General features: G+C 40.6%; 5 protein-coding genes across 13 annotated transcripts; 2 read left to right on the forward strand and 3 right to left on the reverse strand.

Moving 5' to 3' along the window:
• The first annotated feature begins 239 nt into the window (after window positions 1–239).
• On the forward strand, window positions 240–38,491 carry rpgrip1 (RPGR interacting protein 1). 3 transcript variants are annotated; one of them, XM_042070493.1, is made up of 26 exons: window positions 240–311; window positions 11,175–11,378; window positions 11,634–11,687; window positions 14,215–14,338; window positions 14,535–14,740; window positions 14,953–15,052; window positions 15,536–15,658; window positions 15,759–15,864; window positions 16,583–16,606; window positions 17,402–17,548; window positions 17,699–17,772; window positions 20,772–20,980; window positions 21,538–21,644; window positions 22,681–22,731; window positions 25,749–25,928; window positions 26,052–26,169; window positions 26,303–26,815; window positions 27,479–27,645; window positions 29,989–30,343; window positions 32,876–33,087; window positions 35,698–35,752; window positions 36,056–36,150; window positions 36,337–36,526; window positions 36,636–36,720; window positions 37,307–37,434; window positions 37,862–38,491. In XM_042070493.1, the coding sequence occupies exons 2-26, from the start codon at window positions 11,294–11,296 to the stop codon at window positions 37,987–37,989; spliced, it is 3,636 nt and encodes a 1,211-aa protein (XP_041926427.1). In that variant the 5' UTR covers window positions 240–311; window positions 11,175–11,293; the 3' UTR covers window positions 37,990–38,491. The 3 variants fall into 3 exon arrangements, with proteins under 3 accessions (XP_041926427.1, XP_041926429.1, XP_041926428.1); XM_042070495.1 differs by having other exon boundaries at window positions 26,360–26,815; XM_042070494.1 differs by having other exon boundaries at window positions 247–311; window positions 11,175–11,321.
• Window positions 38,492–39,964: 1,473 nt separating this feature from the next.
• Window positions 39,965–48,113, reverse strand: zgc:101858 (uncharacterized protein LOC449555 homolog). The gene is made up of 8 exons (XM_042070581.1): window positions 47,959–48,113; window positions 45,889–46,059; window positions 43,197–43,375; window positions 42,963–43,056; window positions 42,674–42,743; window positions 42,524–42,560; window positions 42,342–42,405; window positions 39,965–40,220 (listed from the first exon to the last, which is right to left on the reverse strand). Exons 1-8 carry the CDS (start codon window positions 47,980–47,982, stop codon window positions 40,062–40,064), a joined length of 798 nt encoding a protein of 265 aa, XP_041926515.1. The 5' UTR covers window positions 47,983–48,113; the 3' UTR covers window positions 39,965–40,061.
• Window positions 48,114–59,787: 11,674 nt separating this feature from the next.
• On the forward strand, window positions 59,788–85,249 carry ptgs1 (prostaglandin-endoperoxide synthase 1). Of its 3 annotated transcripts, none has more exons than XM_042070534.1 (12): window positions 59,788–60,092; window positions 60,208–60,300; window positions 62,862–62,978; window positions 67,233–67,373; window positions 68,492–68,635; window positions 70,740–70,921; window positions 71,594–71,677; window positions 74,385–74,631; window positions 76,460–76,746; window positions 83,332–83,479; window positions 83,633–83,734; window positions 84,429–84,552. In XM_042070534.1, the coding sequence occupies exons 1-11, from the start codon at window positions 60,086–60,088 to the stop codon at window positions 83,695–83,697; spliced, it is 1,515 nt and encodes a 504-aa protein (XP_041926468.1). In that variant the 5' UTR covers window positions 59,788–60,085; the 3' UTR covers window positions 83,698–83,734; window positions 84,429–84,552. The 3 variants fall into 3 exon arrangements, with proteins under 3 accessions (XP_041926468.1, XP_041926469.1, XP_041926466.1); XM_042070535.1 differs by having other exon boundaries at window positions 83,633–83,702; window positions 84,429–84,445; XM_042070532.1 differs by lacking the exon at window positions 83,633–83,734 and having other exon boundaries at window positions 59,789–60,092; window positions 84,429–85,249.
• Window positions 85,250–86,943: 1,694 nt separating this feature from the next.
• Window positions 86,944–110,589, reverse strand: LOC121690131 (broad substrate specificity ATP-binding cassette transporter ABCG2-like). Of its 2 annotated transcripts, XM_042070529.1 has the most exons (18): window positions 110,536–110,589; window positions 103,752–103,826; window positions 102,634–102,708; window positions 100,989–101,171; window positions 94,958–95,017; window positions 94,524–94,638; window positions 93,593–93,745; window positions 93,001–93,158; window positions 92,440–92,591; window positions 91,948–92,040; window positions 90,941–91,188; window positions 90,666–90,748; window positions 90,476–90,565; window positions 90,259–90,383; window positions 89,924–90,078; window positions 88,576–88,665; window positions 88,296–88,372; window positions 86,944–87,202 (listed from the first exon to the last, which is right to left on the reverse strand). In XM_042070529.1, exons 4-18 carry the CDS (start codon window positions 101,168–101,170, stop codon window positions 87,055–87,057), a joined length of 1,929 nt encoding a protein of 642 aa, XP_041926463.1. In that variant the 5' UTR covers window position 101,171; window positions 102,634–102,708; window positions 103,752–103,826; window positions 110,536–110,589; the 3' UTR covers window positions 86,944–87,054. The 2 variants fall into 2 exon arrangements, with proteins under 2 accessions (XP_041926463.1, XP_041926462.1); XM_042070528.1 differs by lacking the exons at window positions 102,634–102,708; window positions 110,536–110,589 and having other exon boundaries at window positions 103,752–104,003.
• On the reverse strand, window positions 106,815–110,652 carry zbtb26 (zinc finger and BTB domain containing 26). Of its 4 annotated transcripts, none has more exons than XM_042070556.1 (3): window positions 110,536–110,652; window positions 108,786–108,910; window positions 106,815–108,586 (listed from the first exon to the last, which is right to left on the reverse strand). In XM_042070556.1, the coding sequence occupies exon 3, from the start codon at window positions 108,576–108,578 to the stop codon at window positions 107,250–107,252; it is 1,329 nt and encodes a 442-aa protein (XP_041926490.1). In that variant the 5' UTR covers window positions 108,579–108,586; window positions 108,786–108,910; window positions 110,536–110,652; the 3' UTR covers window positions 106,815–107,249. The 4 variants fall into 4 exon arrangements, with proteins under 4 accessions (XP_041926490.1, XP_041926488.1, XP_041926487.1 ...); XM_042070554.1 differs by having other exon boundaries at window positions 110,400–110,652; XM_042070553.1 differs by lacking the exon at window positions 108,786–108,910.
• Window positions 110,653–117,289: the final 6,637 nt, after the last annotated feature.

The raw sequence follows: 117,289 nt of genomic DNA on the forward strand, positions 1-117,289 counted from the left end.
GTGCGTACTGGAAACCTGCTACCATGTCAAAAAACATGATTATAAATATAGATTGTTTTCTGTAGTTTGCTTCTGAGGCAGAGACACACACATCTGAGGGAGGGAGATCGCTAAGGATTGGGGGGAGGGAGATAGCTAAGGATTAACCTACTAGTGATTAGACTCATCAGTTAAGCAGTGGACACACTGTCTGCTCCGAGAAAGCCGTCTCATGGAAGCCATCAGCTATCAGATTTTATGACCTGTTCAATGTAAGAAGAAGAAAAGAGAAGAGAAAACGTTTCCTCTGAAGACTCAGTCAGATTCAAAAGGTAAAATGTTTCCTTTTGTGTTTTCTCACAATTATTTTTTATTCAGGTTATTCATTTTCAGGTTATTAACACTGGGAGCACAATATGTAGCCTACCTTAAAGATGGTGTTCAGATTTCAAGGTGTAAAAGAAATAAATAAACAAATAAAAGTCTTTAAAGCAGCACTAGGTTGCATATTTCCATGGGCGTAATTTATGGTAGGGACGGTAGGGACATGTCCCCACCACTTTTTTGATATTAATTGCATGCGTTTTAAATTGTGTACCATGGTATACATTTTGGTTCCAAATCCACTCCCATTCTTCTCAATTGAATTTCTCATATAGTTCTCATCATACAGATATGACACGCATATGTGAAATTGCATGACACTCACTATCCAATGGTGCTAGTTGCTGTGATAAACGGTTTGCAAGACAAATAACATTGAATTTACATCAAACTTATATATTTACACTCTCCTCCTGTCCTCTTTGCCTTGGTGTGTGTGAGGTGTAGACCACTGAAGTAAAAGCTCTGAGTCAGTCTCTTACTTGCATACTTTATATTGCCTTGTTTTGTTGTTAATGTTATGACCAGCCCTTGCTTACCAAACTTGTGGGAAAATTACAATATTTGTGTCTCCATTCCAGAAAGCTTCCACTGTAACCAGCAACATTAAGAGCTTGGTCCTCCAGAGAGAGTAGATATTGTAGCTTCAGATTCCACAATAGTCAGGGGTGTAGTAGTAAAATAAGAGGTGGGTAAACTATGAATTCTGTGATCACGGTAAGGTGGACTGTACCATGTGGTATCTGATTTTTTAAAAAGGCATTCAGAGCACGTTTGATAATGGTGGAGGTTATTAAATGGCGTTTACAAACAGAAGTTCGGGAGGAGCATGACGGAGTTTGCCACGCCTCCTTCAATCAGACAGGTTATTATGACCGCCGCGCAGCGAAGCCCCCGCTGGACTGGACCCCCCAAAAGGAGAGTAGGGCAGACACAGTTTTCTGTGAATATCTCGAAAACCGTGGGGTTTAGGAGGACCATTTTTTTTTGTATGTTGATCTCAAGGGGCCATGTCAACCCATTCCATAACCACTCATTTCATGTATAGCGCCACCTAGTTAAACACAAAAAAGTAAAAATGAGGTGTTGTAATTGAAGGTATCTGTGACCTAACATAGTCAAAACTGCACGAAATTGAAAGTGTAGGATCATTATGACACCCTCTGTATGCACGCCAAGTTTTGTGGAATTCCGTTCATGGGGGGCCACACAATAAATTAATTTATGTTACTATACACCAACTGGCCTGTAGGTGGCCGGAGACAGTTTTCTGTGAATATCTCGAGAACCGTAGGGCCTAGGAGGTCCACCTTTTTTATGTATGTTGGTCTAAAGGGGGCATGTCAACCCATCCCATTACCACTTATTTCATGTATAGCGCCACCTAGTTAAAAATTAAAAAGCAAAAAATTAGGTGTTTTCATCACAATATCTCTGGCTGACAAGGTCAAAACTGCACGAAATTAAAAGTGTAGGATCATTATGACACCCTCCGAATGCATGCCAAGTTTTGTGTACTTTCGTTCATGGGGGGCCTTACAATAAAATAATTTATGTGTACATTTAGTGACGTACACCAACAAGGATTCCCGGGACACTGAAAGACCAGGGTACATGAAACTTGGTGGGCGTGTACCCCCACATGGATAGCATGGAACCGTCATTTTTCGTTTTGATCTGTAGCCCCCCCCACTGGACTGGACCCCCCGAAAGGAGGGTAGGGCAGACACAGTTCTCTGTGAATATCTTGAGAACTGTAGGGCCTAGGATGACCATTTTTTTCCGTATGTTTGCCTCCAGGGGTCATGTTAACCCATTTCATGTGCACACATGTGCACAAACAGATACACGCACACACACACACATATTCACAGTAATCATACGTATGACACATACTCACACAGTAGACATATGTACGCTTGCATGCACAGGCACATACGCAGGCACACACACAAGTTCTTTTTGTGGAAAAAATGTGCTGGACTGGGCGGCGGTCATATTTTGTACCGCTCTGCGGTACATCTAGTTTATTTGCAGTCTGCCTCTATCTGCCGAAGTTGCAGCATCGGCATCACTCCGCGTGCAACCCACCACCTCCCCTTACGCCTCCCCCATAGTTCAAGGATAAGGGGTGTATTGCGGAATCCTGCACGACTCCCTGCGCAGTTGACTCCTGCACGATCCCGCAAATCACTTCAGGACCCTGGCCAGAGACTTCGCCAAACATGCTTTTCTATTATGCTATTATATCTGTTTGCAAATTACGGAATGTGAACTGAACTATTATTTATAACAATACAAGTGGCATTATAGAGTGTTGATGAGTGCAGATATTGTGATGTGGATAATACAGTGTGATTTTTTAATGTTAAAAGTTGCAATTGGTGAATTAACTCTTTTGAGTAGTGGATAAACTCTAATAAGAGGTGATGAACTCTATTTCTGAAATTTCAGAGGTTGATCAATTGTGTTTACTTGCGTTTAGCCTCCACTACAGCCCTAATTATGATTCTATTTAGAGAGGTTGCTAGATTGTGCACTAGATGCACACTTCCTTGATGACAGAGATGTGGTGGTCTGTGGGGTTTTGAGGCTCTGATAAAGATTTGACTGGTCGGACAGCATGGCAGCATGCAGAACTCGAGACCACTAAGAGTGAAACACAAAAAGCCAACATGCAGACAGAACAGGCTTCTTTCTCTGAAACAAATTTACTCTAAGAAAAATACTTACAGTAAAGTTGTCAGACACCAAACAGGACGAGGACCACAAAAGCGTCACGTTCAAAAGTTTATTTAAGGGTTGGGGGTTTCAGGGGTTCCGGGGGGGGGGTACAGGAGTTCCAAGAGTCTGCGTGTGTGTGTTCCCCCAGTAGCCGAACAGCGATGGCAGGAGCTGGATGATCCGGGAAGTCCTGGGGGAAACACACACACAACAGCAATTGAAACGAAGCAGCAGTACAGTCAAGGACTAGGCGGTATTCGTAGAAGAGGGACGGAAGGCAGGTCAAGATTACCGGGGCTGGAGAACACAGAAGTAGTCGAGCGGGTCCGGGATCACAGGCAAAGAGTCAGAGGCGTTTTCAAAAACAGGCAGGTAACTGGTGCTGGTTGCAGACGATCTGACAAGTGTGGACTGAAAAGCAAGGCTTTATATAGAGGGCATGATGAGTGGTGAATGCAGTGCAGCTGGTAGGTAACGAGGGTGAGGCAGAGCAGAGCAGGAACAGGTGGAGGTCATCAGACTTCAATCAGCACGTGTTACCAGGCAGAGAGAGAGCTCATGACAGAACCCCCCCCCTAAGGGACGGCCCCAGAAGTCCCCAAGAGTGACACCACGTCGGGAGGGCGGAGGGGAGCCGGTGGAGGGCTAGAATTCCTCCGAGCGGTCCGAGTGAACATCCTCATCCTCGGAGGGAGCTGGAGGGTCGTGGACAGAAGACGGGACAGGTACCGAGACAGGGTCAGGGTCAGGCACATGACAGGAAGCCGGGCGGGCAGGACGGTTAGGGACCCCTCTGGGGCGGCCCCTACGGATTGCAGGTTGATTAGGATGCAGACGGTGGAAGTCGGCGATGAGTGTCCGGTCCACAATCCGACTGGCTGGCACCCAGGTTCTCTCCTCAGGTCCATAGCCCTCCCAGTCGACGAGATACTGGAGGCCCCTACCTCGCCGTCTGGACCGAAGCAGGCGTCGAACGGTGTACACCAGCCCACCGTCAACGAGGCGAGGAGGAGGAGGAGGAAGCGGCACGGGGACCAGCGGGCTTTCATGCGTCGGCTTGACTTTCGAAACATGGAAAGTAGGGTGCACCCTCATGGAGGTTGGCAACTGGAGCCGGACTGCGGTTGGGCTGATGACCCTCTGGATAGGGAACGGGCCGAGGAATCGAGGTGCCAGTTTACGCGATTCCACCCGCAGTGGGAGATCCTTGGCTGACAGCCACACCTTCTGGCCAACACGGTAGGCGGGTGCCGGCGATCTTCGGCGGTTAGCCCCAGTGGCATAGCTGACAGCTGACTTGAGTAGCGTGGCACGAGCTTGTGACCAGGTACGACGGCAACGGCGGGCATAGGCGAGGGCAGACGGGCAGGACACATCTCCTTCCTGGCTGGGGAACAGGGGGGGCTGGTAGCCATACACACACTGGAAAGGTGACATACCAGTGGCAGAGCAGGTGAGGGAGTTGTGAGCATACTCTATCCACATCAGTTGTTGTGCCCAAGCCTGGGGTTTGCGAGAAACCATGCACCGCAGCGCCTTCTCCAGCTCCTGGTTTGCCCGCTCGGATTGACCATTGGACTGGGGGTGGAACCCAGAGGTGAGACTCACTGTGGCCCCTAGAAGACGGCAGAACTCCTTCCAGAATGTAGAGGTAAATTGCGGGCCTCGGTCAGAGACAACATCCCTGGGCAGCCCGTGTAGACGGAAGACATGATCAAGAACAGCCTGGGCAGTCTCTCTGGCAGATGGCAGTTTAGGGAGGGGAATGAAGTGTGCCATCTTGCTGAACCGGTCAACCACAGTGAGAATGACAGTCATCCCACCTGATGGTGGGAGGCCAGTTACAAAGTCCAAGGAGACGTGGGACCAGGGTCGTGTGGGCACAGGCAAGGGCTGGAGTAAACCAGCGGGGGGCCGAGTGGAGGACTTGTTCTGATTGCAGGTGGGGCAGGCACGGACGAATTCTCGGACATCCCTTCTCAAAGAAGACCACCAGAAGCGCTGGGCAAGGAGATGGCAGGTGCGGGCGGAGCCCGGGTGGCAGGCAAGGCGGGAGTTGTGTCCCCACTGTATGACCCGGGACCTCAAATTATCTGGGACGAAGAGACGACCGTCTGGGCATGCACTGGGACTGGGATGGTCACGGAGGGCCTCTTGAATTTCCTCCTCGATATCCCAGGTCAGGGCAGCTACGACGCAGGGATCGGGCAGAATTGATGCAGGTTCCTGGGAAGGGGCGTCATCCTTATGAAACTGACGGGAGAGAGCGTCCGGCTTGGTGTTCCGAGAACCTGGGCGGTATGACAGGGTGAAGTTGAATCTGGTGAAAAACAAGGCCCAGCGGGACTGTCTGGGGTTAAGACGTTTGGCATTGCGGATGTATTCGAGGTTTTTGTGATCGGTCCAGACCAGGAACGGAACTGTGGACCCCTCCAGCCAGTGACGCCACTCCTCCAGGGCAAGCTTGACAGCCAACAGCTCACGGTTTCCAACATCATAATTGCGCTCTGCAGGTGAAAGCCGGCGAGAGAAAAATGAACAGGGGTGCAACTTGTTGTCCTCCTCTGCCCGTTGAGAGTATGGCCCCGACTCCCACGTCTGAGGCATCCACCTCGACAACGAACTGCCGGTCTGAATCCGGCATCTGGAGGATGGGGGCAGTGGTGAACCGGGCCTTGAGGGTATGAAAGGCTGTGTTGGCCTCTGGGGTCCAGAAAAAGGGGTGTTTGATGCTGGTCAGAGCTGTGAGGGGAGCGGCGACGGAGCTGTAGTTCCGGATGAATTTCCGGTAGAAATTGGCAAAACCGAGGAATTGCTGCAGCTTCTTCCTATTCCCCGGAACTGGCCAGGAGGTAACTGCCGAGACCTTTGCGGGGTCCATCTGGATATTGCCTTCAGCGACGATGTATCCCAGGAATGACACAGTCTGAGCATGGAACTCGCATTTCTCCGCCTTGACATAGAGAGAGTTCTCCAGGAGCCGTCGAAGAACCAGCTGGACATGACGGGTGTGTTCAGACAGAGTTCTGGAGAAAATTAAGATGTCGTCCAGGTACACGAAGACGAATTTATTCAGCATGTCCCGCAGAACATCATTCACCAGCGCCTGGAATACCGCTGGGGCGTTGGTGAGGCCAAATGGCATTACCAGGTACTCATAATGGCCGGTGTGGGTGTTGAATGCAGTCTTCCACTCGTCACCCTCCCTTACTCGCACTAGGTGGTAAGCATTTCTAAGGTCCAGTTTGGTGAAAATAGTGGATCCCTGGAGCAATTCAAAAGCAGAGGTGAGTAAAGGCAGAGGGTACCGGTTCTTCACTGTGACATCATTCAGACCTCGATAATCAATGCAGGGGCGAAGAGAACCATCTTTCTTTCCCACAAAGAAGAACCCGGCACCAGCAGGAGAGGAAGACGGGCGGATGAGTCCAGCTGCCAGGGAGTCCCTGATGTAATCCTCCATAGTTTTTCTTTCAGGAGGGGATAGTGAGTAGAGGTGACCTTTGGGTGGAGCAGTCCCAGGGAGGAGATCAATGGCACAGTCGTACGGACGGTGTGGGGGCAGAGATGTGGCTTTGGTCTTGTTGAACACCTCTCGGAGGCCATGGTAACATTCAGGGACATTAGAAATGTCGGGGGCAGTGCTGGGGGGTACTGAGCCGGGGGGCAGCGAGGCAGCACGCAAACAGGTCAGGTGGCAGGCATTTCCCCACTCTTTCACAGTTCCGGAGGCCCAATCGAGGTGAGGATTGTGGAGACGGAGCCAAGGGTAGCCCAGGATTAGGGGTTGGCCTGGAGAGCTGAGCAGGTGGAAGCGGATGGTCTCTCGGTGGTTTCCTGACACCATCATTGAGATGGGGGCTGTGATGCTGGTAACTGTGCCAATTACGTGACCGTCCAGGGCCCGGGCTGGAACAGGAGTGGACAAGCTGATGGAGGGCTGAATGTTCATTGAGCTCATCCGGATTCCTCCTACATCTGGTGAGCTCCGGCTTTTGCTGGACAGGTGGCGACTCGATGACCATCACCACCACAGTACAGGCACAAGTCGGAGGTGATGCGTCGCTGGCGCTCTGCAGGGGTTAGGGAGGTGCGGCCGATCTCCATCGGTTCAGACTGGTCCGGCTGGCTAGATGGTGTGGCAGGTGCGGACAGAAGGGCAGTTGGGACACTCCGTGTGCTGGTGGATGGACTCTGGCGCCCTCTCTCATGACGGCGGGCCTGGATCCTGCGGTCGATGCGGACAGCCAGAGCAATGGCTTCATCAAGAGTGGGGGGTTGATCATGGGAAACCAGCTCGTCCTTTATGTAGTCCGCCAGGCTGTGGAGGAAAGCATCCACCAATGCTTCCATGTTCCAGGAGCTCCGACTTGCCACAGTTCGAAAGTCAATGGAGTAATCCGCAACAGTCCTTCTGCCTTGGCGAATACTCATCAGGATCCGAGATGCCTCGGCTATTGTGGATTCCAAATCGAATACCTTGAGCATCTCCTCTGCGAATAGGTTGAAGGTTGCACATGCTGGGGTCTGGCGCTCGAACTCCGCCGTTCCCCAGAGTCGAGCTCGGCCCGTCAGGTGAGTGATCACGTAACCGACCCTCGCCCCTTCAGTGGCAAAAGTCCTGGGTTGCAGGGTAAACTGGACACGGCAGCTCGTCAGGAACGCCCGTACCTGGGTTGGGTCGCCGCTGAACCGCTCTGGATTGCCGATCCTGGGTTCTGGGGCTCCGGCAGCCACGGTAGCAGTGGACTGGGCAGGAGACTCGGGTGCTGGGCCGGTGAGCAGGCTGGCTGGGGCTGGGCCGGTGGGAGCAGGCAGAGGAGAAAGGTTGGTGAGAAGTTGAATGATCATTGCAAGTTGTTGCTGTTGCTGCTGGAACTGCTGACGCTGGCTCAAGCCGGCTTGAAGTAGGGAGGCAATGTCAGCAGTGTTGCGGTTTACCTCTCTCTCTGTCTCTTCCAGGCGTTGCATGGTGGTGGGTGGTTCTGGTTCGTCGGTTTCCATGCTGGTTCGACCGTGCGCTGGGTCCATGTTTGGTCAGATCGTACTGTCAGACACCAAACAGGACGAGGACCACAAAAGCGTCACGTTCAAAAGTTTATTTAAGGGTTGGGGGTTTCAGGGGTTCCGGGGGGGGTACAGGAGTTCCAAGAGTCTGCGTGTGTGTGTTCCCCCAGTAGCCGAACAGCGATGGCAGGAGCTGGATGATCCGGGAAGTCCTGGGGGAAACACACACACAACAGCAATTGAAACGAAGCAGCAGTACAGTCAAGGACTAGGCGGTATTCGTAGAAGAGGGACGGAAGGCAGGTCAAGATTACCGGGGCTGGAGAACACAGAAGTAGTCGAGCGGGTCCGGGATCACAGGCAAAGAGTCAGAGGCGTTTTCAAAAACAGGCAGGTAACTGGTGCTGGTTGCAGACGATCTGACAAGTGTGGACTGAAAAGCAAGGCTTTATATAGAGGGCATGATGAGTGGTGAATGCAGTGCAGCTGGTAGGTAACGAGGGTGAGGCAGAGCAGAGCAGGAACAGGTGGAGGTCATCAGACTTCAATCAGCACGTGTTACCAGGCAGAGAGAGAGCTCATGACAAAAGTACCGGTATATACAGTATAAACCTTTCTTAAGCTATGGAGGAAATTCCACTTTTTCCCAAATATAGTCTAGTTTACCCAAAGGTCCGTAAGAATGGTCACCCTTAGATTTACAAGGATTTAATATGTTCACATCAGTGGATTAGAACTGTGTTTTGGTTCAAACATTCATTCTACTTATGAAAACAGAGCAGCATCCTGTAAATGACATAAATGGGTAGAGGTGGTGCTAGCTTGTGCACTAGATGCATGGCAGATATCAGTGGTGGTCTGTGGGGTTGAGAGGCTCATGTTAAAAAGGATATGACAACACAGGTCTGCTTTAAAAGAGTCGTGCAGCTTGCATTTAACAGGACTTGAGACCAACTGAAATGGTGACACACAAAAAGCCTGAAGACAGAGCAGGCTTCTCTCTCTGAGACAAATTTATTCTGTTTAAGTTGGTAATTCCACTTTTTTAGTTTCCCCAAAAGTCATTAAGATTACCGTGAGATCTACAAGGATTTAACATATTTACATCAGTGGATTAGAGCTGTGTGTTTTAGTTATGAAAGCGGAGCAGCTTTCCCTAAATGACACCCAGACAGGAAGACAGACTGGTGTGAAATAATGGTGAAGGATTTTACCATTCCAAAATGTTATACATGTGCAAAAGCATATCATCTCTATCATATTACATTTTCAGCCCCACAGCACTGAACCATTTTGGCTGCTGATTTTCGTGGACAGTAAAAGAGAAAAGTTAGATCTAGCACTTTAAAGCTGTCTATAGGTGGCAGACTATTCCAACACATACCGGTAGAAAAAAAAAATAGGCTTGCACCAAATTAATATTATGGGGTTGAGCAGGAACGTTTTGGAATGACCCTAATAGATCAGTTGTTTCTGGTTGGGCCTAGTCTAGGTTTAGGTCTAGATTTATCGCCCTTGCTTGTGAATGAGGTGGTGACATGTCATTTCATTATGACGTACCTAGCAGATATGGTAAGCTCAACGGATATGATACCCACACTTGCAAGCCCGCCTCCCATTCTGAGCCTCTGAGTTTGCGAGTTAGAGTTCCATTGTGTGGAAGGCTCCAAAGATTTTGCATCATTTGACCTCTAGTGGGCCCTGGTGTCACACAAAGAAAAGTGTATTTTGGTTAATAACTTTTGATATGTTTGCCCAAAAAATATTCTTGGGGCTGATCATATTGGGTATGAGCAGCATATCAGTCTGGTTGATGTGACCACCTTATGGAATATTGTCTTTAGAAATTCTTCACAGGACACTTTGGGTCTTCCTGTAGTTCCTTAGACCAAGTGTTACAAAAGTTAACTCTTGTATGGGGGAGCTGTGATGTAGCACAAATAGCCCTCTCCCCACATACACAGCACACTATCCCATCTCCACTGTCATCCCCCCAACACACACACCAAGACCCCTGGCAGTTGGGTTAGCCCCTTGAGCCGTGGATCTGCCCAAGGTTTCTTCCTTGGTAAGGGAGTTTTTCCTTGCCCCTGTTGCTCTTGGGTGCTCCTTGTTGGTGCCCCCCCCCCCCCCCCCCCCAATTCTAATCCTCCCCCACCTTTCTGCACAAATAGGCTGATACCAGACAAAATTTCACTGCATTTCTTACTTCCAGTAACTATATGCATGTGACAATAAACTTCCTTGTATCCTTGTATCCCTTTCAAGAGAGTTCCATTATCAGCATCATAGTTGGCCCCACAAGACTTCCTTTTTAACATTCCATATGTTATCTTAATGCAGAGGAAGTAGATTGGGGCCCAAATAGAATGTTCAAGCATTGTTTTTGTTATTGTTGAAAGGGTCTATACCACATAAAGGACCCATTGCCCATGACGACCCAGGTTTGAGTCCAGCTTTACGGAATTTCTCGATCCGACACTCTCTATCTCCCACTCATTGTTGTCTATTCTCCACTGTCCTGTCAAAAAATGCCAGACAGGTCCCAAATACATATATTTTTAAAAAATATATTAAAAAAATATTTTAATTGATTTGTAAAAGTGTGTGTTCTTCGCATCTAATCCAAATCAGTGGCTGTGCCTCAAATAGGAACAATGCTTTATATCTATACCTATACTTGACCCATATGTGTTTGGGAACACTGGTTACCGTAGGCACCTTTACCCTTATGTGCTTGGGAACCCTGGTTCCTGTAGGCAATGAATTATGATTAACCAAATTTGGTATGTGGACTCACCAACCCAACAGGCAAAAGTCATTTGACCCTTAAAGTGCCACTGCAATGAACGAAAATATAATTTTGATGTGTTAACTTATAAATTGGTGTTTGATAATACTGTTGACGGTCCCCAAGTCAAGATATAGCAACTTGTCATGTGAACCTGAAGTGCCTGTACTTTATACATTATTGTATGTTTTGCAAATGCACTGAATGTGATCTCCATGATTTACTAATGCATCTTCTTTAAGTGTGATTATGGACCATTGAAAAAAACAAGTTTGTGTTTCCTGTTTAGGGAGTTAATGCACTATGGTGGCGTCCGTGATGAACTTACCGTACATCAACTGTCATCTCTGGAGCCTGTGGTGATGGCTTTAAATATCTTCTAATTGGCTGGAGACAACAATCCTGGAAATGTCATTAGCCATGGATGAGACTGCAGGTGATCTCCCAGTGAGGGATATTGGCCTGAGAGGAGGGGTGATGGCAGTCATGCAAGGTGTGTGTGCGTGTGTTTGTGTGTGTGTGAGAGAGAGAGAGAGAAAGAGAGCGATAGAGAGAGTATATATATATGTGTGTGTGTGTGTGTGTGTGTGTGTGTGTGTGTGTGTGTGTGTGTGTGTGTGTGTGTTTGTGTGTGTGTGTACGTCTGAGTGTATGTTTGTGTGTGTGTGTGTGTGTGTGTGAGAGAGAGAGAGAGAGAGAGAGAGAGAGTGTGTTAACCAGCATCTCTCTGTATTCCCCAAAATGATAGATTCCAGTCGAGACATGAGACAGTTGCGGAGGCCTCAGATTTTTAAGATTAAAGGTAAGAGTGTTCATTAATCCTCAAGCAGGTGATACCAATTGATACATCAATTTACTTAACTAAACTCAACTCAACTAAAACTAGATAACTAACTGCAAAGCGGGACTAAAATAATGGGCAAATCACGGTAAACACTTTTTTTTTTCATTTCTTTGTTTTCTTTTTGGGCATTTCCACACAAAACTGTCACGTCCATAACGCCAACACAATGCCATGGTATGGTATGATGTGAATGATGATTACTTGAAATTTGAGCATTCACTCTTCTTGGTTGTAGAACTTCTATCATACCATGGCATTTAGTTGCCGTTATGGACGTGACAGTTTTGCATGGAATTGCCATTTTACTAAATGTGCTATTTTCACCATAATTTTGAAATATGAATATTTATTTCAGTATAGTTTCAGTTCCTCAGTTCATCACTCTGCAAAGCTTAAAAGGTAAAGGTAATGTAAGTGATGCTAAGCACAAAACACTATTTGTGCCTCGTCCTCTTACACATCCCTGGCTCCATGAACTGTAAACAAACAAAGTGGGGGCAGCCTGCCCCAATAACAAAAGCTTTAAATCATGAATTTAATCAAATCTAATCTAATCAGACCAGACCAATGGATACCCTGTCCTTGCTGAATTACTGAAGCTAATCAAGTGTGGGCATGATTCGTACTTGGATGGATGGGAGACCTCCTTGGGAAACTAAGTTTGTGCTGGAAGTGGGTGGCTAGTAATTTACATTCTTCCTTCTGGCCAAAACCCAATCCCAATGCCCCATTGCAGTGGCGGAAACACTGTACTGTAGGCGATGCCGTCCTTCAGATGAGATGTTAAACCAAGGTCCTGACTCACTGTGGTCATTAAAGATAGATGCTGGTCATGTTTATTTATGTTTATGTTTCTTAGCAGACAGAATATTTGAACCAAAGGTCAAACAAAAAAACAACAGAGAGGACTCGTGCTTACCAAGAAATTCCACACAGTGCACTGTTAAGAAATGCCCAACGTAAGATCATGCTTTGAAGTCTATTATTATTAAACACTCAATGCCATTGCTGAAAATGACTCTAGATATGTACATCATTCTTGTTCTTTTTAATAGCCAACAGCATATAGCACACAATAATTTAATTTCTTCATTTCATGAAGAAATGTTAACACTGACATCTAGTGCTGTTGTTGAGTAGGCTACAGTAAGAAAGACTGGGGATAACAATACCAGTTACCCTCTGAAACTAACTAGAGAAAACATTGATTATTGTATTTTGGAAGAAAATTGTTAGAGAATATGGATGATCACTATGACTTAACAGTTGATCATTCAGTCATCTGCACAACTTCAACGTCAAGCAGAAACTGTTGTATGCAATAGGGCTACGTGCTGATACGCTCCCCTATCAGCCTCTTATTGTTCATCAGCCTGATGGCCTGGTGGAAAAAAATGTTACTGAGCCAGACAGCAGCAGGTAAATGAGCCTAATGTAACGGCTGGGGTGTCCTTAATTATTCTCTTGGCTTTACTGATGTTGGATCTCACTGATGCCCTTGGGCTGGACTCACCACAGTGCTTTATGGGTGATCATCGTAGAGCAGGTCCCATGCCATGCATAGATGCCACCAGCCATGGTGCTCTCTAGCCTGGAAAAATCCAGACTCATTCACAAAGTGAATAGAGTTCGGTGACTCTTGATTGGGAAATGTTTCCAACACTTACATCGTGACAGACACTAACTATGCCATACGTGCATCCTAACATAGAGGTGATTTGCTGGTAGTTTCGCCGCTCTGTTCAGTATCTTGTTTTTATTTATTTATTTTTTATTATTTTGTCAAATAGGGTTTTATTGGAGAATCATTAGACAGGAAGTACAAAACATTACAAGATATCATTATTGCTCTCCAAGTTTTTACCACGTAAAAAACAACATAAAAACATATGACACCCACAAGAAAAGACAAGACAATGACAACACTAGTTGTCGATAGTAAGAAAGGTCGTAAAGCAGGGAAAGGCATTCTCCATTGGTGCTTTCACATGTTTAAATGTCGTGTCAAGATATCTGATATCAAGATTTCAAAGGGTGCCCAGACCCTATCAAAGTGGAGCTTTTTGTCTCTCAAAGAAAACCTTCTAATTTAATCATTTTAATTGTTAATATGTTTGTTATGTCTCTGTCTGTCATAATGTTATCATATTTTTCAATATTGTTATCATCATTGTGTGACATTGTGTGTTTTATGAGTGCTTTGGTTTGCACTCTGTCAATATAAAAATGCACTATATAAATAAACTTATCTAGTCTTGACTAGTGGCTAACAGTGGAGCATGACCACATTTGAATAGGACAAAATTTATATTCCAAAAACATTATTCTGTAATCAACAAAGAATAAGTGCTAATGGTTTTATTTAAACATCAGTCATTTTTGTGGGTTTTTCAGGGTTACATTTTACCTCTTTTTAAATCTTTTTTTTTTTAGTTCTCTCCAGCCTCATCCTGTCTTTGCCACTATCTCTCCCTTTTATCTTCAGCTTCAGATCGTCAGCGGATTTTTTCTGTACCACGGGAACAACTGGAGGACCAATGTTTGCGACTGCAAGAGGAAAATACTCTCTTGAAGCAACACACTCGGGCACAAGAATTGAAGCTGCGCAGGTAACCTTTATCACACCTGCCATATTAAATATACATATATTTGCTTTTAGTAAGTTATGTTTTTGCTTGTTTGTTATGTGTTTATTTATAGTTTTTATATTATTGTTATGTGTTCATGTACAGTATTTTTTATATTATTGTTCTGTGTTTATTGTTATATTTTTTTATATTATTTATTTTCCATTTTTTCTGTCAGGCTTTCTACCCAGCTGCTCCGTCTGAGGGAGGGCAGGCCAGGTACTGCTGTGGGAAGGGACAGAGAGACGGAGGATGCCATCCAGGAGCTGGAGGCCCGTGTGGCTACTCTGGAGAGCCAGAAGACTTTACTACAGAACAAACTCAGCCTGGCCAGGCAGCATATACTGGATATGGGAGGCCGTGGCCCCTCTCGTTTGCATAAAGGTATGGAACTAAGAACATATTAAGAGAGTGCAGTCATATGTTTGCCCATTCGATGTCTCTTCTTGTCGCCTTACTCTTTTACAGAAAATATTTTGTTTTTATAAAATTCAGATCTCTCGAAACTACAATTTTAAAGATACTAATGAGACAGGAAGGTATTTTAAATAACACATGATTTAATGGGTTTTTGCCTCTCACTTTTATTTTTACAGGGGGTTTGATTAGTGAGGGGGAAGTTCTGCATCCAGGGCAGACATCTTATCGAAACAAACTTAGCCTTCTGGAGGAAAGCAGAGGAGACACTGAGAGACTGTAGGTCCAATTATAAACAAATGACCAAACAAGATGGGTGTCACTGTGGTAGTCTTAATGTCAATTAGTAATCATGCTTCAAATGCCTAAGAATGTGTCCTCAGAACAACAGTATGATTCTATATTTAACCTCTTACACTGTACCATACAATAGTGCACCTCCATGGGGGGTAGCCAGAGGTGAAATTAAACTTAAGTAAGAGTTTTTGCAGTCACAGATTAAATATTTGCAAAGATTGTGGCATTTGAGGGATAGCTGGTGGCAGTAACTGGTACCAGTAGAAAACTTACCATATCTTCATTGTTTTATCATGATGTAAACCACCCCCTACAAGAACTGAGGTTTGGCTTAAGTTATAATGGAGAGTTTTCCCTTAATTTAAAACTTTTCATGAACTCATAATTTTTGGATCAAAGATCAAAGAATTGCATATGCATGTTTTGGAAATGATATTCTACTCTATTCTTTTTCAATTTCTACAGCAAATCTAACATGCTTGAAACTCAGCAGGCGAGAGCTAGTAAGATGGAACAGGCACCACAGCCTCTTAAAGACACTGAAGAAAGTATGAAAGAAATTAAGAAACAACAAGCAGATGGACACAGGTAAAATAAACAAAACATTTCTTCTCATGTGAATTTAGTTCATGAATATAATTGAATGCAGACTCATTTTGATCGATGACCTTTTGCGTACCTTCCTTAGGCTGACCATCAGGGAAAACATAGACTTTATTCGCCTCCAGAAACAGCTATCGGACAAAAGTGCTGCGCTCCTGTTGATACAGGAGAAATTCAACATGCTGCAAGAGGTGGGACAGACACTGAAAAAGTAACTGTGGAAACAAGTAAAGAGAAAAGGCTTTTATGACCTATAGCCACAACTGATACCAGTTGGGCTGCCAGCAATCAGTGGCCTTTTACCATTCCGTCTATACAGTACATGTATGCTTTCGAGGAAGTTTGTTGTTGTTAGAATTGACACGGTCAATAAAGACTGATGACTCAGGCTATAGCTTTCTTCTTTCACCTGAAATAAAGCCACTCCTGAGCTGTACATATTTGGCAGTGGCTGAGGGGTTTTCTAGCTTAGGTTGGTGCTTTGCAGGCCCGAAAGTGAAATTATCAACACGTTCCACCTCGGGGCCTTTAATCCAAAGAGCGCTACAGAGGCGGGGCTTTCTTCCTGGAATCCAGGATTATCTAGTTGCTCTTCTCTGAATCAAAGGCAGGACTGTTTTCCTTCCCATAAACAAGTGTGTAATCAACCAGTTGTCACCATTCATCAACTCAGACATCAATCATTGTAGCCCATAAAAGGTGTCGTTTTATGAATACTTTGTTGGTACTTGTTTTTGTTTTTTTTGTTGGTACTTGTAAGTGAAACACCTATCAGTTAAACTTTAAAGCAGTACCCTGACAAAAAAGATAAACTGTTACTTTGCTATGCCTTTGAAAAGCCCTATTTTATGCCCATGTCTTAATACATTTTGTTTGTGTTCCCTGATGTCCACTGTTATGTGTCAACAGACATATGAGGGCCATTTACGAGAGGTAAGTGAAATTAATCAGAAACATCCACATCTATCCATGTGTTATCATTCTAAGAAAGATCCCTCTTATAATGATTATTATTAGTTCTGATAATCCTCTTTGAAAGAAAAAAAAACTATATGGGCTAACACCTGACCTGACAGTAAGACCTTCAGTGCAGAAATGATATTTCTGAAAATCTGCACAAATAGGATTACTAATAGTACTCATTTAGATTACACTTTACTTGACAGAATCGACGTAAGAGTAACATGACACTGTCATGCACGTGTCATAAACAAGTCATAAACATTTATGACATGACGCTTCTGTCATTCGGTTTTTGTCATAACAAGTTAGGGTTAGGATTACGGTTAGGGTTAGGGTTAGAGTTACAGTAAGGTTAGGATTAGGGTTAGAGGTTAGGATAAGGACTAGGGTTTGGGTTAGGGTTCATGTGTCATGACAGTGTTATGCCACTCTTATGTCGATACTGTCAAGTAAAGTGTTACCCTTATTTATATAGAGAATATTTATTCTGATATTTGTTTTTCAAAGTCCTTTCCATTGGGATACCTTGTGTGAAAGTTGTACTACATAGATTCAAATTTACTATAACTTTGCAACTTGTCAAAATCAACGAATCAGCATGATCAGTCATAGATAATCTTTCCTTGATAAGGATTTCCCTTCATGCCTATGTTTTCAATACAATTTAAGTACAGTATTGATTTGCAAACTAATAGGAACATTTCTGTAAACATTCTATTTGCTCAGTCTTGAAGATGTTTCCCTAAGAATAATGTTATGGATTAGGGTGAAAAGGCTCTTCGAGAAAGTCAGGAGACACTCTTGGAAAAGGTGGAGGAGCTGAATATCCAACTAAAAGAAGAGACACAGAGAAGGCTGACTTTGGAGAATCAGCTGGCCACCGCCAGCATGTCATTACAAAGTCAGGAGGAGGTACTGCACCTTCAAGCACTGTTATGTACCAACCTTTCCTTCTTTGAATTTATTTGTTTTTATGTCTGTTTTATTTAAAGCTAATTGAGTCAATTGCGTTTCAGTCTATTTCTAATCCTTTAATTGTATTCTATCCCTAATTATTTGTAGCTCAAGGAACGTGTTTCGTATCTGGAGGAAGAGCGCAATATCTTGAAACAATCTTACAACACACTAGTGGAAAGGTGATAATGAGGACTTCTGATTTATGAGCCAAAAATGCACAAATGAAGCATTATTATAACGAGTGTTCTTGCCTGTCTTCTATGAGACTTTTGCTGGCTACTCTTAAAGCCTCCCTCAAGCCTGCTTGAGTTTGAGCTATTTCATTTGAGATGTGTCTGGTTTCATTTGAGACGTGTCTGGTCATGATGGTCGTGGAATCCATGGAATATGAAGAACATTTCTTCAGTACTAGGAATATGGGGGACTCTTACATTATACAGATGGACATGACCATACCTGTCAACATTTAGCTTTCAAAAACGGGAGATTTTTTTTTTTTGGGGGGGGGGGGCTGCTGCAGTCAGTGTTTACCGGATCAGTGTTTGCATATTTAACATGTTTCATACACTTGTTTCAACACTGCATTTCGGCCGTTGCTTTTACCTTACCGAAAGCCTATGCATGCCAGAATGTATCCACCAGCCTCCCTGCCTGCAGCCTACTTCCAAAACTCCAAAGCTGCTTACTGTCAGATTCGGTTCTGAGGACACAAGTTGCCAATTGTGTATCAACACCACACTAATTAACAGTTTATGTGATGTGTTAATCACTTAAATTGCCAATAATTTGACAACAGCTAGTTCTGGAGTAGGCTATTCAACTAGCCCGCTTGCTTGCGAGACTCAGGCTGTGCAGTCGTTGCCTTGTTTTGGGTTGCCAGGTTTTAGCCTATGACAAAACAGTTGGAATTGAAAGTAAGTGATCGTGTATGTGTAGGGTGTAGTTCAGGGGCGGAGCTTGAGGGGGTGCGGGGGGTGCGGCACGCCCCCGGCCCGGGACCCGCAGGGTGGGCGCCCCTCCCCCACCTCCGGGTAAGGTGGGACGGGCCTCTCCCACGGCACAAGGCCGGAGGAGCTAAGATCATGCGGTTTCTTTTCAATCGTTTTCATCAGAGTGGGACGTATAGGTTGCCCCTGTCAGGACGAGTTATGACTACGGTTGCTGAAAAGTTTTGAAATTTACTTTGATGATTTAGTAGGTGTAAAATATTGAATAAAATGTTCTGCTGTATGACTGGCTTTATTTTAACTCTCATATTGAACTTTACGACGTGCAAATTTACAAAATTGGATCAACGATATTGTCTCCTACAGGCGTCAATGAGAGAACACTTACACTTACATGATTTTGGTTTCGATTTTCTATTTGGAGTAAGTCTTTGTGACAACACGTCATCATGATACATTTGATAATGTTTGATCGTTGATTTGGTATGAAGCATATTTTACGTAACCTAATGAATGCGCTCTAGAAAGTGAAAGTAGCCTAACCTAGGCCTATGCGCTCTGTGTCTGAGCTGTCTGTGCACGTCCGCAATTGATTACGTTCCTCAAATGGAGAACACATCAATCGCATGGTATTTTTTGCCCTAAAATGCATGAAACAAGTTCAAAATCCCGCCGGTAGCCACGTTACATCTCCGTTTCATATTTGCCTAGGCTACTAGCCTACAATAAATTGAACGAACTCAACTGACAACAGGTATATCTACTGATTCGGTCATTGAGACTACAGAATACAGACTACAGAATACAGTACAACAAACTTTCTGTCTTTCTGAAGTTTATTTTTGTATTCCGGGGTACAGTAGCCTAATTGCATAATGTCTTGACAATAGTTTTTCTTACCGGCTTGCTGTTTAAACTGACTGCGCCGCTCTGAACTTTCCTGCCAGGTTTATGACGTAAACCGCATCTCGGATCTGGCATTGCCTAAACTCATCGTGTGGGAAATCAGATTATCTGTCAATATTGGGCTTTGAAAGTAAGGGATATTTGCTCAGTAATAGTAGGCTACATTTTGTAACATTTACAGAGAAACCGAGGGGAAGTTAAATTAGAAATTAGAATCATTGGAAATTGAAAACACATACAAAAAAAGATTCGGGGCTTTTGAAAAGAGATTCGGGGCTTGAGCACCCCAAAACCACCCCCTCGCTCCGCCAATGCAACCACCCAGCAGTAACTTCTGCATTCAGTGATTTGCACCGCCCTAATTTTATTTTTGACTCTTCCCATCACCGTTGCAACCTCTGAGGGCTCATTCTCCAAGTTAAAGATCATTAAAAACCACCATAGAGAATGAGAGAGCAAAGAAAATGGACATACACAGAGCATCGTGGACGAGTTCGCGGAGCACAAAGCTCGTCGTATGCCCTTCAAATAGTGCTGCGTATTATTGTTGTTTTATTATTAGGGGTCATGTAGCCTAATGTTTTTGTTGTTGTTCTCTTGGTTACACTTCATGTACGTTCGATGGACTTCAAAATTACATAGTTGCTCTCCGTGGCGCTGACGCTTGTAAGACCCGCTGTTGCGGGAAAGTGTAGCCTATGTTGTAAAATTATGTTATGATGAGTTTAATAAAGGGCCCGGTCATGTGCCCCGCCCCTGGCCCGGCTCTGACTTCTGTGTCTGGGTCATATGCCCCGCCCCCGGCCCGGCAGTGACTCCGACTCTGTTCCGCCACTGGTGTAGTTCATACACTATCTGGCAACCAGAGAGATGTCAGACTGACAGAAAAAATGAATGGATCAATAATTTTAAAATGAAGTTTGATGGCCATGCAAATTACGGGAGTTTTCCGGGAGAAATAACAAAACGGGAGGGTGCTGGGAGATGACCTTGAAATACGGGAGAACCCGGGAAAAACAGTTGACAGGTATGGATATGACTCAGTATTAATCTACAAGAATACAGTATATCTGTCAGAGGAACCAAACCAGTACTTTTACTTTAAAACTTCAACTGGCCAAGAGTTTACTTGGCCAAGAGTTTACTATAAGCTATACTTATTTGCGTACATATGTAAGTTTTTTCAGAGAGGACTTTAATTGTAGAGAATTATTGTTGTATTGGTACTTTTCTGTAGCTTAAATTGGACGTTGCTGTATTTGTACTTTTACTTAATGGATATGAATACTTCCCCCAGCTCTTACATCCATTCTGTTGTTTTTTAGTACTCTTTCAACACAAGGCCAGAAGGAGAGGTCACTGGAAAAAGAAAGCACAACAGAAAAGGTTGGGCTGGTGGTCTGGAAACAGGACACACAGAGGCTGGATGAGACGTTTTCTGCTGACACTCAAGACAAAGACATGCTAAGAGAAGAGAAGGAGAAGATGAGATTGGAAATCAGAAAGCTGGAGGAAGAGAGGAAACACGAAAGGGGTAAGAATTGACAAGCTGAGTCTACCAGCATTGCATGAATTAGCTGTGGACTCAGGGGCCATTCAGATGTCTGGGTCTGGGTTGATACTGAATTGTTCATGACACTCAAAAAACTGCAGTTGTTTTTGTAAGGGATTACTCATTTGTCATTTCAAACCTGCATCTCATGAAAGAAAAAAATGACTTTATAATTGAAGTTGTGGTCGGATATCTGACCTGGGTTGCATTCATACAAGGCACTGATGCTACTGACGGCACCACCGGGATCATGATGACTAGTTTGCAATTGTCCACACATCAATGTATGCAGTAACAAGTGTTTATAGTAATGATGTGAAGGACAAATGGACAGATTACAATGACCTCAATCCTTTATTGAGGGCACCAACAATGAATGCATGTATCAAGAATGTAGTCTTGAATTAGTTTTTATTTACTTTTACGGATACAAATGGATGGTTTAGTGTTATAACATAACAAAACACACATTTTTGCAATAGCTTTAAGGAAGCACAGAAATGACTCGGCAATGTCCCCTGTGTTCTGTCCACGTGTAGTTCTGGTGGAAGCGCTGCGGGAGAAACACAGCCGATTAGAGAATGAAATTCTGATGCACAGAAAAGAGGTGACAATACTGCAAGAGAGACTGGACTCTGTGACTCATGTAAGATGTTATAAAGTGCCTATGACAAAGGCTTTTAAAGGAGAATTCCGGTGTGATATTGACCTAAAGTGTATTGAAACATGATACCGAGTGTGAACGTATGTCTCATAGCCCATCTCGGCTTGTCCCCTGCACTCCAAAATCTGGCGCTAGTTAGCCGATGCTACCAACATCTTTTTCAGTAGTGATGCTTCGGCATCGGGCTAGCCATGCAAATAAATCACTGTTTTACACCCATTTACGAGGCTCAATGTATCTCCACACTTCATTGGTAGACTTCCTAGGGCCCTGACATTTAAAACGAGACATTGAGAACTTTGAAAAAGCACTGGTAGTTTACTTACAAGACGATTTATACAGACAGTATCTTCACGAAGTTTAACGTTTGCAGCCATCTTGAATTTAGTCACGATAAGTCGAGCAACGAGTAAGAATGAACAGGTATGATAAGGGATCAGATTCCAAAAATAATTCAGTGGAAATGCATGGATTCCAGTTTCTTCCAGTAGCAGCAACTGGAATCCATGCATTTCTACTGAATTATTTTTGGAATCTGATCCCTCATCATACCTGTTCATTCTTACTCGTTGCTCGACTTATCGTGACTAAATTCAAGATGGCTGCAAACGCTAAACTTCGTGAAGATACTGTCTGTATAAATCGTCTTGTAAGTAAACTACCAGTGCTTTTTCAAAGTTCTCAATGTCTCGTTTTAAATGTCAGGGCCCTCGGAAATCTACCAATGAAGTGTGGAGATACATTGAGCCTCGTAAATGGGTGTAAAACAGTGATTTATTTGCATGGCTAGCCCGATGCCGAAGCACCACTACTGAAAAAGATGTTGGTAGCATCGGCTAACTAGCGCCAGATTTTGGAGTGCAGGGGACAAGCCGAGATGGGCTATGAGACATACGTTCACACTCGGTATCATGTTTCGATACACTTTAGGTCAATATCACACCGGAATTCTCCTTTAATGCGTTAGCATAGCATGTGTTTATTGTAAATTGTCAATTGATCTCTTTCTCATATCTAGGTGTTTGACATGAGTGTTGAAGACCTGAGTGAAATTTTACTCCAAATCAAGGTTAGTTTGTCAAACAAAAAAACAATTCTCTAGGCATTTTAGCAGGGCAGTTAAACACACAAATTGATAATTTTGTGGTTAAAGTATCACACTTGGTAGAAAAACTCACAAAGGGGTTTAGCTGACCCTTTTATCCAAAGCGGAAACAATCAGTACAAGGTACAGTGCGGCTAGGACATGTTATTGCTGCAATAAGTATTACTTGCATAAAAAAGGATGACAGTTCAAGCAAAGTAAAGTCAAGGGAAGGTGTCTCATGATAAGTGCTAGATTCAGCATGCCCAGTTGTTTGTAGTGCAGAGGAGGTACTCTCAGAACAGTTGGGTCTTCAAGAGGTTTTTGAAGACAGAGAGGGATGCCCCTGTTCTTGTAGGAACTGGTCGGAGCTGGTAGTGCGTTCCACCAACAGGGAACTGCAAATGAGAAATGTTTGGATTGCCATGAGTGTAAGAGCGGCAGAGCCAGGCAGTGTTCATTGGAGGGCATTCAAATAAGTGGGTGCAGAACTGGAGACCAGGCAAGCGCATTATCCATTTAAATTTAATGCAGTGTGCTCTTTTGGGTTGATTGAAGACCAGGCACGCCGCCACGTTCTGGATCAACTGAAAGAGTTTCACATGCTGGGTGGCCTGTCAGGAGGGCGTTACTGTAGTCAAGTTGCAAGAAGACCATGGCCTGTATCAGAAGTTGGGTAGCATACTGAGTCAAGTACGGCTTGGTTTTTCTTATGTTGTACAGTGAAGCGACATGGCAGGGCAACTGATGCAACGTGATCAGAGAAGGTTAGCTGGTCATCAATCATGACTCATTCTCACTACCTTGACTACAACAATGGATTGTAATAGTCCAGATTTGTCGATGGGACAATCTCCTTTTCCTATATTAAAACACCCCTTACAAAAATTAACTATAGTACTTATATTATATTATAGTCATTTTGGGACCTACTATTAAGTATTATAGTACTTTGGGACATCCTATAAGTAATGCTGTACTATAGAGTACACTAGAGAGTAAGGATATTATAGAGGTATTACAGATCATCATAGAGGTATTATACACTACCAGAACTACTATAGAAATCTTACAGTGTTATTGTAGTAATTTGTCTGGTGAGTGTTATAATGTGGTATCCTGTATCATGTTCCCCACACCAACTGCCCTGAATTCATTAGAACTACTAGGCCTGAGGAGTTTATACCTTTTGATGAGGTTGGAATGGTCCAATAAAGAGTGAAGAAGAACAAGTGCCTACAACTCCAATCCTTCACAGAAAAAAATGATAGAGCTGTCAGACAACCATTTTATAATTACCAGTAATAAGCCAAAATCATATGTGTTTTGTTTCTGTGCCTGAGATTCCTAATTCATGACATGAGTGTTCAAGTCAGGTGCAGAACTGAACAAGAGAATCATAAGGCTATGTATCTTGAAGTTCCTGTATTTGACAAACTGATGTGCCTAAATATCTTCACCCTCAAGTGTAATGCTAATGAGGAAATTGTTATTTAGACAAGGTGAACTTCACCCCATTGTGGAATGTAGAAGCGGATGCTACAAAGAAGTAGCCCGGCTAGCGCCACCACTTCTCAATGAGACGTGGTCTGGGAACCAAACATTAATTTTCTCGTATTTGAAAAAAATGCCCAGATCCATTGGGTGCCACGGATGTCTATCAAATGCGTCTGTGCATAGCTCATCATCGTCTTGCTTTCCCCCTTGTTCTGTGATTGGTCCCCTATCTCAGGCGAAAATTTGTTCCATGGTCTCCAGGCTGCCTTAGCAGCGTGAATCAAATCGCGCGCAAGGCAGCATGGGAACACCCAGGCTAACAAAGAAGGGAATTCAAACACACTTGACACAAGTTGAAACATATGATACCTTCCTCCATGCCCATTGGTATGGTAGCATATGCCTCCTTCCTCCATACCATGCCCAATGGCTGACACATTTTGTCCTCTAGCAGTAAAGTAGATTATTAACCAGAGTGGTAATTGAACCACCTGAACTATATTCTTTAAAAGCCTACACCCTCTATGTGAGTAACATGAGTTGAAACATGTCTCAACTTCCTCCATATCATACTCAATACATAGTCATAATGTATAGATGAACCAAGTATATGGCTGATGTATTTTGGCCTGTAACATTAATTAGAAATGAACAGCCTAATTACATATTTTCTAAAAGCCTACACCCTCTAGTTGAGAATTAACACGAGTGGAAGCATGCCCCACCTCCCTCCATACCATTTCATATTCTTATTAAAAGTTTTCCTTTTTTAACCCCCCACACCCGCCACTGTGCGCTATGTATTACTTTTCATTTTTCCATAGGCCATCACATGTGTTTGATGTTTGATAAGCATTTTAGTGAGACGCTGATATGAATATAAATCCATTAAAATACATCTAGGAAACCCATTATTTTTATGCCCAGCTTTCCTTTTTGATATTGGCTGTCAAAACTGTGTCTCTTTTAGTCAGATTTTGATTCCTCATGTTTTTAGTATTACCATTAGTTTCTCTGTAGTGGTTTTATTTATTTATTGCTTTTATTCTTCCTTCCAACTTGCTGAAGCCCCCCTGGCGCCTTCTCGCCACTTTCAAAACCACTGCTCTAGACTAGACCTGTCCATCTGCTGCCAACAAAGTCCAACATCAACTCTTTTATGTGAACATGCTCATAACCAGCTGGGGGAATCCTGGGTTGACTTAAAGGTGTAGGTTTTTGAACATTCTAACATAAGATTCCGTTCCGCAACAATTGAAGGTTCTAAAATTCTATGTTGAATTCAATGAACCCAGATATTCTTCAGAATGTTAATTTCCCAACATTCCCGCCACACCGGTGTGACAGTACTCCTTTAAGGGTTAACAAGTTTATAACCACCTCTGTGCCAAAGCTTATGGTTTTATCCAACCAGCTAGTGAAAATATACTGTAACCTGGGCATGATGAACTTGCTTCATCAGCATAGTCCCCAGTGGCTCAGTTTTTGTTTTGTATTTTTCTTAGGCCTTCAGGCTTCAACAGGAGAGCCAAGAGGGGACACACATATTGGGCTCGAAGGGAAAAGGGGTAGACCAGTCTCGTGATAAGGCCAGTCTACAGGCGTCTTATGCTGAGACAGTGTTTGAACTGCATAAGACTAGAGATCTGCTTTTGGTACAACACAGGATCAGTAATGATCTACAGGTTTGTACATCAATGCACGCACAATAACTCACACTCTACGTCTATTTACACTGAGGATGTTAATAATCCCTAAGTGCTTCTCTCTCTCTGTTAGCTGACTCTAGCTTTCGTTTACCTTTGCAGACTGAACTAAACATGGTCATTCACAAAGCTGATACTGAGAAACAACAGCTTCAGAAAAAAGTGGCAGAGAAAGAGAGAATGCTGAAAAACAGAATGAGACAGATAATCACATTACAGGGTAATGTTGTTGCAACAGTGGAACAGTTTTTTTTTACAGTATTACCTTATGTCACTGTGTTCCAGAATCATTCAAGTTTATCAAGTTTATTCTTAGTACCAACTGACTTTGTTTAGTTTTATTTATGTTTCAGCTCAGCTCAGAGAACTGGCATACAGTCCTAAATTCTACAAACGTTCCACACCAACAGAGTACATGTGGCTAGAAAAAGATCAAGAGAATGTGTTTCCAGTCGAGGAGGATAATGCAGTCTTTCAGTTGCGAAGAGGAGAGTCACTACTTGAGGTTCATCTTCGGGGGGCCACCTTCACCCCCCTTGGTCTACGACTCATGGGACAGACACAGTCAAAAGAACGTAAAGTACTCACAGAGGTGACAACCTTCTGCACATATGCTTTGTTGGATTTTGAGACACATTCAACACCACTGGTCACTGGAGTCCAGCCCAACTACGGCTTCACCTCTCGTTACGCCTTGTCCCCCTCGGACTTAGCGAGACTTGCCGCATTGGGGGGCATTGTCATGACAGATCTTCACCAGAAGCTTGGTGGGGTGCGTTTTGTCACCTGTGGTCGAGCACAGATTTCCTTGTTGGATGCAATGGAACACAGAGGGGAGCAACTGAGTGGTACAACAAACATTACAGGTCAGTATATATTGTTCTGTTATTAACTACTATTATTTAAAGCCTGACCGGTACAGGAGTTTTAAGGTTGATAGATTAGATTTGTGTTTTAGATTCATTTAGTTTTATTTGGATTAGATTCACTTGCACATAGCAGCATCCAACCAAAACAACAAGTCCGAAGTTTATCTGGGACCATGCAAATATGTATGCTGCTTGAGTGACATATTACATGTACATGCTCCTCAAATACACTTAAGTGCAATTTAAAGGTGCTACATGTATATATAAGAATGACCACTAGGGTTTAAAACGGGCATTGCAGTCCAAAATCAAAACATTTGAAAGCATTAAGTAGGCTAATCTGGCAGTCCAAAAGACGAAATGCTAATGCCTGTGTGATTGTTAAATTGGCTGAAAGTGGCGCAGCAGGCCATAACACAAACTCAAAACATAAATAGTATTTGCAGGCTGCAAATGAAAGTCTGAATTGTGAATATCCTGCCTGTACCATTGTTAGTGAAGCCAGTATTTGAAAACATGAAAGCATGCTTCTTTAATCTCTGATGGCATATTATGGTCATTTTATGATTTATTACAATGAATGTCTTACATAAAGCACCTTCAATTCAGTGTTTAATGTATTGTTTGATAATCATTTATGACACGAACACTGTGGAATAGGAAAGGATGGGGCAATCCTTGGGGTGCTGGAGTTCTGGGTACGACTTTACCCGCCCACTGGAACAAGGAAGGCTGGGCTGGAGAGAGCTGCTGCCAGACAGCTGGCGGAACTAACAGGACCCAGAATGACTCAGCAGCCACAGGACTGGAGAGAACACGTCCATGAGGTGATACAATTACCTAATTTACGGAGCCCGAGAGCTGTCATTGCCAAATGTTTTGTATATTAAGAGAACCAGCGCTCATTTTACTATTTGTGTGCTCATTTTACTAAATTGTGTATTCCTCTCATTGACCTCTCATTTTACTAGATTGTGCGCACAATTTAGTATATTGTGTACTCGTTTTACAACCTAGTATGCTATTTTTTTATTAGTGCAATCATTTTACTAAATCATGTGCTCATTTTACAAAAATGAAAGTACAATTTAGTAAAATGAACACACATTTTAATAAAACGAGTGTACCTTATCTTGATATACACAAAAAATATCTTGCAACGGCACATACTATTCATTTAAAGTGTAATTACGGAGCAATTCGAACCCAGGGTATTTTTCACCATGACAACAAGTCGAACACCCCCTCGAGAGCTGGATTACGTTGATCGAAGGAGTACCGAGTTTGACCGGCGTTAGCACTTTCAGCCCAGATGGCTAACAGTGCAAGTACAAAGGGCCAATCACTAAACAAATCCAAACCGCCATCTTTTAACCACTAGTAGTGCTCAAAATAGCACCACAGCAGTAGTATGAATAGGGTCCATACACATAAAACAAAGCATCAAGAACTTAGTAAGTGTCCCGCGAGACTCCTTTACAAGACTTACCTACCGTCTTCAGTCACCCATAAATTCACAAATTTTCCTGCTCGAACTGAACTCCGATGTATTCGTTAATCGACTTGTACGGACTTTCCCCACACTGTAGCGTACAGATTAACGAACAGTCTTTTTAATAAACTCCCAGTACACTTACTAAGTGCTTGATGCTTCATTACTCTGGAATTACACTTTAAACAATAGCATAGCTGTCAACATTGAGCATTGAAAATAAGAGAGAAATACAGAAACATATCAACATTCATCTTCCTGTTGCTATCCCTCTGCTAACAGCAAAGGTTCAGACTACAAATCTGCTGCACTAACTAAACGAGGTGTGGAGCTTACAGATTGGCAAAGGGAGGGGGTAGCAACAGAACAACAGTACAGAGACTGACAGGTCCAGTGGTAGGGCTTATGTTAGAATATGAGAGTATTAAAGGAGAATTCCGGTGTGATATTGACCTAAAGTGTATTGAAACATGATACTAAGTGTGAACGTATGTCTCATAGCCCATCTCGGCTTGTCCCCTGCACTCCAAAATCTGGCGCTAGTTAGCCGATGCTACCAACAGCTTTTTCAATAGTGGTGCTTCGGCATCGGGCTAGCCATGCAAATAAATCACTGTTTTACACCCATTTACGAGGCTCAATGTATCTCCACACTTCATTGGTAGACTTCTGAGGGCCCTGACATTTAAAACGAGACATTGAGAACTTTGAAAAAGCACTGGTAGTTTACTTACAAGACGATTTATACAGACAGTATCTTCACGAAGTTTAGCGTTTGCAGCCATCTTGAATTTAGTCACGATAAGTTGAGCAACGAGTAAGAATGAACAGCTATGATAAGGGATCAGATTCCAAAAATAATTCAGTGGAAATGCATGGATTCCAGTTGCTGCTACTGGAAGAAACTGGAATCCATGCATTTCCACTGAATTATTTTTGGAATCTGATCCCTTATCATACCAGTTCATTCTTACTCGTTGCTCGACTTATCGTGACTAAATTCAAGATGGCTGCAAACGCTAAACTTCGTGAAGATACTGTCTGTATAAATCGTCTTGTAAGTAAACTACCAGTGCTTTTTCAAAGTTCTCAATGTCTCGTTTTAAATGTCAGGGCCCTCAGAAGTCTACCAATGAAGTGTGGAGATACATTGAGCCTCGTAAATGGGTGTAAAACAGTGATTTATTTGCATGGCTAGCCCGATGCCGAAGCACCACTATTGAAAAAGCTGTTGGTAGCATCGGCTAACTAGCGCCAGATTTTGGAGTGCAGGGGACAAGCCGAGATGGGCTATGAGACATACGTTCACACTCGGTATCATGTTTCAATACACTTTAGGTCAATATCACACCGGAATTCTCCTTTAAAAACTGGAACATTTTATGGGAAAATATTGAAATGGGAAGACAAAAATTAAAATACGTGAGAAACCCAGAAAAAAAGTGTTGACAGGTATGAACAATAAAGGAACAAATTATACACTATATATAATTATTAGGACAAATACTATTTAACCAAACATAAAATAAATGTGAATGCTAAATATTTTTAATGTGTACAGTATGTTTATATTTGTGTGTGTGTGTGTGTGTGTGTGTGTGTGTGTGTGTGTGTGTGTGTGTGTGTGTGTGTGTGTGTGTGTGTGGAATGTATGTATGTAACTTGTTCCACTTTTTAGTCACAGGAGCTGGGGAAACATGACACAGGAACATCAAATGAACTGGAGGTTGTGCTAGATCGCTGTACTGGTCTCAGAGCACGCTGGCCGGAGCAACCTCCTGATGCTTACTTAACCTACCAGCTGTATGACCTGCCTCCTCATTCCTCTCCTGTCATACACTGCACTTCAGATCCTGTGTTTGAGGACGTGGCAAATTATCAAATGACTGTAACCTCAGATGTGTGTGAGTACCTGTGTTGCAGCAAACTGTGGGTTTACCTGTACGATGACCATGAGGATCAGATGCCACCTGCTTACCTGGCCAAGACATCCATCTCGCTGCAGGCCCTGGCAACTGGTAGACCAATTAAAGGTTTGTAGTGCCAATACTGTGGTAGTGAGTGAGTGAGTGGTGGTTATATTTGGACAGATATTTTTGGTAAAATTAATACTTTTGGTGACTCACACACACAATAAATTCACTCAACCACATGGTTACATGCTCACCTACACTTAAAACTTTGCCTATTTTTGATAGACCTTTGGATCAACTTTGACTGTGATGTGTATGTGTCCTCCAAAGCTGATGATACACAAGGCACCTTTCTGAGCAATGTTGCTGGGCAGTGTTCCTCAGTATTGTCGTGGTTTGGGGGTTCTCTAGATGGATGTGCGTACCATAGCATTCATTACTGCAGGCGCACCTGCTTAGTATTATTCCCTTTAATATTGGGCAACTTATTTTTCTTTTGAACTTTACTCATCAATAGGCAAATTAACATGATCATTCATTCTGAAAACATGTTCTGTGGTTGCCTGCAACATGCTCAACAAGTTGCCCCAAGTTGCCTAAAGAAAAACAATGGCTCTCTCAATTGGTTTGGTGGTTAGTTTGTACCGCTTTACAAGTTCAGTTGTGACTTTTTGAGTACATCTCTGCTACATTGTTTAGGCTATGAGATGTAACAGGCAGGTCAGCATAGTTTATCTGTTGACAGTTTACAGATTTACAGAATGGCATGTCTCATAGGCAGAGAAAAGCTGTCACTCTCAAACAGTGTCCACTTAATTAGAGCCAGTGTACTGATGAAGGAATAGATTACGGTAAATAGACAGATGGTTTGACAAGTGATTTCATGCTGCCTTTAAAGAGTATTTTTAATATTTTCAAACTACAAAAATACAGTATTTTATTTTGATACATGATGACATGGCTACTGCTTTTTGTAGTTTATTTTGATACACTTAAAAATAGGGTATTTTATATTTTATTTTAAAATACATTTTGATGTATTTTTGCCCATCCTTGTCTGTGATCATATTTTAATTTCTAGTAAAGCGCAGGTGTAGGCCAGGGGGCGCTGTGGCACAACTGGGAACAGACGTTCAGCAAAAAGTTATTGTGTGCACATCCCACCTGTGCAGGACAAAAAAACTTACTCAAATGAAAATATATATAATAATAATAACATTGCCTGTTGTGCATTAAATATATGGGAGTCAAAAGCAGTGTTGCGGACATTATATATTTTTTCACAACTGGGAACAGAGCCTGTACCATTCGGGTCCAAGTGCCCATGAGGACCGGGGTTCTAGACAGTTTCGAGTCATTTCCCGATCCCACCCACCCCATCTCTCTCCCACTCGCTTCCTGACCGTCTCTTCACTGTCCTATCAGATTAAAGGCAAAAATGCCCAACAAAAATATACTTTAGAAGAAAAGGAGCAGGTAGGCCAAAGAAATGTTAGCATGTTTTGGAAGACAAAGCAACACTACAGAAAGAACACAAAGCAAACAGAAGGAACTCTACTACACTTCGATCCACTAAATAGCTTAACTTCAGCAATAAATTTCAGAGTTCAGTTATAGTTCAGAGTCCATAAGTTGGCCTGTCCAGCAGTTTTGCCATAGTATTAAACGCAACATATGAAAACACATTGTAGTAGGTAAAGTATACTGTAAGTAGGAAGAGTGGGTAAAAATAGGTAAAATATAAATACTTAAGAAAAGGAAAATATTTTTAACTTATTCCTTTTCTGTCTTGCTTGTCTTGCACAAAGGCACAAAACCGCATGTAAGGACAGGTAGAGATGGTAATCTAAAGGGTAGGTAGGTATGTGTGAGCTGTGGGGCCCTGTGAATGCTAAGAACATTGGGTGCAGTTCACCTGAATGAAAAAGAGGGGAGATAAGGAAATGGATTGAGCAGGAAAATGCAGATGATCACTTGATAGGAACCGGAATTGAGGGGATGAGCTTTGCAAACAATTTATGGTGTCTCATATTTCTGGTGCAAGATGAAACCTGATGGAGAATTTTCAAACATTACAACAATGGTTGTAAATGTATCTTGCCACAGTTCAGTTACCTGTTTCATAGAGGGTATAGGGGGCGTAATTTAGAGTGTTTGGCTAAATGGCAGAAAAGATTTACGGGTTTCATGAAGCTATTAAAAATGTTGCCTATCTGTGTGTATTTTGCAAGTGGAGACAGATACTGGTGTACAGCAGGATTAGTGTCAGATTGGAGCATTTTATTTTTGTCAGACACAGCCTCTAAATTTGAAATAAACACATTCTGACTTCAAATAAAAAAAAAACATCCACTGCTCATATTAACATTATACTAATATGAACTATTAAACCCATGACAATCACACTGCACAGATACCCACAAAAATTGTTTCACATCAGAAGGACAAATATTTGTCAGGATCTACTGAATATAGAAAGCACTGACTAATTGAATAGTTCTGCTATTTTAATTTCTACACGACCACAAAGACAGACTGGGGATGTGGTCAGGCAGTATGGGGGTGGCCAGTGTGCCCAGAGAGTAATCAAGCTAGGAGGCCAGGGCAACAGCAACAGTGTTTTTACTTTGATGTAAATGTTTGTGCTTGTAGGAGATTACACACTAAGGGACTCAGCCGGAGGTACCAGGGGGATCGTTCGAGTGTCACTGAGATGGAAGTATCCATTCCAGCCAGTGAAAGCAATGCAATATCACAGAGAGAGGGATCAGCCAGAGAGGGAAATGCCAAAAATCAAGAAGAGGGAATTGGTTGACAAAGGACGAGATGCAACAGTGAGGCCAATTGCAAAACCCCGGTTGAAGGTAATTGCGTTTATCTCATAAAGCAGACTCTTTATTATGATAAATGCATTTGTTGTTGTATTTATAATGTTTGCTATGTTGATCCTGCTCATACATTGTATATAAGTGCTGCATGGACTAGAGTTTACTAATCTGATCATCACTGTGCCAGTGGGTTCTTTCCAACAGCGTAATCATAATATAGCCTACTTTGAGGCGGACATGTCCCCCCCAATATCCCAAAATGCCCCCCCCCCCCCCCCCCCCATATAAAGACATAAATTGTTTTGTTATGCTACAATAGCCTGTCACTCACCACTGTCCAAAATAGTCACTTGCCGCTGTAGCCTAATCACAAATTGTTAAAGGGGAATTCCGTCAATTTTTCACACAGATCTCCGTTTCTCGAGATCAATAAAAAAAAAAATCCTCCATAGAAATGCATGGGGTTAGTTCGTAAAGCCAAAATGGCAGTCTACACATATCCTGCACCTTCCGCGGCCAAAAGTCGACATGTGAATACATCGTACCAATCATATGGCTTGTTGACATATGGATGGGATAACGCCCTGCATGTCTGTTTTTAAGTTCTAATAATAACATCTATAGTCTTTCTGCGCTGGAACTGTAATTGTGGAGACAAATAATATATTGCTAAATATACCAAACAAGGCCTTAATTGCATGAAGACAGAACAAACATTTTTTTAGTGAAAACAAGTCATTCTGCAAAATACTGCACTAAGTACAGGACCTAAGATTAGTCAATATGTCTTGATTTGCCATACATAGATTAGAAATGACTAGTTGTCCATTCCTGAGCATCGTACAAGAAACTTTTTTATTGATAATATTTCTAATGTTTACACTTTGGTGCATTCAGAGTAGCAGAGAGAAAGAGAGAAAGAGAGAGAGAGAGCGCACATGATGATGTCAATTGGGCAGCAATAGTGGGTGGCATGATTGAGTGAGGAAAGGAGCAATGAGCAAATAAGGACTTCTAGGAATCCAGTTAAAGAGTGTCATAGCGTAGTCTAGGGTGCGGTTATTTTTGGCTTTAATACTGTTTATACCCCCCACGTCCCATGCCAGTAAATGATTTCATACAGGCAGGGCGTGGCATATGGATGGGGTTTTGCCGACTAACAATAACATCTATAGTCTTTCTGCACTGGAAAAGAGCAAAGAGGAAATAAGGACTTAGTTCAAACTTCTAGCTTAGTCGAGGGTGCAGTTGTTTTTGGCTTTAATACTGTTTTTATAATTTGCAGGCATAGATTTATGATGAATAGATTTTATTAATTTATTCATCCTTAATCAATGCCAAAAAGGAAACCAATAACACAAAGAGGGGAAGAGCAGGGCTATGGAACACTATTACTAGTTTTAGAAAAGAAAACAATCATAATGACAAATGTTGCCAATGTTAACTCTATATACGACCTTGGTTCATTCACATATTCTATCAATAAAACCTCCCCAAGAATGTGCCAGGCAGAGGGATACATACTTGAGGTGGCAGCTACTGGGAAGAAGCTTCCTCTGAACCTGCTGGTTCTGGTGCAGAGAGACCTGTAACGCCTAGGGGAGTGGGGTGAACAGTTTGTGATTGGGGTGAAAACAGTCTTTGATGATGCTGCGCACCTTACGCAAGCATCGCTTGCCCTGGATAGCCTCGATAAAGGGGAATGAGGAACCGCTAATGCGTTGAGCAGTTTTCACCACCCTCTGCAGTGCTTTCCGGTCAGACGCAGAGCAGAGCCATACCATATTGTGACACAGTTGGTGAGGATGCTCTCGATGGTGCAGTGGTAGAAGTTAACCAGGATCTGAGGAGACAGATAGACCTTCTTTAGTCTCCACAGGAAGGAGAGACGCTGGTGAGCCTTCTTGATCAGGGTAGAGGTGTTGGGGGTCCAAGAGAGGTCCTCAGAGATGTGGACACCCAGAGAATTGAATCTGGTGACATGCTCCACCTCAGTCCTTTTGATGAGAATGGGTGTGTGTGTGCTAGCTTTTGACTTTCTGAAGTCCACAATGAGCTCTTTGGTCTTTTTGGTGTTGAGAGCCAGGTTGTTGTCGGTGCACCACGATTTTAGGTGCTGGACCTCCTTCCTGTAGGCCGTTTTATCGTTGTTGCTGATGATACCAATCACTGTAGTGTTTTCTGCAAACTTGACAATGGTGCTTTGTAGAGCCATGTACAGCTGTGCAGTCGTAGATGAAGAGGGAGTAAAGGAGAGGGCTCAACACACAGCCCTGTGGTACGCCGGTGTTCAGGGTGAGGGCTGAGGATGTGAGGTTATCTACTTATCTTATAAGTATAACAAATTGTCTTACAAATGTTATACCAACATGCTATAACTTTGGCAACTCAAGAGGTTAACTGTATTTGCCCATAAGACAGGTTTGTCCTACTTCCAGTTACTTGCAGCCATGATGTGATTGGCATATCAAAAATTAGGATAGAATTTATGTACTGGCATGGGAAATAGGCAGTTTGTGCACAATTTCATGTCTAGCAGCTGCTCCATGAAACACTAATCTCTATAGTAACAATTCACTAGTAAAGTGTGAGATAGCAAAAAAAAAAAATCTTAATATGATTTTTATGTCCTTGCCCCTCAAACAGGAAGCCAGCAAAGTTCAGAAAAAGGAGGAACAGCAAGATGATGAAAGCAGCAAAGGTATTTTTTTGCATTCACTTAATTTGGGGCCACCACCATAGGTCATCTTATTGGCGCATTATGGACTCATTGGTCTTCCACTACAAAACATATTTTATTTTATACAAAGTTTATTATTCTGTCAGTTTTATTTGCATTATCTCTAGACCTGCCTGGAAGTTGTTGAAGGAATTCTAATCATGTTAAACCATTTAAAAGCCAATTACTTTTTTGGGGTGTGTAATGTGTACGTCAATGGACAGTTTCTTGGATGAAAGTTTTTAAAATTAATGTACTTTTATTTCATACAATCTTCTATGTCAGATGAGGTGTCTGAAGCTTCAGAATCTGACAAATCAAGATCCTCCAGTAGCAGTGATGTCATCATTATTCCACCCTCATTGAAACCAAGGAGAAAGGTACAGAAAATATGGACATAGTTTCTTGATTTAGAAACTATCGGTGGATGGAGGATACCTTTCAGTCTCAGACTTTTCTTTCTCTGCTTTGCTTATGCAATGTTTTTATGTAATGGAATAAATTAGGTTTAGTTAACCAGTAAAGTTTAAAGGTCATACGTTGTGTGTATGCCATTTCTGTTTCAGGGGGACAAAGTTAGGGTGGAGATTCTTTCACTTTCATTTGATCCTAATTCCCGGGTTGCCATGGATCAGTCTGTACAACGTGTGTATGTAGAATACCGTCTCCTCGGCGTTCCTATGGAAACCACAGAGACACCACTTTCTCTTCGGAAGCCTGTTGATGGAGAGGAAATTCATTACAATTTCCTAAGGGGTAAGAAACCCAGTCAAAACGCTGTGTTTGGGGGGGTCATGAAATGGTTATGGTGTCTGAATTTACAGAACATGACAAATGCCTAATTTTGGTTCCCACTTTCCTTTAGTGATCTACGTTGACAGTGTAGACTCCACACCACTCAGGCACTACCTGTATACTATGTTGGAGGGAACGGACCCAAATAGAGGAAGGTAAGACTGTGCTAGTTGGAATATTTATAATCATATAAATCATATACTACCGCTGAGAATGGGTAAAAGTGATACTGATCTGAACTGATAAAAAGGTAAAACCCTGTATGTATTTATACTGCTGTCTGTGTTTTTAAAAGTTGTTTATTGGGAAACTGGTCACTTTCCACATGCTTCTCACAACACATTGCTTGTTATATGGACTGCTACGTATTTCCAAACTAAAGATGTTAGAGAAAATAAGGATCTTGCACTTTTATATTGCCACGGACATTGCTATGGTTTAAACTGCTGACAGGCAAGTTTACTTAAACATGACAGGCAATTATGTGCCGTGCACAATCTACCACAAATGTAAGTATCGGCATAGTTAATTTAATAAGTTGCATCACCTGAGTGAACAGTTACTATGTATTAATCAGTGAAGGGCCCAAATTTCAACAATACTTTACCCAAGCTAGAAAGCATTGGTTTGAATTATGTCATTTCAATCTGTTTAGTACCTCTGTGTTGCACATCATACTGAAAACCTATAGGCCTGCAGTTGTGCTGCAATATCATTGACCTTATATTTCACCCCATACAGGCTGAAGTTCACTGTTGTGAGTGAGCCACTAAATGAACAAGAGGAATGTGTTGATGTTGGATATGCTTATCTGGATTTAAAGGAGCTACTGTTAACTGGGAATGACATCACGGAGAAGCCAATTGATAGTAAGTTGTTCTATATATATATATATATTTTTTTTTAATATGCCGATTAGTCTGATTGTTAACTTCAAAAACTGCATTTGTAAATTTGTAATCAACATACAAAACAGAAATCATATATAGTACCTAACCATGCACATGTTTTAGGCACCTGGGAAAAATCAAAGATTTTGTGAAAAACTTAAAAAGCTTACACCTTACAATAAAATATGGGGTTTTCCTCAGGGGTACTTGCAATATGGTGTGACTGAATGCCCAATGTTTCTGAAATAGTTTATACATCCTTTTTTGATCAAGGAGTAGGATTGACCAAATGTGTGGCTGTCAGTGAAATGTCAAAATTTTAGAAATTGTAGGATTGTTTAATGTTCCAATTGTACTGTGATAATGCCATAAATCGATTAATTGAGTTACTTTTTCTCTCAAACAGTTTTAAGCATGAGTGAAGACGAAGAGGTCATGGGTCAACTTAAAGTCTCCTTGGAAGCAGCTACAGCCTTAAGTGGGATTTACCAAGAATACTTCAAAAGAGAAGGAGATGAGAGTGAAGAATTGTAAAGCCTATGTTGAGCCTAGAGTTAACCAAGAGGAGCAATTTTACATACCGGTATATGAAGAGAGTATAGGCCTATCTGAAAAATTGCACAAATCTCATAAATGAAAATACTCAGTCACAACCACTTTTAGGAGGATTTATACTTGATGATCGAGAACCGCCAACCATGTTTCTTTTTAGAAGTCATTCTTTGCTGTGCTCCACACTAATAATCAACCAGGGGTGCGTTTCCAAAACCATAGTTGCTAACCTGTTAGCAACTTACGTTGGTTGGGAATGGGAAATTGCATTGCAACCAACAAAGTTGCTTACTAGTTAGCAACTATGGTTTTGGGAAACGCGCCCCGGGATAGTGAAAGGGTTAAAGGCCGATGTAAGGCTGATCTCATTTAGCTAGGTAGATGCTGAATAGAACACAAGGTTAAACACAATTCTGTTATTTATTTTTTATTGCAAAACCAGTTTGTGAATGCATCGTCAATAAACAGTTTTTCGATAAAAAGTGTTCCTTTTACGATGATCACTGGATTGCTCAGGTTGATCCTTATTAGATGTGTGAAATTTGCCTCGCAATTGTCTTTTATGTTTCTCATTCACAAATACAATGCACTCGATTTGAACTCTTTGTCAAAGCTTGGCTTGTAGACCATACAGGACCCAGGATTATTAAAGCCATTATTATAGTGGATGGAATCCACTATCTTGAAATCTCCTGGCTTCTTCTTCTTATTATAACCTTTTCTTTTTACCTTTTCAAGAATTAATGCGACTATAACCGCTTAACGTACAGACTTGTTGAAATAACCGTTGTGAAGGTCTGGAGTGGGGCAAGAGAGTTATTTTTCAGATTTTTAAAAAAGTTTATACTTTTTGAGAAATAGGGGATTAAAAATGTTAAAAAGCTCATTTTCCCCCCTTAGACTTCAAAGGCTGTGATGTCATAATGGCCTAAAGGCAGCTGCACTTGTTAAGCTCCCAGAGAAGTTCCCGGGCTAATTAGAACACTGACACAGGCGTCACCTGTGAAATCAACTGTCTCAGCTTCTAATGCATACAATCTGGTGCTCCCTAAAACTACACATCCTGTTTAAGTGTTTCCCGTGTGTCAAAATAAAAGTCACAGCCATATCTCATGCTTTGCGCATTATATCTCCAGAACGGTTTGACGCATGTGCTTCAAATTTGGTACAAGTGTTTGTATGGACTCAAAGATGAAGTGAGTTGATGTTGGAGGTCAAAGGTCAAGTCAATGAACACTCTGAGTGCGATATCTCAAGAATGCCTTACATGCCTGAAATTTGGTATGAGTATTTGTATGGATTCAAAGATGAAGTGAATTGATGTTGGAGGTCAAAGGTCAAATGTCAAGGTGAAAAACACCTTGAGTGTTATATCTCAAGAACGCCTTGACACACAAGGTCTTTTGGTACGAGGGTTTGTATGAACTCAAAGATTAAGTGATTTAATGTTTTTTTTCCCAGGAATTTCCCCACCAACTTTAGCAGCGTTCCATCCACTATTGTAATTCCTCTGGCATTACATTCTAGTTACAAATGTATTTTAACTAACAAATTCAGCGCAATTGCTAAAAAGAATGAAAGAAAGCCATGGCGTTTAGAAGTTAGTTAAAGTGGGAAAACTCAAGGCCCAGGTGTCTCCTCTCATGCCATCATGGTGGTGGTGGTGGGCTACTGTGGGGCAGTCTATGCTCCAGTGCAATGACAGGGACACTGTAGGAAACGCCATTCTTTGGATGAGACATTAACCCAAGGTTCTGACCACGTCAAGACGTTATAAAAGATCCTATGGCATTCCATCGGAAAGAATATGGGTCCTGGCTACATTGAAAACCTGACTCATTCCATCCTGGCCACCCAGTCCTAGTCTATTGGCTGATAGAGTCCCTGATTGATTTTTGTAACATTTGTAACAACAACGCCCACAGATCTAAGAATAAAATGGAAAGCACTCAGCAGCCAGCACTAAAATCACATTTTATTATCACCTGTTAGAAGGAAAGCTAGTCAAACAGATAATTTCAGTGAGACCAGATCAACTCCAGGTGAGAGGCTCATTATCGTGGACACATGGCATGCCGACCCCCATCCACAGGAAGGTTGACCCCTGTTATGTAGGTTGCGGCATCTGATGCCAGGAAAGCAATGGCATGAGCGACTTCATCTGCCTCCCCTGGTCGTCCAAGGGCATGGGTCACCTTACACTTCTCTAGGAACTGATAGTAAAGTTTAAGAAAATAAAAAATAAAAAACATCTCAAAATCTCAATACTATACAGCTGTAACTCAATACTGTGTTGAATATCCTGAATAGAAAAGGTAGACTGTAACATAAACACATTACCAAAGAGTTTTACTGTCAGTGGTGTCGTAAAGGTGCTATGTGGTGTTCCGTAGACATTCAGTTGTCTTGAACTCCGCCAAAAAGTACTCTTCCCTTGACTAGCATTGTATTGTATAATATATCCCACAGGTGGTGCAAAGTTGATACCAGGTACCAGATACCAAAGAGAGCCAGGCCGATGCTAGCTGCTTACTTTAGTGGATATCTGGGCAACACGGGCCATAGGCATTTTTTTTTTTAAAGTATATTTTTTGGGCTTTTTATGCCTTTAATCAGATAGGACAGTGGAGATTGACAGGAAGCGAGTGGGAGAGAGAGTCGGGGTGGGATCCGGAAAGGACCACGGGGCGGGAATCGAAACCGGGTCGCCGGCGTACGGTGCAGGTGCCCCAGCCAGTCGCGCCACTGCTGGGGCCGCCATAGGCATTTTTAACATTATGTCAATACGGTTATTTGTTCAGGTTCTGTGGATATTTCAATGTCTTTATTATTTAAATATTTAAAACTAAACAAACTCCACATAGCACCTTTCATCAAAAGTCAATGTTGCCTCACAGTAGTTAATTAGTGCCAAAATAAACTGAATCGAGATTAGACACTTTCATCAACTTGACACTTACATATGAAAACAAACCAGGCTATTTGTAACCCACCACTGTAAAAAACTAAGGCCTAAGTCACAATTCTGGCATAATATGCTGTTAAAATCAAGTCAGCCACTTTACAAGAAAAAGAGAGTCATTTACAATGTTTGTCTAAATCATAGAGCAAGTTCAGGGGTTTCATGAAGCTATATACATGCTGTGGTCTTGAATTTTGTATTTTCAGTGTATTCTTCTGTAATTTTATTGTCTTGTTTTTACTTCCTGATTGCCATGTGTGTTGGTTTGCTTCCAGTTCCTATTTATCATGTCCTCCTCTGTTAACCCTAGTCATGTGCCTCTTGTTCCTTGTATCACTGTTCCCGCCTGTCACTTAATCTCGTGTTCATGCTGACTGCTCTGCCACTTTGGCTATGAACCGGAAACAAGGTTTAAATTCATTGTGTTGTTGGTTGAGGACTTTCTACCATGAGTGAGCAACAAGAACAACCAAGCCATATTAATAAAACATGGCTTAGGATACAACAGTATAGTATATATATAGTATATATACTTTTTTGATCCCGTGAGGGAAATTTGGTCTTTGCATTTAACCCAATCGGTGAATTAGTGAAACACAAACAGCACACAGTGAGGTAATCCCGGCGCAGTGAGCTGCCTGCTACAACGGCGGCGCTCGGGGAGCAGTGAGGGGTTAGGTGCCTTGCTCAAGGGCACTTCAGCCGCAGCCCACTGGTCGGGGCTCGAACCGGCAACCCTCCGGTTACAGAGTGCTAACCAATGGGCCACGGCTGCCCCCATGCAACACAATTGGTGGCAATTAGGTGCCAAATTGCTGGCAGACACAAAAGTATGTTGTCAGTATAGATTGATAAATTATGCTAGTGTATGCCGTTCAAAATGGATCAAACTTTCTAAAAAGAAAGAATTTGCAGAGGCACTATGTGCTTTTAACCAGTTCTTGCCATGATAAATTTTTTATACTTTTTCAACCTGCAAATTCTTTCTTTTTGGATTCTCACTTCACCCGTCGCAGAAAAGCTCCTGAGCAAGGAATTATCTGAAGTCTCCTGAGTGCCCTAAGCCCTTTTGTATCTTCTTGGATCAAACTTTCTTTTCCTGTCTGCCAAGATACCTTCAAACTACCCCGTAATTGTTGTTTTGAAGGAAGCTTCGGTATCCTCTACACTGCCTATTAATCATATCTGTCTGGCAATGCTGATTGTACTGAAATGTCATTTGTTTTTTTGCTCTTTCCTCTCTTCCTGAAGAGGCTTTGATTTTGCCAGGCTGCAACTGTAAATAAGCTGTTCTTAATATTTTAGCCTGGTTAAACAAAGGTCATTGACCATTACTACAACAGATATTTCATTTTCAGTTCCACACCAGTACCTTTGCATATTCTTCTTCATTCAAACCAGCTCGTTTGTGAACTTCAGTTATGATCACTCCTGGGCTGCAGAAAACATTAAGTTTCTTAAATAAATATAGTTCTGTTACATTTATTTTCACAAATTACAGAACATGTTTAACATTTCAGATGTTCACACAGACAAAAAAAAATATGTACATACCAGACCGAATTGACCCGCACTTGCTTTTCAGCCAGTTCTACATAAAAAAAAACACCCCGTATAAAAAATGGCACTACTCATACAGCATGTATTTACATACATGTTTATGTTTATGTCATTTAGAACTTAAAGAAATTGATACAGTCTTACCAAGTGCTGTGCAGCGAGTGAATTGGTCAATGGCCGATTTGGACATACAGTAGGCAAGGACACCAGGAAACTATGACACAAGCAATAAGAGTAGATCGACATGAGAAATCAACATGAGAATTCTATGTTATACAAACACAATATCACCTATACAAAGACAGACCTATCCTGTTTGCCTGAAATAACACTTACAGGTAAAATAACATGGGTAAAATAAGGACAATAACAGTCGCCAGCTTTCTCAGCTATGACCGCGGCCAGAGAGCAATATACATATGTGCACACCCACCGATCGCTGGCCATTGACACTTGAGACATTCACAATAGAGCCTTGTGTCTTTATTAAATGAGGCACACACAGGTGGGTCAGGTGATACACAGACCTGCAACAGAAACAAATAATTAAGGACTCACCGCCGTCTCCACCATCATAATGACTCTTCTTCTACCAGAAAACAAAAGTATGAAGTGGGAACCACTAAGTCGATGCGGAATGACCCTGTAATATTAAACGTTTACTCACCTGACATTGACATTCATGACCTTATCATACTGGGCTAAATCAGTTGTTTCAATACTGCCCATGGCCAGGATTCCTGCACTATTAACAAGGACATCAAGCCTGCCAAAATGGGCAAGAGTCTGGTCCACAGTTTTGCTCACTGTCTCCTCATCGGTCAGATCACCAGGCACAAGCAAGGGCTAAAAGAGACAAAAACAATTCAACTGAAAGTATATTGTCTAGTGTTTAAGCAGTTAACTATCCAGGCAAACATTGGTGAGGACTATACTTTTCAGCCTTTGGCATCAGATTTATTTGGCCACTTGAATAAAATATGACTTGTAAAGACTTGTGTGTAAAGACTTGTAGGCCTGACCTCACATATGAATGCTATCACAAACACACAGTACCCCATAGGTGAAGTCCTTTATTATTATTTATTATGTAGTGTTGTACAAACACACAGTACCCCATAGGTGAAGTCCTTTATTATCAAGCCTGTGTTGTTCCAATATTAGAACTGCCACTATGTAGCCTTGTGTAACAGAGTTTACAGAAAGTTAGAGATTCATGTGGGAACTCCATGCCATAAGCAGGGAGAGGTGTGAACCACATCAAGGGTGGGAGCAATTAACTCGCCACATCAAAGATGAGGCAGAGGTGAAATCCATACAAGCTATTTCAAGGCCACGAAGGGATGTTTTTCATGATAAAATCATGATTATGTACAACCCCAAAACAGAAAAAGTTGGGACGTTGTGTAAAATGTGAATAAAAACAGAATGTAATAATCTGCAACTTTCTTAAACTCATATTTCGTTGCAAAAAGGACACAGACAACATATCAAATGTTGAAAATGACAAATTCAACTATTTCAGGGAAAATATATGTTCATTTCGAATTTGATACCAGCAACGTGTTTCAAAAAAAGTTGGGACGGGGCTAACAAAATGCTGGAAAAGTTGTGTAATGATAAAGAAAACAAAAGGAAGAATATTTCACAACTAATTAAGGTAACTGGCAACACGATTGGGTATGAAAAAGAGCATCCCAGAGAGGCAGGGTCCCTTAGAAGTAAAGATGTAGGGGTATTCATCACTCTGTGTAAACCTGTGTGCACAAATAAGTATAAGTATATATACTTTTTTAATCCCGTGAGGGAAATTTGGTCTCTGCATTTAACCCAATCGGTGAATTAGTGAAACACAAACAGCACACAGTGAACACACAGTGAGGTGAAGCACACACTAATCCCGGCGCAGTGAGCTGCCTGCTTCAACGGCGGCGCTTGGGGAGCAGTGAGGGGTTAGGTGCCTTGCTCAAGGGCACTTCAGCCACGGCCCACTGGTCGGGGCTCGAACCGGCAACCCTCCGGTTACAAGTCCAGAGTGCTAACCAGTGGGCCACGGCCACAAATGATGAAACAATGTAATTTTAATGTTTCTTAAGATGCAATTGTGAAGTATTTGGGGAGTTCATCATCTACAGGACATAATATCATTAGAACATTCAGAGAATCCAGAGAAATCTTTGCAAACAAGGGAAAGAGATGTAAAACAAATTGGATGGCCGTGGTCATTTGAACCTCAGTTGGCACTGCATCAACACCAGACCTGTTTCCAGACCTGTCATTGTTGGGGCTCAGGAAAACCTCTGATAACCATTGGTTATGTGCACAGTTTGATACTCAATTCAAAAACTACAGCCAAAATTGTTACAGTCAAATCAGCCAACATTGTATTGAGACATGACACAGAAAATACCACCATCTTATCTGGGCCTAAAATGGACTGAGGTAACATGGAAAAAGGTCCTGTGTTTAGACCAATCAAAATTTGCCATTCTTTTTGAAAATCATGGACTCATCTTGGCTAAAGAGGAGAGGGCCTATCCAAGTATCCAACCTATCCAACTTGTTTTAGTGTTCAGTTCAAAACCCAACATCTATGATGGTGTGGAGGAGCATTAGTGCCTACAGCATGGGCATCTTGCACATTTGGCAAAGCACAATCAATTCAGAATGATGTACACAGGTTTTGAGCAACATATACTCCCATCCAGGCAATGTATTTTTGCAGGGAAGACCTTAAATATTTCAGGAAAACAATGCCAAAATAAATTCTGCACATATTTAAATAGTATTTCTCCATAGATGATGAGTCCAGGTGCTAAAATGGCCTGTCTGCAGTCCAGATTTGTCAAATTAGGTGCATTATGGAATGAAAAACATGACTTAGAATACCCCATACTGTTGAGGAACTGAAATCCTATATCGGGGAGTAATGGGATAACATTTCACTCTCAAAACCTCGCAACTCGTCTCCTCAGTTCCTAAACATTTACAGAATTTTGTTAATTGAAGAGTTTAGGCAGCACAGTGGTAAACATGCTCCCGTCCCAACTTTTTTTGAAACATGTTGCTGGCATCAAATTCAAAATTAACATATATTTTTCATGAAATAGTCCATATTTTCATTTTCAACATTTGATATATTGTCTATGTCCTTTTTGCTGATAAACATTGGTTTACGAGACTTGCATATTATCACATTCTGTTTTTATTTGTATTTTACACAATGTCCCAACTTTTTCTGTTTTGGGGTTGTACAGTACCTTTCTGAGAAACTAAGATGTCTTTGGGATTAATAAATGGCTGTAATGGGTCATTAAGACCACTGTGACTAAATAATGAAGAAAAACAATTAATAATACCTGGATGGCACCACAGCTGGTGCACTGTTCAGCTATCTTTTTTAGATTTTCCACATCGCGGCCATTTAATGCGAGCCGAGCACCAAGTTTGGCAAACAATATGGCTGTTGCTGCTCCGATTCCTGAACTGGCACCAGTGATGAGGGTCACTTTGTCTTTCAGGGAATTGACCTAAGTGTAAACATTAAAGACAGAACATTGAAACACACAAAGAATTACACTCATAAGCTTCTTACAAAGCAAATGCTAACTAGCAAGCCAACAAATGTAATTACTCGGCAACTGTGTCATGTTTACGTGATACTAATCTAACAGATTTTCACAGTAGCATGGCCCAAACACAAGACTGCAATGCAGTATGAGCTAGAGATTGCCATTCGTCCTCAGTCTGTGCTTTACATTATCACACACAGATTTCAATGGCTGATCTCACCACATGATTTTAACTCGCATCAACTAAACAGTAGGCCTATGCAGGCGACAAAAGTAATCTGTGACATCATCATATCATCATCTGTCACATAAAATTGTTTGGTTACATCTGTTTATTCAGACTGAGCTAATTTAAAACCAGCCATTTCCCTGAAGGAAAAAAAGCCCCATTCACCCATAAGAGAGACTCAGGAATGTTAATTTTCAGCTATACAGGTGATATAATTTAGCCTAGAAATCTAGACGCACCCTAGCGGCAGCAAATTACATTTGCTTCCAGGGCTAGTCTAGCAACTCTCCGTTGGCTTGTGAGCTCGAAAAATTAAACTTCTATCAGGTCAATCAAATCGTGTATAGAGTCGTTAGGCGGGCTCAACATAATGATTGATGGCAGAGTTGCAACGGTTTGGCTTGAATTCCCTGCTACTTGAAAACAAAGAAGATGGATGTTGCTGTTGGCCAACAGTGTGACACGAGTTAAGCTTGTTTTAAGATGGCAAAAGTTTGAACTAGCCAACTAGCTCCGCTGGTGGGAAAACGCATGGGACTCAGCGCTGTCCTATTGCGTGCAGAGGGAATTTGAAAGACAACCGATTATCCCGCCCCTTGGACTGAGCACTGCGAACGGTGAGTGCCCAGACCCTACATTTTAATGTGGGTCTGGCTCGTCAGGCTAGATATAACCAATGGCAACACAAAATAATAAAGTAACATAGTGCAGGAATTTCTCTTTTTGTCAGTGTTCAACATAATGGGCTATAAGGCATGCTCCTACTTACAACAGGAACGTAACATTATGCAATATCAGGCATTCTACATTGCCAATGTCAGAGATTCCATTCTCCATATTGTCAGTGTAGCATCAAAATGAGTTTGCCATTAGGCTATTTTAAAGTAAAAGAATTACATTGTGTTGCCATAAAATAATTTAAACTTTTGAGGCTATAAGAATGTCATAAAAATTAAAATGCAGCTTAGGCTACTGCAATCAACATGTTGCTGTCCTAATAATCCTAATAACAAAGAAAATGACAATCAGACTGATAACAACCATATGATGGATTGTATAAAACTTGAAAACAATTTCTTCATATTCCATGACTTGGTCCAAACAATGTTCTAAATAATGTTCTGTGTGTTTTCATGACTGGGATAGTTGACTTCTCAGCCAGACACAATTCTCTGGCCATACACGCTTTATGTAATGCGCATGCGTGATAGTCCAATGGGTTTAATAGTTGACAGAACAGTGATGTAGGTAGGCTACCCCTGTACAGATTCGTGATAGTAGCCAAGTTGTAGGCTACATTCACTCATATTAGACGGTGAGTTATGTGGTCAAAACCATTTACAGTAACTAACGTTACAACCTCAAAAACAACAGGAAAGTTAAACAGGTCCTCCTCCGGTCTCCACCTCCACCATGGTGGTGGTCATTCATTGAAACCAAAGAGAAAAAAAGGCAAAAATGCTGCTTTCACGTTTCGAGGCGTGGAGAAAATTCGACACCCCCCTCTACGTTTCCATAAAGCATACACGAACAGCATAGTGACAAGATATTTCACAAACGGTTCATTATGTTCATTGTCAAACTGAAAGAGCTTAGGGGTATGTTAAGCTAGAAAACCACATGGCAACCTTGAAAGTTTCCTCCGATGCCATCACAATGACAGGTCCTAGCGTCTCTTCTGCGTTTCAGCGTGTTTCAGAGAAGTATCCCCTGATAGCAGTTTCAGTCACTAGCCCCGCAAGAGCAGCTAGTTTGGTCCTACGTGTCGTCACTGTCAGTGCAACATTAAAAGTTTACAATATGGCCGCCATTCGTCACTTTTCAAAATAAAAGCCACATTTATTCCAAAGAATTATGCTAATTTAGTTCAATAGACAGTTAAACCAACATTTAACAGTTCTTTTACCTTTGCATTTGGTAATATGCTTTTTTATTTCAAGTATTTTCAGTACAAAAATCAAGGAAGGAGCTCGCTCTTCAAAAACCGAGTTTCACATCGAAAAGTGATTTATTGGCTCACCAGACTATACAGGTAGACTAAAAGTGCAGGTGCAAGTGCAAACGTTTCGGGTGAACCCATCCCTTGGGGGGGGGGGGGGGGGGTTCTTTCCGTCATCTATTTCCTGAATTTTTGGTCAACGATACCCGGGACACCGAAACACCGGGGCACATGAAATTTGGTGGGTATGTAGCCCCCCTAGACTTTTACAGAAAAAAATTGTTTGGTCCCTGGGGGCCACTCCCCTCTCGCACTGGGCCCCCTGAAACCCAAAAAATTCCGTTTTTCCTAAATAACTACCTGAACCGTGGCACCGAGGATGAAGACATTTTTATGGTATGTTGGTCTCAAGGGCCCACATCAACCTAGCCCATAATCACTCATTTGTGATTTGCACCCCCCCCCCGGTAAAAAATGAAAATGCAATATCATTCTGCTTTAATCGCCCCTCTCTTCAGTTAAGATGTTTAGAACAGCACCAAATTTTATGTGTATGATTAACCTGACATTCTCTGGGGGTATGCCAAGTTTCATAGAATTTCATCCATGGAGGGGTCTAAAAAAATGAAGTTATGTGTACATTTAGTGACTGTACACTCATTGGCCTGAAGATGGTCACATACATACATACACACATACACACGCACACACACACAGGCACGCACATACTATCGGTATCGGCAATTAGAACGGCCGATACATAATTACAAATTCAGTAGGATTAAAGGAAATATTCATCATCATTTGGCAGCATTTCCAGTATTGGCGTTACATAGTCGTTTGTCCACCAGATGGCGCATCGTTGCAGTGAGACGTAATTTTGTTGGAAGTTAATCTAAAGTGGGTTGGAAAGACGCTTCAGGACAACACTGTAGTTTACAGCAGAGAACGTCTAATAGGGATAGGATGATTTTCACATGAAATGTAAGTCCCATTTCTTCTTGAAGCTGAAATAAATCTGAGAATGTTTATCGGACATGCTTGGTTTTAACTGCAGGTACGTTAATCTCATACAAGTTGTATACTTACGAGGTAAAATAATGTTAGGCCTACCATTAGCATTGGTTGAGTGATAGAGGCCAATTTGATTATTGACCAGTGTATTTGTAGAAAATCATAAATGCGGTTACCAAGCAAATTGATATCAGCGCTGTAATTGTATCTTTCGACAGTCATCTTCTTTTCTGACAATATACAGGAGCTAAGTGAGTTAGTCACAACGCGTTCGCTAACGTGATGGTTTTCTAATGGAAAATATAGGCCTAGCCTACCTGAAAGATAACCTGTCTATGAAGCACCCTAAACAGGCTGGGACATTTCTGCTTGCTAAATAGGTTTTTCTCCTGTTGATTCGCTCACAGTCCTTGGTGGCCCTGTCAGTGATTTGTAAAATGTTGCATTACAGTAAGACCACAAAAAGTCTCAAAAAGCATCTGAGCTAACGTTCATTCCCAAACAATCCTCTATTTTCAAAGGTGTTTCAAGTAACGCATGGCTCAAAGTAAAGTAACTAGGGCTGAGACAACGTAATTGACTAGACTACATAAATTCGTCAAAGTGAGTCATTTGTGTCAACTCATCACAATGTAGATTTATTAACGCACCAGTGATGATCTAGGCTACATCTCCATTTAAACCAAATATTTTAGAGCGCACTTTGAGAGATGTATCCAGGTTTGACGTGCTTGTTTAGGGTGTGACTGTGAAAGGTGAATCAATGTGCTTTGATTCCAGCTTGGTAGTTGTAGTCTATGCGATTAAAAAGCACGTGTGTGTGGGAAGTATCCAAACAATGATAACCAGTGTTGGGCAAGTTAATTTAAAATCGTAATGTATTATGTATTACTTATTACTGTCATTTCAAAGTAATTTGTTACATTATAATATTACTGCCTCTGAATTGTAAGGCATTACATTACTATTGCATTAATTTTAAGTTACTTTCACCAAAATATCTAGAAATATGGATTTGGCATTCTAAATGCAGTTTATTACGCTCAATGCAGCTCATTGCTCTTCCAATGTAGGGAGATGTGGTATAGCATAATGACTGAGCTAGGCTTAAGGCTAACAGTAGAATGCAATAAGAGCAGTGCTCATGATGCAATACAAGGAACAATCATAGTCAGAATTTTGTTAAAAACCGACAAAAGGTCAAAGTCTGGTAAATTGTGTTAGAAATACTGTAACTTTAAGGCCTAGGCCTTCTCATTAAAATCAACAGAGAGCCTAAATCAAAGCTTACATAAAGAAATGTCAAGATGGTGGCCTGCTGGCCATTTCGGTGCCCTAATTGAGTGGCTTTGAGTGAGTGACATTTAAATGATAACTCAAACACCTAAAGTAAAATAAAAAGGCTTATAATTTAAGACCATTACTGTGTGTTTTTAAACATTAATTTCTGAAGAAATGCTGTTTTACTTATACATGGTGCACTGTCACTTTAAGAACATTGATCTTTACGTTCTCATAATGCCCTTTTGCCAGCTCTTGTTTATTTGAGTTACATTGATAGCACAATATTAACAATAATATGCACAATGTTAAGTTGTTATAAGCAGCCTTCATTGCTTTGGAAATGGAAGTGTGCAATGACATGTTGCTTCACATTTCTTTTTGCAATTAAAAGTGAATTATGAGCCTGGTAGCCACCTAGCTATCTGAATGGAATGCGTTTCAGTCGACTCGGTAGGCCTATATCATGTGCTTCATGAAATGCTTGGAAAACGAATTATTGAAGACCCACCAATTCCATTCTAGTATAGTACTACGTGGTGGAGATTGAGAGAACCCAAAAAGTATCAAACTTGCATGTAACATGGTGTTAGTGCATTTTGACATTGTAAACGTTATTGAGTGAAACGCCGTTTGCAGTAAAGCTACTTTTCATTGGCTATATTTGGGTGCCCCCTCTGTCCTTTGGTGCCCTATGCAAAGTGCATGATATATATATGTATACGCGTGGTGGGAGCGGTGGCATTGCCATGCTACACAATCTTTTTCTGCATTTCTATCCCTTTATTCTCTTTAATTCAAGTTCACAGCACAAAGCTGACATGCACTACTAAAAGCATAATTTGTGTTTTTAACAAGAATCAAAAAGATTAGCATGGCACCACTTTATGTTTCATTAAATTACTTGTGCTATTTCGCGAGGCACTAAGACCACTTAATTTCGGGTTAAAATCATTGTAACGCGTGTTACTGAAGTTTGTACGGAGTAAAATATTAGCCAACTTTTTTTAGTAATTACCTTACATTACCGCGTTACTGCAAACAGCAATATATTACAGTAATTGCATTACTTTTGTAACGCATTACTCTTGTAACGCATTACTCCCAACACTGATGATAACACTTTCATTATGGCTGCTTTAGCCACAGACCCTCAGCTACTGTACAGTGGGTCCCATTTGATTCACGCAGATGGGTGAAATGTATTACAACTTTTCGCCAAGAGGTGGCAGCCCGCTTGATAGCCTACTGTAAGCCAGGTGTTTTCAACCAGTGGTCCGCGGCCATCAGTATTTTTCCCACGAACAATAACAAACGTAGCTCGACTTGGCCCGTTAAAATGTGAACAGTCTAGCGACGCATTTCATGAAGGCCCTTTTGGACATGTCAGTTTTGTACCACTATTTAGATGTAAAACTGCATTTCGTTTTAGACTATTGGTAGGCTATTTAATTTGTGCATTGACAATAAAGTTGAATATGAACTAAAGACGACTACAATCGTGCATATGTAGAAGAAGAAACATTCACAAATCCATGGCATGACCTCTCTTCTTGATAGCTGTTGAAAACTGCATAGAAATGACAGGGATTGTTTTGTTTGTTAATAAATAAATAAATATAAAATAAATAAATAAATGTAAAACCTTCTGCTTTCCCCAAATACAATGTAGCCTACAGGTGTACATGACCTTTAATCAGTCCAGTTGCAATGGATGAACTGTGATGAACTGCCCTACTTGTGATTGTTTAGAGATGTTAAAGGTTTTATAACAATGCTACAAATTTTTTGGCTAGTGCTACAAATCTATTGACCTTCGCAGCGCCAGCAGGCTACTCGCTGTGCGGCCCGCACAAACACACACAGGCATGCCAAACTAGCATACACAAAAGTTTCAAGAGTGGGGGTGGAGTAGAAGATGGATACAAATTGATTAGTGTGATTTATGTTCGCGGAACGGATGTACAGGAGCGGCGGTCATATTTTGTACCGCTATGCGGTACATTTAGTTCTTTACTTTGTCAACCTCTAACAAAATATTTCCCATGCACAGCTCCCACATCTTGAAGAATTGTTAGGAGTTACACCTTTTTAACCATTTTGAAGTAAATACTGATTTATTGCAATGACAACAATGGGCTCTTTGCACGAAAGGCTCTCAATGCGGCCACTTTGTTTCCAGTGGAACCAGGAGTATTTGAACCTGCAGCTATTGTAATTTGTGTCTGCACGGACCCAGTTGGGTGTTGCAACTAGTAAACTGGCACATTACGATAAAAAAGGATTTATGCGAGTTGAAATTGTTATTATTGGGCAAACAATATATTCAGTGTCGGAGTGAAGATGTTAGGAGCAGAATATAACAGAAGATGCCGTTACAACACAACGCTCCACCGGAAGTTAAGCAGCCACTTTGAGAGCCTTTCGTGCAAAGAGCTCAAGAATGACATGGTGGGGTAAAAATCCGAGGGTGGGCTTGTTACTCTCGGTGTATCCTGTCTGCACAGATGTCTGTATGAGAATAACAACAGGGAAGGGAGGAAAACATTTTGTAGGTTTTGGGTATAACAACATGAAAACATTATAAAACTGTTGGTTGGAACAGACTAGGCCTACTGCAATACAACAAAGAGTACATTGTGTAAACTGGATTTTATGTTTAATAGTGATGGAATTGCATAACCAGAGGTTTTGGGTAGCTGTTTATATATTTATATTGTTTTTACTACTACTATATTTGTATTATATGCATATATTTATAAACCACGTTACAAATACGAGAAAATTAATGTGTAGTTCTCAGACCCCATCTCAATGAGATGAGGTTTGGCGTTAGCCAGGCTAGCATCAGTGGCAGTCCTGCCAGGGAAATTGACCAGCTGGGGACATGGAGCACTCCCTCCCAGCCAGCACACTCTACCGGTGTTGTTGGTGCCAAACCGGGTTGCCATTCCTTAAGATGGCTCTATCAAAGCTGCAGCATGTTCCATGCCCCATTCCCACCTCAAGAAACTTTGGAACATGCAGGTGGCCTTCACAATCTTCTCAGCCACCCCTGGAAGGTGTGTTGCCTGGGTGAACCCAGACAAACCTGTTAACAACCTGTTTCATCTGGTTACCCCAGGCTAGAAGTGCACATGTATCCTGAATTACTTACTGGCTCCATAGATGCTCATCCTTATTCTGGCTTGGGCAATAGCCCTCGGGAGAAACTCAGCATCCTGCGATAAACTCTCCATTGTGCTGTAAGTATACCAAACATACACTTCACCATCCTCCAATGGGAAAGACAAAATGTAGAAATTCTCCTCTCTCCAGTTTTGTGGCCAGGGTAAAGGCAGAGGTTGTTACAGCGCAGAGGGAGTACCTCATCTGCATGAAACCTTTACGGCCCAGGCTCGTGTGGATCGAAAACAAGGGCAACAACACCAAGTTGAATTATAACAAATTTATTTGTTTCACAAAAGTATGTCTAGAGGGATGAAAGCTCAACTGGTTGAGAGTGTAATGGAATGCCGAAAATCGGAGTTAGAGTAGAGAATGTTTGTTGTGCAGTGAAAGGGAATGTATGCAAGAGTCAATGTGTGCGTGCATGAATGTATGTCGTGAGCATGAACCTATGTGTGTGTCTGGGTAGAGAGAGGTAGAGTGAAGTTGGTCCGGTTTTAACCCTTAAAGGAGTACTGTCACACCGGTGTGACGGGAATGTTGAGAAATTAACGTTCTAAAGAATATCTGGGTTCATTGAATTCAACATAGAACTTTAGAACCTTCAGTTGTTGCGGAACTTAGAACGTTCAAAAACCTACACCTTTAAGGGGAAGCCAGTCTCTGCACAGGTGGGGCTTAATTGCCAATCAAGCACTCTGCCGTCTCCAGCCAGCCAAGGCTCTGCGGTAGCAGACTGCCAGAGACATAGAGGGTCGTAACAGAACACATTAGGCATGGCTGCAAGATGCCGCAGGGAGGGGAGAGTCTTCAGGTATCCTTGTAGTCATTGATCCAATCAACAACCACAAAGAGAATGATTGACAATGTCCCTCTTGTAGTATAGGAACATGCTGGATAAAGAATGATTGACAATGTCCATGCTTCCCATCCTTCCCATCTCATGCTTCCCATCCATTGCTCCAAGGCAGTTAGGGATAGCCCAAATGGCACAGCACAGAAGCACAAAGTGAGTTTTGCATATATGGCCTCTTTAAAAGAGACACAATGGCAGAGTTGTCAGCAAACTTTACAACATGTCGATCTGGATGTTACATAACTGTTAAAGTAATTCCACAGTTTATTACCGTAGTACTGTAAATGTTTTTATTATAAGAAAGTATTACAGTAATGAAACAGTTTTCATTTATTCACAGTAAATTCCATGGTAATGTTCTGACATTACAGTTCTTTTCATGGTGACCTTCCTGGCTACAGGACCCCATCAAGCCCTTAAATATAGAAATGATGTTGGCCAAGATTCATAGGGACCTTACAGTGCCTATAAAAGTATTCATCCCCCTTGGATATTACCCTTTTTAATTCTTTAATAAATTGAATCTTTGTCCATTTTAATTTTTACAATAATTTACAAAAATCCCCTTTATAATGTCAAAGTGAATGCACATTTCTACAAAATAATTTTAATTAATACAAAAATATATAATGCAAAATAAGTGATTGCATAAATATTCACCCCCCTTCAAGTGACTGACCTAAATCAACAGTGGTCCAGCCACTAATAGTCTCACAATTAGTGAAATGGAGTGCAGTGAATGTGTATAGTATAGTAATATAAAGACACCTGCGCCTGGAAGGTCCAGTCACTGGTCAATCAGTATTCCTGGCTATAATTCCATCATGAAGACAAAAGAACACTTCAAACAGCTCAAAGAAAATGTTATTGAAAAGCATGTGAAGGGATGGATAGAACAAATGTTCAAGTTACTGAACATCCCCTCAAGTTCAGTGAAATCCATCATTAAGGAATATAAAGAATATGACAAATGTGCAGCCCTGAGCAGCCCGTCACCACAAACTGAGTCACTGTTCAATAAGAATAATGGTGGGGGAGGCCACCAAGGCACCTATGATAACTGTGAAGAAGTTAAGCATAAGTAGCATAAGTAAGTATAAGTATAAGTAAATATACCAGTGTTTCCCACAGAATTGGATTGAATTTGTGGCGGTAGCTGACTTGGACAACGGGGGGGGGGGGGGTCCTTTTTTGGGGGGTCCAAAAATAATTCAGTGGAAATGCATGGATTTCAGTTGCTGCTACTGGAAGAAACTGGAATCCATGCATTTCCACTGAATTATTTTTGGAATCTGATCCCTTATCATACTTGTTCATTCTTACTCGTCGCTCGACTTATCGTGACTAAATTCAAGATGGCTGCAAACGCTAAACTTCGTGAAGATACTGTCTGTATAAATCGTCTTGTAAGTAAACTACCACTGCTTTTTCAAAGTTCTCAATGTCTCGTTTTAAATGTCAGGGCCCTCGGAAGTCTACCAATGAAGTGTGGAGATACATTGAGCCTCGTAAATGGTGTAAAACAGTGATTTATTTGCATGGCTAGCCCGATGCCGAAGCACCACCATTGAAAAAGCTGTTGGTAGCATCGGCTAACTAGCGCCAGATTTTGGAGTGCAGGGGACAAGCCGAGATGGGCTATGAGACATATGTTCACACTCGGTATCATGTTTCAACACACTTTAGGTCAATATCACACCGGAATTCTCCTTTAATAGCAATTTAGCCAGACGTCTTCTATGCAATGCTTCTATGTGGCAACAACAATCCTTCAACAATCGTGAATATTTTGTTAAATGCACATGCAGAGGAGGGGCAGCGGGCTACGAGAGAGAGTGGGGCGGGGCAAGGAAAGGCTGCGTGCGTAAAAAGTGCAGCTCAATGGCAATGCAAGGATTTGATCTTATATTTAATTTAATTTAAATTAAATTAAATTAAACATAGAATATTAATTTGTGGTGGCCGATTTTTATTTCGTGGCGCCCCACCACAGATTAGTCAATGTATGGGAAACACTGTATACTCTTTTGATCCCGTGAGGGAAATTTGGTCTCTGCATTTAACCCAATCCGTGAATTAGTGAAACACACACAGCACACAGTGAGGTGAAGCACACACTAATCCCGGCGCAGTGAGCTGCCTGCTACAACAGCGGCGCTCGGGGAGCAGTGAGGGGTTAGGTGCCTTGCTCAAGGGCACTTCAGCCGTGGCCCACTGGTCAGGGCTCGAATCGGCAACCTTCCGGTTACAAGTCCAGAGTGCTAACCAGTAGGCCACGGCTGCCCCAAACATTAAAGGCTTCAGATAAGAGAAGATAATACTTTAATGTCCTTCAGCAGCTGAGATGACTATGCATACAGCGACCAGTTCTTCGCCAGTCAAAGCTCTATGGGTGAATGGCAAAGCTCTTATTAAATCTTAAAGTTCATGTGGGAGACTCCAAGGTCAAATGGAAGAAGGTTCATTGGTCTGATGAAACCAAAATTGAGCTTTTTGCACATTAGACTAGATGCTATTGTTGGCACAGAACAATTGCATCTATTGTTAACTATTGTTGCACCAAATCACCAAAAACGCCCCATCCCTAATTTGAAGCAAGGTGGTGGTAGCATCATGCTGTAGGGAAACTTCTCGACAGCAGGCCCTGGAAGACTTGTAACGGTAAAAGTAAAATGAATTCAGCAAAATATGGAAATCCTGGAAGACAATCTGATTCAGTCTGCAAGAGAGAAGTATGACTTGGGAGAAGATTTACTCTCCAGCAAGACAATGAGCTGAAGCCAACGAAAACTACACAGCAATGGTTTAAAGACAACAAGAGTGGCAAATCAAATCCCAGACCTCAATCCTATAGAAAATCTGTGACTGGACTTAAAAAAGGACTGTTCACACCGGATCCCCTTCCAACCTGGCAGAGCTTGAGCAGTTTTGCAAAGAAACTGCAATATCCAGATGTGCAAGCCTAATTGATATCTATCCACGCAGACTCCATACTGTGCCAAATCAGAGAATGCTTTTGTCACAGAGTTTATTGACTCCACACCAAAACACATGAACACCCCATGCCAGGCCAGACCCGGCCCTTATGCTCTTGTACTAAACCTCTGCCACAGGCCGTGCTGGCAGCACACACCGGCCGACCCCGGCACCAAGCACTCCAGCAACCAGCACGCAGCTAACCTGACTCTCGCCAGATGAATTTCGTTCTGCTTAGCTCCGCCTAGCTTCACTCACATCCATCTGGGACCTCTTCCATTGAGAGTAATTTCTGCACCAGATTTTATGGTACAGCAAATCAGGACGCAGGGCGGGAGTTTCATAGATGTGACATAGCGTAGAAGCGACTGTGAGACTGTTATCAGCGTCACGGGTTGGCTTCGATGTGAGTGGTTGAAGTAGCACGTCAATAGATGACGGACAAGTGGCTTATTCAATCATATGCAAGCATTTTTTGATTAGTTCCAGCCTTCTGAAGCAACACTCCAATGGATTGGTCCCAGATGGATGAGTGGAGCTACTGTAGGCGGAACGAAATTCATCTGGCGAGAGTCAGGTTAGCACACAGCCACAACTGCCAAGACAACGCATCAACACAACCAACATTGCAAGCCATCAAAGACCAACATTCATGAACGCATTGCACAGCATTATGGGAGTTCACAGTCCTGAACCAGCTAGGCTCGGTTCATTACAATACTTTAATTGTGGCCAAAGTTGCTCTACTCAATGCTGACGGGAGTGAATGTTTATGCAATCGCTTATTTTGCATTATTCATTTTTAATTAATTAACATTAGTTTGTAGAAATCTGCTTTCACTTCGACATTAAGGAGGGGATTTTTGTAAATTATTGCAAAAAAGTCGCCTGGAAATTCCAGACCCTGGTAATCTAGAAAGATTAAGGGTCTGGCCACGAATAATGTAATGGCCCAACTCGAGGGGCCATTACATTATGGATAAGACTATACGACCAACGTTTACTGACTGATTCCGGACTTTGACGCAGCTGGATAACACTACGACTGTCATCTGTTTAACTTGCCTTTGGCCCGCCTATATCAGATACACCGATGTGATTGGCTCCCCCCGATACATGCAAAAGTAACCTGCATCATTACTCATTGCCAGAGTGTCTCATCAAAATCCCTCCCACGGCAATTTTCCATCCTGACGTCAAGGAAGAGGTACAGGAGTTTCCATACTGACTTTCAAGTTCTTAACAACTTCATATCCCAGGTTGTCCTGCACACACACACACACACACACACACACACACACACATACATTGTGAAAAATGCTCACTAGTACCCTCTCACATGTTTTATGGCCTTTCCTGGACTTTTGGGTTGTTTAAGTGTTCTAGTTTTATTATATTACATATGTAGCCTACACAGCAGGCTTGTGTAAAATTCCAGAATTTAATTAAAACTGGCTCTTAAATTCCAATTCAATTCTTGAATTTCACTTGCATTTCAATTGAGGTAGCTATGTGGATACTGTTTTTTTAGAATTGATTTAGATTAAGTTTTATTTAGTATAATTTGTATTTTAGTATATTTAGTATATTATTTATCTTCTACAGTCCTTATTGCTTAGTTGTGTTTTTTATATTATATACTTTTAATTACTTTTTCTGCTGTTAGTGAATGTGTGTGTGTCTGTTGTCTGTATGGCCAACCTGGATCCCCCCATAGAGTCATTCCTCGGATCAAGCCAGGAACATCTTCCATGACATCATCATATACTAAACTAAATAGCCTATGGAGGCTAAACTCCAAGTTAAAATAATGGAGTCTAAATCTTCATATTATGGTAGCCTAAATTAAAGACAATGATATTTGACAGGCTATTCTGTGAGTGCAGCGAATGTGTGTTGCCCAATACCTGATTTGATCAAAAATCTTAAATCCTCCTACTTTAATGGCTGGAGCCAACTTTTCATTTTAAAACCATCTTAAATTCAATTCAATATAGGCCAAATCATTTGATTTACAAATATTTTCACATTTACGTACAGTCAAAGTCATAGTCTAGAAAACATGGTCAGAAATGTAGCCTATATCTATTTAGTTTGTGGACTTGTATGGGTTAACAGGACTGATCATGTAATTCTAACTCCACCTTGTATTTATACTAGTATACAACCATTGCGTGCTTCCCTAGCCCTAGGTTGCTACATTGTAAAAAAAATACAACACGACTTTCTCACAACACAAATTGCACCACCCTCTTCCCTCTCACTCGCCCGTAATGAACTTTCCTGGATATTTTCGAGGGCTGCAACTCACCGTCGGAAAGACAGTTAGATACTGACTTCAGCAGTTTTTGGCCCAGTCAAAGTGCTTTTTTTACCTATTTGACACAATCGTCTCCGTTATTTCAATGCACTGAAATCGAGGATGATTGTTATTTTTTTATTTCAATTGTAGCCTTCTGGGTCGGCAACGAAGACAAAAACAAAATACTGCGTCTAGCCTACACTGGATTTGAGGCTAACAATGAAGGGTAACTAATAACTATTCATCTTTAATATGCCTGCTTAATCAGAAAAACGGGTGCAGTTAACTGTATTAATTTATAGCCTACATAATGGTCGTTTAATCTTATTCCTCTCCATCAGTATCGTGCATCGTGCAGACCTGCACATTACTCTTGCTGTTACACGGACAGACAATTCCAGCTGAAAAAGTGAAGACCGTCTTAAAAGGAAGCGGTAAGTCCTTTAACAGACCAATGTAATATAATGTTATGTGCACATGCAAACACACAACCGGTTGACTGGCATTCCGGCAAGTCTACCTTAAAACCAGAACAGTAAAACAAAGCTAGAGCAACAACCACTGTCACATTCTGGAGAACAATCTTCTTTTGTAACCTGTGTGTGACGAACAAGTCTGATCTTGAGCAGGGGACTACGAAAGGGTCATTCATAGGCTGTTTGTGTTGGGTTTCCCAAATGAACAAGAAAAATTATAGTTCTACTATGCTACTACTAAGCCTACTATGATAAAAAAAATATAGCCTAACAACAATAGCCTAGTTGTCATAATAATAATAGTAATGATAATGACAATGATGATAATAATAATTGTCATGATATAGGCTACAATGAAATTATTTAGCAGCACTGCAGTTAAAGTTCCGCTAAAGTGGTGGTTGAGTTATCAGCATTTCCATTCCGTTACATCACAACCACATTTCATTCAAATTTTGCCCTCTAGTGTTATCACAGCTAAACTGAGAGTGAAGCAGGAAGTCATGTTAGGACGTAATGCATACCATCCATGTGTTTGTGCTGCAGTGGACAGGCCATCTAAGGGCTTGGGTTACATTGATGGACTCAGATTGACAGACCACTTTAACAAGTGTTTTGAGAAAGTGTTGGTGTCTAACCTACATAAATGTGGTAGGCCTTTATCTTGTTGATATTGATATAGGCTACACGTAATAAATAGTCATCTTGTCTATAACCTATTCCAGAGAAATATGGCAGTATGGAATGTGTAATTCCAGTGAGAAAACTGTCATGGGGTTAAATGCTTTTCTGGCTACTGCATAAGCCCAGCTCCTTAGCCAGCTACTATGCTACCGTGCCTAAAAACAGATTAGTTAAATCTGACCAAATTTAAGTGTGTCTTGTTAAATGGTCTTTTTGCTAAACAGTTTATTGAGTGCGTTCAAACCAATCCCGGGGTTGGTTGAAAAAGATGAGTCAAATTATATCTTACAAATTATTTGTTTGTAAGTTGTAAATGACAGTATGGTAGCCTGCATGCCTGTCTGGTATCTCTGTTCATTTTCATCTCACTGTCTGAGATAGTGTGGCTCCTCTCAATACATTTATGTTTCCCTCAGCCACCAGGATGGCAGGCCATTCAGCAATGAGAGGGAATGACTTTAGTTATGATAGCGAAAGTGGCTGTGGTAAACGGCAGCAACGCCTGCAAACACAGAACAAATTGCCATTGGAACAATGTGTAGCAAAGGTAAAGACATTGTTTCCTGACAGACTATGCGGTTTATTATCAGTTTGTAAAGGTTAGGCAAAGTAGCAAAGTTAAGAATCCCTGATCAATGTACAGTAATTGGTTAGGCTGGACCAATGATTTCAAAATCGGGATTATGGATTGATCTTGAATTTCCCCTTGGGGATCAATAAAGTATCTATCTATCTATATATCTTTTATCTATCTGGATTATGTTGAATCTGCCATTTTGACACAAATGCTTTGTGAGGGCCAACACTTAACCATCACGCCACATTCTGATTTCTAGAAGTCAGTCAATTAGTTATCATGTTCCCTTTATCAGAAGAGGGAAATATTACACCTGTACTTCTGTTTGAGTAAAGAAGCAGGAGCAAACACCCAAGGTCAATAAACCCTTGGTCAATAAAATCCACCATTACATAATTAGGTAGCCTACTGTAAGTGTAGTAGTGTTTTCTTAGCCAAAGGATGTCTTTTAAAGGATGTCTTATGAGTCCTTATGGGAACTCTTTTACATCCTTGCTTGATGTCTTGGCATATTAAAAAAAAAAAGTCAATGAAGGAAAAAAAGATATAGGAGGACATTATTTTTAGACTATTCAACTATGGCCAAACTCTGAACTCTACGAACTATGTGCAAACTGGAAATTGAAGTGCTGTCAAAACAGTGCCAAACATTCCACCCAATGGGAAACCTTTTAGCAGCATGGGAAAAAAAGACGTCCTCCTTCCCAACTCCCAAGTAACACCAGTAACAAGAAAATTGCAGCTTTTTAAAGGTTTACTAATATTATAACTTTAAAGTTACCTACCAAAGTCGAAAAATATAAGTGTCCACAACACAACATGTCACCTAACTAAATCTGTATTCACAGGAGTGAATAGAAGAGACAGAAATGCTACCTACCCTTATCAAACCTGGGCTGTTTTTATCACTTTTAAAATCTGCTTGCACATTCCACACAGAACATAATGTTGACTTGCAGGCTGGTTGGGAGTGGGGGAGAGAATAGCCCATTGGAGCTGGGGGATGTCAATCAAGCAATCAATCAATCAGACAAGCTCACTGCACAGGCACTGCAATCACACAAAGGCACCACAACAAGATCATGTCAGTGTTTAGTGTTTCAATTTATGACCCCAGTTCTGTGTGTGTGTGTGTGTGTGTGAGAGAGAGAGAGAGAAAGAGAGAGAGAGAGACAGAAATCTAATCTATATTTCAGGACCTCATTTAAAAATGCATATTTCAGTGTTTGATTAGCATTATACATATGTTTTTTTCCAGTTAATCCTTGTTGCTACTATCCATGTCAGCATATGGGAATCTGCCTAAGATATGGGATGGACAGTTATGAATGTGACTGCACCCGCACTGGTTACTATGGAGAGAACTGCACCATTCGTGAGTAAAACAAAATGATGTACTGTATGTGTAAAATAAAATTGAAATGCCACCAATTACAAAATAATGAAATTCAGTTAAAGCAACACTAAAGAGTTTTTGTACCTTACAATAATGTTTCCAAAATCGTTTCAGTGGTTCATCAACTTGTAACAGGGTGAACGGCACTTCTGCATTTGCCTTGCAGCCCTCTATCGGCTATAACCGCACTATGTAAGTTTGCCAGATCGGGTAGCGGATCTGTAGTTCGATAGAATGAGACATAAGAAACTACAAATTTGACTTGCGTTTGATGTTGCAATAAATCGTACTTTCATAAATCACGCAACATATTCTACCTTGTCTGTGGACATTATTATTTGCAAAGCCGGTGCTGGATAAACAAATAGCGTTCTTTGGTGTTGCTTTAAGAGATGAATGCAAACAGACAGTAAATTATGTTTATGAAACATAATGTTAAGAGATCACTTGTTGTACCATGCGATGTTGTACCAAGCAAATCTTCTAAGCAAACACTGCTTGCCTTGCTTGCCCTGAAGACATGCTACTGGTGTTCAAGTGAGATCACTGGCCAAGATCTTGCAGGGTTCATTCACAGGGAGGAGTAAGATATAGATAGATATATACTTTATTATCCCCTTAGGGAAATTTGTCTTGGACTTCTCAGAAATTCTGACCCAATACAGACACACAGACATAGACATAAAAGGTTAATAACAGACAGTATAATTAAATAAGTGATTGAATAAATAGATAAAAAAAAATAAAAATAAAAAAAACTCTTGCTGAACCTGATGGCACTTATTTGCGGTGTTTGTTAAGGAGTGTTATTGATATGGGGATAAAGGAGTTTCTGAATCTATTCAGTCTACAGTGGGGGACTCTGAAACGCCTGCCTGATGGCAGCAACTCATATTGTGCATGCAGGACATGAGAGGGATCAGAAAGAATTCTGTCTGCTTGCTTTAACACACATTGATCGAAAATAAACTGAGGGTTGTTATACTGTTTCAGACCAATGACTTTCATGGCTGTGTGGACTAGATAGTTTAGCTTTGATTTTAATGCAACAGAAAGGTTCCCAAACCAAGTGGTTATGCCATATCTAATAATACTTTCCAAAACTGCCTGATAGAACAATATCATAATTTTTTGGTCAACTCCATACAAACGCAACCGCCGCAGGAAGTGGACTCTTTGATGCAGGAACATAACAAGTCAACGTGAGTGTTCCATGCTAGGGAGCTATCTATATAAACACCAAGATATTTGTATGATTGTACCTGTTTGATTGGTTGCTGGTGTATAGTTACTGGGTTGTGATTGCCGACTGACTTTGGGTCAAAAATGATTTCCTCAGTCTTTTTAACATTTAGAATAAGGTGGTTGGAATCACACCAATCAACAAACTGCCTTACTTCTGAATGATAGATGTCCAGGTCATCATTCTGTTGAAGTAAACATAGAATTGTTGAGTCGTCTGAGTATTTAAAGATATAGTTCCCAGGGTGCTTAGATGAACACTCATTAGTGTACAGAGTAAAAAGGACTGGTGAACTCACACATCCTTGTGGTGCCCCAGTACTAATAACTTTAATTTGGGATAGACTGGAGTTTACCCTGACCTGCTGTGTCCTGCTAGTCAGGAAAGAATGAAACCACCGTATAAGTGATGGATTAACGTCCAACACTTTCAATTTCTGGATTAATAGTTAGGGCTGGAGAGTATTGAAAGCGGAACTGAAATCAATAAAAAGTAATCGGGCATAGGATGACTTGTCTTCAAGGTGTTTTAAAACAAGATGCATGATGGAGGAAGTAGCATCGTCAGTACATCGCCTGCGTTTGTAAGCGAATTGAAGTGGATCTAATTTACCATATACGTCTATTTTATGTATGCTAACTATGTACTTCTCAAAGCATTTCATCACAACTGATGTTAATGCTATGGGCCTAAAGTCATTGTTTTCAGTGGGATTTGCCTTCTTGGGCACTGGGATAATTATGGAGCGTTTCCACAGGGCAGGGACTGTGTGTGTCTATAGACTGTTGGAAAACAGGACACCAAGCTGCAGTTAGCTCCTGTGCAAATGTTTTTAACAAAAATGGTGAGATCCCATCTGGCCCTGCAGCCTTTTTTTAACGGAATGCGCCGAAATAGGCGTTCGATGTGTTGTGGATTAATCCACAATCTATGTGTCACACTATCAATGGGAGGTAGGGAGCCCAGCTCCTTGTTACACTTCTCAGAGAAGTCCTGTGTCTCAAATCTTAAATAAAAATGATTTAAATCATTGGCCACTTTGGAGTCATCAAGTGATATAAAGTGATTTTTAGAAGGGTTCATGTTTGCAATAGCCTTCATAGAATCCCAGACTCTCTTAGTGTCTGAAGTATTAAAATTGAGTTCTAAAAGTTCTTTCTGTTTACTCCTAGCCACATGCAGTTGCTGGTTAAGTTCTTTCTGTGCTAGTCTAAGTGCAGCCTTATCATGAGTTTTAAAAGCAATTTTCTTTCTGTTGATACAGTCTTTAATTTGCCAAGTAATGTAAGGTTTGTTATTCGGGTATATGACAACATCCTTTTTGGTGACAACATTTTTGGTACAGAAATTAATATAATCTGTTATTGCCTCTGTTGCAGACTCAAGGTCCTGGCTGTGAAATATGCTCCAGTCTGTACTGAGAAAACAGCCTTTTAGAGTCTCAATACTGTCGTTAGACCACACAGACACTCGTTTTGTCTTTGGCTTGGAGGTTTTTAAAACAGTTTTGTAAGAAGACAGTAATGGGAGGCTTCAGAGTGGCAGTGTAGGTATTTTTCACATTACCATAGCATTTATCTAGTATGCTCTTATCGCGTGTAGCACATTTCACATATTGTTCATAGCCCGGTAATAGTGGTTCCAATTTACAGTGATTAAAATCACCCAGAATAAAGACCGGCGCACCTGGTGTACGTTGCAGCTGATCGTGGATACAGTCAGCTGTAAGACGCGTAGCCCTCGCTGCGTTCGCGCTGGGAGGGATGTAGGCCGCACATAGGATAATATTCCCGAACTCCCTCGGTAAGTACCAGGGCCTCAAGGATAGGCAGAGGAATTCAGTGTCAGGAGTACATACCGAGTAAAGCCGGATCTCTGTCATGTGTTGCTCAGGAGAGGTGATGTTTTGAGAGAGACTTTAATGCTGTGTGCTTTATACCTACCTCACTTTCTCTTTTCTCAGAGAGCCGTTGTGTGATGGAAGATGAAATGGGATGCATGATATATTTTCCCTGTGTGTAGCAGTTGGTTGGGGCAATAATGTACCTGATATTTTCCATCAGCATGATTTAATTTCTGGGTGAGGTACTCAGCTCACCAGAAGAAGAAATACATGAGCTCCCCTAAAAGCTTAATTTCAGAAATGTAGGGAAAATCATTTTCTCTATATATATATATGCAGTACTTTTTCACTAACCGCTATTTTGATAATCCCAATCATTTGTGTTTCGACACAACAGTTTCCATCACTGCTGGGTCCACCTATGACAGTGCACTCAAGTAATGATATTCTTTTTTTCAAAGTGAATGCCATCACTGAATACATAAGTCAAAGCTTCAGCATTTGAGTGGCCAAGCTATGTAAGCAGTTTTTGTTAACGTGTCTGCGGTAAATCATGAAATAACACACAGAAACATTTTTACGCAGAACAAATGTGTGAGCTTCTGAATGTTTTACAGTGTACTGGGCATTTGTGTGCTGTGTTTAGAGTTGGAAAGGTTGTCTATGTATAGTCAGTATGCTTCTGAAGGTGTTAGGGGCCGTTCACACCAGGAACGATAACTATAAACATAACTATAACTATAATGATGAAAGCAATCCACACTGACCAATGATAAGGAAAGTCTTTCCTCATGTTGATAAGTAAGTAAGTATAAGTATATATACTCTTTTGATCCCGTGAGGGAAATTTGGTCTCTGCATTTATCCCAATCCGTGAACTGCACACAGTGAACACACAGTGAGGTGAAGCACACACTAATCCCGGCGCAGTGAGGGGTTAGGTGCCTTGCTCAAGGGCACTTAATTGGCACATATGATGAATGTGATGGCTAAAATTTAATGGAATCTGATTTTATAGCGTTTTTAGAATGTTTAACTGTCACTCTGATAACAAAACCATTGATCACACTAAAAACAGTATCTTTTGGACATCACAAATATTTTGTTTTGTTTTTGTTGTTGTTTTTTTTGTTGTTTGTTTTTTCAGCGGAATTTTGGACCAGAGTTCGGCAGCACCTAAAACCAAGTCCTAATGCTATTCACTACATCCTCACCCACTTCCACTGGCTTTGGAATATCATTAACAGCACTAGATTGCGGGACTGGCTTATGCGGATTGTCTTGACAGGTCAGTATGCTACAAAAGAAAGTTATGTAATGGATGGGATGGGGGATCACAGGCCACAGAGATGGTGTTGCTTCACCACCAGTAAAAGTGAGGAATAAGCTGTTATAAGCGGACACTATAAGTGGTTTGATAGTTTGACACTTTCTTGCTGTCATGCTTTTTTGTAAAAAAAAAAAGAGATAATAGTAATAAAGAAATGGTATAATGCAGTCTACAGCATGGTCTCATCATGATCTATGATGTAGACTACAATGAGTGAGTGAGAGACAAGGCGTACCATGCGGTGCCGTTGGAATGCTTAATAGACTAAATATTTACAGAAAGTAAATATGCACAGTCTGGTTGAGATGAATATGACCACCCTGCCTCTATCATGATCTCTCAGTCAGTTTATGACTTTTTTCTTTTCTATCTCATAAACAGGAGGAAAAGAAATCTGTTTGTTACCACAATGCCTGTTTCAGTTCCTTCTTGTTTCTACTTATTCTTGGGGCACTTTCTCTAGTGTGCTTACTTATGCGTGTGTTGGTTTTGACCTTATATCCTGGAGATGTTGATTCAGTTAAAGCCCTATGGTGCAGTCCTGAACTTTAAAAAAACAACAACAACTCTTTTATGACTTTCTTCCAGTCTCCGCATTGTGTATAGAACCCCGGCTCAGTAGCTAGGAGGTGCTTTAGGAATGTCGGTTGAGTTAGAGGAGAGGCTGAGAGGAGTCAGAGATAGAAGATGGCATCCTGCCAAAATAACTTTTAATATACAATGGACTTTTTTTCTGAGGTTCCTGTGATTTAGCAGTTTTCATAAAAATTTCTCCTTGATACCCTGACTTCCTAAACTTTCTTTTGTAATAGGTATTCCACAGTGTAGGCCTTGATATCTTACATTACATGCTGAATTAGCAAACATAATTTTGAATTCCACTGACCAATTGTAAGAAAAACAAAACATTAAGTGTTCAAACAAGCTCTAGAAGGTACTAGATAACTCTGTGTCGCAGTACTTAAGTTACCTTGGTTCATGCTTAGATTTGAGCAGATTTGTATGCATCAAGGCAACAAAGATTATGAATGGATTTTACATTTTGCCATTTTTTCCTATTAACCCTTACCACCCAGCAAGGTCCGATCTTATCCCAAGTCCTCCAACATACAACTCTAAGTATGGATACTTGAACTGGGAATCATACTACAACACCACCTATTACACTCGTATCCTGCCACCTGTGCCAGAAGACTGCCCAACTCCTATGGGTACTAAAGGTAAGGCACAATGTCATCAAATATGTGCAAAACTGATATTTTAGTCACATATTGTCACATAGTTTTTATTTATGCCTTGTGGACTTTTGTTTTTAAAGCAGACAGAATGTAAAGCTGTTTTTAATAAGGCTTTGTTGAATAAGGATAGTTGGGTGCATGGCCATAAAGCTCTTGTGAACTTGAAAGACTATTGTTTCTTCCTAAAAATGCAAATCTTGGGCTTTGAAATGACCACTCGAAAATGGACCAATCTGAACAAACACTGTTTGTTGTGGAGTTTGTTGTGAGTGGTCATTGGCTGCGAGGAAGCCAATCAGCTCAAAGCTTGCTAAATTATTATGGGTGCCAGATAAAAATGAAGGGTGCTAGATATCTGCTAAAATACAGCATTTTATTCCACAGTCTAATGGGCTTATAAAATAGCATCTGAGCATTTTTTGGACAGACCAATATTAACATTAGAGATCAAGATATAATTTGGAATTTTTGCCCAGATCCGATTTGTCGATTTGGCTGTTCAAATTACCTTTTAAAATGTGGCCTATATCAGATTCCAGTGTGAACTGTTTGTGGTTCCGAACTGAACCGCATGCCCAAAAGAACAATAACAATGACGTCAGCTAACTCCCGCTGGCGCATAATTGTGAGAATGTCGGTGTAGATCAGTGGTCCCCAAACTTTTTCTTCCGAGGGCCAGCTCACTATGCCTGGCTCTAAGGGCCAGAGATTCGGAGTATATAAGTAAACATAAATAGCTTAGTGCTGTGAACAACAGCAGTCTACCTTAGTTGAATATTCCATTACATTTAATCATAGGCTACTGCAATTTAATACCATTATTAGCTGTGTTTATATTGCCATCATGCCATATCAGTGTAAAATGTAGCTCAAATGAAATAATACTAATAAAAAGACTTTAACAGTCCCAAAAGTGTATTTTATCCAAAATGTGTGAACTCTGAACTCTGTGTATTTGCATACACAGCTCAAGTTGTGAACAAGCAATATCCTACAAATAATTTGAAGTTCCCAAACTATGAGAGTTTTATGAAGTGCAGGCAAAAACATCTGAAATGACCACTTTCACTCACCTGATGAGAACTTGTGAATTTGTATGAACATTTGAACGAGTGAATAAAAAATAGAAATAATTATCCCAGAAAGTCCCAGAAATATGACTTGACTTAGTTAGTTATTAAAAATTGCTAATTGATACACTTCTAGAATACTTTGAGCACTAATGCAGTCAGCCTCTTGCATTGTTTGCAGGTAGGCCTACGTTTCATTCCGTTTTCGATGGCAAACGCAAAACAGCGCCAAAACAACCACCAGTGGACAAAAAGAGTATTACATGTGTACTGTTAAGACTCGCCATAGAAAATGAATGGGGGAAATTACGGAAGTTATAGTTTGACGATGTCGTACTCCCATGCGGGCCAGATGCTACAGTATATACCGCGGACATGTTTTAGGGGGCCACCCAAAATGAGGTGGCGGGCCGTAGTTTGGGGACCACTGGTGTAGATTGACGTAAAAGTCGCATCAAATCCACTTTTCTTGTTCACTCTGCAGCCACATAAAAAAAAATCAGACCTGGGTCTGATTCAGGACCACATATGGATTTGAAAAAATCAGATCTGGGCAAGATTTGAGTGTTCACACTACTTCTGAAGAAGTATGACCTGGTCACTTGATCCTCAAAAAAGATTTGGGCCACTTTTGCCTGCAGTCTGAACGTAGCCTAATGTGATGTATGTATGAGTGATCTGTTTGCATCTGTTCTTTTGCCTGATTTCCGTTTCCCTTCCTCTCTATCTGTGCCTCTACTGGGCTGACGCTAAGCAGATGGGTCCCCCCTCTTAGCTGGGTTCTGATCAAGGGGTTTTTTCATGTTAAAAGGGAGTTTTTCCTGGTCACAGCTGCATTGTGCTTTCTCCAAGAGGATTCAGGCCTTGGACAGCTCTTTGAGACTATTGTATTGTACAATTTGAAAAAATGTTTTCTTCTGTCATGTACAGTCTTTCAGGTGAGCAGCACAGCAAATAAATAAATAAATAAAGAAAGAAAGAAAGAAGGTTTCCTAATTGTTTTCACCTTTCTGTAGGTAAAACAGAACTTCCAGACCCAAAGTTGTTGGTGCAGAAGTTTATGCTTCGGGACCATTTTAAACCTGACCCTCAGGGGAGCAATCTCATGTTCGCCTTCTTTGCCCAACATTTCACTCATCAATTCTTCAAAACCCACAACAGAATGGGATTAGCATTCACTAAAGCCTTAGGTCATGGGGTAAGTACACATTATACCATACCACCATACTGGATTCCAGAATTTTAGTCACAGAGTTTATGAAGACAATGAAAGAAATTAATGTGTTGAATGTTGGTTGGCTTGAGCTTAAACCAGTGGATATAGGTGAACTACAGTAGGCCATCATCTGAATTTAAATCATCATATTTTTTAGAGTATAGAGAATTTGTGACACATTTCCTGTTTATGTTTATGTGACAAGACGTGTCAATTAATTCTATTGCCATTTGAACATATTGCAGGTTATCACAATTTCCTCCTTGATTCAATGACAGCAACATCCTTACATCCTCTATAACAAATTATACACATAAATATGATGAACCTTCTAGGGGTAGTATATCACAATTGAACATGTGTCAACATGCACAAAATTCAAAATAGCTAATTACCTGTTGGCCGTGGCTAATGCAGTGGGGAGCAATGCAATGCCTGTGTGTATGTGTGTGTGTGTGTGTGTGTGTGTGTGTGTGTGTAGGTGAAACTACACCAGACACCAGGTGTTGTGTAGACCCCAGGTCATACCCAGGGCCAGGTCTCTGTTTCTGAGTAGAACACTGAGTGTGCTTTATCAAAACCTACTTAAAAACCATACTATTACAGAAGCTTATGATTTGTGTAAAATTATATTACATGTGACTTCTACTCTAGGTGGATGCAGGACACATATATGGGGATAATCTTCCCCGGCAGCTGAATCTTAGGCTTCACAAAGATGGAAAGCTGAAATACCAAGTGAGTAGTCCTGCTAAATGAAAACACAGTGTCCTGTCTACATTTTTTCCCACGCTTTGTACATGAGAGTTGTGACCTAGTTTAAGGTAGGGACACTTCTGAAGCAAAGACTGTTATTACCTGTCTGTTTATAGGATATCTTTTTTGTTGAGAGCCACCCCCTCATCTTGGCCCTTTAATGTCATCTTCCATCTACCAAATGTTAACAATATTTAGTTTTAATTTAATGGGATTTTAATGGACTTCATCGAGAATATGAACATTATAAAGAGACAGTACTGTGTAAAAGCCTTGTTTGCCATTAGATTGGTTGTTAAACAAATATTTATTAACATTGTTAACCAAATATTTATTTCTCTGTCTTTTTATTATAATCATAGATAGACACATGAGTTATGTAGATAGGTGTGCCAAAGTTGTTTTTTTACACTATTGTACATATTGACAATAAGAAGATAAGAAACAGGCCAAATTTGAGAATATGTATACAGTGTTCAACAGCACATTCTATGGATACACTCAGTATTCTGCAGTTGATGATACATAAAAGAGCACTAAAATCTGAACACCACTATATGTCTAGATTAGATTGGCTCAAAATACAGACATGTGGTGTGCTTTGCAAAAATGTTGTACAGTTGCAGACGTTTCTATTTGAAATCTCTGAACCATTCCGCAATCTGCCTATGCTACCACTTGCCCAACACTCCTTGACTCCTATTGCAGCTATATTTCTGATGTTTTCCTCAACAATTAGCTCATGGTACATGTAGGACAAAGAAGAAAAGGCCGCACTTTTCATACAAACGTGTTTATTGCACAGACGCTTTTCGGCTTAGAGCCTTTCTCAGTGTGTTCAAGCACACTGAGGAAGGCGCTAAGCCAAAAGCGTTTGTGCAATAAACACGTTTGTGCAATAAACACGTTTGTATGCAATGTGCGGCCTTTTCCTCTTTGGTATTACTTATACGTTTGGCCAAGCACTCTCAAAAATAAATAAGAAACTGAGTGAAGCCTGCTCCTACAACACATGTAGGACAAAATCATATGGTACAGGATTATCAAATTGTGATAGATGATGTGAAAATAATCAGACAGAATCTGTACATGCAACAACCATAGCTCCATGGAATGTTAAGGTACTTGTAACCAGAGAGGGCTGAAGCAGAATAATCAAGGATCTTTGTCGTAACTGATCAACATCTTGGACAATGAGTGTCACCCACTCCACAGCACTATTGTTAAGCAGAAGAGCCTGATCAGCTGGAGACTTCGCTCACTGCCTTGCACAACTGACAGACTGAGAAAGTCATTTGTCCCCAGGGCCATTGAACTGTTCAATGCCTCACTTAAGGGAAGAGGAGAGATAGACTTCTCTGCATAGTCTGTCTGCCTCTTCACCCCCTCCATGTTTGGTACTGTCTGTCCACTAGCCACTTGTACCACTGTCCTTATGCCTCACTGTTTGCGTGCTATATTAGCACTTTAGCACATATGCATAACCCCCCCCTCCATGCCACAGCCGAACTGTGGCCACACTTATACATTTTCTTAAATAGTTAAATATATAGATATATAGACTTTACTTTACTTTATTTCTGCATTGTTGCACTGTTGACTTACTCAAGACTGACTTACTCACTGTTGACTTACTTAATGCACTATCACCATGACCACTATCACCATTGCACTACCACCATGACACTCATTCATTCATTCACACAGAGCACCTTAGAGCACCTTACCATACCTTACTATGCACAGAGAATCACAGGCTCAGTCCCTGCCTCAGTCATTGCAAGCGCCTCTGATTTATTAATCACCACTATGTGGATACTGTTTTTAGAATTGATTTAGATTAAGTGTTAGTATAATTTGTATTTTTGTCATTTGTATTTTAGTGTATTTTTATATATTGTATTAAGTGTTAGTATAATTTGTATTTTAGTATATTTAGCATATTCTTTATCTACTGTCCTTACTGCTTAGTTGTGTTTTTATATTATATACTTTAATTACTCTTTCTGCTGTTAAAGAAAGAATGTGTTTGTGTTGTATGTATGCTGCTGCTGAGACCTTGAATTTCCCCTGGGGATCAATAAAGTATCTATCTATCTATCTATCTATCTATCTATCTATCTAACATTACTTAAATGCACTTAATGCTTAAATGCAAACAGCACCTAAATAGCACATAACTCATGTGTGAGGATATCTGCTCTGAAAACAATCATTTGCAACACAACAAAACCAATCAAATGTTTCCTTTTGGATTTCAAAGTTTGTCATCCACTTCCTATTGCTTAAGGTTCCATTACCTCACACGTTCTTGCATGGATACACACATTCCTTCACACATAGCCATAAGCATGGCTGTATACATTCAAGCTAAGAAAATGGCCCTTCTGTGATGGTTGACAGGATTTGATAAATTGTTGGCAAAACAAATTTTTGGATGATGATGATGATGATTTGGATGGGTTTTTAAGCGTGTGTATACAGGATTCTTTTAAAAGTGGAATATGTCAGACCAAAAAGGCAAAAAACAATTCTAAAGGTCAAGTCCTTTGTATTTGTTTACATCACATTTCATTTAAGATTGCATAACAGTACAACACTGTCAAAGTATCATTTTGCATCTTTTGTAATCTAACTCTTATTGTTTAAAGCATGGCCTTATTGTTATTTATTTTCATGCTCTGAAAAGCTGCTGAATGGTGAGATGTACCCGCCAACTGAAGCAATGGCAAAGGTTAACATGAGCTACCCTCCAACTGTGGCCCCTGAGAACAGACTGGCAATTGGGCAGGAGGTTTTTGGGCTGCTGCCCGGCCTCAGCTTGTATGCCACGCTATGGCTGCGTGAACACAACCGTATCTGTGACATCCTGCTTGAAGAACACCCCACCTGGGATGATGAACAACTCTTCCAGACTGCCCGTCTCATTGTTATTGGTAACTATGGATTTTAATCCTATAACACAAATGGTGTCACTATTAAGTGTATTTTCAATTAAAACATTATAGTGTCTCCTAAGATTTAGTTTGTATAAGTATGTTTTTGACGTTTTAGATTTTATCCGTCAGCTTTATCATTGCCCTTAAAGAAATGTCAGGCTTCTTGCGCAAGAACAACAGTTGCCGCAAATTTTTCACATGCAAATTAGGTTTCAGGCAAACAGTTGCGGTTAACTTAAGTAAGTAAGTATACTAAGTATATACTCTTTTGATCCTGTGAGGGAAATTTGGTCTCTGCATTTATCCCAATCTGTGAATTAGTGAAACACACACAGTGAACACACAGTCAGGTGAAGCACACACTAACCCGGAGCAGTGAGGGGTTAGGTGCCTTGCTCAAGGGCACTTCAGCTGTGGATGTGGGCATGGGAGAGCAGTGCTCAACCACTTCTCCCACCCACATTTTTCCTACTGGGTCGGGGAATCGAACCGAAAGCAAATTTGTAGCAATGTCACCAGAGGTTCACTGGAAGTTTGCCATTATTGGCTAAGTGTGATGTCAAATCACTGGTGAACACATTTGCCACTAGTGGCAAACATCTCATTGTTGCCAGAACTTTGGAAGTTCGCCTGTAGAGGCCAACATTGGCAAACCTCAAATCACCCACAAGTTTGCTGCAAATCTGCCACAAACATTTAGTTTTTGTAAGGGTGAGGCTTTGTGCTGCTATGAGTCCAAAAAGCAAAATACTTTTGTACACCTCTTACAGACAGGTGCGTCGGAGAAGACCAAAGGTCACCAACGCATAAAAGAGAGAACTCCAGCACACTGTTCACTTTGTAAGCAAATATATTTATTTTAGCAACGTTTCGGTCAAACGACCATCATCAGCACCATTTTTTTCCTGAAAACAAATAGCCTACCAATGCACATTGCTGAAATAAATATAATTGCTTATGGAGTTAACAGTATGCGGGAGTTCTCACTTTGCTGTCATCTGCTGTGGGTAAAATGCCCATGTGGTCAGTATAAAGTCCACGAATTTACAAAAAAAACATGGAAAAAATATATATTTGAAAAGACAAAAAAAAAAAAAATGACTCAAACATTACTTAAGTGTCCATTAGTTTGTATACTACAAACAATTAAAAAAGGCCTTGGTAAAGGTCCAGAATGTTTTATCCAAGGCGTAGTTGGGAAGTGAATCTAAGTGATTATCTACGTAGAGGATGATTACGTAAACCGCTGTACCACCACAACCCATTTGCCATTAACAGATCCCCAGATATGAGTGACTGTTTTCCCCAACTAAAGAAAGCATCTAGACTTTGGGGAAAAGTTCACTCTGAAATTGGCAGCATCATCCATGCTGCAAAGAAAATAAAATCCCTTTTGTCTTCAGTCTGGAGTTTCAGTTTAATTTAAATATTACAGCAACAATCTTGCATCTGCATTTAAAGCAACACCAAAGCACTTTTCCTCTGTCACATGCATGCTATTTGTTTATCCAGCAAATAACAATGTCCACAGACAAGGTAGAGTATGTTGCATGATTTTATGAAAGTATGATGTATTGCGACATCAGAAAAAGTCAAATTTGTAGTGTCTCATTCCATCGAACTACAGATCCGCTACCCGATCTGGCAAACTTGCATAGTGCGGTTATAGCTGATAGAGGGTCGCAAAGCGAATCCAGAAGTGTCGTTCACCCTGTTACGAGTTTATGAACAACTGAAACGATTTTGGAAACATTATTTTAAGGTACAAAAAACTCTCTGGTGTTGCTTTAAGATGATACTACTAATAATTGTGTGTTGTTTTTAGGTGAGACAATCAGGATTGTGATTGAAGACTATGTCCAACATCTGAGTGGCTATCTACTTCAGCTGAAGTTTGACCCAGAACTACTATTTAGTTCCCAGTTCCAGTACCAGAACCGCATAGCTGTGGAATTCAACCACCTGTACCACTGGCATCCTCTCATGCCAGACAGCTTCCACATTGATGGTGATGAGATCCCTTACTCCCAGTTCATCTTCAATACATCCATTCTCATCCACTATGGGGTGGAGAAGCTTGTCGAGGCGTTCGCTCTCCAGCGGGCTGGACAGGTAGCTATTTGAAAAGTCTTTCTGGTCTATGTCTAGGTCATCTCAGTAATGAAAAGCAAAATGTGTACTTCTTATATGGCTTGCAGATACAATAAAAAAAAAAGTGTAGCTGACGAAATCTGTACTATTACTTGGTACACTCATGATAACTTTAAATAGGACAGAAGATAGGAATGACATGTGATAGATGTCCACAAGCACGAATTCCACGAGACAAATTAGAACAAACCATTCCGGTAAAAATATTCTTGCCATGTTTAAATGCTGCAATATTTCCCTTAATAGCTATCTCTGGCAATTCATTTTTGGATGACTGTAGATAGCTATTTAGTCTAGCCTACGTCTTCGTAGATAGGCTAGGCTAGATTATTAGGCCACAGAATAAAACACAGCTGCTAACGATCATCCTCCACAACCATGAGGATCTAATGGTAAACGTTATTGTAAAACCAACTGTTAGGGCCTACACAAGTGGTCAGCATATCTCGGCCAATATTTATATAAGTATAAGTATATATACTTTTTTGATCCCGTGAGGGAAATTTGGTCTCTGCATTTAACCCAATCGGTGAATTAGTGAAACACAAACAGCACACAGTGAACACACAGTGAGGTGAAGCACACACTAATCCCGGCGCAGTGAGCTGCCTGCTTCAACGGCGGCGCTCGGGGAGCAGTGAGGGGTTAGGTGCCTTGCTCAAGGGCACTTCAGCCGCGGCCCACTGGTCGGGGCTCGACCGGCAACCCTCCAGTTACAAGTCCAGAGTGCTAACCAGTGGGCCACGGCTGCCCCAAATGACAAATCCTAAAGCTCTAACGGGGATTCGAACACTCAACCTAAGAAACACCAGTACAAGGCATTATCCCACTGAGCCACTAACAATCATTTGATATTAAAATTTCAATTTTGAAGCTATTTGTAACTATGTGTAGCCTATGCAATCCAACTGTTGTAGGCATGTTTGCCTACCACTCTGCAGTCCCTTGCCTACCATGCTGCCTACCACTCTAGTTGTAAACAAACTGTGATGTAACATTAGAACGGAGGTGTAAAACCTTACCAGCTGACTGCTACATTCCTGCATGGTTCTGACATAGTTTGGAGCTGTGTTTTGGGTCATTGACCACATTGTGGAGGAAACTGGCTTCAACCAAACACTGCCCACACAGTGTGGCATGGTGTTTCAAACTGGAGTGATGGCCCTTTCCTCCAGATTCCTTTGGTTCTGTATAAATTTCCCACACCATCAAAGCATTCCAACTTTCCCACCACACTGCCACCCCTAGACATCACATTCTCTCCATCATGCTTGACAGATGGATCAACACTCCTTCAAGACTTTGGTCTGCGTCTCTGAACACCTTTGATGTAACACTTTGTGTTCCAGTCTTTCTCCAATGACTGTCTGTGTTCTTTTGCCCATCTTTTTTTTATTGGTCAGTCTGAAATGTGGCTTTTTCTTTACAATTCCAGCATCCTGAAGTCACCTCTTTGTTGATATTGACAAACTGGTGTTTTGCAGGTACTATTTAACAATACTGCCAGTTGAGGACCAGTGAGGCGTCTCTTTCTCAAACTCCCTCCTCCTCAAACACCCTCCTCTCTCTATTCAGGTTAAAGTCAGTTTACACTCTTCTGTGAAAGTGGTAGTGCACAGTCTTGGTTGTCCCTCTGTGCCTTCATTTCTCAGCATAGATTGTCAAGTTTCAGAAGAAAGTTTTTTGTTTCCAGCTATTTTTCCAGACTTTATTTTATTTAAAATTATGTTCCTGAGTCATTCTTTATAATGGGAATGGCTATTTAAAAAAAAAAAAACACTCGCCTGAAAATGCTCTATTTTGAAAATGCTCTATTTACAGTAAAAAAAGTAATTAAGAAATTCCAATCAACTGGAACTGTGACAAATTTGTCTGGACAAAATTCGAAAGCCATTATTGTTCAGTTACAAATGTAAAAGGCTGAGGCTTCTAAATGCTATTGGGACTCTGCCTACAATCACGTTCTGTGGTCAGATGGACTGAATATTGAGCTTTTTAGCAACAAACACTCATGGTGATTGGGTTTGTCATACATAGAAAGATGACTATACTTAAAAGAACCCCATGCCTACTGATAAGTATGGTGGAGGATCTGTGATGTTGTGGGGCTGTTGTTATTCCAAAGGTCTTGGGCACCTGAGCAAAGTCTGTGTCTCTGCCAAGACACTAAAAGTGGGTCATTGGATCATCAAGCAGCTCATTGAACCATGACAAATTTACAAATCAACACAAAAATGGCTTACTGAGCACAAAATCAAGCTTCTGCCATTGTTGTCTCAGTCTTCTGATCTGAAATCCATAGAAAACCAGTGGGGTGAGCTAAAGCACCTCCAGCCCTGCCTGAATGGCTTTGTCCCACCCTGTGGCCATGTGCTTCGGTATGTAAAGAATACCAGGGTTGCTTTTGACAGGCCAGGGGCTGGACACACCCTCCATCTCGTCACAATGAAACATTGTTTTTTCTCAGAATTTTTCTTTCCGAAAAGGTTGGATTTTTTATTTTTTATACCTCTTTTTACTCAACTTTACCAGAGGTGCCAATAAATGTGGAAGGCACTTACATCAGCCATTTCCTGCTATAATCGTAATTTACCTGTATGTCTTTTATAATGTTAGAAACATCCTTGATTTTGAGGGAAAAGCTATAAATTACCCCAAACTTTGAACGGTTGTGTTTGTCACCTACATTTTGGCCTTGAAACTAGATAGATAGATAGATAGATAGATAGATAGATAGATAGATAGAAAGATAGATAGATACTGTACTTTATTGATCCCCATGGGGAAATTCAAGGGTCTCAGTAGCATACAGACATCACACACAACATGCACTTACAGCAGAAATGGTAAACATAAGTATAAGTATAAACATATAACTAAACTCCACTGTACAATACAGACAGTACAAGATAAGAAAGATAAGAAAACTAACAAAACTAAATACTAAATACACTATATAAATTAAATTAAGAAAGTCCAGTGTGCTTGAGGGTGATCAAGCATAAGACGCTTGTAGTGACAGGGCCGGGACTGGTAAGGTGCTCAAGAGAGTGAGTGTCATGGTGAAGGTGCAAAAAGTAGTCCAACATTAGTCCAACAGTGCAACAGTGCAAGAGTAAGGTCTAGAGACCAGCATAAATAATATGGACAAATAGGAGAGTAAAGTATAATGTAGACAAGGTAGAGTAAAAAACTATTTCAGTGCAAGAACAGGTTGAGGTAATAGGGTTATAGCCATTCATTCATTCAGTATTGTAGCAGAAGACTGACCGCAGCCATTGATCATGTGTGCTAATATAGCATGAACAGTGTAGCAGTAAAACAGTAGTGAAAAACATTAGGCTGTGTACATTAGTAAAACAGTAGTAAAACAGTAGTAAAGCAGTAGTGGGCAGTCAGTACTCAAACATGGAGAGGGTGGAGAGGCAGACAGACTAAGCAGAGAAGTCTATCTCTCCTCTTCCCTTTAGTGAGGCATTGAACAGTTCAATGGCCCTAGGAACAAATGACTTCCTCAGCCTTTCAGTTGTGCATGGCAGTGAGCGAAGTCTCCAGCTGATCAAGCTTTTTTGCTTTTTGATAGTGCTGTAGAGTGGATGACATTCAGTGTTCAAGATGTTGATCAGTTTGTTTAGGGTCCTTTTGTCAGATATTGAAGTGATGCACTCCAGTTCAGCTCCCACTACAGAGCCAGCCTTCCTTACCAGCCGGTCAAGTCGCCCAGCATCCTTCTTCTTTGTGCTTTCTCCCCAGCATACCACTGCATAGAAGAGGGCGCTGGCCACAACAGACTCGTAGAACATCCTGAGGAGCTTGCTGCACGTATTGAAGGACCGCAGTCTCCTCAGGAAGTACAGCCTGCTCTGTCCTTTCTTGTAGAGTGCATCAGTGTTGGCTGACCAGTCCAGTTTATTGTCCAGGTGGAGACCCAGATACTTGTAGGTGCTTACCACCTCCACATTGACCTAGTGGGGACACATGACCCTGAGTTGTTTGTCTTTGGGAACCCTGCATGCCTACCACATGTGAATCTGTATGCCAGTCACAAGACTTAATGGCATAGGGTGGCCTTATGGAGCAAGGTAGAACTGATTATTTTAATTTTTTTCACACCAACAGTACTTGGTAACCTTGAGAAACCAGAATTCCCCTTTAAGGCTCCTTCATGCTCCCTTTACATAAAAAAAAAAAACAAATGTTTCAACCAATGTGACTGTCACAGCCCACATACTTCCATGCCTCCTTTGCATTGGCATGGATGTTTCTCAAAGTGTGGTCCGGGGACCACTGGTGGTCCGCAAGCTATGATGCGTTGTTTGCAATATTGAACCAACTTGTATGTAAATCCAAACAGTTCTGCAACACCGTCTATGTAAGATGTGCAAGTTTAAATCATATGAATCCTCTGGCACAATAAGCAAAGTGCAAAGACAAAAAGCAAGATGGTTCAGTGAGTAGGCCTATTGTGTAGGCTAATATACTGTTAAAGTAGGTCTATTGTGTTGGCTAATATACTGTTAAAGTAGGTCTAATCTTTTTTTTTTTTTTAGCTAGGTGGTCAGTGTGTTTCTTTTGTATTGGTTAAGTGGTCCTCCCTCTGAAAAAGTGAACTGAGAAACACTGATGTAAGCAATATATCCACTAGAGGGCATCTAAGAATCAAATATGGCAAAAGGGATGTAGGTCATAATGACAACCTGCATAATGATGGACAACAATCCTCCACATTTATTTCTATCCCTGGTGAACTTGAGTAAAAAGAGTTAGCCTAAAATAGTCTATTTCCAATTTTTCTTAGTTTGACAATGAAAACAATGAGGGGGACAATCCAACCTTGACGGAAAGCAAATCTAATGAAGAAAAACACTTTCATTAAAAACATACACCATAATTATTGGCACCTGTAGAAAATCTTGTAAATACAAGGTAACTATTTTTATTCAACTTCTTGAATTCAAGTGTCTATGAACTTGGCTGTCCATATTTACACTAACAACATATTTGCAGTTACAACAATAATTAAAGGGACACCAGGCAACGTTTTCGTGTTAATTACTCATCTTCGTAAGTCGGTATATGGTTAAATTACTCATTACAGGGCGAATGAAGACTCTCTCACCCGCCCCTACTGCCTGTAGGAAGAATATCCCGCTTGTAAGTTCAGTGTATCGTACCCACCGACCGAAGCAGGATCAGTTTACATCCTGCATCCACAGCACAGAGGCAGACTAACGAAACGCTAGCGATTGTTGCAAACGTGTGTATAATGGCAGAGCCGGCGAAGAAGCAGCGAAAACCCTTGACGGAAGATGCAAAGAAAAGGAAAAGAGCTTCAGACCGAGTGAGGGGGAGTTTCGTAGAGAAAAAGCATCAGGCTTGCCTGGTGTCCCTTTAAGATCTAATCAATTGAAACTAAGCGAATCGCTTGGAAAATGATCTACATTTTATCTTTCTTCCATGCACAGTGAGGAGGAAGTTAAGAGGGGAAAATATTGCTGTAAGGAAATTTTGTTCACCAAAAATTAAAAATGTAAACAATCCAAATTCAGTTACCTATACATGGATTTCTATGCAACGTCACTAAAACTGCACCAATTCGAAACCACGATGGTTAGAGAATGTTCAATATGTTCAATATCCCTAACGGAATGCATGTCTTCGCCAAAAATGACAAAATACGATGTTATATTAATAATGCAAATGAACGGCAAACTCTGAAATATAGTCTGAAATGAGATGTTATTGTCATTGAGACAAAAAATTCCGATTGTAGCTTACAGCAGCCGACTATTTAGGTTAAGTTTATAACATTGTGGACGGCCACCAAGTGTCTTCTGCCCCACGGCTGCGCGCGCATCTAGTTTTGTTGGTAAACGGGAAACCCGTGTATAGACCTCTGAAGTTCATCTAAAAAGGAACCAACGCTGCCATCTTGACCCATATAAGGAGATCCGGGTGTTGAATTGAAGCTAACTACCTTAGGCAAGTTACATTGTTACATTACAAGTTAGCTCTGGGGTAGCAAAAATTAAAGTGTGCCATCTTAACGTACCGAAGATCACAGTATCCACTCAAAGGCAGAGAACAAAAGTGTGTAGAGCAAAACGTCTGCATTTCCGATTTCTTTGTCCGCGCAAGAGTTTAACAGGTGCAATAATTCAGAATCCCCCATGTTATTTTCCCATAGGGAAAATCTCAAGATACCGGATCTCGTTATATGGGCAAAGATGGTAGCATTTTTGCAGGCGAACTTCAGGTCTGTAGGAACTGACAAAAAGGTTGCATTCAAAATGTATTATTGACGTGTCAGAAGGTGCTGAGAGAAATATTGTGTGCAGGTGCACCTAAATGAAAACGTTAGGTACACCAGAGTAACTAGTGTACAACATTATTCTGTTGGCTTGTCGTTTGTCAAATAACACACATGATTTTACCCAAGGCACAAGTGCAAAACATCACACTTTTTCGTTTTTAAATTGTGTACTTACACTATTTAGGATGATCTTAATAACAAAAACCCTCATGAAGTGACTGTTCTTCTTTCAGATAGGTGGTGGTAAAAATATTCATCCTGTCATAATTGGTGTGACAGAGAGTGTTATTCGGGAATCGAGAGAACTCCGTGTGCAGCCTTTCAATCAGTACCGCAAACGCTTCAACCTGGAGCCATATACATCATTCTATGATTTAACTGGTAAGTACAAAATGTTTTTAACTTTTAAGATTTTTAACGCAGGGAAATAAAAAAATCCCTGAATTGATTTGTGGTGAGTTGACAATATTTGTAAACTTTAGAACAAGCACAAACTGATGGAGGTAAGGAAAAACACCTTCCTTCTTTTAACAGAAAGAAACCTTGAGCTGAACCCAGCCCAGTGGGGGACCTGTCTGCTTGGGCCTGATCCAGGGTGACTCAAGTAAAGTCAGACAGTAAAGCCAGCTTATGAATGTAATAGTTCCACAACTTACTATGGATCCTAAGGCCTACTCATAGGTGTAACTGGTGACATTTCGCTGTTGATTACATGTCATTTAGGACTAAGGATCTCGTATAAAAGACAGAAAGCACTCAATGACAATTGAGCACAATTTATTGGAAGAATAAAAAATAAATATTGAAGTAAGTGACTGGTAGTAGATAACTAGACAGTTATCAGTCAGTCGGTGTCACGAACACTGCTCCACCACACTACTGTATACTAACATACAGTGCCCAGGTCAAAAGGTCGAAACTATGAAATAACATACATGGAATGATGTATGAGCAAAATAAAAAAAAAGTAACAAAGCTAAAAGTTTTTATTTAATGACAGCTTTTTACATTCTTTGAACATGTCTATTGTTTTTCCAACGCAGTTCAGATCAACTTCCGTATGACGCAGACCACATAAGTCATAAATAAAGCCGCACCTCATGCATATGTTCTGCCCCTTTACTATCACCTCTAATGTTTATGTTGCATACTTTTAAGGATGTGCACGGCCGATGTATCAAATGAATGCAGGATACGTTGACAGCCTTGATGTATATGCATTGTTAATAGCAATTATATCCCAGGCCAATGACTAGTTTTTACTCTGTACATGGCATGACAAAATAACCTTCTGTACTTCTCTTGACTTTCTGTGACATTTTATTTCCAGAAAATGAAGAGACTGCACGTGAGCTGGAAGAACTCTATGGGGACATAGACGCCCTTGAATTTTACCCTGGACTTTTGCTGGAGAAGCCTCGATCAGGTTCAATATTTGGTCAGAGTATGGTAGAGATGGGCGCTCCATTTTCCTTGAAAGGTCTGATGGGAAATCCAATATGTTCTCCTGATTATTGGAAACCCAGCACATTTGGTGGTATGACAGGTTTTAACCTTGTAAATTCTGCCTCACTTGAAAATCTGGTGTGTCTGAACAGTAAGTGGTGTCCATATGTAGCTTTCAGTGTTCCCTCTCAATCACACTCTGAAACTAAACAACAGCCATCTTCTTTGAAGCCTGAACTGTAGTCCCACTGGTAATACATACTGTGCATCACTGTAAAGATCATTTCTTTTCCAACACATAAAACACAATAGTTTTCACCCACAAATTCACAACCACAGAACAATATGTTTTTATTTTTATTTTCTCCATCAGAACAGTTCAATAAATGCACTGCAAGGAATGTGATAATGAATGGCCAATGTTGCCACTGGTTTACACATAGGCCTTAATATACATGTTCATATTATTGAGGAGAATGATTTTAAAATACACATGTCAATATATAACTCAATAAACAATTACATACATGTGTTTAGATGTCCTTCAGTAAATAAATAACAGCTCAAGATTTACTGGTTTAAAGGTGTACCGTCACAGGGAAGCTACACCAGGTGAGTTCCATTCGCGTTGCGTCTGCTGCAACAATAAGCTTCCACTAGAATCAATGAAAGTAGCTACACAAGACGTGATAGCGGCACGTACGTTCGGAAAAAAATAGACCAATCCAGAGCCTTATAGATAGAGACCAGTTTTTAAATGGATTTTACACGTCATGAACGGAACGCATCAGTTACACACCTAGTGTAGCTTCCCTATCACACTGGTGTGATGGGAATGTTGGGAAATTAACGTTCTAAAGAATATCTGGGTTCATTGAATTCAACATAGAATTTTAGAACCTTGAATTGTTGCGAAACGGAATCTTATGTTAGAATATTAAAAAATCTACACCTTTAATGTGCAAATAAGGTGTGTGGTTTTTAGCTTGGTTGGAATCGTTTGTTGGAGTTGGTTTGTTCTCTAGTTCTTCTGACTCTTTAAGACGAATGGTGAGCTGATCCACTCCCGGTTCAGCCCTCTCTTTTGCAGAATAAATGCTGATGATTCTCAATATTACAGTATGGATTGGAGGGGTGAGCTCTGTCAACCTGAACGCCCTCAACAAGATTATAAAGATCAGCAATGAGATCATCAGGCGATAAGAGGAGCCACTCAATATCATCCATAAGAAACGGACAGTAAAGAACGCTTCAAGGATAGCAGAGAAACACCACCCAGAACCTCAATCCCAACTTCATAAATAGAATCATAAATAGATAGAATTATAAATCATCTGTCAACCAATTTCATAATAAAAAAAAACATTCTGTTTGTCATGAGTAACAGGGTTATAGAAAGGTAACCTGGTAAAACCAAACTCAGTCTGGACACTCACAATTGTGAAAGCTTTCCAATATTAGCATGCTGACGGGCATAGACTTTGCGTTAAATTTGAAATCATTGGTCCAGCCTAACCAAGGCTGAATAAATTCTGATTTAAAAGATTTTTCTGGGGGCAGTTTTCAGTGTGAGGTTCTTATAATCCTTTAAATCATGTTACCAATAATTTTGGAAGGCACTAAATGAAAACCCCTTGTAATGATATCATATAGTCAAATTGTTTAATTTAATAGTTTCATTTAATGGCATTTCTTTCAGTATCAGTTTATACATTTGCTGTATACACATATATTTGGTGACAGTGATATTCATATATATATATATATATATGTATATATATATGTATGTGTATATATATATATATATATATATATATATATATATATATATATATATATATATGTATGTATGTATATATATATATATATATATATATATGTATGTATGTATATATATATATATATATGTATGTATATATATATATATATATATATATATATATATATATATATATATATATATATGTATGTATGTGTATATATATATATATATATATATATATATATATATATATATATATATATATATATATATATGTATGTATATATATGTATATATATATATATATATATATATATGTGAAGTGCAAAACAAATGTACATCTTAGAAAATACAATAAAAAAGTTAAAACAAATTTACAACTTGTGAAATACTTAAGGCAAAAGAAATCAGCAGCATCACAGGTGTGAAGGTTAAGATTAAGGATTGATACAGTGCAGATATTCTGACAGCTCAGAGACTCCAATTTCTGAAATACACCTTGCTCAACATCATATGGACAGTAAATATGTAAGATAGTCTTGACAGCTGTTAACAATATTGTTCTCATTCTCAGTAGACACTGTAAACTGTTATGGTGTTACATTCAGTGGTTACATATATTTCCAGATAGATTTTGTATGTTTTTTTTTTTTCAATTGGCCCAAGGGTTTACATGAATGCCATTTTTGATATGATTGGGAGCCTGTATACAGTGTGGGTACAGCTAATTTAAGGTCGCCCTTCTCTTTTATGTAAATTTCTTGATAAAACGAAGTTTCAGATAGGCAATACCCAAGAAAAGTATAGTCATTATTGTGAGGGCAACATGATTCTGCCAAAGTCCCCAAGTTGAATAATCAATGCCTTGATTGTTGAGAAAGTCTTCCCCTGTACATCTGTTACATAAAACAGATCAATCAATTAATTTATCTAAAACATAAAATTAAAATCAACAACAAACTAAATTACTTCAACATTTTGGTTAGTTGTACATGTTTTTGTGATACACTGGTTATAACTCTAACCAACGGTTAACTACATCACATAGGTCTACAGTCATTGTAACATATTTTGCTTAAATGGAATGATCCGGTGTAAAATCAACCTAGGGTCTATCTATGGATAATAACAAGTTTAAACTTTCATTTGGGAGCAAAAATACCATTTCGAAGTATTGTAAACTTTGTAAGTGTATGGAAAGGTTATAAAAAAAGAATGTTTATGAAGTCAGTGTATTACTTTGCCTTGAAGAAAAGTATGTAAAAGTCAGTAGGCTCACTTGACTTCATGCAGTGCTGCACAGACCTGGATGAACATGATGCATGTGTTCAATGTGAAGCATACATCACGCTCAGCCAAATCTGCGCAGCGCTACACAAAATTGAGTGAGCCTGAAGGCAATAAGTCCGATGTCACTGACCGGTGTAAGGCCTGACTCGCTGCAGCATTCTGGACAGCAACAGACACGCCCACTCCAGTCTTGCACGGCCTCCCCAGAATTTTGACACCTGTGACTGATATCCAATTAGTAGACTTGCCCTATAAAAGGACTTTGTATCGGTTGCCTCGATGTGAGGTATTGTTTGTATTAACTCTACTAAGCCGTGTTTGTAGTATTTCATTGAGAGTTACCTGTTTAGCCTTTTCCAGTTTCGACCTTGCCCGTCTGTTTTGACCAAGCTTTTTGGATTACGTTTTGGATTGTTCGCCCTGTCTTTGGATATCCCTGTGTACTGACCTTGGCTTGCTGTCGGCTACTCTTTGGATTGTGGACTTGTACCTTCGCTAAGTAAACAGAACCAAACTGCACTTGAGTCTGAGACTTTATTTATCATCACAACCGGAAAACAAGTTAAGGTAATGTTAATGCACTGACTTCATAAACAGTCCTTATTGTAACCTTTCTGTATACTTAAAAAGTTTGCATTACTTCGATTTTCCTGTTGATTTTTCTAATAAGAGTGTGTATCATTTAAAGGTAGCACTTACGAAACACCTGGTGGAAGGGTGATATTGGGTGCTGTCTGACAAAATTTCAATCCTGAAAACTCATTAATCTGAAGAGCCTAAAGAAAAGCAAAGAATGTAAAAAAAAGTTACATGTCATGCATACATATGAATATATGCTCTCACATTACAGAACTCTGTTAAAACGGTACATTTTATACTGTACTCACAATAGTCACCACACACTCTAGTCTATAGTCTATGTTGCTGCTGTTATTCAGTAAAAAGTATTAATTAAGTAAGTAAATGAATTAAGTCTTACAGTGAGGCCATAGCGAGGAATACTGAAATATCCCAGCCAGGAGAGCCAGACCGCAATGCTGGGTAGATTAACCAGCAGTCCTGAGAAGATCTATACACAAATACAACAACACAGGGAATTGCACAACATGGCTACTGTACATCTGCAAAATCATGAAGATTTTCTCAAAATGGAATGTAATCAATCAAGTTAAAAAGATCACTGGATCTGTTAAAACATCAACAAAAACTCCTGACCACACATGGAAATAGGCCAATACACCCACAATAGTGTTAGATCAGTCCTTTCAGTCAAAGCACTTCAGTGTCACATTTGGGATGTAGCCTGCAAGGCATATATTCGCTGAATCCGTTTTCATTTACCACTTTGGAAATCTGTCACTGTGTCCCTGGCTACATCAGTTGGCCATATAATCAGTCAGCGCCATGGACAGCTCCTTTTTCGCTTTCAATAGCCTTAAGGATTGTCTGACTGCACTGCAAATACACTGCTGCTTGTACACTCCAGCGCTCAATTTTGGGTCCTTCTTCTTGTACTCCGGCTGCTTCTGTGCACTCGCGCAACCTCTTGTGTGTGGTCTTGGAACTTCTCCCTAAGACTTTGTACTCTTGCTCATGGAATGTTGTGAAAAGATCCGGCCAAAAATCGCCACAGAGGCCCCAGCCGTGGCGTAACTGGCTGGGGCACCTGCACCGTACGCCGGCGACCCAGGTTCGATTCCCGCCCCGTGGTCCTTTCCGGATCCCATCCCGACTTTCTCTCCCACTCACTTCCTGTCACTCTCCACTATCCTGTCAATTAAAGGCATAAAAAAGCTCCAAAAAATATCCTTTAAAAAAAAAAAATCACCACAGAATGGAGTGTGGTGTTTGCATCATCTTCAGATTAGTTGGTGGAAAGGGTTCAGCGAATAATGCCTTGCAGGTTATATCCCAAAGATGACCTTGTGTTCTCCTTCAAATAACTGTGGATACATTCATAGCCAGAATGTTGTGTCCTCTGAGAATAAACTGACACTAAAAATGACAAATTTGTTCACTAAAGTGGCGCTGAAAAGTCTGTCAGCCAAAACGTGATCAGATCTTCATCCAACCCATAACAAAAATAATAAAGACAAACTGATGAAATATGTATTGAAAAAAAAAATATTCACAATAAGTCACAAGCATGCTTCTGTTTTCCAGGATTCCTGCTGGGTTTGGAATAGGTCCCAGTTAGTCTGCTGTTATCAAGGCATCCCCTTAGATATTTTATTGAAATCTTCCAATTTACACCACAGTGAATACTCAATGCCCTCTGCACTGATCCTGCGTGTATACTGTTTGTGTGTGTGAGTGTGTTGATTTACCATCATGAAAACAAAGGCGATGGTCATGAAGATGTTGGCAATAGCAACCACAGTCTGGTCCGCAGAGATAGCCATAGTCATTGCAGTTGCTGTGTATGCAACTAATGCCACCGTAAGCATGAACACGAAGAATGCATCAACAGTGGGTTTGAAGCCTAGGATGTAAGCAAATACAACACCAACAAAAAAACACACACAATGAGACACCAATGCAATACTCACAGTTGGGTCAAAAGACATATAACTAGAACATTTCTTAGTCCTTCCTTACCAGAACTAGAACCCTTCTAAATGAATACATGAAATGAACACATGTATGTGGGTGTGTATGTTACCTATCATAAAGTAGGCCACAAGGCTGAATGTGATGGCTGGAACTGTACGCAGTGTGATGATGTCAGACAGGATCTTGCACAAGAAGTAGACGGACACACGGTAGTAGCCACTGATATACTCATGTCTGTAATACACAAAAAGCTTGATATTAATACAAATGAATTATATACCGGTATTAGGAATATAAAGAAGAAATTCATTCCTATCCAGACTTACATGAACAGTTTACGCTCTGTGATGAAGAGTTCGGCTGACGAGAGTGCGGAAAAACACTGATTTGTTGTAATGAAGAAAAGAGCTCCCATTCTAAAATATGGCATACATACGGAAGCAATATGTTAGAGGAGGCTGGGCTGTTGAAAAATAATAGAAAAAAAAAAAACAAATGAGAGAAAAAAAACCTTACCTGTTCTGTATTCCACTCTGATCCTCTTTGACATCAAAGAAAATGGCTCCCACAATTAATGCCAAGAACACGGTTACTCCAACCTAACAGAAAAGTAAAACCCGTAGCAAAAAAGGCAAAAACCTAATCAAAGTTCTTGTCATCCAATTAGAGAGAGAACGACTTTCAAAAACGTTCATTGTACATACAGGTGACATGATATATCAATTGACCCTCACACTGAATCAGAGACCAAATTATATTTCACTCATGATCATACACATCAAATAAATTACCTGAGCAACTGAAGTCTGGGGGTTGAGCATAAGGTTCTTGAACGTTCTCTGGAGGACCCATTTGAACTGGTGGCAGAAGGAGGTGTTGTAAGTGATGGTGCGTACAACGGTACGGTCAGCGCCTCCACCCTGAGTAATGCGTTGCAACTCCTGTTGTGTCTCACGGAAGTCGGCACTCTGCTTGTATGCTTCCACCAGGTGCTGCTCTATAGACTGCGGAGAAGACCTCTGTCCATCTGGAGCCACCTCTTAGGCACAAACCACCCATACACAGAACACACATTTAATACACTGTGCACTCACATAACAATTCAATTGCATTTATTCATACAGTATGTTCATATATTGCATGTTATTAGTCAAGATAGTGTTGCCCAAAGTTGCTCTACAGAACCAAAGTGCTACATCCCACAATAGTAAGGTGTTTTCGGTAAGGAAATTACCAAAAAGTATTCTCATGTCGGCACTTATTTAATACCTTAACAATGTACACAGTACAATTTATTGGAGCCAAATGAATTGGATTTAATGATCTTACAAAGATGGGGATTAATCCACTGTACAAAGCTGATAATATTAATAATTGTTAAAGTGAATCTTTATTGATAAGTAATCCAAAATAAACTCATTGGTACCTGCCCAAAATAAAATCATTGGTACCTGCCCAACCATACAATTGAATCTATAAAAGCATTGGAGGTTCAATGTTTGAACACTTCCAGCAAGTCAAGGAACAGGTTTGTAGAATTGTGCATTGCTATGCCTTTGACAAGTATGTAAAGTGTATTCGAAACAAAAACACACTAAGTCTTTTAATTCTTGTTGCTGTAGACAGAGTGACTGAGATTTACAGTACATTTTAATATTTTCAATGTTAGAACATTAGATGGTGCACTTTTATTGTAAGATATACACAACAGGACATACATATAAACGGCCATAATATGCACCAAAGATTCTAGAGTGCTCTTTATATGCACTAGGAAGGAATAATGAATTTCACTCACCTGAGTCTGTTGCAGTTTTCTGATTGGTAGCATCTCCATTTATGACGTCAAGGAAAAAATCAGCTGGGTTGTTATGTGGCTCACATTCATAGCCTACAAACATACAGTCATGTTATATCTTAGGGACAAAAGTACATCTGAAAGGATGAATATGTAGTACCGGTAAGTCATGAGCAGAATTGGCCACCTCCATGCATATGACAAAGTACATTTACAAACATTTACAGGTAAAGTTGAAATGGGGGTTCATGTCTAGAGTCCACACGTTTCTAAATGTTTTTGTCTGAGGATACTTGGATGTAAGAAATGAATAGATCATCTATTTTAAATTTGCCATATGAAATATTGGTAATGTCTACTGTATATACATTCATATAATGCCACCTTGTTGAATAAAAGTGCTAATTTTATCAAAACATGAACACTTCTGAACACTTCTACACATGTTAACATGATTATTAGGATATCATGAATGTGAGTTTGATTGTTTACCAATGTCTTTGAAGTACTGCAGTGCGTTATTGGCACTTCCATGGTAAACCTGTCGACCTGCCACCAACAGGGTGAGATGGTCAAATACGCGGAAGATGGAGAAACGAGGCTGGTGGATGGACAGAATAATGGTTCGGCCGTTATTGGCCATCCTGTTTGGGGGTTGGAGAGAGTTGAGGATGTCGTTAGCAAGGCTTGCATCAGGACAACATTTACATAGTATTTTTGTCATAGTGCTTTGCTCAAGGGCACAACGAGGGAAGCCGGGAATTTAACTCACAACTTTTCAGGCTACTGCATGCAACCCCAGCTCCTTAACCACCCTTGTGGACATTTATATGTAGTCCTAATTTATTTCTGTGTATTTCTAAGTTGTATTGTACATTATTGTTGTATTTGTACATTTCCAGGGTGTGCATTGCTTGCAACTATTGTTTCGGTTGGATGTGTAAGCACATCTCTGTAAATGTAATATGACTGTTTTGTTACTTTGCAAACAATTGGTTCGTTGGTGTGTGTTTTGTGAGAGAGGGTGTGTCCAAGGGAGACGTGTGTGCATACTTTTTAAGTAATGCCAGCACTGAATTCGCAGTGCTTGCATCAAGGCCTGTGGTGGGTTCATCCAGGAAGAGAACACTCGGGTCAATCAGAAGCTCCATGCCAATATTAGTGCGCTTGCGTTCTCCTCCAGAGATCCCTCTAATCAACTGAGTTCCCACCTGACCGCAAAGAACAAATAACAGTCTCATATTGATGCTTGGATTGTCCATTGTCCACATGAACCCATTGAGAAAAACAGCATGGTGGGAAGGTGTTAAGTCCCATTCAGCAGATCAATTTAAACATTTCTGGACATGACATGTACAAAGTAATATCACAAGAGTGATGGTCTGGCCCTGGCTGATATGCATGGTAACATCAGTGGATATCTGGGCAACACAGTAAGCATTTTTGACATTACGTCAAAAGGTTGTTTCTTCACATTCTATTGTTATTTGTAGGGTAGGCAGGTATGTACCTCTGTTCATACATACAGTATTAAAACGTGACGTCTCAATTAGGTGCTTAGTTGCCAATATCGCAAAATGCTGATGATGCAATTAGAGACTAGAGCTTGGCAGATGTATGGATACATTTGAAGTTAAAACCTTACCCGTGAGTTGGCCACTTTTTCTAAGCCCAGTTCTTTAATGAGATTGTCCACCCGCTGTTCTTTCTCCTGTGACTTGATACTGGTGGGCAACCGAAGTTCTGCAGAAAATCTGAAGTTCTCTCGTACTGTCAGTGTTCCCATCACAACGTCATCCTTGAGACACACAGAACATAGATACACACACTTAAGATAATGTAACTTTAGAATGACTTGTATCTAATACAGTTTGAATAGATCACATGCTCTAAAAGGACTTTGGAGTGCAAACGTCTCCCTGCAAGTGAATGCAGAGTTGTGATTATAGTGCCAATGCACATAGCTAACATGCAAAGGAAGTTGGATGAGTTTAGAGGCTTTAACCCATATCTGTTCAATGATGTTAAATTTCATCACTGTGAGAGAGTCCCTGTTAGCTCCATGTTTTTATAGGGACAAAAGGTGGTAAATTCCCCAACAACTACCCTCTCAGTGCATTATGATTACCCTCTTTGGTTAATGTCCTCTGTGATCTGGTCATTGGGATCTGTGTAGCTTTCCTTGTGTTTTCGATCCCTGTGCCATCCTTGGCCGCGTTATCTGTGCCAGTGAACCCTTGTGTAAATACCCCTGCCCAATGTCCATTCTGTATCAGTGTTCTTGTGTGAATAAATGGCAGAATGCCAACGATTTCCAAAGGATTGTGAGTGGCTCACAACAATAACACATCGTGAATCTCAGTGACATGAAAGTCTGAATGAGGGCTATTTGCTCAAATCATATATTGTATATCTTTTATTCTACAGCCAGATGCAGTGGACCCACTTAGCACTGACATTAGCACATAATGTGAATACATTGCCATTAAAACAGGTCTGTGTCAGTCAGACTGTGGGGAAGAAAATGAATCAAGGCCACTTTAAACATGTAGACTGAACCAAATCCATGTGTTTACCTGGACCACATATCCGGAAAGGCACTTGAAGTTGGGGGGTTGAGGAGCTCCGTCAATGAGCACCTCTCCCGACAGACCTGATGGGTCCTTCCTGGCCGCCAGCACATCTAAGAAGCTACACAACAATACAACACAACAGAACCCATGACAGTGTTGAGAAGGTAGGTTGAAGACAGTAGCACAATAATAAGTGCTGAGCACATAAGCATTTCATGGCAAAAGGTAAAGATAAGTGGGATTTAGCAGTTGCTTTTTTCCAAAGCAATAGGGACTCACAGCGATTGGGTATTGAATGTGAGCCCCCTGCTTATTGGACGGCAATGCTACCGCTGCTCCACCACACTAACATACCAAATACTCCACAGTCAAAATATCATAACAAATATTGATAAATAGATGAAAAATCGAATTATTTGCGAAAGTGTATAACTTACGAGGATTTGCCACTGCCTGTAGCTCCTAAAATAGCATTGAGGCCTGGTCTCATCATCCCACTGGAGAGGAATCAAAACAGACAGAGTTAAAAAATGCTGTAATTTTAAGTGTATCAAAATAAACTACAAATAACAGTAGCCACGCCATGTATGAAAATAAAATACTTTATTTTTGTATTTTGATACAGAAATACAAATACTCTTTAAAGGGAGCATGAAATCACTTTGCAAATCTTCCATATCTGTCTATTTAGTTTATTCCTTCATCAGTAAACTGACTCTGTTGATTAAGTGGTGAGAGCAACCGCTTGTGGTGAGAGACAGTCTTTGAGAGCAACCGCTTTTCTCTGCCTACAAGGCATGCCATAAACCTACAAATGTCAACAGATCGACTATGCTGACCTGCCTGTTACACCTCATAGCCAAAATACTGTCAGAGATGCACTAAAAAATCAGAGATGCACTAAAAAATTCATCCAATAAAATACAAATTACAAAATACTATTTTTTTTTTTAAATATGTATTTCACATTTTTGAAATACATATTTCAAATACATGTATCATAAATACTGCCCATCCCTGATACTAATGTATTCATAAACCAAAAGTTTATACCTCGGAACCAACCATACTGTAAATTACGTAGGCCAAATAAAGTCAGTCCTCATTCCAACACCCCCCCCCCCCCCCGCCCCAGTTCCACCTCTTTTTTGTTGCTGAAATTGCTCAAGAGGGGCTCTTTGCACATTACCAGTGCGGGAAACAGTATGTCGGTAGCAATACTGTTGTGAGTGTGATTTATTGCGGTTCTTTTTCTATTGCAGGGCCACTTTGAATTTGAAATGACCCCCATATTGACAAACCAGGTCACCACCCTGAATTGTCTGCTTTTAGGTGGACACGTGTGATAAAGCCTGACTCCGCTCACCGGCTTTCAGTTCACGGGTCTAATGAAACAAGGCTGACACAACAAGATGAAACTGCAAGATCTTGACACAACAAGATGAAACTGCAAGATATACAATTTATATCTCAAAAATTGTGGAGTCGTTCTATCATGAACTGGACTAAAGGGAAGTCATGAACTGTCATGAACTGGACTAAAAGGGAAGAGCATAAGAAACAGACACACACACACACACACACACACACACACACACACACACACACACACACACAAAAGCTTCTCCTTCACATGAGCTCACAACACATAAACCAACAGAAACACGTGACAATACTCTCTGCTACACAAACACACACACAAGAGCACATTTATGTTCCTGAGTTGATAATTAGCCAAAGATAAATAAAACCATCGGTTTAAGGACCAAACTAAAGGCATGCTCTTCACACTCTTCTGAATACCGACCACTCACATTCAAAACAAAGAAATATTCTTAATTTCTCTCACACACATTATCTTTCGCGCCCCACTATATCAGCATTGCGATGAAAAGCCGGATGTATACTGTTTTCTAAGTATAAGAAAGGCAAAGAGTGCACATGCACGTATACACAATCTTCTAAACAAACGATGTCTGTTTCAGTCCTTTTTTCTTCTGACCTCTCTCTTTCATACAATTGAACACACTCAGCAGGGGCCAGGGGATGTATATTTGTGTGTATTTATGTATGTGTGTGTGTGTGTGTGTGTGTGGCTTCCTTCCATGTATTGAGAGAATTCTCTTTGATCACAGCTTTATTTTGAGATGATTGTGAGACCGAGACGATAAAGATAAAAGGACAATGCTAATGCATTGTTCAATACTCAGAGGTCTGCTGCATGGGAATGTCAAGAAGTCTCATGCTAATAATATGTAAAGGGCATTTAAGACGAGTCTATACTGGGGTGTGCCGCTAAATTCTGCCTTCAAGGTGGACATTAATATAAGAGATACAGAAAATGCACAAAGACTGTATGTGGCTTAGGCTACTATTTAAAAAATAAAATAAACGTCATTAATCTGAGGAGCGCAATGGTAGGGAGGTAACATATGCCTATATGAGGGCATTCAAGTAAGTGGGTGCAGAACCGGAGACTACTTCGTAGGCAAGCGTTGATTTGAATTTGATGCGTTCAGTCATTGTCAAAATACCAATACGCTGTTTGATTTTGCACTTCTTGCTTTTAAAAGGAATGGCAGATGTCACACTCACTGGTTTAATGGATGTTATGCCCAAAACCCACCCATGACTAATTAAGAAACATAAGAACAACCTTTTTAAATAATGAGCCTGGCGTCTGATCACTTATGTAACACCATACGTTTAAACCATGTGTTTCAGACCGTTAAAATAGCCCACAAACTGTTATACTACAGTAGTATCATTCACTGTTGTCCAAAATAATCACTGGTTACAAACTGGAAAATGGTAACAACTAGCAGAGAAAGGGAGTGCAGAGCCGTTGCGCAACTGGCTGGGGCACCTGCACCGTACGCTGGCGACCTGGGTTCGATTCCCGCCCCGTGGTCCTTTCCGGATCCCACCCCGACTCTCTCTCCCACTCGCTTCCTGTCATTCTCCACTATCCTGTCAATTAAAGGCTTAACCCCCCCCCCCAAAAAGAAACCTGATTATAGAGAATTGCTGGGAAAACACTAACTTGACTTGCACAATAATCCTCCCTTGAGCCATCACTTACTGGATGTGAAAGTTGTAGAACACCATGGAATTATGAAATACCAATTGAGAAAAGCGGATGTACAGATTATTATTAGATCATTATTTCTGAGACATTACACCTCATCATGACATGGCATGCCATGCACATTGGGTCCCACCCAGTGTTGACTCCAAGGTTACGGCCTTGAAGCATGTTACGCACACCAATACACCAATTTGTATAACGGCAATTATAATGTATAATTCTGCTGATAGTAGAGTGTATTTGAAGGTTACTATAAAATAGCACCTGGTATTTTAATTTACTTGTTTTTCATTCATGCACTTTCTTTAGATATATCCACTTTGTATTGTAGATGTGACTGGCATTAAATGCACCATATTGTGCTCCAAACTCAATGTATAACATTTGCATATAGACAAGGTAGTATTGACCTCCATACACAACATAATTTGGAAAACAAACTGGTAATATATGTTCACATTCTGGACCTTTGTACAATGAATGGGCAATACAATATGCCTTGGTATACAAAAAATAAATATGCGTGTGATGAATGAAGCATTTATTAATAACAATTATTATTTTATAGTAATGTATATTATCTTATAACATTCCTGATGTGCTCATTGCCACACTCTTTATTCCAGATCGTATTGGTTAGACAAACTGGATAATCAATCAATGACTAATGATGAATGTCTGTTTGGTACCAAAACGCAATATTCTCTATTTTAATGAATTTTCATCAACATTTTTCTACATTTTTTTCTCCAAGTAATTTCAGTAGAATTATAATTGTGTATTGTTATTTGATTTATCTTAACTTAATCGAAACAACACAATTGCAATTGTATTGATTACCTGAAATACACAATTAAATTACATTACTTTTTTATGTTTTTTTTTTTTTTTTTTTTTTTTTAAATAGACATTTAGTGTTTTGGAACCAAACTCTTCAAATGACTTCGGAAGTGAACTCTGGACAAATTGTTCAGTGTTGCAGATTGACTGCATATTGTCTGGTTTCTGACACTAGCTGGTCAGTCCTGTTTTCAGTCCTGGACTCCTGCAGTCCACTGAATTCAAGCTCCTGCATGCAGCCCTCATTGGCATTGTCAATAAAATACAATAAAATACAAATTACAAAATACTATTTTTTTTTAAAATATGTATTTCAAATTTTTTTTTTCACAACTTTGAATTGACCCCCATATTGACAAACCAGGTCACCACCCTGAATTGTCTGCTTTTAGGTGGACACGTGCGATAAAGCCTGACTCCGCTCACCGGCTTTCAGTTCACGGGTCTAATGAAACAAGGCTGACACAACAAGATGAAACTGCAAGATATACAATTTATATCTCAAAAATTGTGGAGTCATACTATCATGAACTGGACTAAAGGGAAGTCATGAACTGTCATGAACTGGACTAAAAGGGAAGAGCATAAGAAACAGACACACACACACACACACACACACACACACACACACACACACAAAAGCTTCTCCTTCACATGAGCTCACAACACATAAACCAACAGAAACACGTGACAATACTCTCTGCTACACACACACACACACACACACAAGAGCACATTTATGTTCCTGAGTTGATAATTAGCCAAAGATAAATAAAACCATCGGTTAAAGGACCAAACTAAAGGCATGCTCTTCACACTCTTCTGAATACCGATCACTCACATTCAAAACAAAGAAATATTCTTAATTTCTCTCACACACATTATCTTTCGCGCACCACTATATCAGCATTGCGATGAAAAGCCGGATGTATACTGTTTTCTAAGTATAAGAAAGGCAAAGAGTGCACATGCACGTATACACAATCTTCTAAACAAACGATGTCTGTTTCAGTCCTTTTTTCTTCTGACCTCTCTCTTTCATACAATTGAACACACTCAGCAGGGGCCAGGGGATGTATATTTGTGTGTATTTATGTATTTATGTATGTGTGTGTGTGTGTGTGTGGCTTCCTTCCATGTATTGAGAGAATTCTCTTTTTGATCACAGCTTTATTTTGAGATGATTGTGAGACCGAGACGATAAAGATAAAAGGACAATGCTAATGCATTGTTCAATACTCAGAGGTCTGCTGCATGGGAATGTCAAGAAGTCTCATGCTAATAATATGTAAAGGGCATTTAAGACGAGTCTATACTGGGGTGTGCCGCTACATTCTGTCTTCAAGGTGGACATTAATATAAGAGATACAGAAAATGCACAAAGACTGTATGTGGATTAGGCTACTATTTAAAAAATAAAATAAACGTCATTAATCTGAGGAGCGCAATGGTGGGGAGGTAACATATGCCTATATGAGGGCATTCAAGTAAGTGAGTGCAGAACCGGAGACCAATACGCTGTTTGATTTTGCACTTCTTGCTTTTAAAAGGAATGGCAGATGTCACACTCACTGGTTTAATGGATGTTATGCCCAAAACCCACCCATGACTAATTAAGAAACATAAGAACAACCTTTTTAAATAATGAGCCTGGCGTCTGATCACTTATGTAACACCATACGTTTAAACCATGTGTTTCAGACCGTTAAAATAGCCCACAAACTGTTATACTACAGTAGTATCATTCACTGTTGTCCAAAATAATCACTGGTTACAAACTGGAAAATGGTAACAACTAGCAGAGAAAGGGAGTGCAGAGGGGAGATGATCTCAGTTAAGTTAAGAAACCTGATTATGGCCCCAGTCAACACTTTAAAAAGTCTTAGAGAGGCCCCGGCCGTGGTGCGACTGGCTGGGGCACCTGCACTGCTGGCAACCCGGGTTTCGATTCCCGCCCCGTGGTCCTTTCCGGATCCCACCCCGACTCTCTCTCCCAATCACTTCCTGTCATTCTCCACTATCCTGTCAATTAAAGGCATAACCCCCCCCCCCCCCCCCCAAAAAAAAGAAACCTGATTATAGAGAATTGCTGGGAAAACACTAACTTGACTTGCACAATAATCCTCCCTTGAGCCATCACTTACTGGATGTGAAAGTTGTAGAACACCATGGAATTATGAAATACCAATTGAGAAAAGCGGATGTACAGATTATTATTAGACCATTATTTCTGAGACATTACACCTCATCATGACATGGCATGCCATGCACATTGGGTCCCACCCAGTGTTGACTCCAAGGTTACGGCCTTGAAGCATGTTACGCACACCAATACACCACATACACCAATTTGTATAACGACAATTATAATGTATAATTCTGCTGATAGGCGCTTACACAACAAAGAAAAATGTAGGTTCAGCATTAAGTCTTCAAAGGTGTTTGATATTGCCACAATGACATATATAATCATCTTGGCATGATGCGATTAATATAAGGGTAATGGTTAGAGAAAATTAAATGGAAAGTTTAGGTCTTACTTGAGGTCAATGAGAATGTCTTTGGTGGTGCTCTTCCTCTTGCACAACAGTCCTCTGCTTTCCTTAACACTATAGTTGATGTTGTGGAAGCTGACAGTAGACCCTTTCGGCCTACTGTTGTGTGGGGTACTATAACCATTCTCCTCCATGGCCACAGACACAGGTTTCATATCCACAGCCATTCTGCAACATCACACATCAGGTCAATCTATGAATAGCAAAGGTTTGAACTACACACCCAGATGGTATAATGATTGTGTCCTGATGAGGACATGACACAAAACAAAGTAAAACGTTTAAAGAATTTGAGTCAATTAGTGAATATACCATCAATAGAGCTAAATAATATTCCTCCATCATATCTTCACCTAATCATATTCTATGGCTATTATCAATGAAAAATGTATTGGTTGTATTTGTGCATTCGCCGCGCAGCGAAGCGGTGGTCATATAGGTTTAGTCAGATTTTCTTTTTTTTTTTTTTTTTTTCGCATGTCCAAATTTCCGTCAAGGATTCCTGGGACACTGAAAGACCGGGGTACACGAAACTTGGTGGGCATGTAACCCCACATGGATAGCATGGAACCATCGTTTTTCGTTTTGATCTGTAGCCCCCCCGCTGGACTGGACCCCCGAAAGGAGGGTAGGGCAGACACAGTTTTCTGGGAATATCTTGAGAACCGTAGGGCCTAGGATGACCAATTTTTTCCGTATGTTTGCCTCCAGGGGTCATGTTAACCCATTCCATGTGCACACATGTGCATAAACAGATACACACGCACACAAATACATTCACAGTAATCATACGTATGACACATACTCACACAGTAGACATATGTACGCATGCATGCACATGCACAAACACACATGCACACGCAGACAAACACAAAAGCACGCACACACACACACACACACACCCACACACATAAACATAAACGTGTGCACGCACACATGCACACAATTCAAGAATTTCTCAGAATTATGAACAGGCAAGATGGGGGTGGGGTTGTATAAAATCAATTTTACATGTGAAATCTATGAACTAATCATGTTTTGGTACTTGTCGTCTAGCATATACCAGTGAGATTTGAGTGTGGATAATGCAATTTAGTGAGACAGTTAGAATCATATAGGCCTTTCAGCGTGATTTATTTTTGTGGAAAAAATGTGCTGGACTGGGCAGCGGTCATATTTTGTACCGCTCTGCGGTACATCTAGTTATTTATCAAATGCAGTTCCATGGTGTTTTATTAATAAATAATATGCAGTATGTTAAATAAAATGATAAAATCCTTTTCATATTAACCTTTTCTGTAAAAATGTAGTTAATGCTGTGCTATATTTGTGATGATTGACTACTCATAGCATTTGTCAATGGTGTCAAAATGCTACAAGTTAGCAAATAAAAAATTACAAAGTGTCTACATTTAGACAAAACATTTTTTTTTAACTACATTTTCAAACTGATATTCAGGTAACTTACACAACTGACGTGACAAAAGTAAAGACAATCCCATCTATACAAACCACATAGCCTATACCCATAGCCTTCCAATCTAAAGGCTATTGACAATGTATCACTCACAGCAAGAATGTAAAGCTTGTATAGATCTATCTATCTGATGTAATGAACAATCTTACTTACCTTCTTTTTAGTATGTGCACATGTGTGAGACTTAGGTCCTCTGCAACCCTTGCCTTGCTGTTCTGTAACTCCAGGCTAGTTGAGAGATTTTATGAGGTAATTTAAATTATATTGCTTGTTATAAGATAAGAACTAGGCGACACAGTTTTCTGAGAATATCTTGAGAACCGTAGGGCCTAGGATGACCAATTTTTTCCGTATGTTTGCCTCCAGGGGTCATGTTAACCCATTCCATGTGCACACATGTGCATAAACAGATACACAGGCACACAAATACATTCACAGTAATCATACGTATGACACATACTCACACAGTAGACATCTGTACGCATGCATGCACATGCACAAACACACATGCACACGCAGACAAACACAAAAGCACGCACACACACACACCCACACACATAAACATGTGCACGCACACATGCACACAATTCAAGAATTTCTCAGAATTATGAACAGGCAAGATGGGGGTGGGGTTGTATAAAATCAATTTTACATGTGAAATCTATGAACTAATCATGTTTTGGTACTTGTCGTCTAGCATATACCAGTGAGATTTGAGTGTGGATAATGCAATTTAGTGAGACAGTTAGAATCATATAGGCCTTTCAGTGTGATTTATTTTTGTGGAAAAAATGTGCTGGACTGGGCAGCGGTCATATTTTGTACCGCTCTGCGGTACATCTAGTTATTTATCAAATGCAGTTCCATGGTGTTTTATTAATAAATAATATTCAGTATGTTAAATAAAATGATAAAATCATTTTCATATTAACCTTTTCTGTAAAAATGTAGTTAATGCTGTGCTATATTTGTGATGATTGACTACTCATAGCATTTGTCAATGGTGTCAAAATGCTACAAGTTAGCAAATAACAAATTACAAAGTGTCTACATTTAGACAAAACATTTTTTTTTAACTACATTTTCAAACTGATATTCAGGTAACTTACACAACTGACGTGACAAAAGTAAAGACAATCCCATCTATACAAACCACATAGCCTATACCCATAGCCTTCCAATCTAAAGGCTATTGACAATGTATCACTCACAGCAAGAATGTAAAGCTTGTATAGATCTATCTATCTGATGTAATGAACAATCTTACTTACCTTCTTTTTAGTATATGCCCATGTGTGAGACTTAGGTCCTCTGCAACCCTTGCCTTGCTTTTCTGTAACTCCAGGCTAGTTGAGAGATTTTATGAGGTAATTTAAATTATATTGCTTATTATAAGATAAGAACTAGGCAACAGGGCAATCCCATGGTTACCGCCATGTGCACGTGTGGAGGTTCTACATGATATGAGAGACACAACGCTGAGGGTGCAGCGTTTACTTAGAAAAGTTAGTAGGCGGGATTTGGAAACAGTGAGCTTGAGCAAGATACACTCAGTGAAGTTGGTCTATGCAAGTCAAATAATGTGTATAATGCTCATCATTGCTTTTGCTTATAACATGGAAAGTTATTTTTGGCTTATCCCTGATTCTGTGTAACACAAGCAGACAAGCTAACAATTATTCAATTGTATCTTAAACACTGGCTGTATGTGAAAGCTATATCATATCTTATCACCTTCACTCGCACACATGGTAGCACAACTATGGAATTATTGCAGATGAAGCTGCAGATGAAGCTGATTTTGATCATATCATTATCATTCTCACTGTACATGTATATAACAGCTTCATATCACACAGCCCAGTGCAATTTTGGTCTTCTTCTGCACTTTCACCTTTTGCCTTGTGAAAAAAGGCTAAATTGTCTTTCCACATTTCTTGCAACTTTGTGATCAACAGATTATTTTTCTATGAAAGCATGTTTTAGAGTCGGCAACAACCACAGATCAATGGCCTAACACTCTGACACTCATAGATACTGTATAGCCTGACACTGACTCTAAGGGCTTTCAGACATACGTGTAAGGCCGGAGGGTTCTACGGATGTTAAGTGGTTGGGCCGTATATCTGAACAACATAAACGGTCATATGGAAGTCCGAACTTGGCAGGCTGTTCTACTGCTCCCCTCTTAGTATTTCCTCTGGACATTGTGTAAATGTGCTGTCTGAACGAAGCGTCTGACATCACTGTGGGAAGTTCACAATGCAGTACTTGCAGCATTCTTGTTTTTTTTTTTTTTATGACAGAAACCTGATATTTTAACTTTCAAATATACAGTATATTGTCTTGTGGCAAATGTCAAAACAGTTGTAGACTGGTCTACACACAAAAAAAGAACAACTGTTGTGCTAGTTAATGTTTTACATTGCTTTATCAGTCAAGGTGGTATGACACCAGTTTGTCAAAGGTCAATTCTACAAGACAATGATATGACTGTGATATAACTGCCACTGCGGCAATACCAATGTGATGATTACTGTTCTGTTCTGAGAACTGTTTTATTTCACATAACTAAAATGATAACTGCTAGCCTTGACCTCACACCCTCCAGCACTGTGGTCGCTACATTTTTTTTGTCCCTTCCCTTTTTCACCTGTGGACAGGTAACATGTTATGGGTTATTCATCACCTGAATCTTTGGAAAGACAGGTGATCAGGAGCCCTGAAAACCGGCATGAATTAAGCGCCACTGACCCTCAAGTTAACTAAGACGCTAAAAGGCCCCTAGCAATTTACAAAGGTATATGGGCCCTCAGCTTCAATGATCATTATAAACATACTACTTCAGATGTATGTTTTGCATCCTGTGGGTCCTTGTCAGCGAGTGCATCACTGACAGGGGCACAAGTAATTAAGCTCCCTAATGGAAATTTCAGAGGCCTTCATATTCCCTAAGTCCCCTCCAGTTTGGACCCTTGGAATTGTGCTCACCTTTCATGCCCTTATGGTGAAACCAATTGGAATCAAGTCATTAATAGCAGTATTCAGTGAGTACTCTGTCACAAATCTCACATGTTGCTGTGAGTGCAATTGTTAAGTTGTGGTGCAATAATGTGCCAATAATTATTTTTCTGGAGTCCAATTTAGAGCAGCCTACCAGAACATTGCCACTCTACTACTCACTTGCTGCCTAAATCTAATAAAATCCTATTTTTGACGGAGGCTCGGACATTACCCTTGATTATATCACCTGGCTGCACAGCTACATTAATTACTCTGTTAGAGTCAAGCTATTTTTGTTTTACCCTCACTAAAACAGAAGTGATGGTGACAAGGTTTACATGTTGTGAAAACAGGCTGTAACCTTTTTGGACAAAAGAGCTGTTGGACCTGACACGACATGTGACGTCAGACTTAACAACCAAATGGTACCAAGTCAGATTCCTCATAAGCCTACATACATGTCTTGGGCCCGATTTTCATTACACAATTCCCAGAACACCTGATCTTGTCGATATCTTGACGTGAAGGTGCAAACCTCATGAATTGTGACATGTAGGATCACTACAATATTCTCTAGATGCACACTTTTGTGACACACACACACAGGTGTATATAATCACAGACACATACATCCAAACACACACACACACACACATAGATCCAAACTACCCCCACACACACACACAAGGAAACACACTTATACACTTCTTAGAAGACACTTGCAAGCCTACCATCAAGCTTACTGATATGAACAAGATTAGTTATTGATATGATTTAAATAAACTAAAATACTGAGTAAGGTGGAAATGTTTTAGAAGGCATGCAGATCAGGTGCAGAAGGCTGGGGGTTGCTGCGAGCATTAATGTCAAGTCAAGGGCAAGTTCATAGAAGGGCAAGTTTGAAAGTTCCAAGGATGGCTTTTCTAGGTCATCTCGATCACATCTGAAGATGCCGGGGCTGATGAAGCGTGCATGAGCTATATGTTAAATAATACAATATTGAATTACATAAATTCTCTCAAATATGACAACAGATAAAGGTATTGATATTTCCTTTAGTTACAAATCAATTTCGCCTGCATTTGAAGGTTACTATAAAATAGCACCTGGTATTTTAATTTACTTGTTTTTCATTCATGCACTTTCTTTAGATATCACTTTGTACTGTAGATGTGACTGGCATTAAATGCACCATATTGTGCTCCAAACTCAATGTATAACATTTGCATATAGACAAGGTAGTATTGACCTCCATACGCAACAGAATTTGGAAAACAAACTGGTAATATATGTTCACATTCTGGAACTTTTGTACAAAAAATAAATACGCGTGACGGATGAAGCATTTATTAATAACAATTATTATTTTATAGTAATGTATATTATCTTATAACATTACTGATGTGCTCATTGCCACACTCTTTATTCCAGATCGTATTGGTTAGACAAACTGGATAATCAATCAATGACTAATGATGAATGTCTGTTTGATTCCAAAACTCTATATCCTCTATTTTAATGAATTTTCATGAACATTTTTCTACATTTTTTTCTCCAAGTAATTTTAGTAGAATTATAATTGTGTATTGTTATTTGATTTATCTTAACTTAATCAAAACAACACAATTGCAATTTTATTGATATTACCTGAAATACACAATTAAATTACATTACTTCTTAATGTTTTTTTTTTTTTTAAATAGACATTTAGTGTTTTGGAACCAAACTCTTCAAATGACTTCGGAAGTGAACTCTGGACAAATTGTTCAGTGTTGCAGATTGACTGCATATTGTCTGGTTTCTGACACTAGCTGGTCAGTCCTGTTTTCAGTGCTGGACTCCTGCAGTCCACTGAATTCAAGCTCCTGCATGCAGCCCTCATTGGCATTGTCAAAGCTGTTCTTACCATGGACCTGCTTAAGATGTTTTCTGAGGACTGGTTTGTGTGCAAAAACCATCTCACAGTAATTGCAGCGGTGGGGCTTATCACCACTGTGCAGGTTGAGGTGGTCTAGCAGAGAGCACTTCTGGGTAAAGTTCTTCCCACATATCTTACACTGGAATGGCTTAATTCCCGCATGGACACGCATGTGCCGGTGAAGGTTGCCCTTCTGCGTAAATGTCTTGCCACAAAGCAGGCACATGAACAGCTTGTGCATTTTGAGGTGGTTGGCGTAGTTCTCTAGCTGCCGGAAGACGCGCGAACACTTTGGGCACTGGTGGTACCACTGTATGCCCTTTTCATTGGTACGTAGACCCCCCCAAACCCGGGATGATTCCGCTGGGACAGGACTTGTAGGGTAATCGGACAAATGCATCAGTGTAGTCTCTGAATCACCCACACGGTTTTCTACAGTGGAGTTAATTAGTGAGTGCTGTGGTTCAGGAGAGTTGAGAGTGGGTGATTGTGAGATTCGATCACGCATGCTGTCTGCCATTTTATCTCTAACGGACTCCACTTTTATTATAGCAAGGGGACTGTTGTCACATTCTTCAGAATTCTTGCTTTGTTTTGTCCTTGTCCGTCCTTCCATGTTTTGTGTTCCCGAAGGCATCACACGCTCTATAATGATGTCATCGTCGTCATCTTCCTCCCCTTCATCTACCACTTGATTCTCTAGCTCATTTTGTTCTGCCTCTACAGTGGGAAGAAACTGTCCAACTTTACTGGAATGTGTTTGTGTGGTTTGCTCGTCCTTCACTTGATGTGGCTTGATGAATTTGTTAAGTGCCTGGGTGCACTGCTCAACAATGTGTCCCATCTGGAGAAAACTTGCGACTGTGAGGTAGTTGACTAGCTCTAGTTCTGGAAACTCCAGCACTCCTGTGTAGCAAGACAGCAGCAACTTTTGTCCAACCTCTGCATCCTGCAAAGTACTGATCTGAATTTCTGCGGAGTCCTGGAGGAAGAACTGGTCCCGAAGAAAGGGAGATCCTGCCGCAAAGACCACTTTGTGACCGGCCACCTCCAGATCATTAATGCGAACAAGTACATCACAGAAGCGCCTTTGGCTGCGTAGGGCATCCATTTTCTGTAACATTGACTCTCCAAAGTTGGCAAAGCGGAATTGGAGGATCACCTGCTTCTCAGCCATGGTTTAACCTGAAATTTGGCCATGCAGGTGGTTACACATAAGGAATAATGAGGTTGCATACATGAAGAGTATTAAGAATAAAAGTGAAGATTTTTACAATGTTAGCAAGTCAAAGTACTCCATTATTATCACAACTATATAACATGATACAGTAAAGTATATTTACTTATAATATTATTGAATTACTATTAACTTACTATAACTCACAAAGGTGGCTATCAGCTTTTTAAATCCACCCATGTTTTCCCCAGCTGGTTATGAGCATGTTCACATAAAAAAGGCAGTGTAGGAATTTGTTGGCACCAAGGGACCAATCACAAATTTGAATAGGTCTAGACCCACCACCAACATAAATCACAGAAAAACAAAACGATAATACTTCAAAGAATGAAGAATTTAAATAAGTAGTTCAGACTGAAAGCAACAGTTGCAGCATTCAGACACAGAAAAGCTGGCCAATAAATGAATGGTTTAAGATATATCTTCATGGTGAACAACCTTTGTATCATTGAAAATCCCAGTGAAACCTGAAGGTACTTCATACTGTAAAGCCCGAAATCCTGCTTCATACAGACCCCAGGATGAGTCAAAAGATGTAAAAGGTGAAAAACGTCTGGAGCTAAAATGATGTGGATGTGGATTTTAACTTTATAACTCTCCCAAATCATAGCATTGTATTAATAGTAGCCTATGCCACCCTATATGGCTTAAAGGTGTTCTGTCTAATTTTACAATAAAAACATATTTATATTGAGAACATGGTGTTGAGATAGGTTGAGCACTTTTGCAAGGCACTATAGCCTTCATCTGAGACAGCCCAAAATTCCCAAGCCATGCGGTCAACATGACATAATGTCCATTAAACTTGTGATGGGCTATTTTCAGAGTACTCATAGGGCTGCCTTGCATGTAAGGCAACACATTAACCCATGGCTAAATTCAATTTCTTACAAGAGATTAAGAGGTATTGGAATACATGGCCTACATGAATCGATATGGCATCTTAAATCTCAATTTTTTGTTTGGGCTATTTGTTTGCTTGCTTATGTATGCCAAATTATTTATTTGCAAGTTATCCATTCAATTGTGAAAGTAGTCTAAACACAGACAGATCTGGGTAAGAACCTTGTTTGGATGAATAGCAACAACTTCTGCACTTTATTCTGTGTGATGAACATTCAATCTGCCACACTGTAGGCCTGCTGCTACATAGGTAGGGATCTTGGCACTTCCATATTTCATCACTTCCCCCACGTTATTATCAGGTGTTTATATTATGTTCACTCATATCCTACAACGGGAAACACAATTTAAACCTATCTTGAGTGGTCAAGTGTTAGAATTAGCTTCCAATGCTTTCATACACACATTCATTTCAGCTATGTGTTGTTGGCTAATGTTCTATGGCATGACTGCCTCCACAAACGACATGCGATAGAATTGTGAAGTCATAGCCAAAATTTGCTGTTAGCCTGTCATACAAACCACATGCATGTGTCATTAAGGCATTTCCGACATCACTTGAAGGCCGCATATTGGGCTCAAGCAGGGCTAGCCTGTGCTATAATTGAGGGTTTTGCCTCAATAGGCTCGTCTACTTTGTCATCCCTGGTCGCGATGGTAGAACCATCTATTCATGGGTAGGCTATTCATACGAAATTGATTGCCTTCTAGAATTCTTAAGTTCCCGAGTGTAGCCTACCTAGACCTAGACACCTCACAAATGACATGTTACTCTCTAGGCTACACCAGTGATAGCCTAGCACATCGTCAAGAACATCATGAGCAAGTGTATTTGTTTAATTAAGATAAAATACCCACCACAACGAATTAATGTTGTAAGCTACAGGCTATCGTCAGTTTAGGTCACTTCGGTTTTGATGCATCCCCATTAGCCTACGTTACCAGGGTTCACGTTAACAAAGGATTCTGTGCGAGAGGGAAACCGATAACCTACCTCTTATCTATCGACGATAAGCCGTTCAGTAAAACTAAAATTATGTAAATTCTATAAATAATGTTAATGCTAACTCGACTTCACTTGACACTGCGTTCACAATTCTAAAATGGCAGATATGCACCAGCACAGAGGGACAGAACCTAAAGAGGAGGAGCATCGGAGATTAAAGGGACCCACACCTTATCGTTGTTGTAGGCTATGACATTAATCGCTTTGAGACACTAGTTAGTTTTCAACTAATTCACAATCAGATGAGGCTATTTGCAAAATGCCAATTTAATTTCTTCTTAGAATTCAAGAGCATTACATTTCGATTAAATGTCTGACAAAGCTGAGTTACAAGATGCAGAAGCCTATGCATCTGTTAGTGGAGCAGTTAAACAGACACTTTCTAATGAGACACAGCACTCAAACATCTCCCACAGAAATGTATTGGGGTTAATGGGGTATGTCTAATAAGGGGAGAACCGCCACTCTCGGGAAACTTCCGGTTTCTGAACTGGTTGCAGTTCCTTTTCTGGTTCCACATGAGGGCGCTCACGAATAAGTGCAGAATGAATGGAGGTCTATGGAGCTGTACCCCTCGAATCCACTTTTCTCGAGATATAATTTTTTGCCCAGAAATTTGAATGTTGCATATTGAGTCACTTATTTGTCCTAAAAAGCCTTTCAAATGCGTCAATGACGTCATTCATTAGCAGAAAGCTAGTGTGTTGTGGGCAACAATGACCCAACCTGTAAGAAATCGAAAGGACGTAAGTACTCGTTCATTCAACTTTTGACCTATAATCCATATTGATCTTGCAGAAACCACAATCCAATCTTCGATTTTTCAACGACAACCAGGTGAAAGAGACACATTTAGCCGTCTAGCTCCATAGACCCCCATTGTTTTTGCGCTTATTCGTGATCGCCCCTAGCGGAACTGCAGCAGATTGCAGGTACAATGAAGTTAATAGGGAGTGATCCGGCTCTCCGTGGGCTCTGGGGTTACGGTGTGTTTCCACACAGCGAAACACCTCGCGATTTTCGGCCAGCGAAATTTCGCCTCGGGGGCGTGACCATAGACATAATATACATAGACACCGCATTGGCTGCTGGAAACAAGAAATGCGGCCGCCATCTTGGACCGGTCATACTCCTCATTGCGTTGCAGCAGAAAACACAAGATGACAGCACTGTGCAGCATGTTCCTGCTCAAATCGGCGGACCATACTCGGGGGATTTACTTTTCACAAGTAAGATTTAACATTACCGTACTATTGGTTGTATTTTGTATTTTCGAACAATGTGGCCTGTATCATAGCTACATGTATGACCTTTGCAGCAAAAAAAACCGCGTGAAAATCTGTTCGGTATTCAGTGAGATATGATTAATTAAGTGTGCTGACAGCTCATTGCACCGGCCAAACAGATTACACTGAGTGGAGTGGATGACCGGTCCAAGATGGCGGCTCCAAATCTCGTCAGCGCTAGTAGGGAGCAGCGGTCGATGCGGCGTCTATGTATATTATGTCTATGGGCGTGACGGCGAAACCGCTAACCTTTTGACTGCAGTGTCTAGCCAGTGGTGGCAAGCGAGCTAATTAGGCTAATCAGCTAATTCAAACGTTTAAGTACTTAATGAAGATATCCAGGGGTCTTTATGACTCGACTAAGACTATGTTGCCTATAAACAACAATTCATGTTCATAGAAACAACAAGGTCAATAAGACATAATATATTTCATACCTGTGTTGCAGCATGTAGCCTAGCTGTCTAGCTAGGTTTACAATGCAATCCAATGTCCTAAAATACTAGCATTTCGCCGGTCAGCTAGCTAAAAAGATTGAGTGCTTAAACCTTTCTTTTACTGTCTATGGCTTAAACTAACATATATACCCAACTAACACAGTTATGTCGCTGTTACGTGGCGGTTACGTAACTTTATTACCAAACATACGTTGTTGCCACGTAAGTTCTAACGTTGCCGATACGTGCGGGTGAAAGACGCGATTACGTTGCCGCAACATATCTTGGCAACGTTTCTCGCACGTAACCTCCACGTCGCGGCAACCAAAAGACATACTGGCGACACTGTAGCAACCTTCCTGAGAAAGGTTGCCATAATGTCGCCAGCACGTTAGGGCGGATCTGCATGTGCAGTCCTCATTTGCCCATAGAATCCACAAAATCTAGTCACATTCATATACCTGCATTCTGGCTGGTGGCTGTTGCTAATGTTGACCCCAAGCCTATTCAAGACAGCTGCACTAACAAGTATCAATTTATGACTGCCACGCACAAAATCTAGTTGAGATAGCCTAGACAAGCCACATTCATATTTTACCTGCATTTTGACTGGCTGTTGCTAATGTTGAGCCTATTCAAAAGAAAAGACAACTGTACACTAACAAATTCTATTTTATTTAAAATAATGTGGAAATTCAATTTTGCGGATGGTCTTCCACCTGCTGTTCCATCCGACCCTGTGAAGAACAAATAAAAGATAACAGGTGAGTGCATTTATATTAATTTTACATTCAGTCAAAACTTAAATAGGATATGCCAATAGCTGGTTACGCTAGACTTTTTTGCTGCTGCTGGGTCATTCCTTCGCCCTTGCACTTGTAGCCTAGATCAAGTGTGAGGATGCCGGCGCCGACGGTAGGCTACCAAGTCGCGGGAATAATCCGTATCTAAAGAGTTTTACAGCATGTCTTAGGCTAACCAGCTACGGCATAACTCATAAGCATACAACATATCATTTCGAGTGAAAAAACGAAGAGAAAATCCAAAAAAAGTCAAAGGTACAAGACTGTGTACATATTTTCATTTCCGAGCGAAGGAACTACTCATCCCATAAACCACCACGCCTCACTGAATAATATAAGCAAGGACGAATCGGCACAATTTTGCCATTTGAACAATTTCCAACCGGCGACAGCACGCGAACCCTTTCCTCCAAACAGTGATTTTTATATAGTGAATGTGCAGTTAATAGCAGTTATTTCAGGAGTAATCGTGTAAATAACAGTGTTTTGATATTGAATTTTATATCGTGTGTGTGAAAGCGGTTAACGTTAACGTTAGCAACATGGTGCAGTGCTTCGTACTTGACTGTCATCCTATGCTGTCATCACTGCTCAGTCGGGCTGATGCATGGACCGGTGCATGGTCTGCTCTTGGACTGCCATATTCAGTTTATTAATTTGTTGTGAATTATTACACAAAATGTTCATTAAATGAACGAAGAAGCATTCCTAGGTTAATGAAATGAATCATACAGTATGAAGGCCACAGTAGCCTAGCTAATGTTAACTAGCAGCATTAACGTTACCAACTTTGTAGGTCTTGTCCCTCATGCTGACCTTTACAAAACCCACAAGCTGACTCTCGGACACACAACAGTCAATAATGTGACCCGATTTAAAGTGGCCTTAACCCCTTTGGACACTCACTAAAACATAATATATTTCATACCTGTGTTGCAGCATGTAGGCTAATGTTAGCTGCATTATGTAATGACATACAATGTCGGAAATGCTAAAGGTTAGCCTGTCGGCTACCTGAAAAGTTTGAGTGTTTAAACTAACATTTACAGTGGTCTATTTGATAGTGTATTGGCCCTGACTAAGTTCGTGTGATGTATAAACAACAATCCTTGTTGATACAAGTACCAATATTCGTCAAGAAAGTTTTTAATCACATTAAGATTTTCGCCATAGGTAGTAAAAGACTCCGCCATCTTTGTCAATAATTTTCGCTGAGAAAGTTTCAAACTATGACCATAACGGCCTTTCCACCAATCAGATGCATCACTGTGGGATTGTGGGATTGTTCAGGATTGTGGGTAATGAAGTACTTATCCAAGAGATCACAAATAAAAGGCATTTATCTCAAAACAAGGTTAGTTCCCCATGAACTCTTGGCGTCTATATGAGCATATACAATCGCTTCGTACAGCCGTAGCTGGTTTTAAGTCTACCACGTGCAGTCAAGTTTTTATGGCTTATACCGCAATTGTCAATGGAGAAATTGCATTGAATTTTTACTTCTGGCATCGGCTGTGAGCGGGACTGTGCAGCCCTATTTGGTAGGCTATGTTGTGAATACATCAGTGCCAATCATGCCTTGTGGTCTCGCGGCTGGCGCGGCTGGAGCAAGGTTGGTGTGTCTATGGTCGTGACTCATGTAACCTTGCGCATAGGCTACGCATGCCCGATATGTGCCCAAAAAGCGTTTGATGTTTTGCTAGAAACAGAAACAAAACCAGAAACTTTTTTTTACATTTTTTATGTTCCTTTTTTTTTTACATTTTTTATGTTCCGAAACAGATTCAGTTATCTAAAATACTGGTAACCCGGGCCGTTAATACCATTATTTTTTTAGTTTTTTTGACAAGATTTCTGTGCAATATGACTTGGTGAGGTTCACTTCCGATCAGGAGAAATGTAATAGAGAAGCTTGCCGCCAGCCTTAGGCTACAGGCAGAATCTTTTTCACTTTCCTCTGGGGCCTGACAAGGTTTTGGGCATTTGTTTAATATTCACAATGGCAGCTACTTGTATGTACACACCATTGTGGTTTTGTATTGTCTCATGACATAAGAGAGACAAAGACAGACATAACACCACACATTGACTCAAATAAATCCAAACCTAATAAGTTTAAAATACAAAAAAACCATTATAAAGTCTCTTAGTAGCTGAGGATTTCCTATACCGCTCAGGGGTGCGTTTCCCAAAAGCATATTGTTGGTTGCAATGCAATTTGCCATTGCCAACCAAGTTGCTAACAGGTTAACAGGTTAGCAACTATGCTTTTGGGAAACGCACCCCAGACTTGCACATAGAGATTGACATGGTGTTATTTCAGTTAGCCTATTAGCTGGTTTGATTTGCATTGAGCTCAATGAGCATCAAACCAGCTAATTGTTGATAATAGAACAAGTGACGGTGTTATTAATATAATACTATAATATAATACTATAATAGCCTCACCCACCATAATACTCATACTGTTATTGTTCGAAAAAGTGAGTGTGAGTGCAGTGGGATGCAGTTCAGCACCCTGGGCAGGGACTTTGTCCAACTTTATTGTCCTTCTTACCATAAATCCTGATCTCTTTCAGTCAAGTTCAACAAACTCTTCCAGATGAGAGAGCTCCACGCTTACACTGAACAAACATGCCCCCTGCGCAAGACTGAACAGCTGTTCATCTGCTATGGGGCCCATGCAGGCAGTTGGCCGTGCACTGTTGAAACAAAGGCTTTCCCACTGGCTGTTCGAAGCCATCATGCATGGGTACTGTGAGCGACAGAGGCGGTCAACGAGACCAACAATCAAACAAGCTCTTTATCCCATGAATGAAACAAGTAGGGACACACATCGTTCAACAAGCACATTGATCAAAGGAAGTGCATGGGCTACAACTTCATTCACAAACAGAGCAAATAATTCAAATCGAGATGATTGACATGAATAATCCTGCCTATAGGCTAATGTAACCAGTTCACATGCTGCAATCATCATGGTTTGTAAATGGCATTTTCTCCCCACAGTTTCACAGTTTTTAGTGATGTTTATGCATGCAACACAGACATGACTGGGATTTGGTATTCGGTTCGGTATTCGGACGAATCTTAAAGAAGGTATTCGGTATTAGGCAGAACCTTAAAAATAGGGATTTGGTGCATCCCTAGGATCTATATTCTATAGCTTTATACTTATAGCATAATACAGTTTTTCTTGATTGCTTTGATGCAGCAGTCAACTCAAACTCCACATTTTCAAAACACACAGGCCAAAACAGTTAACCTGACCCTAGCCAGATGAATGTCGTTCCGCTTAGCTCCGCCTAGCTTCACTCACATCCATCTGGGACCTCTTCCATTGAGAGTGATTTCTCCAACCAACTTTATGGTTTAGCCAATCAGGACGCAGGGCGGGAGTTTCATAGATGTGACATAGCGTAGAAGCGACTGTGAGTCTGTTATTAGCGTCACGGGTTGGCTTCGATGTGAGTGGTTGAAGTAGCACGTCAATAGATGACGGACAAGTGGCTTATTCAATCATATGCAAGCATTTTTTGATTAGGCCCAGCCTTCTGAAGCAACACTTCAATGGATCGGTTCCAGATGGATGAGTGGAGCTAGGCGGAGCGAAATTCATCTGGCTATTGCCAGGTTACAAAACAGTGGCACTCATGGTCAAAAACGACACATTTTGTTTGCAAAAGGCTCTCACCACGCCAAAACATTTAATATATGCAACAAAAGCAAATAGGGTGAACAACACTTCTGCCGCACTCTGAGCAGGTCTTATTGCTTGTAAAACAGCCATAGGAAGTTTGGTGTTCAGGTAGGAACACTGCCCCCACCCCCCCAAAATCAAAATGGAAAAGAGCTGCTATGCTACAGGAATTCGAAGATCTACTGCTTTCCCTCTATATTGTATAAGAGTTTTTTCAATTTAATTGTACTTATATTACTTATATAGAGCGCCAAAACATTACACATGTCTTATGGCGCTTTACAGAGTGTTATGTCAGAGTTATGTTCCTACTTTGTTGCAAAAGACGCATATATAGTTCGTTTATTATTGCACTTCTCAATTGTAGAGGGACCCCGACAGCAAATCTTCTTTAGTGCTGCTTTCACTAATCTCAGGGTTTATTTTTTTGCGCCATCATCACTTGGCATTTTAGCCTAATGGGTGTTAAGATGTTGATGTCTTGCATGATATAAAACTATACATTTTGAGCACCGT

Source organism: Alosa sapidissima, chromosome 18 (assembly GCF_018492685.1).
Source record: "Alosa sapidissima isolate fAloSap1 chromosome 18, fAloSap1.pri, whole genome shotgun sequence".
Classification (NCBI taxonomy): Eukaryota; Metazoa; Chordata; class Actinopteri; order Clupeiformes; family Clupeidae; genus Alosa; species Alosa sapidissima.

What these genes read in the sequence shown, in the direction of transcription:
- rpgrip1 (XM_042070493.1), top strand. Translation starts at nt 11,294, where the DNA reads ATGTCATTAGCCATGGATGAGACTGCAGGTGATCTCCCAGTGAGGGAT. An exon ending in TCAGATTTTTAAGATTAAAG is followed by an intron (nt 11,688 to 14,214) that starts GTAAGAGTGTTC and finishes TTTTATCTTCAG; the next exon opens with CTTCAGATCGTCAGCGGATT. An exon ending in CATTACAAAGTCAGGAGGAG is followed by an intron (nt 17,549 to 17,698) that starts GTACTGCACCTT and finishes AATTATTTGTAG; the next exon opens with CTCAAGGAACGTGTTTCGTA.
- zgc:101858 (XM_042070581.1), bottom strand. Translation starts at nt 47,982, where the DNA reads ATGGCATCGGAGGAAACTTTCAAG. An exon ending in CATCGGAGGAAACTTTCAAG is followed by an intron (nt 46,060 to 47,958) that starts GTTGCCATGTGG and finishes GTTTACACTTAG; the next exon opens with GTCAATTCCCTGAAAGACAA. An exon ending in ATGAAGAAGAATATGCAAAG is followed by an intron (nt 40,221 to 42,341) that starts GTACTGGTGTGG and finishes CTTTACTATCAG; the next exon opens with TTCCTAGAGAAGTGTAAGGT.
- ptgs1 (XM_042070532.1), top strand. An exon ending in CTAAAGCCTTAGGTCATGGG is followed by an intron (nt 70,922 to 71,593) that starts GTAAGTACACAT and finishes CTTCTACTCTAG; the next exon opens with GTGGATGCAGGACACATATA. An exon ending in ATCATTCTATGATTTAACTG is followed by an intron (nt 83,480 to 84,428) that starts GTAAGTACAAAA and finishes TTTTATTTCCAG; the next exon opens with AAAATGAAGAGACTGCACGT.
- LOC121690131 (XM_042070529.1), bottom strand. Translation starts at nt 101,170, where the DNA reads ATGGCTGTGGATATGAAACCTGTGTCTGTGGCCATGGAGGAGAATGGT. An exon ending in ACAGGCAGTGGCAAATCCTC is followed by an intron (nt 94,639 to 94,957) that starts GTAAGTTATACA and finishes ATTGTTGTGTAG; the next exon opens with CTTCTTAGATGTGCTGGCGG. An exon ending in TTTCCGGATATGTGGTCCAG is followed by an intron (nt 93,746 to 94,523) that starts GTAAACACATGG and finishes GTGTGTCTCAAG; the next exon opens with GATGACGTTGTGATGGGAAC.
- zbtb26 (XM_042070553.1), bottom strand. Translation starts at nt 108,578, where the DNA reads ATGGCTGAGAAGCAGGTGATCCTCCAATTCCGCTTTGCCAACTTTGGA.